Source organism: Manacus vitellinus, unplaced genomic scaffold (genome assembly GCF_001715985.3).
Source record: "Manacus vitellinus isolate BGI_N305 unplaced genomic scaffold, ASM171598v3 scaffold_7_pilon, whole genome shotgun sequence".
In the NCBI taxonomy this organism is placed as follows: Eukaryota; Metazoa; Chordata; class Aves; order Passeriformes; family Pipridae; genus Manacus; species Manacus vitellinus.
In genome coordinates, this window is record NW_021940813.1 from 22380345 (window position 1) to 22524523 (window position 144179).

Consider the following 144179-nt stretch of genomic DNA (forward strand, 5'->3'; position numbering starts at 1 on the left):
TGATTGCTAAAGGTCTTGCAGCCTATGGCAGCAGTCTGTTTTGGATTTGCAAGACAGCTGGCCCTCATCACTAAAAATTCCTGTCCATGTATGACTTTGGGCTGTACAGTAAATGCTACTGGGTCAAAGGTCTGTATTACTGAACAGTTTTACCAGTATTATGTAGTATATTTAGGTATCTTACTACTTTACTGCTTCTCCTCCTTCAGATTCTGCTGTTACTTCAGGATATTAAGTATTTGTTGCCTGTGTAAATATGTCCAAATGCGCATAGTAGGAGGTAAGATTTATTTTTAGAAGGAACAGGGATTTACTACAGCTCTGGACCCTGGGAAGCTGCTGGCCTATTAATTGTGCAGGTATTTCTGAAAAAATCTTTTTTTTGGAAGATTGGAATAAATGAGCTTACAAACTGATGCTCTATTTGTCACTATTGTAGAAGTGGGTCAGCTTTAATCAGTCTGAGAAGATTGACTAGTCTAACCAGGAAGTTACGTTAGGGGTTTCTAGCCCCTAAAACTAAGTTTTGTGGAAACCTGTGGCTTTTGGTCATGGTTTAGATGATTTTTCCTAAGTGTTTTGCTTGTATTTGTAGTCTTAGTAGACATAAATCAATACTGAGCTTCAGTTTATTTATATATCTAGCTTTGATACAGCAAAGGTTGATAACTACTTTGACTTGAAAGCTGGCAAAATTATAAGTGCTGGTGCTCAGTATTTGTCTTAAAGGGCAATCGATTTATCAAGTATTTCAGATGAGTTCAGTTAATACATTTGAGGATACCCCTGTGGTCAGTTCTTGGTTTTGCTTGTATTTATTCAGCTCTCTCTGCACCCTGGCAGATGAGTGTTACCTAGACAGCAGTAGTTTGTTTCTTATTCAGGGTGCCTGCTAACATAAGCACAGTTTTCTTCCTAGCTATCACTTAAAATAAGTCAAAAGGTTTGTGTTGGGTTTGGTGTTTAATTCCAGGGATATGACTTGACAAAATCTTAAGCTGTTTTAAATGTCATAAGTGTGTTTGTACACAGACTCTTCATCTGCTAACTGTCCTGATGGTATGAAAGATGTTCCCTGTAGGAGCCATGTGTGTATTCATGGGTCAGGAATTAGTAACTTGTAGCTCTTAAGTGTCTATCCCAGCTATGCAATGCATTTTTGTTATCTCTTGAACAAGTCTGTGTGTCACAATGTTTTCTTGAAACCTGAGATGCTTCCCATCTCACAGCTTTGCTTCACTGCAGGGACCAGTTCTTCCTGCTGTGGAAGGCATGATGAGTGGGTTAAACATCATGAGTAAGTTCTGAATTCCTGTTTCCCCAAGCACCATTGCTTTGTTATTCTCCTAGTTGCCTTTTTCTTTTATTTTTTTGGAGAGTGGGTATCTGTATGGAGTGCTGCCTGCATACTTTTCAGGAATTTATTTAAAAAAAGCAAAGTTTGAAAGTTATAATTACTTATAAGTTAATTCAGTTGAACGTTCACTGTGACTGACAGGATTTGGCACTTCTGCAAATCTAACTAGCATTTCATACTGGTAGTGACTCCTGTGTTTATTCTGGTTTGTAGTGTACTCTTTGAGATATTTCAGTATTATCTGAGGCTCAAAAAACCCCACAGACAATCTCCCTTCTCACATCAATTATTTACTGCTGAAGGGCAATAAACATGAAGAATTGCATGGGCTTTGTTTTTTCCCTTTCTCCTACCCCATCAATTACCTAATTTATACAAAAAAACATAATTTCCTTTTTCTTTTGAGAATAAACAAATGAAAGTAGAACATTGCATATGTAAAACATTTCACTTACAGGAAGTCAGTGCACAAACTGGTTGCTATTGACTACAAAATATTGCTCATCTGCACTCATCAGATGCTCTCTGATAGTAGAAAACATTGCTTTTGGAGCATCTAAACTGTAGAAATAAAATCAAGAAAATAAATCAAGAACTTTTAATCTTGCTTTTGTTTAGCATCAAAATACTTGTCTCTTCAGAGGTGAGAACTGCACAGTTGCTTTTGTCAATTGATAACATGTTGTTTGATTAAAAAGAGTTTAATGTTGTTCTGCTTTGCCTTTTCTCAAGCACCACAGAGTATCAATTCTGCAAGCAGGAAGCCTTTTCAAAATTATTTTTGGGAATGAAAGAGGACAAAGTACGACATAGCACATTTATAGCTTAACATCTCTGATAACCATTTCTTGTTGATTCTTTTCTCCTGTCATACAGTAGTAGTTGAAACAAGAAAAGTGTCAAGACGGAATGGGATTTTCTAGTGAGTCTGCTTTCTAAACTCCTAACACTTAGAAAATAGTAACTGGGCTGACAAGTAAAGCATTCTGCAAATACCATAGCTGGCTGCTCTTTGTGGTGTTGAGATGAGGGTAATAGAAACTGTCCCATCGAACTAGGTTTAAGTGTAACTAGAAAACCATTGTGATTGCTGAGGAGCTCCAGCGTGATTGACAGTGAGCTGCTTGGTGCATGTCATGTGCAGGTGTGTCAGGGAGCAGAAACCAAGAGAAAACTGTGTCACAGAAGACTGAGCAGATGTTTTAGCACCTGTTATGCAACTGGATTCAACTTTACTGTGTGGGGTTTTTTTTTGTTTTTTAAGCAAAATAGCCTTCTCCTCATGTAAGTCCTTTAGGCTGATTGTATTTTTTCCAGAACAATGCTGCTTATTCTAGTGGCTTACCATTACACAGGATAATGTAATATTTCTATTTGTATAATTGTTGAGGGATATTTCAGTTAAAGTTCATCCTGAGCTATGAAGCAGAATGACACTGGAATGCTATTATCTTCTCTGCTGTAATTGCCATGGCAACAGTTGCAGGTAGACAAGGCAAGTTGAGGATTCTTTTTCTATATCATATGTACACCAGCTGTTTTTCTTCCCTCTCAGTAATGACACTGAGAAGCCTGTGGCACAAACACACTGAGTCATCATGAAAAGTGTTTTGTTTTGGGTTGTTTTTTTTTTTTTTCAATTTAACTCTGATTTTAATTTTCTAAGTATTGAGTATTTGTGGTACTGTATTAAAAATGCACTCTTTTTAGGAAGCAACTGGAAGCCTAGCCTGGATCGTTCTAGGAGACTGAGATGAGCCAGTGGCTGGGGAGTTTGTTTGGAACATCACAGAAGACCACGGGCTGATAAATCACCTAAATATCTTTGTAGATCTGGATGTTAATTTCTTTGTGCATCTATCTTTTCTTAGGCCAGGGATGAGAGTATTGCCCATCTTTTCCAGAGAGAGAAGTTGTAAGGGTACTTAAATGCTTCCAGGTAACAAAATTAGCATGGTCCAGGAAGACAACTGAGTGTGAACATAAACCTGTAATGACTTTGTCTTAGGGTTGGGTTTTTTTGTTACTTAAGAGTTCCACACTGTTTCTCCTGCAAACTCTGATTTCCCTCTTGATTCCTCCATCTGCGTGCATTCACGTTCAGATGTATGAACACTGCTTCCTTAAATTGGGAGCTGTTCATTTGGTAATGTCAAGAATTATGCCAAGATTTACCAGAGATCCAGATGTGTATTGATATTAAAAAAAAAAAAAATGGTCCTTCATATGAGCTCTTGTGTCTGATTACTGAAGTAAACCCTGAAAGTGTGTTCTGGGATGCTTCTTACTTAGATCATTGTGGTCGTTACTACAAGCATGAAAGCTTAAGAATTTGGAGATTTCATAGAGACATTTTTCCATTTATTCTGCTCTTCCCTATAGTCTAATTTCCCTTTTGGAAATAGAAAAATGTATTTCCTTCATTAATCATTAAACTCATCTAGATACAGGGCAGGGTGAGGGGGAAATAGTGTTTCTTTTTCCTGGTGACACTGACTAATCTCTTTGCTTCAGTCAAAAGAGGATTTCATCTAACCTATTTTGAATAGAGGATTAAGGACAATTAGGCTCTTCCTCTACTTGACCATTAAGATAGGATGTTGTGAAATCCTCTGAAAAGAACATCTGCTGATGTGCCATTAAAGTTTTGCAAAACTAATGTTAATAATCAAAATAGTTATATGCAGAAAAAGAAGCTTTGTGTATGAAGTACTTACCTGGAGATAATTGTATGAATGAATTGGGGAGAGGGAAGGAATACTGATCTGTTTGCTTAGTAGTTTTTGTCTCTAATGCTTCTAAATTACGTTGTGGATTGGATATGTAGATGAACTGAAATGGATTTCGTGTGACCCAAATTGCATTAGTAACTTGCGGTTCATGCTTAGCAATATATGTAGTCTTTCACTTCTTTTCAAAGTACCATTAATGAGTTATTAGCACAAATTATAATAATGAAGTACAAACACTGTCCATAATCTGTGCTTGTATAACTATTTTATGTCACTTGTATTCATTATAAGTGGCATCTCTTGAGATGAATCTGAATCAGCAGTGACATTAGATAGCTAACATGAAACTGCTCTACTTGTCAGGAGGTCATTACAAAATAAAACTGAAAAATACCGCTATTATTGGAAGATACATGGTATGCATAAGACAGTATAATGATTAATGGGAAGGAAAAATGTCTGTATTTTGGAGAAGGTTTGACTATTGAATCCACCCCATAAATGATAGAACTGACTGCCTTCCGTGAAGAATGGGTAGTAGTACACTGTGAAGCTACAGAGAAGATAGTTGAATGACACTTGCCTCTGAGAAATTGCTCTTGTGGTCTTAATTTCAATACTAGCAGTTGTAAGTAGGCTACTGAAACTCATGGCTTCTTTAGCTTTGTTTCCTGCAGAACACTAGTCTAGAGAGTTCAATCTAATCTTATTTTTTGGATGATAATATGCCTGAAGAAGGATTGTCCAGAAAAAGATGAAGTCTATTTATTTCATCTTATTCTTGAGGCAGCTTGGAGTCACATAAACTGTATTTTCTCAGACTGGCATTAACCACAGTTCCAGAAGGAGTGGAATATGTGGCTCTGGGATCCCAAAGCTGACTTCAAGGAGAGTTGTGGTCTTCTGTTAAAATGTATTTGGTGTCTGCCTTCTGCTTGGGTTTGAGGCTATGGTGAGTAACAAACAGCATACCAATCACTGCATGAGTTTTGGGTAGAGTATAACAACTGTGGAGGAAATATTGTTGGGGAATTTGGACATCCTGCTTATTCAGTGATTTTATTTTATTTTTTTTTTTTTAGAGGGAGAAGACATTATTTAAAATTTACCTGCGTGAAAGTTCTTAAAAACCAGGCCACTCTTTAATTGTGCTATAAAATGTGCCTGTGTAGAAATAGAGTCTTTCATTATGCGAAATACGATATATATGACAGAGGGTACTATTAATGTAGGCTTAAAACTGTTTATTATTTTAGCTATGTCTTGGTCAATAAACTTATGCTGATATTAGCAGAAGTATAATGTAACTAAGTTCAGGCTAGACATTTGGCTTTGGTCAAAAAGGCTCCTTACACTATAAGCAGATTTTGATAGATTAATGTTAGTCCTTTAGTTTAATACTCAGCACTTTCTCTGTAAACACAGAATGTACTGAAATGCTGTTATTCATTGGTGTATTGTGTGTTACAGAATGGCTGTAACTCCTTTGTAGTAAATTATGTGTAGTTCCTTTTTCTTTGATTTTTCAGTGGAATTACATTAACAATAAGTGTGATGTTAAGAGCTACTCTCATCTTTCACATTCTAGTCTCCTGACTAACAGTATGATTTTTGGAAAATTTAACTCTAATAAGAACCTTCTGTTCATTTAGGCTAAAAAAAAAAATAAAGATTTCTCAGGTAACATCAAGTATTATAAACATTGTCAAGTTAATTTAATGTTTAAAATCCAATATATAGATTTTATAATGTCTTCTGCTGTCTCATTTTTAAAAATGTTTAGTATTTTTATCCTTTTGTACTAGGTTTTCAATTCCTGCCTACCTTAAACTAAAGCAGTACTAAGGGTTCTAATCCCGTTTCTTGACTTGAAGCTCTTTGTATATCCTCTCTACAACAAATATGTAGCCAGTTAAATATATGTGGCTGGTTGTTAATATCATAGGAGAGAGGATGGAGGCAGGTGGGTTAAAGCAAAGCTAAGAATTTTGTTTAATGACAACTGTTGAGCACAACTACAAAATTCTTTTACCTTCTAAGATGGAAACTTACCCTTCTAAGATGGAAACCCAAAAAACTAACCCACAAGATTATTGTAACTTCACCTGAAAATATTGTAGTTTTGTTAATCTCTTAAACAGTGTTAACTGACTGCTTGCTCTTTACAGTTATCAAGTGACCAGATGGCCTAATCTGGTAGGAGGTGCCTGTGTATTGGCACTAGGAGGGAAGAAATTAAGGGAAAATGGAAAAAAGCTCTTTCCTCAGCCCAGAACTGCATGATTGCTTTGAGATGATTCATGAATATGCTGACTTCTTGATTCTGTAAGCTTTTGTCTGACATCAGGAGGTTGTTTCCATACTCGGTGGCTGTAATGACACAGAAGCAATAGGAAAGCTTCACGTACTTTCGTGAAGCAGCTCATAGTGCACATGGGCAGGTATAAAAACAGGTTTATAAAGGACAACTGAATGTGATTTTGCATCTCTTGTCTCCTTCAGCCCAGGAAGTCTCAAATTTGAAAGGCTTGTCTTTTTTCTTAAAAGAAAGTTCTTAAGCTTTCTGACTTCCTTCCTAAGAAGTGAAGAGGTTGAGCGTTTTTACCCTGTTAATGGTATTTGCTGTAACTTGTTCAAAGAGCTTTCATGTCAGCATATATATAAAGTAAGCTTTTTGAAAAATACACTAAAAAATAGCTTGAGCCTAGATTTCTGCTGGGCATGTAGAATTAAAATATCAGTATTCCTTTACTATTTTCTTGCAAATTATAAGGTATTTTAAACTGAAAATAATAATGCTTTTACATGTCCATTTGCTTTCTGGCATGTTAAAAATGGTGACAAAAGCCAAATAAAGTTTGCTTGAGTTGTGGTTATAGTTGAGTCATCAAGTGAGACTGCTGCAAATACTTGCAGACAGTAAGCTAGTAAGACAGTAGCATTGGCTTTTCTTGCTTTCTCCTGCTGCCTGCAGTCAGACCAATTAATTCTTCTTGTAATGACTACTTCTTGCTGCAGAATAGCAGCTGCTTGTTTATGTGGCTTTTAGCTGATCTTTGAGAGTATTTTGATAAAGGGGAAAAGTGTTATGGCGCTGTCAAATTCTTATCTAAGTCTTAGAGATGTGGAGGGGAAAAGGAGAAATGTGGTCTTTACAGCCCTGTGGACTCGAGCATAGGGAGCTTCCCGCCTGGCACTGGGCAGTTAGATCAGCATAGGAGTGGAAAATCATGTTTGTAGTGCTGCTGCTGACTGGAGGCAGCTACATCTTGTGCTTCCTTAAACTGATGAAAGGTGTGATCTGGACTTCTCTTTGTTTTCTTGTAGTATGTAGAGAAGACCAAAGCAGAAGTGTTAAGCGGGCTGATGCAGTGACATGTAGCTCTTGTAGTCTTATAAGAACTGTCAGAAGGGACTCTGGCTGTACAGAGGTTTGTGCTTTCTTTTGTCTTCTGTTTGGGATGTGCTGTTGGACTATTGACAGAGACATGTTTCGCTGTGCTGTCTGAGTGACAAAACAATTGGATAGTGGCTATATGTGGGTGCCTTCCTAGAGAGGCAACTGTTGCTCTGGGTTTGAAGCTGAAATGGATAATGTAGTGGCAAGTTTCATTGTGAGGGGGAAGAGTGCTGCCAAGTGCCAGAGTTCTAGACTGTGCTTCTGACTGGGATGAAGTGACATCCAGAGTGATGACTGATAGGTCAGGGACTGACTTGACAAGTTGGTGACATCCATGGAACACTGACTTGTTTTGTGAGTAGTATCTGGCATCAGAAAACTAGTTGGGAGAGGGATGGGAGTTAACACTTAGTGTAAATGTCAAGAAGCTTTAAGATTTATGAAATGAAGGGTAGTATTTGGGGGACAACATACTGGAAGGAATGTTACTTAAAAATAAACCAACCAGGAAATAACTCCAGCTTTTCCTCCCTGAACTAACTCTGATGTGAATGCTCGTGTAGTACTTGTCAGATGGCTTGACCTTCCTTTTAGTTGCAGTCAAAGCATAATGATGGCGGGGAGGGGGATGGAACAGCCATTATATGCTTAAGATTTCCTCCTGTGTTTTTTAGAACATGTTTTATTGAAATAAGGATGCTAACCAGCACAGGAATACTTTAAGATTGTGAAAGTCTATAGCACCTTTAACCCTTTCACAGGCAACTGTGAGAGATGGGTATTTTTGGTTTAGCATGAAGGCCAGTATCAAATGCTTAAAAATCAAGGTTTTCATTGCATGAAGACGAGGTGTACATGATCTGATTCACTAGTGATATTTGGAATGAGTTAATTCTGAAAATAATTATTTAAACTCAGTATTTCTAAAGCAAAAAAAATATTTGTTAATATCAGATTGGTCTAAAAAAGCTTCATGCTTTTTAACTCTCTTTCCATAAAAAGTAACTAGATGATCTGGAGAGATGCCTTTTAACCTTCATTGTTCTGATTCTAAAGTAAGAATCACCGACTTCTGCTTAATGTTAACTTAAAGGAGAAAATACTCTTGCCTCTTTTGCAGCCATCTTGGTTTTCATCTCTGAGGAGATGGTAGTAATAAGACATCCTAGTTTAAAACAGGCTCTGTGGATAAAGCTCTGTGGATATCACATCTTTAAGTGATAACCCATGGACTCCACAGATTGTTATTGTGAGCAGTCATTATACCACTTGGTGTGTTAGTTCATTCATGCTTTAGGATTGCCATAACAGAGGTTCACAACAACTTCCCTGTGTTCATCACTCAGTAAAAACTACTGTAGGTGTAACTGAGGCTTTAACCTGGTCAGGTCCACATCAATTAAAGTATGTCTCCTGGTTCATATTCCAGTTAAATTATTGCAGTCAACCTATACATGGTTATTGTCATCATTCCCTACTCGCTTTACCGGCTCATGTGGCTATTCCAAACATTTTTCCATCAAAAATGGATTTTTCTCAAACTACTGAATAATTTGTTAAGCTGTCTGATTGATGTTCCTTCATTCAGATGTTCGTAGTATCTAAGGAAGTCCTAACCTGAAAGTGGATGGTAGTGAGTAGCTAGGTGGGGAAGGAGCTGTGGATGGGAATCTCTTTGGGATCCTGAAGAAGCTACATGCCTAGAACTTAATTTGGAAGCTGCTGTTGTGTTGGTGTGATCTGAGAGGCTGGAAGAGAAAAGCTACTAGACTTTAATTAGTAACAAATAGTGTGAAAATGCTTGTGCCCTTGAGACTTAAGCTGGCCCATCTCAGCTTTCATGACAAGATTGTTGTGTCACCATGGAGTGCTGACTGTGGGTGCAAGTGCTCTGAGGAGTTGTTCTGGAGTTGCATTTAGGTGCTGAAACTACATGTGTGTTTAGTTTGGGGAGTATGGGAATAGTAGAAAATAGATAGCAAATAGCAATAACTCTAGACATCAGTATAAACAGAATTACTGTTAAATGCCATTACCATAAAAATAATACTGGATCACAGTAACAGGCTTTAAGCTGTTCTTGAAAGACTTCTTACTGGGTTAAGAGCTGATGAGAGTTTTGAAAAGGGTTTGCAGGCCCTAAGTTGAATAAAAGGTGATGACGATTTGACTGTGAGGAAGGAAAATACAAAAGTAAAACCTCTTTGATCTCAGTGTACTTGACTTGAGTTTTCTTAAAATAGTTTGGGGCATATTAATGCAATGGGTTTCTATGTCTGTTTTAAAATGTCAGAGAGAGAAGGATGGTGAAAGAATATTCAGTGGAAGAGAAGGAGTCCTTGACTGAAAGAGAAGCTTGAGTGCTTGATATCATGTGCTTGAAGTCATATGTTATAATGGGTCCTTCTGTGGTTTCTGAGCTGGTGGCTGAGGGAGAGGAAGCTATAAACACTTCTCTGTTCTCTACTTATGTGGTCAGTTGAAGCTTGGTGGAACTTTATTATTTAGAACTTGACCACTAAATGGGCAAATTAAGCTGGCTTTCCTCCTTCTGATTTCAGTTTGCTCTTAAAAAAAAAAAAAAAGCAAAGTGAATCTACCTGCTTAAGTGGTTTAAATTGGGATGCACTCTTAAAAGAGATGTGTTCTAAAAGAGGATCTGGAAGCTTTGACAGAATTCTCCAGGAAGAAGATTTTTCTTCATCTCTTTGAAGTAGACGTCTGAAGAATTAAAGATACTCCTATACTAGGCTCAACCTTTCCATCCATTTACATAAAACAATCTTTGCTAAAAATTTTTATTTTCATTAGAAAATGTGTTAAAACATCTGGTCTTTGCACTGTTCATGGATGTGTACTCTGTTTCCAGCAGCCTTCAAAACACCAGAGACATTCTTGAAAAGGCTTAATTTGTGAGTTTGAGATCTAGCTATAATAGATACCAGAAATTATACAACCCCTTGCTCTGGGTGGCATCTGACAGTCTCACATGACTTGCTAAAGCGCTGTTTGTCCGGCTTTGCTTCCTCTGCGGGTGGTTCAGGATGCTCCATTTTTCCATGCCTTATCTCAGAATTCTATACTGGTCTTTAAGCCCAGTACCTCAATTTCTCTTTAGTGCTGCCTCAGCTAATCTTACTATGGATCCTGTTTCTTCTGAAAAGTCTTTCTTTAAGGTCTTTTTCTGCTCACGTCTCCTGGTTCATTGTTCCACAGTTACCTTCCTTTAGCCTGTACTCTTACGTCAGTAGAGTGCCTCTGCAGTTCTTTGCCCTAACTTGCCTAGCTTTTTGTATGCACCCCTTTTGAGAAGTTACAGGGAACAGTGTAGTGAACTCCAGATGAGTTCTCCAAACTGAGACATTGCCTCCCTTCTTCCCACAGTCCGATCTGTGTCATCTGGTCCTCAGCTGACCAGATCAGCTGTTGCTATGTGCTGACCTTATACAGGAAGGATAAATTGACCCTTGCTTCCTTTGAAGATCCCACAGCCTTGGGTATTTGGAAAACTACAACCAACAAAACATGCTTTTGTTATCTCCCTCAAACTGAGATGAAGTGTGTGACAGAAAGGATTATGCTACACTAGGTTACTAAATATATTTTTGCATGACAGTCTTATACTAAAAAGAAAAACACAGTGATAGTCATTTCCCGTAATGATGAGAGTACCTTCTCTTGGTGGACATCAGTGCCAGAACTTTATTTTAGTACCTTCTAAGTCGTTTGTATAGAAAACAGAGCAGCTGTCTTGGCAGGCTGTGCTAGAAAGAAGTGCAGTTCCTAGTTTAGTGTGTATCTGATTGATGCATTTGAAAGTGGCAGTTCAGACTGGCAGCAAAAGAGGATTGAAAGCTGCTGCTGAGCACAGTAGTGTTTAACTTATGATAGTTCATTCTGTACAAGGGGGAAATGTTAGTGTGTTCACCTTCTGCCCTCAGAAAAATGGATTGCAGAATGGTCGGTGTTGTAGCCTGGTTGCTTGTTACTAGAAGGGACTTGGAAAATAAAAGTTTCTTTTGAAATAGGTGCCTTGCTGCCTTGAGGCTGAAGGCCCTGAAACTGGCCTACTAGCTATAAACCAAGTTTTGTACCTGGGAGAGCCACCAGCATTCCCAACCAGCATTATTTTGGTCTGTCCAGGTCTGTTTCAGATTTTTCTTTATTTAAAAAATAATCTGATGCTCAGGCTGTGAACTTTTTGTGAGACCATTGGTTGCTACTGGGTCACTTCAAATAAAACTTAAAATTTGGAAGCTTGGTCTCACAGGCACATAGTTTGCAGGAGATTGTAGTACTTAATACTGTCTTGTAGCAGTTTTATAGAGAGAGCAAGAGGCTGAGGGAAGCATGTTCCTTTGGCCTTGTACTAGAGAGTCATTGGAAAAAATGCAGTGTGTGCTGAGACCTGCCAAAAACCAGCAATTGTGGTGGTTATTGCTGCCATGCAAGTGTATCTCAGTGATTGGGATAAGCAGTTGTACTTTTAAATCTGAAAGTTGCAGTGGGATTGCTGAGTCTCATCACTGTTCTGTGTGCCTGTTGCCTTGAGATATGGTTATATGAGTACTGCCAGGGCAATTATCTAAAAAGCTTGGTGAAAAAATTGATGTAAGACCGAAACTTTCCTTTGGTGACAGGGGATGGGCTATTGAAGACTGTTATGTTAAGGCTCCTGCATTTTTCACTTTATGGCTGGTTTTGTAGGTGTTACACTCCTAGTTAGATTCCTTAAGTTTACTGTTTTGAAGGTAGAAGTGTTGCTGGCAGAGAGGGATAGATATAATTACATTGCATACATGAAATTGGTAAATACTTATGACCTTTCTAGGTTTGCAACATACACTGATGGAAAGCTTGGAAACAAATTGGTTGTCTTTTTGCTTCATTAAAATGTTTTCCTAAAATTTTTTTCAGGTAGTGACAAATGTCCTTTTTATGGAAAACTCTTTGACACATGTTGACCTTAAAGAAAAAGGTTAAGCTGTCTCATGTGGCTGATTTTTGTCCTGGAAAGAATTAGCAGTGAAAGTTAGGCTGTCAGCTTTGTTTGCATTTCACAGCTATTGTGCACTTGCCAGCATCTTTTAAATGTTTTAAATGTAGCTTTTGTATTTTTCTAATGCATAACATTTGTATGCAGTGTTTCTTGTGAGGATGCCAGAACAGCCATATAGTAAATATTTAATAAGAGTAGTAAAGATTTCTTGTTCTGAACTGACTCAGTCCTGATCTAAAGGAAGTGAAATAGCCATTTTAAATTATTTATGAAATGGTGCACATAAGGAGACTGGGTTTGTTTGCTTTATGATATACAGATGGCAAGAGTAAAGGTCTCGGTTTAGTTAAGACATAAATAATGTAGGTGGGTTTTAAGCATGATAAAAATCTAAGTAATCCCACTTTTATGGCTGAAGAATCCAAGATGGTGGCTGTAGTACAGGTTGGATGATGGAAATTCTCCTGTTGCTCCATACTTCAGCTGACTCAATTTTAGGAGAGCTCACTTTGTTATCCTTTATCTGAAAAGCATGAACTGTTTGCTTGAAAGTCTTAACAAGAGGACTTATCTTAAAAAATTATTTTTTAAGATGGTAGACATGGCTATCAACTTTCATGGGAACATGAATTTCTCTTGTGATATACCGGTATTTAAGAGACAGTGATTATTGGTATATTTATAACTTCAGTGTAAGGGGGAAGAAAGTGAAGCAGGTGTGTGGTTGATGCTTTGAGCATCTAACTCAACATGCAAAAAGTACTCTTCCCTCTTTGTTCAAATCCAAAAGAGACTAGGGAAGGGGTGTACAGAAGTAGTGAGGTGTGGAAGGCAAAGGAGACAAAAGAAAAAAACCAACAGTGTGGGTATCCCCCTGTCCTGAAATGTAAAACTTAAAGCACAAGCTCTTGAATGTTTAGTCAGTTGAGATGCCCTGGGCCTGCCCCCTCTGCCTTTTCTCACAATTAATGTTTAATTTCTGTTGTGTGGAATGAAGAGTGTTAAAATAGAAGGGAAATGTGAAAACTTCTGAAAAGGTAAGTGCTTATCTACTTTTCACAGCAAGGACCAAGTATTCGAGGAGTTAGCTCTCTGCTGAGAATGGGCTTCCTTTCAGCATTACCATTTTCATAAGTGTTCGGGATTTTTGTGTGTGTTGGGTTGTTGGGCTCTCTTTTTTTTTTGTTTTGTTTTTTTTTCTATTTCCCCTAGGGATCACAGCTCTCTTCAGGGATAATAAATATTTATTTCAAAACTGAATCTGTGCTAGTGATGGGAGACATGTACTGAGATTGCCTTTACCCAGCTCACTGTAGACCTTTACATGTAATTCTGGTCTGGTAAGAAACCACTATAGTTTCTAGAGCATGAAAAAAGAGAATGAGCAAGATTGCCTGGCAAACAAATAAGGGCTGTGCATGAGAGGAATAATCCTTTTTTTTTTTTAAGTAAAAAGCTCAAACATGCTTTCTTTCATGCCTCAACTCTGTTGTTTACTTTGATGTTTGGATTTATTTTACTTACTAGTATTAATTTCTTTCTTATTATCCTCCAAACAAGAAAATAAGTTGCCTTTCATAAGTTAGAGTGTATCTGGAGTGAAAACACATTGCTATATTTAAAAATACATGAATGTGTCCAGCAACTTTTAACTTCAGTTATCCAAATTCACTTCTTTGCAAATGAGAAAAGACAGATTCAAAGTAGCACCCATGGAAGTTAAGCTCCATAAAAAAATCGACTTCTTGCTTTTACACTGTATCTCGGTGGGATTGTAGTTCTCTCTTCATTTATTTTCCTTTAAAATAAACCCATTCTGAAAACATTAACTATGCTTATGTCTGTCTGTTTTGCATTTCTGTAGAAGGTGAGCTTTCAAAGCAGTAGTTCAATGCCACCTCTGAAAATGCTGATAGTTACTCTGTTTTATGAGCCTGTTATAATTTAGTTTGGGCAAGACAGGAAGATGAAATCCTTGTTATTGAGAGACTTTTTTTTTTTTTTTACATTGTAGAGTATAAGCTGGTCTTAATAAATACATATGAATATTATCCAATACTTTACTGCAATATTAAAAAGACTTTAATGATTTGTGGTTTTTTAATAGAACATTAGGTTTGACCTAAATCTACTCTGGTTTGTTTCAGAATGTGGTGGTGTGTATTGAAGTTATGGACATATTAAATGCAAGAAATATGATGAAATTGAACTCACCTTTTTCGCAGTGATAATCCTTCAGTATGAGAGGCATGAAAGGAGCTTTTGCCAGTGGTATAAGATCTTTCTGCCAACTCTTGATTTCTCTTGAGGGACTGAAGTAGAGCCTGCATGTTAACTTTCTAACAGTTGTGGATGCTGTATTGTTATTGAAAGACATGATAGCAGAAGCATGCATGTTAATATCGCTGGATCTGGAAAGAGTTACAGGACTTCTTTTTGTGTTCTGAAACATTCCATGGAATAGACTTGACTGTTTTAAGCCATTTCTTTTTGGGGCAATGAAGATATAACTGCATACTGTGAGCTTACATATATGTATACAAATATATGTATATAAAACTCTTTTTATGGAAACAAATCACGTGTTGTAGATACCAGGGATATAGATGCTAATAGGAGAAATGTGACTGGGTGAGCCAGATAACTAAATGTGTTTAGTTTTGTTTTGATTATTTTTTTTTAATTCCGTCTCCCATATTTCCTGCAGAAAAGCAAGAGGCTTAACAAAACAAACAGCCAATTTCTGACTCACGTCTGGCTGAATCGTCATTTGGGTTTTTCTGCCTCTGTGTGTGAGCTTCTGAGAAACCCGTTTCTTGCCTGTGTCATGCTCAAGAGCCTTTTATAAGCAAGTGTTTGCAATTCTCTGCTGTCCTTTCCTGTCTGCATTTTAGGACCTCTTCATAGAGGGTTAACTCCATGAAATAAGTGGAGGGGAAAAATAGTAGCTTAGATAGCTTTCTGATTAAAAAAGTGACCTAGAGAAAGGGTGATAAAGTAGATTCTTCCAAAATAGTTAATGATCAGCAAGCTATGCTTTCAATAGAAATATAAGCTATAAACACATTGTCCGTTTAGAAAATGCTTTTCTTGGGGAAGGTCTTAATACTCTTGAATATTTTTGGTTGACTAGTTGCAGGTGCATGCAGACTTTTGTGTTGTCCTTGAGCTCTCTCCATGCTTTCCATGTTCTAATGTGGCTGTGGGTCATGCACTTTACCAATTCTGATACAATAAAAACAATTCTCATGGAAAAGTGGTAAGCAAGTGAAGAGCTGCAATTTGGTGTGGAGGAGAAGCAGGGAGGGAGTGAAGCTTTAAAAGCGATACAGAGCATATCGTGTTGTGGACTGGGACTTTAATTTCGTACTTCAACTATTTTAAATATTTAAAGAATGAAACACTTGTCAGTGTAAATCAGCTTAAGTGTAAACACAAGAGAATGCTTAGACCCAGTTCCACAGGTTGTTTGTTAGGACACTTACTGAGAGGTGCTGTTCCCTGCATGAAGAGAGCTCTTTCTGAAGCATAGGAATCTGCAGGGTGTCAGGGAGTCAAAGTGTGAGAAACTAAGAGAAGTATTGTTTTTCTGGTTGTTTCTGCAGAAGTCCCTGAAGGCTTCTGTTGCAGCACATTTACTTTGAAGGATGCCTCCCTGATGAATACACTGTAAAGTATGTTTTGTTCTCTTGATTAGCAATATTGCTGGGAACTGCAGTGCTAACATTAGACTCATCTACTACTACAGCGATATATGATAAAAGCCTAATCAGTAGAAGCAACTGCTCAGACAGTAATGACTCTTTCCTTCAGTGCCATATTTATAACATTGATGACCCAGAGTAATGTGACTCTTGAACTGATATTGCTGCAGTAGAGATGGAAGTAAATGGGGAAGGAAGATGGTGTTGCCTGCATAAAGAATTGGAAAATATTTTCTAAAATCAATACAAGGTTTCTATCTCTTTGTAGTTTTTTAATCTAGTGGCATTGCATACTACTATGTCATTTAGTAAAAGGTAAAGTCACTGAATTATGGTTAAGTAAATTATTTGAACTCAGAATAAAGCTTTGTTAATTTTCTTGGCAGTTACTGCCCTTTATTGCATTCTCAAAAAACCCTGTGTTTTAATCTTAGAGGATAAATCCCTCACAGTGTATTGTGATGGTACATATAGATGTTACCCTACTTCTATGTATTAAAGAAAAAAAATCCCTTTTTACTGTAGAGATATTTTAGGATGTGCCTCTAATGTGATGTCTGTTCCTTGTGTCTGCATGTTTAAAGCTTTTACATTGTAATGCATCCTGTATACTGCTGTTATGCACTGTGGATAAGTAACTTCATTCTCTCCATTACTGGCACAACTTTCTAATATCTTATAGAATGGCTTTCCCTTTCTATGTTCTCCAGCACTGATACTGTCTGTGAAGCATCCTTCCTTTTAACTAGCATTATATGATATGAGTCTACTTCAAGGGAAAAGTGTTGCTCTCATTTTTCCTGTCATCAGGCCTGTTACTGAGAAAGTGGAGCTTGACAAATGTCTCCCAGTGGCAAGTAAACATTTGAAATTTTTTGGTTTGTATCAGAATCGTTCTTGAATCTTATTTTATTTTTTGCTAAGACAAGTGTAAGACACCAAAAATGAGCGAAGGACACTCAGTGGGGTCTGACATGCAGTTTAGACTTCTCAAGAATGAAATTATACCGGTTGAAGCCTTAAAAGTAAATGGCAAAAGCAAAGCTTGAGCTATCACATCAGGTCATCTGAGAGTCTTAAAGCTGAAAATGGCATGTGACTGATAGTTCTACATTGTCAAGAAAACCTAGTGAACAAAATGGCTAAAGGAATAAATCGTTAGACATTTAGATAGCAATTCCAAAGCAAGTAATTTTATTATAAACCAAGATTATTAATCTTCAGTTTACTCTTCTGTGTCAGTGTGTAGACTGAGTTGTAAGATGGCAGCTATTTAGCTATTCATGTGCCCAGTTCTTAGGAGGATAAGCCATCTGATACAGTTGGTATCAGATGAATTAAAGCTTTTTAGAAACAGATGTGTGTTGCCCACCCCCCTGGTCCAAAATGTAAATCATTTAATACCTTAAAGAATTCTTGTAATTTTGACCTTGGGAGATTAGTTAGGCCAGTACTGGGCACACTTGAAGACTTAGCAAGGAAGTAAGTGCTAGTGAATTGCTGTCTCTGTGTTCAGATCTGGGTGAGCTGGATAAGTTTATTTTATATGCAGTGCAAACACTAGGTCCTAAATATGATAAGGAACTTAGTCAGGGTCCCTCAAACCTAGTGGCAGTAGTGAAAACTAGAATTTCCCTAGCAAATGCTCTTTATAGGCTGGGCTTTTTGATAAAACTGATAAACTAAAATGAAGGTTTTAATCTTTCAGCACCATCTGTTGTGCAGGGCAGCAGCAGGTGGTCTGTCCATGGACAGGACTGGCAGAAGTGACTGGGTGTGCTGCAGAGTGGGTGGAGCAGTGATGGTAGTGGAGCTGTTTGCCTGCTATCACTTCCATCCTACCTGATTTCCGGTTAACCATTATCCAGGCGTTAGTACTGAGAAGTCTGTACTTCAAAGACAAGTTAAGAAAAAACACATATCTGCCTGATTGTTTTAAAGTGACTTAAAGTGTGTTCAGGCTGAGATTTCAGATTAGCTACAAGTATCTTAATTTCTCACATTCACCATTATCACTTACTTTAAAAGAGTCAGACAAGTAACACAGCTCAAGCTTAGGATGACTAGATTTGAATTGCAAGGTTTGCAAAGATTTCCAATTGCTTATTGCGCTTGCACTGATGTATCAAAACTACTACACCATTCTAATCTCACACATGATTTGTCTGTCTACTTAAACTGTACCTGGATACGTGCATGTGATACCTATTGTGCTTGGTGGTGTGGTAGTGCACAGAGCAAAGTCTCATCAGCTCAACTGTAGCTTTATGCAGAAAAAGAAACTGGAAAAAGCAGAGAATGCTTGTATGGAAAATAACTTAAGTTTTCCCTTCTCTAAAATCAAGTAGCTTCTTTTTACTAAACAAATTAAAGCACATTCAAACTGGGGTTTTTTTTAGCTGTTTTTATATGGGGGAGTGGGCATATCTTTCAGTTTATGGGTTTCCTAAGAGACCTCCAAGCAGTGTGAGTGCCTGAGAGTCATCTAATTTGTTATTCTTATTGTACTGCCTACCATAAAGGAGCCTGTGGTGGATGGGAGAATAGTCTTTTCCTTCCTCTGTGCAGTCGCTGTGCAGAGTTGGTGAGCAGTCTCCAGCTTTACTCACCTGCTAGGTAGTGCTTTTCAGACTTCACCTTTTTTCTTGTGACTGTTCATGATTTCACTGGCTCAGGTGCAGGTGTTATATGTTGGGGCATGCTGAAGTGTCTGTATCACTATCTATGCTTGCAAGGGTGTTTTCTTCTGTAGAGATGGGGGAAAGACAGTGCTTTCAGCAAAGAAGAAACTAGCAGAATTGAACTGTGTCACAAAAACATTTAAACTCTTCTGATTTTGAAGTTGAGGGTTCTGTTTGATTGCTTTATAAACCTTTTAATACTAAAGTATCACTTCTAGTCACAATAGAAAGTTGAAATAGAACAAAAATGAAAAATTGTGATTAAAAAATTGAGTTCTGTTGAACAGCATATTTGTGAGAGGTAGTTTACTACTCATGATAGTGTTTAGAAAAACAAAACCAACAAGCCACCAAACTCTTAGAAAAAACGATCATGCTTGAAAACCTAGACAAAGACTCTATTTCCTCTATTTCTCTGTCCTTCTAGAAGCAATGACTATATAATCTGACAAAAAGTGAGCATACTGTAATCTAATATGTCAGTTTTGGTGTAATAAGAAAGCTATTCCATGCTCTACTTGCTTTCATGCTATTAATAAAAGGCTGCCACATTATATTACTTTGTTCCTGAGCTGTGACTTAAATTTTTCACGCTTCAAGCAGGCCAAATTCAGTGATCTGATGCCCACTACATTTATTTCATGTACAAAGTCAGATGAAGTGACAGAGTAGCTGCAGGTTATGCAACTTTGACATTTCAATAGGATGCAACAGAAGGCATCAAGAGACTTTGACAGCTAGTGAACTACATCAGAAATGCTGCACTGTAGTTCAACTTGATGTGTTAATAAATGGAATGCCAGTAATTTTGCTGTTTGCTGACTTTTTTTTATGGAAACATGCATCTAAATATGTAGAAAGCATATCCCACCCAGAGAGCATCTGAGCTGAAATTAGTTTGAGACCATAAGTGAGGATTGTCATCTTCCACATTCTTGGTGAACCCTGGGGATTTGTTAACACCTGCTGTAAGTGTAAGCAGCTTTGTCTGCTGTTTTGTTTTAACCAAGTTTCATTTTCACTGGACTGTTATGCTTAGACATAACAGTTGGAAAAGATCATTGACCTAACACTGCCAAGTCCACTGCTAAGCTGTAGTAGGGCTTTTGGGGCATTCTCAAGAACAGTATTGGAGAAGAATGTAGAGTGCTTCAGTATACTGAACTGGTGGAGACACTGAAATAGTTCATGGAAAAATGTGTCTGAAGCTGTCATAAGGCAGTATTTGAGAAGCAGAATTGCTGAATGAAGGTGGTCACACATTCCAGAAACTGGCAAAGGAGCTAAACAGTTTTTCAATGAAGAGCTGTTGGAAAGTGTAGGAATGAGCAGTGAATGGGCAGGTGAATAAAAATGTGAGGATTCCTTTTTAGTCCTGGGGATTGGAAGTACACTCTGTCTGGTGTCAAAATCTGCTGTAATTAAATTTAAAAAGAATATTAGCTTTATTGTAATAATTTTTTCAATATTCCTTAAACTGAAAGATGTAGAAGAGAAGGTTTTCTTGCACAGTATTTCACTGAGTGATGGAAGGCCAAGGAAAGCACTTCTATCCCTTTTTTCCTTGTTACCTCTTTCCTGAATTTTAATTTATCACCACATTAAGTCCTCTTAAGTGGTGCATATAAAAATAGACAAGCTGATTAAGTGTGGAGTCTTGTATGCCTTTGTCAAAATGCTGTGTGCCTTTTGAAATAACTTAAAAGGAGCATACTGATACTACAAGCATTTTGAGAAACTTGATGGAAGACAGATAATCAGTGAGACTGCGGTATCTGGGTGCAAATATGTAGGAATTGCATTACAGATGAGTTCCTTTAGTAGGAAGGTTGCTATATGATTAAGGAATGTGGGATAAAGGAAAATGTGTTAATTTATGTGGATTGAAATATGCCTTAAAAGGAGATGAAGGGTTTTAATATTGTAGCTGTTCTGTTGGCTGTTTCATAGTGTAGCTGATGATCACATAATCAGAATAGTGATAATTCTGTAAAATGCCTGAAGACATGAAAATGGAAAGTTTTGGTAAAAGCACTTCAGATCATTTACTCTCAAGAGGGAGGCGGAGGGCCAAATCTGACTACTGAATGTGATGAAGAGACAACATTTATTTCAACTGTCAAGGATATTCTTTAATCATCTGCCTCTGTGCAAATAGGAAATTTTAATCTTAAGCAACTCAGGAGGTCTGGTTCAACACGTTGCTTGGCAATCAGCTTGTAAGCATTACCTATGTTTGTATTGTTATATGGCATTCCTGTATGAAGAAAAAAATCCCCAGAATTAATAATAAGACTTATTCTTCTCCTTTCCAAAAACCGAAATTGAGCCTCATAGACTCAGTGAAGCCAACTAAGAAGCAATGAAGAGGTGAAGCTGTGACGGTGAGTCCTGCATGTGTCAAGACAGCAGATTGGACACTTGGAAGTAACACGTGTCAAAAAAACTTTAAAAAACCACAGAACTGTTTGAAGAGTGACAGATTTAAAATTAAAACCCTAAGATAATTGATGTATCACTGATAGTGGGAAGCATGTGAGGAATGCTGTAGTTCATTAAGTGACCAGAACATTAGGGAATTCTTCTGGAAGATGCTGTTACAGCAGACAAGCCGCAGGAGTTTTTTGCAGAAGTGTTCACTGTGGAGGACTGCAGATGAATTCTCAGAATTTCTTACACGTGTGGACAAGAGGATCTGTCTTTTAATTAAATGTGTTGAGAGTAAATCAGTATAAAAGGAGGACATCATGCAAACCAGCTAAAATGTGCTCAAGTTGTAAAATACCTCAAATATGGAAATGTCAGATTTTTTTTGTCAGACATGTAATCCATCCCTTACATTAGGCTGTGTGTACTGGAGGAGTGGAAGATGCAAGTGCGATACCATAGTGACCTAGGAGAGAAGTAGAACTGGGCATTTCAAGAAAGTGAAGTACCATAGAAATTCTTTAAATGCCCAAATAAAGTAAAAAAAAAAAGTCATTTATAGCTAGAAGTCATGCTTTGCAAACCAGTTAGAATCCTTGGAGAGGGCAGGGGGTAGAGGAATAAGTATATGGCTGGTGTAATGCACTTCGATTTATAAAAAGCATTTGACAAGACCTCCTGCCAAAGGCTTTTAAAGGAAATCAGTTGCTGTGGATTAAGAGGAACCGCCTCCTGTTGTATTAATAACTGGCCAGAAGATGAGAAAATGGTAAGACTAAATGATGAATTTCCACAGAGGTCTTTCCAATGGGATCTTCAAGGATATGTGGCCTCAGCAAATTCATGCATATTCTAGACAAAGGAACAAAGTGTGCTGCCATTCAGCTAGGGATACAAAATCACATAAGTCAAAATTAATTGTGAGAAATTCAAGAAGAATTTCAAATAGACTGAAACTGGACCATAAGCTGGGATTCAGCATTTGCTAATTGTAATGCTTACTGTGGGAGGAGGATGAAAACAATTCTGATTTTGTCTGCTTTGACAGAGTCCTAGTTAATTGTGATCATTTGACAGAAATTTTGTTGTTATTGTGGGTAATTCTTTGAAGGTATAATCTTTGTGCTGAGTAGTTATAAAAAAAAAGAAAACAAAGGCAAAAGTGTTTTGCAAAGGAATTGAAGGTGGAAGAGAAAACATCCTTTTTATTCCTTGGTGTACTGTATGCTGTATCCATCTTGGTCGCTGCCTCAGACTGTGAGTAAAACTAGTAATGGTGACTGGGATAATCATTATGGCACAGCTCCCAGTTGAGAGAAGGCTAAACAGGATTGAGTGGTGAGAGGAAAGTTTGTGGATTACTCTTAAGCAGGAGGCTCTTCTGGAAAAGGGACTCAAAGGGTATGTCTCTGTTTTTCTCCCCCCCCCCCCCCCCTCCAGCAAGTCCCACCACTTTATTGCAAGGTACTTTCCATTACATAGATTACTGTATGAGTACTGAAAGATACTTTGAAGAGGGGATTTCTTGGAGAGGGTCACAGATATTAGAGTCCTGATCGGTTTAAGAATTAATGCTAAATAAAGCACTGCAAATATAGATAAATTTTCAAGGCTTTGATGTAGGGTATCGGTAATTCTTCTGTCTGTTTTGTCCTGTGTAAAACTTTGAAAAGTTTGGTTTCCATTATCTACATATAGGAATACAAATGTGGACTAACTTGGGCTTGTGAACTTTGAAACTTGAAAAACAGCATTCTTAATAGAGGTATTAATCACTTTACAACCCTAATTACGTACATCAGGAGAAGCTGTAGTGAAAACTCTTCAAACCTAGAACTGCTTTAATATAGTCACCTTCCTTTAGGCCTGAAGTGACAACTTTGGCCACAACTCTCACCTTCACAAAGGGGAGGATTGTGTTTCCTCTTCAGAGACCTTGGTGAGTGTTCTGAGTCAGGTTAATGGCTAAAGCACTGCTGCTTTTGTGAAGAGGAATACAGGTGTTACAACTTCAGTTATGAAAATATCTCTGTGTCATCTTGAATGACTCACTGAATGGATGAGCAGAATAGTCTCCTCCCTGTAAACTGTGGTAGTTGATGACCACCTACTGTAGACTGCTGTCAAATATTATGGTTAGTAGAAGAAAAAGCTGATCATCCAATGTAAGCTGCCAGGAACTAACTTCTGTCTTAAGTTTGATGTAAAGAAGTGAGATTATTAACCCTTCTTTTCCTTTCCACAAATTGCTAACAGATTTCTGAACAGTTTTTAGTGAAATGAAGGGAGATAAAATGGGGATCACTTTCAAATGTGTGTGTGTGTGTGTGGGAAACAGCTCTAAACTAAGTTTGATATAATCAGGGGTAGTCTGCTTTAAAACATTATGCAGCTTTTGCATATAGGGTGGTTTGTTGTTTTTTTTTTTTTCCAATGAAACTTTATGCTGAGACATACTACAAACTCAGAAAGGGAAATTGATACAAATTGAGGATTTTTTTATTTACTGCATTATAAATAGTATCACAAGAGAACTGCTTTTGAAATATTGTGGTTTCTTCTCAAATTAAAATCTATGGGAAAAAAATTATAGTTGAGAGACTTCTGGTATGCTTGAATCTATTAGAACTGAGGATCATCTGCAATTCTGTGAAATACTAGCTTTTTCCCATATGGAGTAAATTACTTAGCAATAAAATGTAATTATTCAAACTGGATTTTTGATTTTGCATTTTTTAAAATCTTAGTGTAATTTCCTGATCTAATTTTGTTGAATTGGGTGTCTGTTTAACATTATAAACTTATTTTTTCACTTAAATTTTTGTTAACTGAGACAATAGTCAGTTTTTGCATATGGAGATGAGAATTGACCACCCTCCCCTTTTAACAACAGATGCACTGGACTCTATATCTTAATAGTGAAAGTCACCTAAATATTAAGCAAGCTAAATACAACATTCTCCAGCTAAAATTTTTGTGAACTCTAGTGAATATTATTTTATTTTTATCTATATAAAGAAAATTCACCTTTTACAAAAACCTATCAAATGTTTCCTTTATTAGTAGTCTTTGCTGGACTTGCAATTTCAAGAACAGGACTGCCTCAGTGCTGCTCTTAACCCTTTGTATGTATAGAATTTCTTCAAGGCTTTCTGTAGAGAGGAATTAAACTCCAGCTTAAAACACAGTATAATCTGCGCCAGATCCGGATTTTTTTGAATAAAAATGAAGTTTTGCAATCTTTGTCTTGTGTTTACTGCAGAAGTGATTTACAAACTTTTCTGAGTGTAAGTTCAAATATTCATTGCTATTCTGCAGTTACAACTTCAAAAATTGTTCTTACATGAAGATTTTGTTGGTTTGTGTAAGAATTTGTGTGGAAATAAGCTATGATAGGACTAAAATTGCAGAGGGCAGGAGCAGGTTTGCCTTTAGGGACTATGACTGTTGGAGATGATTTATTTAAAGGTAAAAATTTTTGGCTTCGTTTGCACTTTGTGTGTACCAGTCTGGTCTTTAGGCCAAGTGCTTCATGAAATCAACCCCTGATAATCTGATAATTCTTCATTTGTTTGAAATGTCAAAATGTCTGTTCAAATACTTAGAATTCCTGTTGTTTTGTTTGCAAAGTCTGACAATATACTGAAACATGACCTCTAAATTGCTTCTATTTATTTTGTCTCGGGGGGTTTTTTTGTGGTTTGCCATATACGTAGTAAACTACTTAAGCCCTTTTCTTACTTAAGTGTTGTTAGATCGGCTAATGCTGTGTAATGTGGGTCACTGGCTACAATGATGTATCCAACTTAATTATCTGAACAGAAGGAATGATATGAAGAGGGGAAGATTGATATACTTTCTGAAAAGTAGGTTTTCCACAGTTTTTTCTTTCTTAATGCTTGGGATTTTTTTCCTTACCTGAAGACATTGCATACATTAAGTAGTTGAGTTTTAAACTCAAAATACCTTACTGTAGAGAGAAGGGTCAGACTGGTTTGGTTTGGTTTGGTTTTTTTGCTTGTGGCTTGTTTTTCTTTGGTGATTCTGTCAGTTTAGGTAGCTGTATTATTATTGGAGGAAGTAGGTTTGCATGGTTTTCTGGTCATGCCAGTGCAGAAATCTGGAAAATTGTGGAGAATCAGGCGGTTCACAGAAGGATTAGTGTTTCACAGATAATATCCTCTCAAAGCTGAAGTCACTATTCTCTAATGTGTGAAAAGAATGTGGTTTCATATTATTTTGAGATAACTTCTAGGGCCCATTTTTAAATCAAGATACAGAAACATCAGTGCAAATGGATTGCAGTATTTGTATCAGTGCTTATAAAAGAAAAAACTCTTCAGTTGTGGCAGAAATGTTATATGTTTACTGCTACAAAGCAAAAAATGCCCTTGGAAAATGACAGATAAAGTTAGAGATGCTTATGGAGTATGAAGTAAACACCTTGTCTGTGTATTGTTTGAGTGTCAGTGCCACTCAGCAGTTTGCTAGTAGAGCACATGTTTTTTTTAAATGGATTTCCATCTGGAATAAAATAGATTCTCTATTAGTGTTATGTGTAGCTCCCTTTTCAATGTGGCATCATATTTACCTCATTTCAGTACCATCCACATATGCCAGATTAATATCAGAAGAAACATCACTTTTTTCAAAGGACTTCTGTCTATTTGCCGAGTTCGTTTTCATGGCTCCTCTTTTCCATTGGTAATTTTTTTCCTCTTCATTCCAACCTCTTGCTTCTGGTGTTCAGTAATATGTTGCTGTCTCACAGGTACTACTGTTGCCTGGAAGGCTCAGGAGTTGCATGGAAAATGAGAATATAGGGCTCACTGATCTTCATATGTTCAGGGCACACATCACCTCTTGAGATTTCCTTTCTTGACATTAATTCCTTTGTCTCATTCTACGCATGATGTATGTTTGTTCCTGTGCCCATACTAACATATTTTCTTTGGTCAGAATGTATTTTGTTGAAGTCAGATTTGAATGTCACATCTATTTCTTCTTCACTTTGCAGAGAGACTGTGCAGTCAGCCTCATGTTAGGTAATCCTTTAGTGTAAAATCACATGCCTTAGTCTTCTGGCCATTTTGTCCACTCTTTTTTTTATGACCAAGAGTTGTCTGCCTTTCAGAATTGAACACAATTCAGTTTTGGTGGTATGTGGCTCATTATACCCAGAAAGCCATCAAGGATGCCTGGCTGGGATACTGTTAGTATTGGTAATTGTCAAAGTTTAGGAGTCACTAAAACTTCAGCTAATGTTGCCTGCAACCATTAGATAACTGGCATTTGGTGACCTGTGAGTGAAATACTGTTAGAAGCCAACAAATGACTGGACATGGCACTTTGTGCTATGGTCTAGTTGACAAGGTGGTGATCAGTCAAAGGTTGGACTTGATGATCTTGGAGGTCCTTTCCAACCTTAATGATTCTGTTATTCAAAGCCAGCTATAAATATTTCAAGCACACTGGCTATATCTCTCATGGGTAGGCCATTATTATAGTGGAGACTTTTGTGGGAGGTTGAGTGTGTTAATAAGACAACCCTCAAAACCTTATTTATGGGTCTTTTAAAGGCTGAAGTAGGTGTCTTTCCATTAGCCATACCTTAGCAAGTTTAGACAGGTTTTTTTGCTGTGGTTTCCTTCACTAGAATAACCTGTTATACCTAGAAAATTCAGTGACTATAGCACACACGGTGTCTCCTCCAAAAGGCACCATAGACAGAAGATACTTCTGTGGAATTGCCCTTGACCTTATCTGTATTTTGGGGCAGTAGCTATGTAGTCAGGAGCAAGAACACTTTGTACTGACATCATGACAGTGTTGATTTGATGATACAGAAGTGAGAACAGAAGTTGCTTCATTTATGTGTTGCAGGCTATGAATGCTCTTAACAGGGAACTGGGAGGGAAGAACAGGTTGCCTTACAGATAGTGATGACTGTTCAGAGGTTGCCTCTAATTCACCACCCTCTTGGCCCTGAAAATATTTTGCAGAAATCCTATTGCAAAACTAAGGTAATTACAATGTAAGTGTAATTAAAGGAAGATGTTTGAGACTTCTGACATCATAATTACAGGAAGATGTTTGAGACTTCTGACATCATACATCATCCCCATATGATACTGTGGGGATACTCCCAGTCTCAGGCACTGTTTTCTTGGGCAGGAGTCCACAGGTACCTCTTGGACAGGTTTCTGTTTAAACAAAGGCCATGCCACTTGGACTTGGTTTTTAACTCTAGACTTTGTTGTTCAGTTGAATACTGCCACTGACCCAGGAACTTAAAAATAATTACTGTAAAAAGGTTAAATTTAGCTATGGTGGCCCTTATCCCAATGGAGTATCCTCAAAGATAGCTATTGATATTTTAATAACTACAGATATTGTTCTGCAGCTTGAAGACTTGAAAATTTTAGGATTGTAATATTAATGTATTTTGCTGTTTTCATTGGTTCCAAACCTGTTCCATAGCAATTAGAAAAGGCTGTGCTACTTCAGTTGTGTTGAGATGTTTTTGATGATGTAAGTGTACTAACCTTCATCTTTGAGGCCACAGGCTGCTAGGCTTAGATAATTGAAATAAGCAAAGTCTGAGCTTGTTCCATTTGTTTGACAAGTGCATTAGTTTTAAATTCTTTTTTATTGCCAGCTCTGACTGCACAATACATATGTCCAATAAATACAGATGTATAGGTGTAGTCATCTGTCTAGTCATGTTTGTCAGCAAAAAGTCTTCTGGGATGGAAGAACATTTTAAGTATAGACTAGATAAGCAATTAGAGGTGTTATGGTTGGTAGAAACTTTCTCGTGAAGTACATGTCAGGTGACTTTTTTTTTTTTCCCCTAAGCCTTTTTCTGAAATTTCACAGAATCTCATTTCATAAAATAGTGCCATATTATTTCAAGTGAATATGTTTCTGTAATGAAAAATATCTTAGGAGCTTAACATTTTTCCAGTGGAAGAAATATGCAGGTTGGTGATGACTTAAAATTCTCAGTGAGAGGTCATGTGTCTGTGAGTGAATGATTAGCAGTACCTTTTGGCTTTTATTCTTTCATATAGAGTTGCATATTTCAGGCAGCCACCATTTGTGTCATCAATTTACCAAGTTCAGGGCTGCTAGAACTTTTTTCCCCTGTTGGAAACAGTTTTTTATTATGTCTCTTCCAAAACTGTACAAACAACCAAAACTTTGCTTCTTAGTTTGGAAACCTTATTTTAATTTTCAGTCAAACTTTACAGACAATTAATGCATGTCTGTTTATAAACGAAGTTGTTACTTAGTATTGAGTCCTTTTTATTCTTTTATAGAGGACAACCACACTTTTTTCCACACTTAAATTTCATAGATTACTAAATTTTCCTAGATAGGTTAGTTTCTTTTCATCAAAAAGGCTCTCTGATTATTGATACAGCCCTGCTGTATGCTTGCTTTAATTTGAGATGGTCTTTTTTTGAGTAAGGAAGGCCAGAATCATACATTTTTTTTTTAGATGCCACCCATGCCTTGTATAATACCATCAGTACTGTCCTTTCTCTATAGGCAGCATCCCACCATCTGGCCCTCTCCCAGCTAATGGACTGCCAGTTTATAGCCACAGCTTTTGCTATTAGTCCTTAGAAGTCCTTCAGCTTATACTCTGTACAATTAAATTTTGCTACTTTCTTTTACTAAAGTTTTCAAGGTGTTCTAATACAATATCCCAGTCCTCTTTTGGTGCCTAACTTTGTGTTGTCATCAAAATTTTCTACTGTTCTGTAAAACATTTCCATAGTTATTTGTGTATGATGATCCTCACTTCACCCAGGTCCCAGTCCTGTTTAGTCCACTGCTATAGATGTACTTTGTTGTGCTGGCCAGCCTGCATGGCTGTCGTGCTGAGTGTCAACCCGGCTTTCATTATCTGCCAGTTTTTCCCAAAAGACTGGATTTGTTGTTCTACTCTGAATTTCATTTGGTTCCCTGTACTAAAACACAGGAAAATAGAATCAGAAAACCATTTAAGTTGAAAAAGACCTCTAAGATCAACTGTTAACCCAGCACTGCATAACAGACTATATTTCTTCTGTTCTGGTTCAGAAGAAAAGATAAGACTTGAGATTCTCTATTTGTGGAATATGAAACACCCCCCCATGCACACAAACAAAACAATAGTTACTGTAACACTATCGGTTTTGGGAGACTGATACAGAAATAACACATCCTGCTGCAGTGCAGTGTGTGGTCCTGCTGCTGGGTTGATCTTGGTTCATGGTTCTGTTACTCTTTACTAAAGAGCAGCCTAAAAGCTCCTTTTTGTGTTGACTTGCTTTGATCTCTAGCGGGAAGGTTCTCAAGGTAAGGTGTGCTTATGATCAGATATTTTTTTGTCTTTTGTTAGAATTACCTGTCAGCAAAGAATAGGATGAGCCAGCTTTGTTGCAAGAACAGCACGAAACTTTTCGATGAAAGCCTTTTGTCAGTGCGAATGCAGAAAAATGCTTTCACAAGAGGAAGACAATAGAAAGAAACTTTTACCAGCTGAAATGGGTAATATAAACAGTGGAACAGTAGAGAAGGATTTTATTAAAATGTTGATACTTTTTAGGGAAAAAGTGTTCTCATGCATGGCAGCCTTGAGAAGAAAAACGTAGAGATAGAACTACAGTTTGTGTTTAGGGATCTTTTTATGTCTTACAAAAGAAGACATGAACCTTTCTGTTCATGTTGTGGTATTTGCTTTATTTCCCTTTCCCTGTATCTAGGTTGTGGCAACTTAAACTATAATAGATTGAGCAAGGGATGCATTGCATAAGAGAATACTTCTTGTTGTATTATGTCTGAGTGACTTGACAGCTAATGCTTTGACTTCCTTTTCCTTTGTGGAAGAGGAACCATTTTTATTAATAAGAGCTTTTTCATCTACAATAATCCTGAATCATTCCCACAATAGCTGTTTAGATCATGTTATTTTGAATAAAATTAGTTATGAAGCTGTATAGGAAACTTGAAACCCTTGTTTTTAATTCGACATTGTGTACCACTATATTTAATGTGATCTAATTCAAGACTTCTCCTTTCTGATGCCTAGAATAAAATCTGCAGTGTTTGCAATTTGTTTTTGCAGATAAATAGATTGTTTTTTCTCCTTTTGCAAATGTTTTCTAAGGATTTATGCTTTAATATGAGTAGAAATCTTGTTTGTTCCAACAACTAAGTCTTATTTTCTGTAACAGTTGGTGCATTGTTAACTTTTAATCTCTTATTATACTAGTATTAAAAGAGCACAGAAGCTGAAACTTGAAATTCTAAGTACTTTGCTTTCCCAAGAAGAAAAAAGCCAGCATAGTCCTGTAACAAAGCATTTTTATTTTGTTTATGTTAACATAGAGGGAAGGGGTAGAAAATTTCTATTAGATTTCTAAATAAAGCATTATTTAGGAAATTAGTCTATACATAACAAAATAACACCGATGTATCTTGAAACAGAGAGGACACGATTGTGCCTTTTTAACTATAAGGGAAGCAACTACAGTGTCATGTGGACAAGTCTGATGAGTTTTCTGTGCAGATTTGATTTGTGGAAATGATGCTGCACAGGTAAGTTGTTCTGATGACCTCTGGTCCAGGAATGAGCATCAATATTGTGTCATTGACTGACTTTACAGTAACTTCAGGTGAAGAATGGCATCAGATTTAATTTTGTCTAGTGGTATACAGATCCCTAGTAGAAGTGATGCTGATAAGTGGAAGGACCTTCAGAAGACTGAAGTGTTTCATTGGTGCTTGAGGCTATTTGCATTTTAGACTTTGCTGTTGTTTTTTTCTGGGCTTATGGAAACATAACAAATCCAAGGACTTCATGGAAACATGAACTAACATGTCCTTCCATCTGCGTATGGTAGGTCTTTATTCTTGATGTATAATGTAGAAGAAGTTACTCACATTTTGTCAACTTCAAATATGTTTGCTATGCCTAATATAGCAAACCAAGAAAAAAAAGGTCAGAACCTTCAAAACTTTACATCAAAATAGATGCACTGAGCAGACAGGATTTACCTGACAGCATAGTACACATAGGTTGGCAAAGTCCGTCAACCTTCTGGATTTATAAGGTTAGCAGCGTTTTTCTAAAAATCTGTGGCCAAACAACCTTTCCCCCTTTGACATTTTCTGATGAACTTCTGTTTATGCTTGAAAGTTGGATATTGAAGGTTCTCTGACCTTGGGAATTGATCCACTTGAATTCCCTAGAGCCTGAGCTAGGGAGCCTTTGGATCCTGCTCTGAGGTTTACTTGCTTAGCTTGTGTAGTTCTTTTCCTATTCTTCTGATTTTTCATTTATCTTAATTGGCTGTTTGGTTTTATATTGTATGTAGCTAAGAAAACACATGTAATAGGCTGAGCTGAACATTTGTTTTGTTTTAAATGCCAGAAACTGGACATGCAGTGTTGGTTCTTGGCTATGTCTGGTAGTGGGAGAAACACAGGAAAGTATATTTAGCTAGATGTAAATGATGATGAAATTGTTGAGTTTTTTCCTAGGGTAAAAAAAGGTATCATGTGTTTCCTTTCTCACAGTAATTATTAGAGCTCAGAAATAATATTGGTGTTTAAATGATCTGTAGAAAACACCTGTAAAGAATTACCTTGTGTATTGGTGTAATTCTAAGCAAACTAAAGTACCTTTTAGTACCTTTTTCTTTTTCCTGTTCCATTCTTTTGAAGGGAAGAAGCACCAACAGGTGTGGAAGCACCTTCATGTTATCTTATTTGGGCCTACATGACACTGCTGACCTTTAATCCTGGTGTTGTATTGGTATTGAATGTCCATGTAGGTATGTTTGAAAAGAAAGCTTGAACAGTTTTAGAGGGCTCGAACAGGGAAAGGAAAGTGTCTGGAGGGTGTGTGAGTTTTAAAATGCTGTAAAATGGACATCTGCTAATCAATTTTTCAATTCCAGGTCTTGGAAAACTACTAATAATCTTTTTAAACCATCCTTGCATAACTTTGGTCTGATCTTATTTGCATCACTAAAAGTGATTGTTGCAATTAGAACTAACTTGCAAAAGTTGTTATCTGTTCTCTTATTTCAGTACAGGGGAATGGGGAAAAAATAAAGTAATAGTTTTGATGTGTATTGATTTGTTACTTGCTGTAACTTGAAGGAAAGTGTTTTATATGGGCCTTCTCATTTATTTATTAATTCCAAGGAGTTACCAAGGTGATTTCTTTTCTTAGCTTAGCCTTGTTCTATAACCTAGAGAATTTTTGAACTAAGGCGGTGGGACAATCCAATAAATTTCATCATTTGACTGAATTTAATGTGAGCTCCCTGGAGTGGAACTTCTCAAATCAATAGGCTTTAGAGCCACTCATTTTTGAAGGAAATGACACCAACCAATAATGACAAGCTAGCAATAAAAGAGGAATAGCCTTTTTGGAGAGATTTCAAAAGAATAACAATGTTTTTAGATCTTTTGGCATGTGATCATTTCAGAGACACAGGAACTACGTAACTAATGAAGAGACCAAACCAGAAAGCTGGCTAATGTTGGCTCTGCATGAAATAGCAGAGATGTTGAGAATTTTGAAACATGGTTAAAGATGCTGTCCACAGTTAGATGCATAATGTTTTAAAGTAAAATACAGTTTCAGAGCAGTACTCAGTGGCCACTGCTGTACAGTGTCAATACACTTTGTCTGAGTTCCAGAAGCATTTGGACAAGGCTTTCAGGCACATGGTGTGATTCTTGGGGTAACCTGTGCATGGCTGGGAGCTGAACTATGATCCTGTGATGGGTCCCTTCCAACTCAACATATTCTATAATTCTGTATGGAGACCCTTAAACTAGTCAGCACCATATAATTTAAAACTCCTTGCTTAAGCATTGATCAGATGGCATGAGTTAGACAATACGAGTTTTCCAGCATGAACTGCTTCATGATACCTTGTCCCTTCCACCTCCATTGTGTAGACCACTTGCCTTTTCATGCACACATGAAGAGAACACTCTTTCAAAAAAGTTCATCTTATTTCAGGGTTTTCTTATTGGGGGTTTTCTGCGGTGAAACAAAACATTCAGTAGATCTGAAACAAGAAGCTTCATCAAATAACACAAATAACACAAATTTGGGCACAAATAACAACACTGTTGTAGAGACATGATATTTCTATTGTTTGTTGGTCTTGAGTGAAAAACTAATTATTTCTCAAGTACTCAAAATTGAGATGTTTTCCAAATCAGTTAATTTTGATACTGATTTATAGACTTGTAGCAAAGTGACTTCTAAAAATAATTACTACTGTGGAAATCTAAGCAGCTTTCAAAGAAAAATACTGCAGTTCTTACAGGGTCAACAGGTAACTTTTAGATTTGGGACTTAGCAAGTCTTCCTTTTCACAATATCTCCAAGTCTTTCAACAGTGACACTATGGAATAAGTGAAAACGTGCAGTTTATTTTTTGTCTGTCCTCCCTATTAACAGTTCAGTGGAAGCATTGCTCCTTAGAAAGACATACCTTTGCTTTTATCTAGAGCTAAGGCATCATTTTATAGCCTTTTTATAGAGTATATGGGAGGGATGACATAGGTCCTAATATAAATGATTTGACATGTGTAATTTACTGAGGTTTTGTAGTATTTGCTTTGTTTTCACTCAAGGTTTTGCCTAATTATATACAAATGAAATTGTGTGGGCTCTTCAGCAGTTAGTGTGTAGCTCTATTTCAAAGGTACAGTGAGTCAAGAGAGGATGCTCTGTATGTGTATGGTGTGTATGTATGTGCAAATGAAATCTGTATTGGACTTGTCTGCAGGAAGTATTGTTATAGCATTTTAAGATTATTTGGAGGTATAGTCCTCTGATAGGACTTTTTGTAGGACTTGAACACTTTTTATTTGAAAGGATTTATGTTAAGTGCAAATACATTTTAGCATAGCTTCTATACTTTCCAATTACTCTTTGTGTAAATGTAAAAAATTACCCTGCAAATGAACCCATTAGTTGTTTAATAGCCTTCTGTCAGTGTCCTTGCAAAAACATCTGGAGGTCTTGTTTCTGGAAGTTTGCAGCTGAATTCAATTTTCTTCCTTCTGTGATGTTACATCTTCACTGAAAAAATAAAAAACCACCAAAATAGAAACCAAACAACAAAACCCCCACTCAAAGCCCAGTTTTCTTGACTATTTGAATGTTGTCCGTAATATACATCCTTAAGAGTTATAAACTTTCTTTTATTCAAAACAATAGAAAATTTAACTCACTTCTGATAGAACATGGCACAAAATCTCCTTACTTCTTATACGTGCCAGAACTTTGTCAAACTGGTGTGAACATTACTTTCCTTCTAATGGTAGGTCCAGTGCCATTTCCACCTCTCAGTACCTTATGAATAGAGGCAGTGGCTCAGCTGAAGTAAAACGTTCCAGCTGCCACCGGATAGCCTCTTGCATAAGCACATAATCAACTTACATTAAGAAACAAAGTAAGTAATTATCTCTTACTATCAGAATACTTACTGCATTTGAATTCAACTTACAATGTATAATTGATCCTTTAGGAGCCACGTGTATAGAAAAAAATATTAACAAGATAACTGGTAGATTCCCAGTCCTACTCTGCATTAAACCAACAGTAGCTATTTGCTTCCAGAGACATGGTTGTTGAGAATGGTAGCTGATATGGCTTCAGATGCAGTCATATTCTAAAAAGTAATATAAGTGTGAAAATATTTTCTGCTTTCCTTGGCTTTAGACATAGTTGCTTATTTATAAGATGAAATGGTGAGTTTCCTTTTTTGTTTGTACTGTGTCTCCTTAGACAGTTCAGGTCAGGATCTGTGCCTGATATTCCCTCTGTCTTTATTAAATGTAGTTGTATTTTATTTCTAAGGAATTGTCCAATAAAATGCCTCCTAAAACCAAGAAAGAGCATTTGTTTCTACAAGGCAAAAGCAAGTTACTTTCCCCTCCTGAAATTCTCTCTTACTTATGGATTAAATCTTCTTAGATTTAGAGGAGAGGAAAAAAAAGTATTAGGAGGTAGACAGAAATAACTCCTGTAAGACATTGTGCTACCAACCAGAGCACTGCCGAGGATTACTTATCTCATTTGTAGTAATACTCCTTGAGCTATCACCTGAAGTTTTATTTTTGGTGCTATCATTTTGTTATCTTTCCCCACTTTCTTTGCCTACAGGACAGATGATCCTGCCAGCAGGATACATGTCCTCAAGTGTGCAGCATGTTGTCAAAACCATTTGAAAACATGCAGATTTTACAAACGCAATAATATGCTCTTCTGTGAGAATCAAACATGCCTCATTCATTGGGAGCGTGTATTTGTGTGTATGGGCGAAGTAGAATCTTATGTTACTGCATTTTTGGGGGAACAAAGAAGTGAGTCTAGAACAACGATTTCTGACTTGACTTAGTCATTGCCTTTGGCTTTCAATGTTATTAAAGATTTAAGGTAAAGGAATACCTGATAAAATAAATGTCTTGCATGCACAGACTTTTGTTTACAAACAGAGTTGTACTGAAATTGGCCTGGTGGTCAATAAACTCATGTTAGCTGGTTTTAGAGAGAGCATAAAATTGCCTCTCCTAAAATCATTTACATGTGGAAGTTGTTTGGTCCAAGCCTCTGCTCAGAATATGGACAGTTTTTCACAGTTCATTGAACTTTGAAGTCAATCATATTGCTCAATAAATCTGATTCACACTTCCTTATTCACAGATATTATTAAATGATTACAAAGTACAGAATTGTTGTGTATTTTTGAAATAAGCATTATTTGGAATATAAGTTAGAGTATAACAAGAGTATTGGATATTGACTTTTAGACTTAATTTTCATTTATTCCCTGCAAAAAGAAATGTAAACCAATACAGCATGACAAACTAGTTAAAAATTCCTCATTACTTCTCCTCACCCAATTTTCCAGCAACTGAGGACTTGAAGGTTTGGATTTTTTTGCTTGTACTGATTCCAGGAATTCCTAGTTCAACAGGAAAAGACAGATTGGAGGGCACACTGTTTTCTGGGAATGTTTTTAAATTGATCATAAAAACTAATAGTTTTAAAAGAAAACCTGTCTGTTGGACTGCTTTCAAAAATATTTTTTTCACTGTTGTAATAATTCAATTTCTTGCATAAGTGTATTTGTTTTAAACAGCAAAATGTTACCAAATGTGCTTTTTATGACTACCTAGCTGTTTGTTTCTAGGTACTTTAGCCTGTCATGCACAGTGCATTAAGATAGATAATCCTGATGATTCTGGTTCAAAGGTTTTTTGATACTTGTTCAGTTCAAGTAATATCTCTCAGGTACCATTCTTGTATTTAAAGATGAATTGGTTTTTTTCTTTTCTAAGATAATCTGTCATAGATGCTATCCAAAAGCCTGGTATGCTCAACTTGATTCCTAAGGATCTGTTGGGCCTGTGATGTCCTTAGGTACATACATGTTTTTTCAAATTTGCTAAATAGAGGCGTTTCTTGCCAGCATGTCTGGGAGTTTACTTACAGTAGGATTTCTCAAAATGTAGGGTGTGGGAGACTGTCAGCCTTCTGTAAGCTGCTCTTAGCTTATGTTGGTTTCCTTTCTGGTCTTCTATTGAGGAGAAAATGTGGTTTGGGGTCTTTTTCCCCTTGTTTTTTTTTTCTTTGCTTGTCATTGACAAAGGACAGGGCTGGCAGATCAACCATTGAAGTTTGAGAAGCATTTCTTTAGGGAGACTTTTAAAGATGTGAGCTTTTAGAGATGTGAGTTAACGTTGTGGAGTGTATTTGCCTAGGGAAAAAATGGTGGTGGTTTGTTGTTGTTGTTTTGGTTTTGTAGATTCTAGAGTCCTGAGAGAGCTTTATGGCAAAGAGAGACTATCCCATCACAAGTTGTTTTTAGAGGTTGATGTATTGTAACTACTTGCCTCCATCCCTCCCCACATCAAAGAAATCACAGCAGTATATCAAAGCCTAGAAGTAGATGGCTTCTCTTGTGTTCTTATGTATGCTTTTGCTGCTGAATACAAACCTGCAGCATCAAAAGGTTGTCAGACCTCTTCTCTGTATCACTGAATGGCAGACATGTGGAGGTTGAGATTACACTTATCGTCTCATCCCAGACAAACCTGCATAACCTCCTTTGCCTTTATTATCAAAATCATTGCAGCTCAGAATATATTAATCTCAATGTACAGTACAGTTCTAGACTTGATAGAAAAGTCTTTCTTGAAAAATATCTTTGCTATTCTATGTGAAGGACACAGAACAGTTTTGATATATTGAGGTGCAATGTGGACATTTCTTCTTCCACATATAAATAAAAGAAGGTACATGAATCATTGAAAGCTTTAAAAAACATGTCCCCAATATTGTATAATTACACTGATACAAGTCTTATAGCATTATTTTGGACCTTGCTTGTTCAGCTATAGATAAATGCTGGAGTGTGTGATTTACATTTTAAAGTGGGAAATAGCTACAGTTTTTGCTAAAATAAAATAATTTGAACCTTCTCTGCTTTGATCAAGAGATGGTCTTTCACACTGTACTTAGTGTACTGGAGCTTGACTTCAGATGTGTTGGGTATACTGTGTTGATCTTACTATGAATTCCATGGCTATCATTAATGCTTTTGTTAGTATTTTATTAGTATTTTAAAAGTAGGAAATGTTTACTCAGGGTAGTCAGTCATTGTGGATCAACTTCTAGTACCTTACAGGCCACTGACTGTATGTTAAAAAAAGTGTTTTATTTGAGTGTTCCTCACCTTTGCTATATCAGAAGTTCTCTCTGTATTATTAATGATATTTTGGTTTAAAGTTCACCCAGTCTTCACTGAACAATTTAGGATGGTGAAAACTAAAAGTCTGTCCTTGATTTCCAGTGTCCTGCTTGTTCAGGGATTAGTTAAGTATTGGAGTTTCTCTGACCTTAGTTACTGAATAGTTTAGTTACCAAACTTCATTTTCACAGTTTTAAATACTAAGCATTGGCTATTTTGATTTCTCAAGTTTGTGATTTAATTCTTGTAAAGTAGATGTTCTGGACTTTCTAGATTTTTTTTTTTTTAATAGCAACTGGTGCAAGCTTGTAACTGAGCAGTCACTTTTTATATTTTATATCATGACTAATTTTTTTGAAATGCTACTTATATTTTTCTGTATGTGACTATATATGACAAAGGAAATAACTCTAATATAAAATAATGGGTTTGTATGAATATCTAAAAATACAACTAATAGCAAATGCTGATAGTTTACTTTTTATAAATATTTGATTGGTTACTCTAGAAGTTCTTGAAATAATTCTTTTGATGCTTGTGAAAGTACTAAGTTGTGAAATATTTATTGTACTTCATATTGTTCAGTTGTAAATCCTTAAATGTGTTTTTGAGAGTAAAAGTAAATATTAAAAAGCTCACTACATCAAAGGAATTGCCAAGTAATATTTAATCTTCATGGAATTCACATTCTTCAAGCGCAGTGAAAACAAAAAGGATTCTAAAATCTTGTGGTTATTGGTGTCATAAAGCTTTTTATGCATCGTGAGTAGGTTTATTTATACTCCTGACATGAACACTCAAAGGTAGTGAATGTCCTTCATGCCATTTCATAAGTTTAAAACTCTTGTCTTTCATCAGTGTAGATTTTATCTGAAGTCAGATTTATGATCCTGATGCCTGCTTGTTTTGGAAAATTCTTCACTATTATGCATGAGGAGTGAATGTGGCATTTCTTTAGTAACACTGTGTGACAGTAAGTAAAACTGTAAAACTTTTGTTTGTGGACTCTTACCTGAATCAGCACATGACTTTTTCCCCTTCAAATACTTGAATATTATAGTATTGCTTTGCAGTACTGGAAGAAATAATAGCTTAAAATGTTTTATTCCTTTAATGTTCCAGAACTGTACTGGAATCTATTGTATAATTATTGAAGAATTTGAAGTATGTTGAAAGTTTTTCCAATATCTCCAAATATTTCATCAACTTTCTGACCATCTGTAATTATGGTCCTTCCTTGTACCAAAGTGTGTCTATCTGTGTGTTCACCAAGCTGAATTTGCATAATGTGACATCTGGTCCTGACGTGCAGTAAAAAGCATGGAGATGAAGGAAAATTCTGGGGAGCTTCTAGTGCTATAGAACTTATTATTCCAAGCAGCCAAGTTATTTTTGAACTATAAATTCAAGATTTCTTCAAGATAAAGTATAGGGATGCTGGGGTTATGTTTTTTTAAATAGCACTCAAAACCAGTTGCCTATAGAAGAGAGAGAGAATTTGCAGGTTACACTGCAGGGAGTATGGCAAAATATAATTACTCATATTAGAAATTTGGCTACTAATATTGTCATTTTGACTAATGCCAGGGCTTCCAGGCTGTTGATAAATTTACCAGTAATGCAGGGAAAGCTTGTCACTTTTACTATACCTTTTTTACTTCTTTGGGTAGTTCTGTAGATCAATAGAGTCTGGCCTTAGTCACAGGGAGTAAGTGCAGGGCTGGACTACATGAGCAAAATTATTTGAAAAATTGTCAAAACATGACACCTGCTAATTTTGCTGAGGATCCAGGTTTCTCCCCCACCACAAGGTGTGGAAAACTAACAGATATTAGTGGTGTGAGTTGTTCAGCTCTCGGGAACACTCGTGGTAGTTTTTCTCATTTTTTTTTCTTGGGTTAATTGCTTCTGATAAGATTGCAGCCTGATCTCCAGTATGTATGGTGGCATAGGTACAGACATACACTGGGAGGCTAATTTTTTTAAGTAGTCTTTGTGTAGCAAAAAAAACCAAAACAGTGTTACATAGTAAGTCACTGCTCATTAAGAAACTGTAGTTCAGTATCAGGTAAGTATAAATAGTTAAATATGTATAGACATAGAGATATAAATGAGTTTATAATAAATATTTTGGTGACTCTCCACTACAAATAGTAACATAAGATCTGGATTAATATGGATGGAACAGTTTATGTAACAATGTTCGGGCGCTCTTTGGTCATTGACTCAGTGATCTGCAAGACCAGCATTTTACAAATTGTTGGATTTGTTGTCTTATATGATGATACCACCAAGTTGTACCACCTTCTGTCTGCTGGAATCATAGCTTCACTAGCTCTGTATTCACTTAGGAATGAAAATCCTTTTGAAGTCTAACAAGAACTGACGGTCAGGACAGTGAGTAGTTGTTACTACTTGCAGTGAACTTGTGTTACAGATTTCAGCATGATGACGAGGGTTAACAATGAAGGGAAGTATTTTCTTGTCAGCAACACTGCATTATATTTCTCTAGTGAAAGTAGGAACAGAGGTCTGCTCAGCCGTGTGTTGGTAGACTGTGTGTTGGAGAGTGCAATAGTTAACTACTCATTTTTTTCAGCCATAATTTACTTGAACAATTTAGAAACTGGCAAACATGTAGACGAGGCATTTTGACAGCCCTTGTACTAAGTATAAAGAAGCATATGGAAGCCCATATCTTTTAATTGCCTTTGTGGAATCCAGGCTGGAAATTTGATTCTTCACTTTTTGTTGCTAAAGTCCTTGTAGGTGTTGTCAGTGTGACCAGTTCTGATCGTGTTTACTTGAAGCCTGATGGTAGAGCAGTTTACTGTTCTAAATTTAAGGCATATTTTTAGAATATGTTCACTTTTGAATAACCTGAAGCTCCTATAAGAACACCACTTGGGAATGACTTTAGTTGCATCTGATCTTATCAGTCATGCCAGTGCCAGTTGTCTCCATATGCATTAATTTGTTCTTTTGAAAAGATTCACAGTAGGTATTTTTTCTTTTTTTTTTCTTAATCATTTAGTATCTTCATTGGAAAGAAAACAAATAATATGGTGTATCTGTTTTTATTACTTTTTCTGAATGAATGAAAACAAACTGCAGCTTGCCTCCCTCCATCCTCATGTTTCTTTAGAATCTGTAAAAACAATATTTTTTTAAAATTTCAATTAATTTTAACCTGAAAATTTTCATCTCTTTAGATTGTTTGTTTATTAATGAATTACTGCAAATAGAAGTATTTCCTGGCAACTAAGAGAGTAAAACAATCCCTGCAGATTCTGAAGTATCTGTACAACTTTCTCTTTAGAAGTATCTTTACAGATACTCTGAGTTTGACTGGCACTGCATGCAAATCTTAATGGCATTTAGTTGACTTGCTAGAAATAAAATTGCTCTTGTTGTTTATCGGCTTTTGTTAGCGCCTAAGGAAGCTGTAAATTTTCTGCACAAACCTTAAAAAATTTCAGCTGTTGGTCTGGAACTGCTTAGATATAAAGTTGGTTTTTAATTAATTAAAGTGCTAAGGCTGTCAAATATCATGTGTCTTATGTGACACTTTCCCTTACAGTTTCTCTTATCACTTCCATTTGCAGTATAGTTTGTTTCTCATTTGCCTTTCTAATTGCAAGTGAGACACTCTTGAAGGGATTTCCGTGTAGTGGAGGTTCTTCACTGGGACTGGGAAGATATACAAGGAGGAAAACTGTGTCCCTGTCTCACTGGCAGCAAGGAGAAAAATGTGTCAGAACCAGTACGGTGAGAGGAAGGAAAAGGAATGAAGCAAAAGCATTTTTCCAGCTATCCAGAAATTCACATATTTCACAGATGAACGTTTTTGCTGTCATTCCAGTGATTCCTTGAAATTGGCTGAAGATTGTGTATGTGAATGGAATAGGAGACTTTAATTTGTATCACTTTTATTACTACTTTTCATTGAAAGAAACAGGGAAACTGAACAAGACTCTTTCACCTGAAGAGAAAGCACAAGCATCACAGATAACTATTTGGACCAGTATGTCAGCACTATCTGGAATTTAAATTGACCACTTAGAAAAGACCATAATCCCACTCAAATAACTGGGGTTAGTTTTTAGGTATGTGAAACAAAGAATTACTGTAACTCTTTAAGAGGAACACAGATGACTGGCCTTGTCATTCAGGAAGTCAAATGATTCAACCATTCAAAGTATAGAGTATGTGAAATTCAGTTAAAGATGACATTCTAAACTGGAAATCAGGAAGGAGAATTTAACTGTCTACAAAGTACTATACTGCAATGTCCTGTGCCAGCTCATGTGACATGATTGGAACATTGCTGTGTTAGGATGGCTTCAGAAACCTTTTATTCTAAGTACGGTGCTCAAGGAGGCATAAAGTGGAAGGCAGAGATAAAGTTTATATTAAGTACATATACAGAAGTTTTAGGTGTTTTACAGAAACTGGAATATTTGCTGTTGTGACAGAATGCTTGTTCTGAGAGTTGTGAATTACAGTACTTTACATCTTTTCATTGTCATATTTCTGTGTTTCCTCTTCACAAACTCAAGCAATTTCACATGATGTTATTGCAACCTATTGCTAGGAATCCATTTCCCCTTCTGCCTGCATGCACAGACCCTTACAGGAGGTGGAAAGAAAGATTAGAAAACCAGGATCCACCAAATAGGATAGATATGGCTTGGTTGGAAAATCTATTTGTGGGCCTAGCACCATTTTCTGTAGTTAAAATATGCCCACTTCTGCTTCTAATCACATGCTTTTCCTGAGAGTCATAAATTAAATACCCTATTTGTAGTCAAAGACTGTTTATCTACTCTTTCTTAACCCTCTGCATATACTTAGGTACAACATTGTGTCATATGTAGGCAATTGATTTGGGAGAGTTTTGATTTCAAATGTTATTTGTAATGAAAGTCATCATCCAAGGCTTTAATTCATTTACTGAAAAGAAATGCAGTAGTAAATATTCTGTGGCAACAGATCCTACTATGGGTGACATATTTCATAGGAAATGTGTTAATTAGTTGTAGGAGTTTCTGGGAGAGAGTTGTTCTGGCTTTTTTTGTGGTTGCCTCTGAAGTGTTGCATTTTGGTATTCCATTAAATTATAGATGTAATGGCATATGTCCATATGACTTATAGGTGCCTGAAATAATTTGCTTACAGAGCATCATATTGAGGTTGCCCTTTTTCTAATTATAAAACCTGATAGGGAATTTGTCTGATGATTACATGAATTATTTTTTGTGCCATTCTATATTCATATGAAATATAAGAACAATTTTAACAGCTTTTAAAGTTTTACTTACACTTCGTTCTGAGCTTGACCAATTCATATGGAGGGCTGATGTAATGCTTTGAACAAAATGTAACTCTTAAGTGCTCCCTGTCTAGGTCTGAGTTTTCCTAGCATTTTAAATCTTACTGAGACCCTTTAAGTGGATGAGAATTTTACACTTTACCTTCACAAAGAAATACATGTAAATTAATCAGATTTTTTTTTTCAAAGTGGATTATTTAAATTCTTAATCTATTTTACTAGCAATTATAGAAAACAGATTTTTTAAAAGTTGTCATTTCTTTAGAGGGATTCTACTTTTTGTGATTTATAGATCAGATTTATCTTTGAAAGAACTGCGAATTTGATGGAAATTTTAAAGGTTAGGTAAAAATTTGCACACACTACCATTATTTGCATAGGGAGAGGGCTGCACATTGACCTGCAGAATGGCATCAAGTGTAAAAGAAGAGGTACTCAGTATGTTTGAGAAATGAAGTTGGGGATGAGACTATATGATCTCATGGTAAATAGTGTCTGATAAGGATGATGGTTTCCTTACAATATTATAAAGTAAAAACAGTTGATTGTTTTTTTAATTACAGCTTTCTGAGATATTGAAGATTTTACTCTTCACTGAATAAAATATTAAAAACTAAGGACATTTAGTGCAGAGCTGTTGCAACATATCCCAACAGATACCAGCAAAACATTTTACGTGTGAAGGTTTTTTCGCACTGCACCGTTAGTTCTTCCTGCAGTTTCTAAGTGATAATGGCTTATCTCTGTCATCCTAAAACTTTGAAGTGATTGTTTTAACAATGGTGCTAATTGCTTAACTGACATCAAATAGCGTTTCAAGCCTCCCTCTATGGGTGTAAAGAATTTGTGTGAAAGAACTGGAGTTACAGCCTGGGTGAACACAGTAATAGCTGATGAGGAGAATTTGTTGCTGTCGAATGTGTGTTTAGAATGTACTGTTTTAATGAGAAAGCATTTAGCAAAAAAGTGGAAGAGAATATTGTTCAATGAAGTGTATTTACAGCCTGGCCAGAGCAGATTGTAGCTTGGTTTTCAGCTGTATTTAATGCATACTAACTTAACTGAGTAATGTTTGTGTTTACATTATTTGGAGAGAAAATATAATTTTGAACTAAAGATTGTTGCTGCTAATTATGCCCAAATTATTAGTTCAAGTGGAGAGTCAGGAAAATAAATTCAGTGCTTCCCTTGATTTCAAACTGTAAGTCAAATCTGATTACTATAAAATACCTGGAAAGGCTTTGAATCTTTCAAAGTCAGTTACTTTTCCAGCAGCTACCATTAGTACCTTCCTATCATCCTTTTGCTGTCACCCATTGAATGCCAACCCCCTTGTCTCTTCAGGTAATATATTTTTGTTTAAATTTAAATTTAGATAAAAATTAGCAGAGTAGCATGAGGGTGAATCTCAAGCTAGTTTCAGTTTGATTTTTTTTTTTTTTAATCAGAAAAAAAGATGCATTAATATTTTAACTCTTAAGGTACAATCCTATTAACTGTCTCTTATTTAGTGTTACATAAAGATGCCTTAGTCTTTTGCTGATCTTTACTTTCAGTACTGCTGACCCTGCTTGAAAGAGTAAAAGCTAAGTAACATTTCTTCATTGATGTGCCAATGAAATTAGGTCTCGGTACATTGAACTTCACAGTATAAATAGAAGCAGATAATGCTAAAGTTTATTTATGGTTTCTTGGACATATCCTTAATGGGCTAAAGGAATAGAACTTAAAAAAAGAAGTGAATATAGTTCATTGTTCTGACAGCAGTATCAGATTGCTTTTTTCAGTTGCTCTGTCATTCTGTGAGTCATCTCTCATGTACAGTACCTGAACATTAAAAGAATCATTGGATCAGCATGGTTGTCTTTGTAGCTTGGCATTACCAAACATTCAGTTGGTGTGCTTTGATTTCTTTAAGTGGCCTGTGTCTTGACTTAGTGCTGCTTTTCTAAAAGCATCTTTTTCTTCACACAAGTGAGTTTCCTGATGGTCATAGTGCATAATGCATGCTACTTTATGCACTGAGCTTGTACCTCACTGGAAAACAGAGCCTTACTCTTTCCTGCTAAATTTTTACACTTGAATTGTGAGTGATTTGGAGGCTTGAAGTTGTTGACTTAGGTTAGTAAAGTGCATTTATTTTGTACCTTCCATTAACATATTGAAAAGTAAAAAAATTTTATGCTAGTGGATAGTTAAAATTAAGTTAGATCTGGTTTTGTACATTTGTGGTGAATTTATCAATTTGTGATAAAACCAGATCCAATTAAGCTAATAGAAGAGATTGTCTCGGTTTTATATCCATGCTTAAAGTAAATTTTGTAGAGCCTTTTTCTAGGGATATAAATTCCAGCGTGCAACATTAAATTGATTTACTTAGTGTTGACACAGTACTCCAGGGCCATCAGACCTGTAAAAGCTCGTGGTGATGCTAGGAAAATGCTGTTTAGAGCTTTGTCTTTTGTACTTTGCAGCTTCATGGGTAATTTCAGAGGCCCATTTTAACTGAGTTGTGATAAAGATTCAATTTATACAGTGAAATTTTAAAAAAATGTTTTTCTGAACTAACAGCCTTGTCAAGCTGTCTTGGACTGGTTTGTAATAAATACAAGAGATAAATTGTCAGGCTGTGTAGAGGGAAGGAGAAGCTGAGGGCTTTCTTCTTGATGTTCAAAGTTTCATGTGTGGAATTCCCATTAGCCCTTTACATAGTCATCTCTGAACTCTGGCACTTATCAGGAGTAATCTTTGTGTTGCTTTTATGTCTGTAATGTCTATCCTTATGAAAAATTTAAAAATGTTGTACAGTTTAACATCTTATACAGGAATATCTCACATTCCCTTGCATTTCTAGGAGTATTACTTGGCAAGAGTGTTAATAGAGAATTTGTGTGCATTTTACATTCAGTGCACTGACAAGATGAAAAAATATTGTGTATAAAATGGTAAAAGATAGCATTTTTTTTTCATTTTGTAGAAGTAAGGTGTAATATAGAAACATTTTCATTGTTTTACTTCCTTCCAAGTTATTTTGGTTTGCTCAAAGAATCCTACCTGGTCTTCAGAAGTGGCACTTTACTTTGGATTGTGAGAAGACTAATCAGTGATATGGGAAGAGCTGTCTAGCTGGAAAACACAGTGTGATTTTTAAACTAACCCACATCCTGATTTCAAGTCATGCTACACCTGGCACGTGAGGAATGTTGTACGTGCACTCCCACTGAATCAGGGACAGTTAGAATTTAGCATAAGCTCTAACTAAGCCATTGGCATGTCTTATGAATGGCTGTCACCCTTACTTCGTTTATGAGTAGCTTGTCTTCCTTTAATATGTTGGACTCTTTCAAATTCTTGAAGATTGAATAATACATTAAAATGGCCAAGGAAAACTTTGGATTTACTTTTTGGTTTTAGTTTTATGCCTAGTCTTGTAATTTTGCCCTTTGGTATCTTCTGAACATAATGCCTTCATTTTTGTCATGTGCAAGAAATAGTAATAATTTAGGGTCCTTTGTATCTACCTCTTGTATAAATGTCTGGGATAGCAGAAGTTGCTTTTCTTTAAGCCTCCTACTTCACTTTACATTTTACTTGATGACTACTCAGCTATTCTTTGCTTAATAGTCTGAGTCCAGTAGGTTTTCTCTTTATGTTCCTTCCTTTCCCCCCTCCCCCAAGAAAGTCATGTGCATCACATAGATAATTGTTTTTTAGCTTAACTGCTCCAGATTTGCAGAGTATTGCAGGATTTCATGTGTGTATTTTAACAATAAATTATGTTGAAAGTTTGGTCTTTGCCTGTGTTGCACTTAAGGCAGTGGCAAAATCATATAGGAACGAATTAATGAAGGAAATGTTCAGATGTTTAATGTTAAATGTTTAAGTTTGAGAACTAAATTTTATTTTAGACTTATTAGTTAAGTGTGTACTAGTAAAGTAAATGGACCTGTTACTGTTGACAGCAAGTCTAGCTAGAAAAGAGGGTACCACGTCTATCTGATTAAACTCTTATTGTCAAGAACTGCTGACCTACATCCATCTGCTCTGGGGAATGATGCTTTGGCTGCATTAACTACCAAACTCATGCTCTGTGTCTGGGGTTAGTTTCCTTGGTAGCAGTCTGACAGTTCACCCATAGAGACAGACAACCAAGCACCAGTGCCCAGGAGCACTTTCAGGACATATTTAACATACTAAATAGATGTAGCTGTTGAAGATGCAGAAAAGAATCTTGCCTCCAACATGCTTAACAAAAGTATATGTAAATGCATTGTTACAACACAAATCAGAGGGTTTGAGTTTAATATTATGACTATTTAAATATTTAAATTGACCATATGATGATGTTGAAATTGCTGGTGCCTGGGCTTCTCTAAGTGTTAGGAATATGTTCTGTACTATACCACAGCACTGGTGGCTGTGTATGTGTTAATGATCAGGTACATGATTGGTTAATTCATCTTACTGCAGAAATACTGAATGAACTGACACAATAACTTTTTCCCCCAATAGTGTGCTGGAGAAGAGAATTGGGTGGACAGTCGGACTATTTATGTTGGGCATCGTGAACCACCTCCAGGCACTGAAGCCTACATTCCACAGAGATTTCCAGATAACCGAATAGTCTCATCAAAGGTAGTAATATTTTCTTTCACTCACGTACATAAATGAGCTGAAGTTATTTTGTATGTGTTCATTTATCTCTTTCAAGATTTTGTCCTATACTTCCTGCATGTTTTTTCTTTCCACTGACCAGCAAAGGTAGAATGAAGGTATCTTATTCCTTCTACAGAGACTAATAGCCAAACTGCCTCCAATATGAATAGAAATAAAATGACTACATTGTTTACTGTAGTATATAATATAGTACAGTTTTGAGTAATGTGCTTTTCCACAAAGGAAAAGTAAGAAAGAATGTAAGAAAGCACTTTTCATTTGGGGCAATCCTGGAGTAAAGACTCCAAGTAAAGACTGCATCCTTTGTAATCCTAAGCAATACCTCAAATTACTAGAAATAGCTTCATTTGTGGAGCACTTAAATTCATCATGCTATCTCCAGCATAAATGTCATTCCCTTCAAAAGCTCATATTGACAAAACCCCATAGAAATAATAATTTTTGTTATACACATGCAAGTGTGAATTATTCTTAAAGGCTTGGTATTGTGATACATTTGTGCCCTTAAGAAACCTTTGAGTTGTTCCCCACTTCAACTAGTAAGCTTTAACTTCCATAAGTTTCAGCAGCTTTCTGTGAACAGTTGGGATATTGTTACTCTCCTGCTGGTTTGGTTTAGCCAAAAGTTTGGGTTTCAGTGGCATGAAAAAATGGACATTTGCAGCTGACAACTCAAGAAGTCCAAGTTATTAGTGTGTTTGGATTTTAATCTTTGTGAGCACACGCCTCCAACCAATTATGAAATAATGAATTCAAAAGAATAGCTGCTTTACTGAGAGAATTTCTTTTTGAACAGTGTGTCAAATCCACAGACACTTGAAGAACCTTAGTAGCATTGTGATCTCAAGGAACTGAGTGTTTACTCTCGTGGATCCAAACACTTGCCATCCATTAACATAATGGCAAAGCTGTAATGAACCCCACACTTTTCACAAGCGGTGTCATGTGAGATTTTGCATTTTAGTACCTTCTCTCTGTACTTCATTCAGAAACAGTATAATGACAAGCAGCATAGTATCTAAGCGTCTTTAATTAGATTGTTCAAAAGGTAATGCAGTGAATAATCCAGATGAAGTACAGTCAAACTGATACAGTAGTAAATCCTGTGCTCTACATGTTGATTTGTATTGGCTTTTGAATTATGGAAGAGTAAACACATTTTATGCAAATTTTGGTACTCCTGTGACAGTCTTCTTGTTTTTCATCTCATATGTTTCATCTGGGATTTATATAAATAAAGTCATTGAAGTTATGGCTGATACTTTTTGAAATAAAACCATCCTGCTCAACTCTACAAGGTGTTTTGACACTTTTTTGTGAATATTAAATTAGTGGAAGTTTCAAGTTACTGTTACAGAGTGAGATTTTTAAGTATGACTTAGACCTGGATTGAGTTGAGGAATCCCTGGCAGCAATTAGTAAATATGTATGACTTCAACTAGTTCAGAAAGGAGACTTCACTGTATTTTTATTTGGATATAAAGTATATTTAGTTGAATGTTTTTAATGTGAAACTCTAGTTGTGAGCTGTGTCTGTAAATATTTTTTCATAAACCACAGGTATTAGTGAAAATATATACATTTTATATATATATATATATACAATGTTTCTCAGTTTTTCTGTTTATTGATTAAATTTCTCTCACTTAAAAATAAAATATAGGTTGTCTTTGTGAAAGTAAATACAGTGATATTTCAGGAGGGAACAGAGTTCACAGAAATGTTTTATAATATTGAACAGTTCTTTAGACTGCTGAAAGCTGTTTTATTGACAGTTGCCTGTATATGAGAAGTTTCTGTGCTGTCCCTTTCAAGAAAACTCTTATTTACATGCACCATCCCAAACAGCCTGAATAAAGAGCACCACTGTGATTTGACTTGCATTCGTTCTGCTTCTGTAAGCTAACTAATTTTAACTTTTCCCCCTGTCCTTGTCCCTTAATTGCTTTGGGGGCATCTATTAGAATGCAGGAAACACAGACATAAGTGTCCTGAAAAATTATCAAATATACCACATAAAGGTGGCAAATCCATAATTGTCAGAATAGAATAAAGATACATGCAAGCAAACTGTGTACTGTTACTTGAGCCGTGAAGGATACTCACTTCATCTTTCATCGGGGAGACAGACTTTCAGCTGTGCTTTTATAGGTCTTAAGTGCTTATGTAAGAAGGTATATGATTGCTCTTCAAGGATGAGGAACTCCGGACTTTCAAGTACATGTTTTACCAATTTAAGACACATTGAATTTCTAAAAAGGGTAGTTTTAAAATCATGAGGAAACCTCATCAATTAGTCTGTCTGTGTGCTGCTGTACTAACAAATGTCATGTCATAATGCCCTGAAAAAGACAGCAGCTGGCAATAATATGAATCTTAAACTTTCCTAGTCTTGCCAAAGGTATACTTACTTCACTGTGCTTCAGCAGAGGCTTCCTGGTGTCAGCAAGATAGTTATTTTATTTGAGTACAGAGTGATATTTCTTGTATATTGCAAAGTCACAGTGGAACGTGATTAATACTCTGTCTACTTAATGACACATTCCTGGTCATGAAAATTTATAGAGACAGACCTGGGCAAGACATAAGTGTTCTATTGGTTTGATGTGTTAGTTCAATTATGATTTTAAGAGTGTATTGCAGAAGGGCTGTGTTGAAACAATAGAGGCAAAAAACTTATGTCTTTTGGATTGTGCAAGCAGTTCGTTTATGTTCTAGAGATAGTGACCTTTGTAATGTGGATCCTTATGTTGATCTGACTTTTAGCTACTTCAGCTGCCTAGGGTGTTAGCCTTTAAAGTGGTTGTTATGTGCCCTTGATTGAATTTATCACATGACAGTGATGCAGCATGGCAAAATGTCAGCTGGTAGAAAAACCTAATGTTTCAAATGAGAAGAAAGAAAGCAACTGAATTGGCAGGGAGGTGGCTTGCTTTTATTCTTTAACAAATTATACACATTTTGAAATTACGTTTTAAGAGAACTGCTAGGTCAAAAGGAAACCAAGTTAAACCATGTACCAGTTAGCAAAACTGGGTAGGAAACAACCTTGTTCCTTCTTCTGACACAGGATAACAGAAGGGTCTTATTTTTTTTAAAGACTGATAAATCATGAAATAACTTTTTAATACAAAACTTCCTTAAGGTCCAAGCTTTTTGTGCTGGGAGTACCCCAGTCAGTATGCTAAACAGAGTATCTGTACATGTGTAGTAGTACAGAGATGTGCCTGATCAGCTAAGAATTGCTAAAGATCCTTCTGTCACAGTACATTGTCACCAGCAGTAGATCCTTAGGGGAGTATGCAAGAAGAAGTACATATAGAGTGATACTTCCTCAGAATACTCTCTGTGACTTAGCCATTTGTGAGCCAAAAGGTATGATTTTGTTTTTAATAGTCTTTAATTCAATACCTTTTAAACCCATGTAAATTCTCAGAATACATGGTTCAGGTACAGTTAAACTGTAGAAATGTTTGCCAAAAGAAACTATGAACCTTCATTTTGTAACTTTGTGTTAATTTGAGTTCGTATTCGAAGTCTTTGAATCTGAAAATAACTTTTATCCCCTGTTTGATTCCGTTGATTTTCCACTATATTCCTTTCCAGGCAGAATAACCTTAACCTGTTCAATAATTGTTTGTGTGGAAGCTAGTTCATACCTTTGCTCAGAGTTGGTCTTACTTTTTCCCTCATCAGCTGTAGAGTTTTTGAGGCATGTGCAGATCATTCAATACACAACAAACTAGGGATTAATATAGTGGCATGATGATGTTTTTAGTTTGTTTTTAATTTGTTAATATTTTTCACCATCTGAATTATCTTATCCTGAAATTGATCTGATATCTTTATAGAACTGCTATGCCTCCAAGATCTCATTTTGTAGACAAAGTAGGGATTTGCATCTCCCATTCCACCTGAATCAATGAACTGAAGACTAACTGAATATGTAGATTTGTCTCTTGAACAGAGAGAAAAATTGTACCAAAAATAAAATCTTCTTTTGAGACAACAGTATGGAGTTCAGTAGAAACATGTTTAATTACAGCTGCTTATGGCTTTTGACAGACAACCTAAAGAATGAAGCACAAGAAAGAACCAAAAATTTCAGAAATGCCTGGATAGGAATAGCCTGTTGAATAAGAGGTCAGAGACTTCCCTGTGTGTCTGAGACAGCTGACAAACTTAGAAAACCCAGGAACTTCAGGCAGGAGATCTAATTGTTTTTTCCATACTACCCATAGAGAAAGCTGGGCTAGAGAGACATAGAAAGTCTTTTTTCTTTCAGTCTGGGAGTAATCAGTGCGTAGTATTTTCTGGTGGTGCTCCTGAAGAGAAATTTTTACAGCTACAGAACCCACTTGTGCCTAGGTCACCAACATAACTGGAGACAGCAGGTCCTCAACTCCCAAATGATGATATTGAGGAGTATTGGGATATGACTCTTCAATGAAATGCAAGGTTGAATCTACAGTGGATGCAGACCTGTTACTTGAAGAATTTGCCTAAAGAGATGTCACTGAAGTTAAATTATTATTTGAAATCACAAAATGCTCTCTTGTGCTGTAGCTTTATTTCCTGTTCTTCGTATAAAGAAGCAATAAGGTGAACTCAGATGGGGAAACAGTAGTATTATTAACTCCTGCTTTGAAACTCTGTATACTATATTCGTGGACCTGAAGTGATCCTGGTTTTGTTTCACAAATACTGCAGTGTTCTGTTGTCTGCCTGTTTCCTTGGGACTTCTCATCAAATACTGATCCATTGATTTCTATGATAGTGGCCTAAAACTAATTCTGCATTTTGAGTACTATACATTGCAAGAGAAACTTTAGCTACCTTCAGTGCTAATCTGATTAATTGTGAGTCATCTTAATTGCAGTGACTAATAGTTAAATAAAGTTAAATAATTCTGACATATTTCAGCAGATGCTGAAATATTCCTTTCTTTCAGCAGAAATTCATGCCCTTGTGCTGTACCTCTTCTGTGCAACACTCATTTATAGTGCCACTATAAACCCACAAAGACCGAGTGTGCTCTGATTTCTCATTTTGTTGCCACATTTAGAAGAAATGTTAATACTGAAGCTTAAGGAAATATTAAAATGCCTCCACCAGGATGAGCCACTTGGAACCCAGAAGAGACCTAGGCTGTCCTACACTTCTCCAAGGTGATGCTTCGTAACTGGGAAGATTTGTCTGACCTCTCTAGGGCCATGAGATAGCAGTTTCAAGATAAGGAGTTCAAACACAGCCCTGAGCAGTAACATCTAAAAGTCAAAAAAGCATCCTAAGCCCACAGTGAGAATAGGCCTTGTCATGTGAAGCTGATAAATAATTGTGTAGAATACTCTCTGTGGGCAGAGAGGGTGATTATACACCAATGTGTATAGGACAGGGACTGATGCAGGGAGTGTTGTGTGAACCTTCCAGTGTGAACATACTGCTCTGCTTTAAAAGCAGCTATAACACAGAATTCTCACCTTGAGCTCAGGTAATCCACTGACTCACAGCCACACTGGCTGAAGCAGGAGGTCAGATCCCATGCTGCAAGGGTTGAAGAGTCAGATGTGCCCAACTGTGCCAGAGAGTGCGTGGGGCAGAAGCCATTGTTGGCAGTCAAGCTTAAATACTTTTTAATCGATTGGACTCCCTAAGATGCCAGCTCAGGGATAACGATACCTGAGATGGGATGTGAGTCCATGGTTGTGCACTGCTCCTTCCAGGCACAATAATGCAATTTCTTTTTGTGGATAACTGCCAGTGCCTAGAGAGAGCAAGGAAGACCTCCTGTTTGCTTTTGATGATGGATCCCTGGATGGGATTTCCAGGGCAAAAGCTCTCTGCAACCTCCTTTGTGTTCCCAGGAGAAGCCATCTACCCTTCCCATGACTTGGTCCACAGTTATTAGCAATATTTTATACTCTGCTGGTACTATCCCTAACAGAGTCTTTAATTTAAGTTTTTTGTATCAGTATGGAGTCTGCATGTAGCAAGAGAGAAGCAGAAGGAAGCAAAACAAGCAGATCCAAACCTAACACCAGGGAGGACAGGTGTAATTTTTCCTCACTTCACATATAAGAAAGTGAAGTTTACTTACTCTCACACACTTTCTCTTCTGTTTTTCTAACATTCTCTGTGACTTCTGTCTTCAGTCAGTCATCTGTGCTGTAAGATTTGCTTTTGTTTTTTTAAAATTATAATTAGATAATTACAGATACTGAGGAGTGTCCTTGTCAGAGGAGTTCCTGGAATTAATAGCTTGTATTATAAGATTGAGAGTTGCTAAACAAGGATGACTAAAGATAGGCTTCTTTGTTTTAATAGAATTCCTTTTTTATTAGCAACAGTTTTTAAGAAACCCTATACCAAAATATGTATGCTTGTTCCTCAAATGTGTAGGCACCATTTGATCTAACTGCCCTGAACCAGTTTTATTTTTGCACTTTCTCTGAATGTACTGGTGGCTCTAATTCACTTGTAAAAGCCCTACATGTAGCAGAGCTTCCCCAGGGATCCCTGTGATGTGAACAACCTTGTGATTTGGAGAAAGAGGGGTCCCTCCCTCAGTGGGGTGATAAACATTGTGCAGATGACACGTATGTTAATACTGTCGTTAACAATATTGTTAATTGTCCTTCTACAGTCATTTCAAATTGCCATAAATATTGCAAAGTATTTTTCAAAATATTCCAATTTTATTGAGTAGCATATAAACACAGAAGTCTGAAGTTTTTTGCCTCAAGTGAAAGACTTGATACTGAGTTAATACATTAAAGAATTTAGATCAGTTCTTCTACAGACTTCCTATATGTTTATAAGCAAGTCACTTGAGTTAGACAAGCCATGCTCTCAGCTCGGATCTTATGATTTCAGATGATTATTGACTTCCTACACTTTCATACCCTTTGCTACAGTTTGATTTGCCAGTTCTGTGATAGAGTTAGACAAAGTGTGTTTCAAAAAAGTAATCATTTTATAAATAAAACTAATTTAAAGGAAATTGTCAAACTTTCGATCAGACCTTTTTCAACTATTCTGTTGAAGGGGGATGATTATATCTATGTAATATATTAAATGCTTATGTTGTTTTAATAGCATAATACTATGTAAGGTGGTATTATGTAGAGAGTGTTGTGTCCAGTACTTAAAAGAGGCCTGCAAGAAAGATGAAGAGGGACTTTCTACTAGGGCATTTAATGATAAAACAAGGGGGAATGGGCTTTAAACTGAAAGACAGTTGGTTTAGGTTGAATATTAGGAAGAAATTCTTTACTGTGAGTGTGGTGAGGCACTGGAAGAGGTGGCCCAGAGAGGCTGTGGATAATACATCTGTGGAAGCATTCAAGGCCAGATTGGCCGCGGCTTGGAGCAACCTGGTCTAGTGGAACGTGTGCCTGCCCATGGCAGGCAGGTTGGAACTAGATGGTCTTTTGAAGATCCCTTTCCACCCAAACCATTCTATGATAGACACACATGCCTGCAATCTAGTTTTTAAACTGCAGCTTTAAGAATGCAGTGTTTCTTGGTAACTGATGGATACTATAAAAATCCATATATTAAAAATACTGAAGTCACTATGGACACAAGTGAATGCAAAATTATTGTTCAACTTTTCTCTATACTTCCCTGAATTTACTGTCTTCAGGATGGATTCTGTTTTGCAGAAGGGATGAAAATCAGCTTAGGAAAATGTATGTAAACCAGGGTGAAGCAACATAGTAGATGTTTTTGTCATAATAGTTTTAAGGGTTTATATGAAATAGTCAAAAAGATTGAGGGGAAGTGAGTGAAATCAGAATGGGTTGGAAGAGAGGTGTTGACTATTTAAAACAAATAATGTGTAAGAAACTGAGGTGTTGACAGAACTCAGTAGTGCAGTATGGAGTGCTTTATCTTACTGCTCCAGCTTTTGATGTCAAGTGATTACTTAAGAAACTCTCCATTTACTTAAGGAAATACCTGCCTCTTAGGACAGAAAGAGAAGCTTGAAATATGAGCCAGAATTCTGGCATGTAGATATCAAATGAAAAGGTCAAAGTACAGTGTTTTAAAAAAATCAAGCCATTGTCAAGAACACTATTTTGTATCTTTGAATTCATGTGACTGGCTCTAATAAGGAGGTGTTGGAGCTGAAAGCAACATGGCATCAGTAGTTTGTGCATTGGTGAGATGAAACCAGGGACATAAGCTGGAATACTGTTAAGGTGTACATGAGTAGTTCAAGCATATGATTACAGAAGTACACCAGCACTGCAGGTGCTATGGCAATTATAGATGGGAAGAAACTCTACTTGAATGATGCTGATTTGACACCAGACAGACTGATTTTACAATTTCTTGCACGGTGCTTCAGATGCATCTGTTCGCACAATGTGTTCATCTCTTGGATGAATGTGGAACTGCTACTTCTTGCTGTTTGATGTATTAACTCCCGCATGCAAAAAAGCATATGTGTGCTGTGGCCTCTATTGTAGCAATTAAAGAAGATCAATGAAGCCTTCCCCAACTTAAAAGCTTATTCAAATAGTGTGTAACTGTTTGGATAACCTTATATCCTTCAAGTGAATTACAGTGAAAAAAGGCAGTTAAATATACATAGACTGCTTTTCAGATTTTACAAAGAATGAGACTAGTATCTGAAGATGAGAGATGGTGTTTACTCTGGGCACAGTAATCTGATGCATTTAATATCATCATTTTTAATGTCTTTCCTTTACAGATTTTTATTTTGTTCCTGCCTAACTAGGGTAGAGAAACTGCCTTGAATGCAATCATGACATAAATATTGTTCTGAGTAGCAGCCACTCTGTTGCTTCTCTGGGGAATGATTATGGTTGTTAAACATTAATTACCCATTTGTAGATACTGCTCTGAGCTACTGATGGCTGGGGCAGGGGTGAGTCTGCTAGACATCTTATTAGTGGTCTTTCTTTCTTGACTAAACTTCAAATATTCCTTTGAAGAAAAATGGGTGGAGTAAAGACATACTTTGTGTGTCTGAAACCCAATGTAATAAAGTGCTAAAAGTCTGGCAGGTTGTTTAAAAATAAAGTTTTAACAAGTCTTCCATGTTAAAGGAGCATTCATTCTAGGAATTGCTTCTCAGACCACAAAAATAATCTGTTCCCAGGTTATTCACTTTTATTCAGCTAAGAGAGTTGCTGACCAAAGGTGGAGCTGTGGGAAAGACCACAGCTTGACAGAGAAAGCAGTGAACTGAGGTTAGAATATGAGGAGGATCAGATACTAAGTTAGGTAAAGGTGAACTTTCAACCTTGTTATAGATTGTCGTTTTAGTTGGTTTACTTGACTTCTTCCATCACATTTTTTAAATATCTAGTCTGACAATAATATGCTGTTACCACACATTTAGTAAAATAACCCTTTAGGAGATTTAAAGAGGAAGCCACTGCATAAGAGATTATGGTTTTTTTTAATGAAGGTGATTTGGGGAGCTTGTATAAATCATCAAACTTTTAACAGTCAAAAAACCTCTTTACCATATAAAAAACACTACTTCTATCAAAAGAGCTAAACAGAAGAATGTTAACAAAAATTTTTTCACTGAAACCTCTATTTGTTTTTCTTTCTCAGCAGATGGAGATTCTTGAAAAATAAAGGGATAGAATTAGAAAACAAAGATAATTTACCTGATAAAGTTAATGATGAAAATATACAATTATTGTTGTAGAATAGAATCTGTATTTTCATCTATCACAACAGCAGTTTTGAATGACCAGGATTGTTATGCAAGGAATTATAATCAAGTCTAACTGGTTCTTCTTGAAAATTCCAAGATAAATAACCAGGTAGTGGGCAGTGCAAGCTGCATTCCTGTTGATGAAAAGTGTTCTGATTGCAAAACTAGAGCATTTGATTTTTCTAGGTGTTGCATGTCTGCCTGCCTGAGTTTTGGCTTACTCACATGTGACTTTACCACTTATCCAGGATAAGTGGTAACTTAAGGCATATTTAGAATAGATACTGATTTTTGGCACGTGATATAAAAAGAACATTTCATTCCTATGTCTTACACTTGTCCAGGCTTTAACTCCCAAGAAGTAAAAAGATTATTCTATATAGTAGGGCTTCATGTACTATTAAGGGATACTTCTCAAGGATCCTTTTTGTCTGCAGATGTAATAGAAGTACTTCCCTTCTGGAGTTCTGTCTGTCTTTGCCTTCAGGGCCAAATTCAAAAGATGTCTAGCTCATGGAATAATTTGGTTATCAGCAAGTATAAGTGCAATCTGCCATGAGGAGACAAGGCACATTTGTAGCAGAGCAAATAAATTAGGATAAGCTTCTTAACCCATCTCCTTTGAAATGAAAGTTTTATTGGAGTTGTCATTTTATTACGTGTCAAAGGATAATTTAGATAATAAGACTATGCAGTGTTAGTTTTCTCAAGCCATTTTTTAGACCTTTTCACACAGTTTTAGCAGACATTTTTACATGTGTTCCAATAAGCTATCAAGCTATCCTTGCAACAATTTTCTGGATCTACAGAGTGAGCTGTGTGAAAAGTGTAGGTGAACGTCTGCAGGGTAGGAGAAGGGGACTAGATTGTGTAAGATCCTTTCTTTCTCACTTTTATATGATTTTTTTTCCTTTGAAATTTTAGCATTTTTCTGTTTGCAGTTTTATATACTGTTTCTTATGTCATTTTACAAAACTTTTGATAATTGGTAAGATCAGTAGAGAAATATGCATTTACTCTTATTCACCACTATAGTTTTATCTTAAGGAGTATGTTTGTGCCCTAGCCAAGGAACAGAAGAGGGGCTGACAACTTTTATTTGGTTGTCTTGCTGTGACTGTGTAGTTAACTCTCAGACTGCTACCTATCTCCTCAAGTCATGCAGACAACATATGAGTGAATTAAAAGTGCTCTTTGAAGTGACTAAGATGCTTTTAAAATCAATTGATGGCTTTAAATAATCTGTTCCATAACTAAATCCCCAAATGGGCATTGTTGCTAGTTAGAAATTATTACAGTCCCTAGTAGAAAGATTATCACAGTTCAGAAAATCGATATGATTCTGAGAATACATGATTGTCAATTTAAGATTCAATTTCAGTAAATTATTAAACTAACAAAAATACTTCTTTTTTTTAAATTTAATCCTGAAATGTGAATTATGAAGTTTTTGATTTTTTTTCCGTAGAATGTAAATAAAATTTTCTTACAAAGACTCATAATCTGTGCATTTGTTTTCAGTACACATTTTGGAACTTCGTACCAAAAAATTTGTTTGAGCAATTCAGAAGAATAGCTAACTTCTACTTTCTCATCATTTTCCTTGTTCAGGTAAGCTATCTCCATTTTTCAGTAAGTTCCTGGACTCTTTCTAAAAAAGAGAGGAGTTTAAAAAGGTTTAAAAATTATATGGTTTTGATGACTAAGAAGGTAAATGGTTGAGCCTGGACAGCCCTTTACACTGATGATGTGACAAAAAGAGTCTTATTTAATTTCCAGGTTGTAAATGTTAATCTAATATAATGAGAGTTTGATACCATCACTGGTTTGATGGGAAGACATGTCTTGATAAAATTTAAAAGAATGAGTGTCATTTTTATTTTGTACTAAACATCCAGATCAGTAAAACTAGTATTATAAATTATGTTGGTGATAAAGTTTTGTTAGTTTTGCAAAACATGATATTTTATAAAAATAATTCCTTGGCATCAGTTTTCCAATTGTAGTGTCATCAGGGTCTGTAGAGAAATCGAAATATAGATACTGGTATGATGTTTACTTAGGTGGGGTACATAAATACTTGTTTTTTAATTAGTACTATGAATAACTAGTGTGTTGCTTTCTAGGTGTCTTCATTCTGAACCTTTTGCAACCACTTAAATGTGCGAAACAGTAAAAATCTTACTAAATGAAACCTGTATTACTTTGCATACCAGATTCTGTAGAAAGAAAAGTAATGTGGATTCCCATGACAATTTAGATTTTGTCATTTGCACTCCCTCTCTGAATTGTACCTCTTTGTTTATGTTTGCAGAAGCCGCAGCTCAGTTTTCCAGGATTTACTTTTTGCATGCATAAGAACAGCTGTATTGTATAACATGTAAAGCCAGTGCTGTGCTAATTTCTAACGATGCTCCATAATTTTACCTCCAAAGCTACAGCTTTCCAGTCTAATACTTCCTTAAACTCTTGCAAACCAATATTTTTGTGAGACATTAACGTCTGAATGTTAACATGATCTAACTACAGTGTTGTATCTTTTTATACCATCTAACTTTTAATTTTTGTCGCTATAGTATATATTCTTAAAGTTGTATCGAAGTGCTGTTCTTCTTAATTCAAGTTCCTTGCTGCCTTGTAACAGAGTGGCAAAATGATTGCTTGAAAGATCTTACTTGAAAGATTGACTGCTTACATTCACAAAAATATAACCAGAAAATATTTGTTCCTTTTGTTGCAGTTAATTATTGATACACCTACTAGTCCAGTTACAAGTGGACTTCCACTTTTATTTGTCATCACTGTAACAGCTATTAAACAGGTGAGTAATTTAGTTAGCAAAAGTAAAATTAGAGGGAACAGTCAGGTCAGTTTGGATCTGTCTAGGCATTGCCCCCTCCCAGCCTCTTGCCCACCCCCAACCTGCTGGTCTGGTGCGGGGGAAAGTTTAAGAGAAAGCCTTCATCCTGTGCAGGCACTGTTCAGCAGTAGGCAAAACACTGGGGTGTAACCAACACTGGTTTACCCCCAAGTACAAAAAATAGCAGCATATGGGCTGCTGTGAAGATCCACTCTAGACAGACCCAAAACAGAGGATAATTTTGACTGTTCCTTAATAGATAACCAATTATCTTTGCAATCTTAATGCCAAATGCAGACTTCATGAGTTTTCAAAGAAGCTGTGGCAAGTTGTGATTCTGTTTCTTTACAGTGCTAACTATACATAATTGAGTATATTCTGTGGTTGAATTCAGCTCTTCTTGTTGAGCACAAGTTGTGATACATGCAAGAACTACTATTTTAGTGTGGCTTTTCAACTATTAAGATTTGAAATGGTTAATTTTAAAGTGTTACTGTTAGTAATGACCTACCAAAGCCCAGGTTATGACATGCTGTGCCACTACTACAGTTCTGTCTATCTCCTTGGGTCTTTCTCCCAGTGACTGGTGTAGATTTTGGGACCTGTTTGAGGAGCTGTTCCAACCCCTGGGAGTATAATACACTAAAGTTTAAAGTCTCTTATGAGTTCCCAGATTATCTCTGGGAGTATTTAAGGAAGTGATACTTTTGTTCTATGTTGAATTTTCAAATGTGCTCAAGTGAATTAGATGTAAAAATGTTACGGACTACAAGTGGTATTTTCCATCTCTTAACCACTGGTGACTTTGTCAGTCCCAATCTTTATCATATGGCATCACCTTTTCAATGGAAAGTTCCAGATTCCCTGTCCTTTATTTAGTTTGTCTGTTTGTATGAAACACAAATTCATAGGATAATTGAAAATAAAAATAGGTTTTACTGCACAGTCTTTTGAAAAATTCTTCCCAACTATATATACTGTATATAACGTTAAAAGTTTTGGCTTAATTGTATGACAGTTGGGAAGTATGACCACCTCTAGTCAGGTCATCTCTTTATCATCTTGCAGGATAAAGTCCCAGTCTTTCCAGATCTATTTTGTACACTTCTATCTACTTGGCAACTGCTTTTATAAGTACTTTGCACTTACTCAAGGGACAATAGAGCATGAGCAAGAGATGATCACTTAAATATCATAAAACTGTTCTGCACATTGGAAACATCCCTATTCATCAAAATGTCCTCATTAAAGTACATAATGTTGTTGACCAGTGGTAATTGTGAATGCTCTTTTTCATAGATGTCCAGCATGACTGTAGTACTGATATGTATCACAATTCCATTTGTTCTACTGAGAATATTTTTTCCTTATCTTGATCAAGGATAATTTTTAAGATTTTTCTTGCAAGCTAGAGCTATTCTGTGTCTTTGTAGCCAAATGTACACCACTGCATCATTCCATTTCACTCTTTTCTAGGGTTACGAAGATTGGCTGCGACATAAAGCTGACAATGCAATAAATCAATACCCTGTTCATTTCATTCAACATGGTAAACTGGTTAGAAAGCAAAGCCGAAAATTAAGAGTAAGTAACTATGATCTAACAGGTTTTGGGAGTCAGGCTTTACACACTTTACATGTAAAGTAAATTGTACAGAAATGTAGTGTGATGATATAGCATTTATTGTGTTTTATGGAGATTAGACCTACAATATACTAATTTTTAATTTAATGCCTTTGAATAAAGTATTTTTATAAATTAGTTAAGTTTCTGCTTTCTTTGCCTAGTTAAACTCCTTTGATAAATGTTCCTATCGTTTTCTAGTTTTTAACTTGAAATTAATCTCATTATTTATCTTTACTCCATTTCTGTCATCTGCAATTATTATTGAATTATAGAATGGCTTGGGTTGGAAGGGACTTTAAAGATCATCCAGTTCCAATCCCTCTACCATGAGCAGGGACACCTTCCACTAAACCAGGTTGTTCGGAGCCTCATCCAAACTGATCTTGAACACTCCCAGGGATGAGGCATAATTACTATCATGCACATTAATAATTTATTAATTATGATTGTGACAGTCAATGCTATATATACAGATATATGCATACGTATATGCACAACACATTCTGAATGCTTTCTTCATTACCCAGCAAACCACAGTCTCTTCATTGACCTTCTGAATGTTGCTACATTCCCTTCTTGAGATTTTGAGGGTTATTTTCAGAAATTAATTTTTGCTGTCTTTTTTTTCCCCCTTTTCATGAGCAGATTAACTTTTTATCATCATTTTCTTTAGAACTCAGAAAATTTGATAGATATGTGCTTGAAATTTTCTTATTTTTAATATGTTTATTTGCGGTATCTTTTTCTGCTCTGCTGTGTTTGGGCATAAAGGCATCAACAGTGTTCACAGCCTCTCTGCTGTGACCTTCTCTTTGAGTGTAATAGCTTCTGTCTAGGGCTTCTCAGATTAAGATGTCACATGCTGGGATTTAGTGTGTGTAACTAACCCATTAAATATTCCAAACAAAAAAAATACTGCATAACTGAGGTTTGAATTCAATTAGTTAATCTGTTGCCTATGTTTTCTTAATTTCTCCCCTATTCCTTGCTTTTCAGAGACTGTGTATTGAGCAAGTAAATGATAGGAGAGACAGATATAGGAAATATTTGCTTGGAAAGGGATATCTGTATATATGGGTAAATATGGGTAAAATTCTCTGATCTGTATAACATGAGAAAACAAACTAGATTGTATAAAGGTAGACCTTTCTGCACCTAAAGCCTTTTGATATTCTATTAAAGAGAGGAAAAAGATTTGCTAAAAGAGGAGGTTTCTTTTTCACAGCAACAGAGAACGGTTGAGGTTGGCAGGTGTCTCTGGAGGTTGTCTGATCAAACACCCCAGCTCAAGCAGGGCCACCAAGAGCTGTTTGCTCAGGACCATGTACTAGACAGGTTTTAAATATCTCCAAGGAACGAGACTCCAACACCTCCTTGGGCAGGCTATTCCAGTGCACAGTGAAAAAGAGATGGATTCCTCCCATGTTTCAGTTTGTGCCCATTGCCTCTGGTCCTGTGACTGGCACCACTGAAAAGAACCTGTCTCTGCTCTCTTTGCATCTTTAGCTGACATAGTGACAAATGTTGCTGGAACACCTTTTGTATTTTATTAAGAAGTTGCTATGTGCTAGTACTTTTATTTGTTTTGGGTTAAGGAAAAAGAGAATTTCATACCTGATAGTTGCAAGTATGCTTAATAGCTTGTGTTCTCCCCTGCCAGGTGTACAATCTGAGACTTTTCATCACTATTGGTTAAGAAAAGAAAAGAAAAGCCTTTTGCATATCTACAAATAGATAAATCTAATTTATTATCATAATTCTAAAATTTTATTTTAAGATGTTAATGTTGCTGATTTTTGTCAGGCTATTTTGCTTAACTAGAATTAACTGACTCCTGCCAGCTGCTGAGGGTATTGGAATTTAGCTTCATAAGCACATGACAAGAACAATGATTAAGCTGAGTCTTATTATGATGAATTATGACATAAAAGTATATTGAACAGATGTTGACCTACATGAAACATTGCAAGAATTACATATTTTTGATGGTATTTTTATTGAAACTCTGATGTTCTTAAGATATGGAGTATGTCTTTGCAACTTGTTAATTTGTTTATAATTATTTGTAAAAGGTAACCTCCAAAAATGTAGCAAATGCCTTTTTTCTCAAATGACTGATTTGCAGGAATATTTTGAATTTGTAGTTGGTTGGCTGTTCTGTGATACTTTAACATGCTGCAAAATACTGCCTATGTCTGCATGAATAAAAATTCATTTGCTCATCTGTAAACGCAAATAAAAACAGGATGGACAAATTCTAGTCACAAATTCTAAAAATGTACCCTGTGTTCATTGGCAGACTTGGAATTCTTAGCTTTTTCTATCTCACTGTAATATTTGGAACTAGATGCTTATCCTCAAGAACCAATGAGAGTAACTCATGTCTCCAGCTGGTTTTGAAACAGTGTTTTGTTGTATTCAGTCTTGAAGCAGGGATAATGTCTTCCATCTCTCAAACAATGTTGCAAAACTTAATAAGACAGTACTTGCAAAATGGTCAATCCTGAGAGGAGAGGTAGACTTCAGTCATTCCACAAGGTATAATTCTGTTTTTCAGAGATTTTTCTATAGTTCTTTGCTCTCTGGCAAAATCCTAGTGTAAATGAAAGTTAGTGAATTTTCAAAATATTTGTGTGAATCTAGGTTTTAGTTTTGAAATCTGAAATTTGGGCTGCTATATAAATGCATTTTATTTTCTTATGTTTTTTTCCTTAGGTTGGAGATATTGTAATGGTAAAAGAAGATGAAACATTCCCATGTGATTTAATATTTCTATCAAGCAGTAGAGGAGATGGAACATGTTTTGTTACAACAACTAGTTTGGATGGTGAATCCAGTCATAAAGTAATTAAATGTTCTACATTTTCTTGTTAAGGCAAAGTTTGCTTTTAGTTTTTTACACAGATCACAATATGATTTTGTGCTTATGTATGTGAGCAGATACACTAGTTTGCATAATCTGTATTTCTACCAGTTGATCTCATTTCTCTAAAAGTAACATTATTGTATGAAAAGTTTTAAAACATATTTATTTGTGATTTTGTCTGTGTCCAATCTGGGAATGCAGGGTTCAGAGATAGTGCACTAACTTTTTTGTACTTAAATGCTTTCACCATGACTTGATTTGTGAGTACACTGCAAGGTACTGGCACATAATCATAGAATCATTAAGGTTGGAAAAGACCATGTAAGATGATGCCCAAGTAGGAGCATTTAACGCTGCATCTTATTTGAACTATGAGCTCTTATGTAAAAGTGAGTAAATGTATTTCATGCCAATCTGAAGTACATGTGCAAATTACTGTCTTGTATATCTGTCCTTTTTTATTTATTTTACACCATTTTATTCGCTCCAGACTTACTATGCTGTTCAAGATACAAAGGCATTTCACAATGAACAAGAAATCGATGCACTACATGCTACCATTGAATGTGAACAACCTCAGCCTGACCTTTATAAGTAAGAAAATAATTTTTACCTGTTTCATTTAAGGTACCCTAGAAATAAATTATAAAAAATATCATAATGAAAAGATGCTGTCTGCATCTGTCAGGTTGGAGGGAACCCCAGAGTGAACTGGAAGTCAGGTTAGTCTTTCATCCATACTCCTTTTCTGGAGGTCATTCACCCTCAGGTGTGCCGACGGGTAGTGGTCTCCAGAGATCGCACAAAGCAATCCACTGGGGAGGGTGATGAAAATTTTAGAACATCAATTCCTTTTTAATCTGAAAATAGAAAAGAAATTAAGCTTTACTAATAGTTAATGTAGTTCTTGATGTTGGCACCCTTACTCAATCTGTATGTGAGAGAGCCCTATGCCACAGGCAGTTCTCAAGGAGCCTCCAGGGAAAGAGGGGGTGTTGTACAATGCGGAGAGGCTGCTTATGGCACCATCACTCATTCCTTTGCTTTCAGCATATTGCAAAGTATTGTAGTTTATGTGTGCCCAGTTAGGTGGATTTACAGATTATATTATCTAGTTTTAACTAAAGTAACACTCACAAAATGCTTAAGTGACTTAAAAAGATTCTTGTTAAGAAACTACAGAATGAAAATAATAACATTTGAGCACAAATGAATAACAAGAAAATGGCAAACACTTCTACTCCTGATATGAGAACTTTACCTTGTAATGTGGCTGATTAAGCTACTGTTAATTTAATCAAATTTGTCAAGAAGTTGGCCAGAAAAAATTTAAATAGTCAAGACTATTTGGAATACGGATTTACATCTACTGTTGTTAACCTCAGATCATGTGCTTTGAGATATTAGCTAATTATATTAACTAATTATAGCATGAAGCCATCATGATTAGCAGGACACTTAAAAACTAAACATGCAGAACATGAAGAAAAACTTCTGCAGTTGTTTAAAGTCATGCAATACTAAATATTTTACAAAAGTAGTGTACAAAATTTCGCTTGGTTTTTCTGCCACATTAAAAATAGCTGAAATAATACACAGAAAGCAATATGGTCACAAACAAAAATGTACTCTTTTGACAAATGTTGTTGGAAGATGCAGAGAAAACATTTCTTGTTTCTGAGGTGTGAAGGTACCTCTTTTCCCTGATCTCAGTGACCAAGAAACTGGTCTAAAAATCTGCATGGTAATAGATTCTTTAGAAAATCAAGTCCATCAAAGGCTTAGTCCTTATTTAAATACAAAGCAAATCATTGAAAGTTGAAGCTTGTGCTATCTTAGATGGTGGAATTTGTTCCAACAGCTGTTGACAAATGAATAATGAAAATGCTTGTTGGTAGAAAGCTTGAATCTCTGCTGATTTTTACTTGACACTTTCTCTCTCAACAAATCACAGCAGTGAATCTTTCTTTCCAAAGGCACATAGTATGATGTGTCATAACAGCCGTACATTGTCTTTAGATGTGGCCCTAATGTGTTGTATGATCTCTGAGCAGACAGGTTACCAATCCAGCGAACCTCAGAGGTTCCCTTTCAGGGTAACAGGTCCACCAGCTCACCACAGTTTTCCTCCACCAATCAAAACACTAATGTTGGTCTTAATCCCCTTTGATTTGAGAGACAGTGTAAATACAGTGTACTGAATCTGGCTAGAATGGCGTCAGTTTTCTTTGAATCAGTTTTTCTAAATAAAACAGTGTTAATAGCACACCAGAGTATTAGCTATTGCTGACAAATTCCTGCAGAGTGTCAAACTTTTTGTTCCTGGCTTTGCCTTTCCAGCAAATAGGCTGGGTGTGGGCAAGAGGCTGGGGATGGATGGCTGACCTCAGTTTACCAAAGGGATATTCTGTGGCAAGAAAACTGGGGTGGGATAGTCTCCAAAGTAGCTGTTGTTGGTGACTGGCTGAAAATGGGCATGCTGATGGGAGGTGGTGAGTGGTTGCCCTTGTATCACTTGGTTTCTTCCCTTCACTTAATAAACTGTTATGGTCTTCCTTTTGCTCTTCCAATTCTCTTCCCTATCCTGCTGGAGTGGGAATGAGTGAGAGGCTAATGGGTGCTTAGCAGCTATCCAGTGTCAACCCACTGCATGTACATCTCTAAGATGTACTTAGAGATATTCAGAGGGAAAATTACTTACTGGCTCTATGCTTTGGTTTGCTTTGGTGTTAATTCAGTTGTAGGCTTTAGATGTTGTAAAGGATAGTAATTATGCTGACTTATCTCAGGCAGTTTAGGGAATAAGCCTTCTTGCTATTTCTTGCTCATGGGTCTCCTTAGAAGATTTATCCCTAATTTTATAATCTGGTATGTTTTTTTATATGCAAAATTTACACTGACTTCGTTAAATACTTTCTAGAAAATATTTCTCAATCTATTAGCAGTGCTGTTAAAATACTTGTATGTTTCCCTTTCAGATTTGTTGGTCGAATAAATGTTTACCATGATAGGAATGAGCCTACTGCAAGGTAGGGAAATCGAGTTTCTACATATTTAAACATTTTCACAGTTGAATAAATATCAATAATGAGACTTATCTTTGGTTCACCAGCATGGTGCTGCCTTGTCTTAATGATAGAATATTTTTCCTTAAAAGATTCCAGACTGTTATTTTATAAATCATAAATATTTCCTTTTCCAATCATATTTTTCTGCTTTTATATTTTTGTTTTTATTCACTTCAATTTTATTTGAAATGTATTTAGTTTGTAAATAGTTGTAAATAAATAGTAAATAGTTTTTAAATAAATGTTGATAGGATCTTGACAACACTTGTACAATACTGCCTCATTAGCATGAGATCTTGGTAGTGCACTAAACAATACGAATAGTATCACTGGTTTATTTCTCTCATTTTTCTTCTTAGATATTGAAGAGTTTGAACACATCAAATAATCATGTTTAATTTTACTAAGGGTCTAAATGCCCATGGTGTTGTGTGTGCAAGGAAGGCAACATCCAACTTGCTGTACCTGATTTTGTTCGGGTCCTTGCCACATAGAGGCAAAGCAATAGGATGGAAAGCTGTTTGATCTAGGGTGATACCCTAGATCCCAGCATATGGGGAGTTACTCAGTTCTGTCTCAGTGCCTTCCTCAGTCACAATCTGCTATAAAAACTGTTGATTGATCTGTGTCATTAATGTAACATCTCTCCACTAGTTTCCTGGAACTAGTTTCAGGTTTTACATCAGAGTTATGGCTCTGGAGTTCTTGTTTGTTTAGAATTTGTGATTTTGGGTTAGTTTTATACCACAAGAAAACACTGGACTTACTTCTTATGTTTTTTTTTCGTTGCTGTATTCTTCATGCAGTCTTTCTATAAAGTAGTCCTTGGTTTTGAAACCTATGGTGATTTATTTATTACATATCATGCTCCAAAATATTATTTAAACTGCATAGGTATCCTTACATTATGCCTCAATAAGTTATTTTACCTATATTCATTGACATGCTTTGAAATGTTTCCAAGAAGTATCTAAAGATACCTTATATGCCATTTATACTTAAAGTGGAAGAGTGTATTTTCCTTAATAAATAATTCTAACATACAGAACACTATAGTTTATATAAGCCTAAAACAGACTTGAATCAGTATTTTTAAAAATAAGAACTGTGCAATTAGGATGATGAGTCTTTATTTATGTCCCTACACATAGGGGTTTCAGGTGCATTGGTTCAAGATTTGCCTTGTGAAATTATGAGCTTAATTTTAAGCATCTGATTGTTTATTTTTAATTTTCAGATATTACCTATTCCTATTAAGTTTGTTAAACAAAATAAAAGTATTTGAATAAAACTAATTTCCTGGTTTACATGACTTTCACCAAGGTCTGATGTTTTTCTCTAAATGTTTATTTTCTAATACTTATGTTTTGCAGGCCATTAGGATCTGAAAATCTGCTCCTTAGAGGAGCCACTTTAAAGAACACAGAAAGAATCTTTGGTAAATATTTGTATTGACTGTTTGAATGGACACCAAATTAATAAGCAAACATGAAAAAAGGTTACAACCGTACAGTTACTACTGGGCATATGATTTCTTTTAAGTCACTTAATTTACAACTTCTTAATAAGGGGTACTGATGCTGCATAGGAACACTTTAGCAGTTGAAAACTGTGACTGGAATGGGATTTAAATGCTGCTTAAAACTTCCCTCTAAGAACCAAGATATTAAAGCCATTTCTAATTTTGGGGTATCATCCAAATGTTTGTTCTTTTTCTTCAGACTAAAGAAAATTAAAGAAATGACAGAGTATTATAATCTAGTGAATTGTGCTCTTATAAAGTTGTTGTACTGTACAGTCTTTAGTAAACAAGTTGTCTAATTTCAGGTGTTGCTATCTACACTGGCATGGAAACTAAGATGGCATTAAATTACCAGGCAAAATCACAGAAGCGATCTGCTGTAGAAAAGTAAAATTTCTATTATTTATTTTGGGGGTTGAAAACTGTATGCTTGAGTGGTGAAAATGGGATTTTTTTTTTCCTAAAAGTGTATGTTTCATTGATTTAAATAAAAAAAAAGAGGTAGGAGTTATGATTTTGCTTCTTTCTGAATATTTTTTAGTTATAATACCAGTCATATAAGACCACATAAGTAAAGTGTCTCATGACTGAATTATTATTAATGTTAGATGTTTAACAAATAAAGCCATTTTAATTTAATGCCTAGCTTTTTAAGATATGACGTTTTGCTGTACCAGAAGACTTTTCTTTCACTGGTTAGAGTACACCTACTGACAGTTTTCCAAGGCTGTGTGTTTTATTCCCAAATCTTCGTTTGCGAAGACTAGTCATGAAGTGTTTTATTATGCTAACATTCAATGCTTTTCATTGCAATTAAGTCTTGAATTCAGTAATAATAACTTTTTTGATGCACTTCACTTTTGGTGAGCTGCAGTAACACAGTGCTTGTCTGTAGCGTGTTTTCCATGGTTTAGCTAAAATTAACAAGTTCCATATAGGCATGTGTAATGGGAAAGTAAGACACTACTATCCTTAAGGAATGAGCTGACAGTGGGCACTTACTGTTTTTACATTAGTTTATTTTCTAGTCCTACTCTATCTGAACTCATCAACTCTGAGTAAGGGGTCCAACCTTGTAAAAACTGAGATGTCATTTATTGAGGCAAGATGTACTGACCAGCTGACAGCCCTTCTCTTATGCAGTGACTAAGCAATGACGATGTGTCTCTTTCTATTGTTATTAATGTGAACATGGCTTTTAGGTTGGGCCCATCATTAATAAAAGTATAATTTTAAATGCAAAATGTTCTTGTTCTTTTTTTAGATCTGTCTATTAAAACATTACAGCTACAAAGCAAAATGTTCCTGATGGTTTTATATTTCTATAAAAGTACTTATGTGAGTGAGTTTATATTGATTCAGAGAAATGGCATAAAAAGGTCTGCAGAGGCAAGCCCAGTTATTCTGTTATGACTCTATCTATGCAATTGTTTTCACTAGTATGCTAGTTTTGGTAATGTGTCACACATTTTGGAAACAATTATAATAGTTTACATTTTAAATAGAAAATAGTCCTCAATGTTTTTCTTCATTAGAAAAAGACCGTAGAAAAGTTATATACTATCTTAGTATTGTTAAACTTGCAACAAAGGTTAGGCTGAAGCACAAGTACATTTTTTAATAAACTCTATAGCTTATATGCTAATGGAATTCTTATTTCGCCCTTTTTTTTTTTAGATCAATGAATGTATTTCTTATTGTATACCTCTGTATTCTCATCAGTAAAGCACTAATAAATACTGTTCTGAAGTATGTCTGGCAGAGTGAACCATTTCGTGATGAGCCATGGTATAATCAGAAAACAGAACCAGAAAGGAAAAGAAATTTGGTATGGAAGTAAATTAAAATACAAAAAAAGTTTCTCTAAACTCCTAATTTATAAGTATTTACTGAAAAGTATATACAGCTTGCTTACTTACCAGTCATAAATTTTTGCTTTTTTTGCTAACAATGGTGATAGTGTATTTGTAGAAAGCTTGTATATTAAATTTTTGCCCTTTAGTTGTATGTGTGAATTTAACTGATGAGAAAATGTCTGGCTTAGTATAGAAGGCTTCGTGAAAGTGTTTTGGAGTTGCCTGTCATTTATGGAAATTACTAAAGGACTAACCTCTTGCAGAGAAATACAAGACTGGAAGGAGTCCCACAGCTATTGGCAGTCCTGTAACAGACATGTTTAAAAGAATCTACTGTGGGAATCTCTATAAAAATATCCCTCAAAAACTTGGTTTCATATAGCTTTCTCATGAGAACTAGAGGCCAGCATCAAGAGTTACCAGTGTCTGATGTTCTTACAGGAACAAGATCGTTGTCCAGAATGGATACTCATGATCCAAAGTAATGAACTGAACCCTGCACTACAGAAAGCACAGTATTATTTCACTAAATCCTCCCAATCAAACTAGGGGACAATTTGCTTCCCTACCCTAAATGCATGATGAGCACATGCTAGCCAGGCATTTTCTAGATTTCTCATTACCACCAGTAGCACTACTTCAACATGCTCAGCAGGTTGACTATAGCTCCACCATTGAAAAACTGAGCTAGGGTGTCTGCACATGTTCTACTTGTTCTGAGAGAGGGAAAGGAATCCCTTTATTTGTTAATGAAATGCTGCCTGAGAGTTATTTAGTTTGGTAATCCTTGGAAGAGTTGCTATAGTTCTACTGGTAATCTGTGAACATACATGTGTTTTTTTCCCTTGTTCTCAAATACATCTTCACCACTCTCATTAGTTGCTCTAGAACTTTGCCACAATACTATGTAACTGTATTCTACACCTGTATGTCTAAAGAAAAATGCAAATTTAAAATCAAAATTTTTATTTCATACCAAATTAGTTGTGATGTTATAAACCATGAAGATCTACATCCCATGCTGAACTGTGAGCTGTGAAGGGCACTGCTTACTGTTTTAAAGTTATTTGAAAAAAATAATATGTAAATATATGTAGTAATTTTTCAGTTTTTGATGGTACATGAAAAATCAATATTTTCATCTTGTTTCTTTGGCAGTTTCTTCGAGCTTTTACAGACTTCCTTGCATTCATGGTTCTTTTCAACTACATTATTCCTGTATCCATGTATGTCACTGTGGAAATGCAGAAATTTCTTGGTTCTTATTTCCTTACATGGGATGAGGAAATGTTTGATGAGGACACAGGTCTAGGACCACTGGTGAATACTTCTGACCTCAATGAAGAATTGGGACAGGTAAATTTCATTGAATGGTAATTTTTTTTTCCAACTGTCTCTAGTGCAGTTTATTTTAAAGTTGTTACTTAAAGGTGGGGGTTTTTTAGGGGTTTCAATATTGAGGCAAAATGAGTGTTTCCAAAGTGATAACGTTGCCCATATGTATAACTGTATGTGTTCAGAATCCTCATTTAAGCTAACATAATTGTAGCATGGAATTCTGATACTACCCTAAAGACTGTTCTGACAGTAACTGATGCAAATCGAGGCATGTGCATTAAATACTAATCCCTGGGAAATTAAATTTGTGTGCATTTTGTTTCCATTTCTGTGAAGATAACTGCCAAAAGAAATGGTCGTCTTCCTTTTCTGAAAAAGCCTGCATAAGGAACTTGAAAGAAAGATGTAACCCAGTAATAAACTCAGTTTTGTTAAGAGATGATGGAAAATCTCTGGTTATATTCCTGCTGTTTTTAATTTGTGCTCATTTGCAGATTGAGTATGTCTTCACAGATAAAACAGGAACGCTAACTGAGAACAACATGGAATTCATAGAATGTTGTATTGAAGGGCACGTTTATGTACCACATGTTATCTGCAATGGCCAAATTCTCCATGATTGTACAGGCATTGATATGATCGATTCATCTCCGGGAGGAAGTGGAAAGGTATGATAGCTCTTTCTATGCTCTTGTTTTTTCACAATGAAACATGAAAATTGAACTGTACTGATGAAGGGAATATTAGAAATACAACTTTCTTTAATTTCACTAAGCAAAGTAGGTAATTTCATACATTTTTCCTTTTCTAGTTTTAGAGTAAGATGTAAAGGCTTAATAGGAAGTTTCTCATCTTACCGCAAATGTAAGACTGAATTAAAACCCCAAAATACAGAACTTCCTCTGGTTAATAACTAAAGAAATGTAATAACTGGTTTCTGTTTAACATTAGCCACAGAGGGGAAAGCAAAGCAGGAAACTCCTCCAAGGGGAAGAGTGCTGAATGCAAGCACTTACTTAGTCATCACTGAATGAAGATGTGGCCAAAGAATGGTTTATGATCAAATTAAATTACTTTAAAATGTCATTTAATATAGCCACATCTGAAGTGTGCTGCACATAGCATGTATATACTGTGGCTCTTTTGCTGTATAAATAGAAGTAAGTTGAAAATTAAGGAGTCTTCACATGTCAACAAGTGAGCAGTGTGTAAGTGGGCAGGATAATCATAGCCAAAGGAAAATATATTTTTATATATATCAGTACAGTATCATACAATATTTTGGCCATACCCTTCACCCATAGCCCTCAGAATGTGGTCCAAAGTATGCTGTGTTTTTATCTTGGAATTACAGTGACAACACACAAGGATAGGTTTCAGATACAAAAATAAGGGTATAACGCAGCCAGGTATCCATGAAATAGAAATACCTTTCTGATGCAAGAAGCTGTCATTAACAAATAATCTGAAATTTTTTAGAAAGCATTTGGCTCCAGCTGCCAAAATGTGTGCACTCAGGTAATTTATGTAGCTCTGAGAGGTGTTCAAGCTGCTTAAGAGACTGAAATCTGTACTCCCTGTTAAGACTTGTGCTCCAGGTGCTGCATCCTTCTGTGTGGACTCAGGACTTCTACATTGTACCTTGACTAGTATTTAATTAATATAAGTTGTTAAAGTTTAAGCAAAAGAAAAACACTTTGAGCCACATGGTGGTGCTTGGAGGAGGCAGAAGTTGCACACTATCTTCTTTTGGGCAGCAGAAGCTTGACTCACAGGGCAACACTAGTGGTGAAGGCAGCTGTGAAGCAGCTGTGTGGTTGCCATTGGCAGAGACTCGGCTCCCCTTAAAGGGAAGGTGACCTGTGACACTGCCTTTGTCTGATAAGGAACAGCAGTAATGAGTTCACCTTCCAAAAGAAAAGTTTTCAAAGCAATACTTAAAAATGATAACACATAATGACAACCATTTTTTTTATTTTTTAGGAGAGAGAGGAGCTATTTTTCCGAGCTCTTTGTCTTTGCCACACTGTTCAAGTAAAAGATGATGACAGTGTCGATGGATTGAAGAAAAACCAACTCTCAAGAAGACCTTGTATATATATATCGTCATCACCTGATGAAGTTGCTTTAGTTGAAGGAATACAGAGGTATGTGTGTAATTAGGTATTATGCTTTTTTAATCTATGGATTTAATCACTGAAGTTCAAAATTGTTTTGAGCACAAAAATTGTAATAACAAGCACCAAGTAATCTACAGTTGATAATTTTCTTAACATGCAGTCATAATTATTCATATTCTAAAATCAACTAAAAGCAGTTTGGGATTTTGGTGTTGGTTTGTTATGGTTTTTTTTTCAGAATATAAGCTTGTTCTTAAAACCTTTTGACATGCTTAAACTGGATAATTATATATTTGTTGTACTCATTCTCTAGATGTGTGTTTCATTTTACAGACTTGGGTACACCTATCTAAGGCTGAAGGACAATTTTATGGAGATATTAAATCGGGAAAATAACATAGAAAAGTAAGTGGTTAAAAATATAACAAAATAGACTGATGAAGAGCTTTTGTTGATGTGTTTAATAAATCATTATTTCCTTATACATTAATATTTAATCAGGAAAGTCAGAAACCTTACCTTTTCATAGAAAAATAAAATATTGATAATTTTAATAAACCCCAGAGTTCTATATTTTACTTCGTCTAGTAGTTTGACATTGTATGCAATACAAAATATTGATATGACAACAAAGATGTGGTGTGAGGTTTATGAGCTAATCTCATAGTTCCTAACAGTTTTAGAAACTGTGGGTATTTTTCCTTTTTTATATAGTAAAAAATATTTTCTTAATAGAAAATGGTGTTTACCCAATTTGTTGTTTACAAATAATCTGTAGAATTTACAGGAGAGTAATATTTGTAAAATAAATTTTTATAGCTGGTTCAAAGAAATTTAAAACAGGTACTTTTTTGTTGTTGTTGTTGCTTTCCTTTGACATGTAGAATAAATTTTGTAGACCATAACATGAGTGAAATTTTCAATAACATTTAAGTAGTACAGCTGTTCCATGTGATGTACATACTTTTGAAAATGTTATTTTACACTTCTATAGATGTCAGCTGGTTAGGTCTGTTGTATATCTGGGTCTTCCTGCATGGATACTCTGCTAACTATGCAGGGACTCTTGGGGGCCTCCCCTATTTATTATTTGTAACCTGCTGTTTCATTCTGTACTAGTTTCATATTCCATAGTACTCAACATAATTTTCCATGTTAGAAGTCATGTTTTAATGCTTGAAGTCATAATAATCAGTTTAGGGATCAGGAAAAACAGAGTTGTTTAAAAAATAATTCCGTTTCTGTTTCAGGTTTGAATTATTGGAGGTTTTGAGTTTTGATTCTGTGAGACGGCGAATGAGTGTAATTGTTAAATCTTCAACAGGTAGGACTGTCACATTCTGTTTCTTCTTAAATTTTTAGTTTCAGTTGAATTTGTTTCAGGTTTATAAAAGAGTTAGACATTAATCACAGTGTGTGTGCCTTTCTTTATAAAATAGACCATGCACTAGCATGGGTTGAAGTGTTATTAAAAAGTTGAAAGAAAACATTTTGAAAATGTGTTAATTTGGATGTTTTTTGAAGAAAGTATATTTGGTCATTCTGAATTCCATATGCTGTCTTTTTTTAGGTGATATATTTCTGTTCTCTAAGGGAGCAGATTCCTCCATATTTCCTAGGGTTAAAGAAGGCAAAATTGAACAAGTACGATCCCGAGTAGAACGCAATGCAGTGGTAAGATTGCATTTTATTGATCTGTTCACGTGATATCCGTATCAAAAAGAAATTAAGTGTTCTTACTTCCTGCTTTATCTGCTAAGAGATTTGTCTCCCCGGGCACCAAGGTTATTCTATGCCAAAGTTCACTCATGCTGTGTGGGTAGCAGTCTGTGTTACTCCCTTATTTGCATCTGTCCTCCATCTTATCTTCCAGATGGTAGCTGTGGTACAATATGAATGCATTAGATATGCACAACTCAGGTCATCAATTAGCTTTTTAGTATGGCACTTTCGTAATTGTGGTAGTTTGAATGAACTTTTGAATAAAAGAAAAGTGAAAAACTGTAAATCTCATTGCTAGTTTCAGTCCCCAGCCTTAGCAACTGTGATTTGCTGCCTTTGATTGCTTTACAAGCTCTGGGGAAACAGTGCAGTGATCGTTCATATCTTACATTTTTGCATGCTAAAAATCTGCTGTGAACTGGCCGATCACCTTTAAAAGAAATTCAGAACTTGGTTTTATCTAAAAGGTAGTTGTGAAATACTGAATTTTTCTGTGTCCAAAAATATGTAGAACTCATTGCAATGCAATATGACTGCTGGTCTTAAAAACAACATAACATTTGCTAGCATCCAGTACTCAAACTGAAAAAAAAAGTATTGTTACAGGTATGTGAAAAAACCCCCTACAGTGTCACCTGCTTTTGTTTTGAAGGGAAACTTTAAGACTCTCAAAGTGCTTTGTTTTAGTATATGAAACAGCTGAATGATAATCACAAGTGAAGAAGGCCAATGAAATTAAAAGAAGTGTTTACATATCCTATCCATCCAATGTCTGTCAAGAAAGAAAGTCAGGCCAACAGCTATTGTTTCATCATGGATAATTGGAAATAGGGCTGGCTTCTACATACAGAAGCCTCTGAAAAAAAATACACCTGCCACCTGCCCTTATCAATAACAAGAAGCAGGGAGCTATTTTAATAATTCTCCATCTTGATTTGGTAATAAGTAACTACAGAAATACCTTCTCGATTAAAGTTTAAGAAGATGAAGTGCCAGTTAAATGCTAATGTGAGAGGCAATGTATACTTGAAGTGGCAAAACTTTTCTGTGTTATAGCAGCTTTTCCCCACCTCACACAGTCTATATACTCCCTTTCTAATTCATCACACAGTCCAGAAGTCTGATGCAGTCTGAAACACCTGCAGCTAATTTCTAGTTTTCACTTGACTGAAATGATACAGTTGGATTTTCACTTTCAGTGTTGTCTGTGGCGTTTTGTCCCTGTTCATGCCTCTGCTGCAACACAGCATCAAAATCAGACTCTGCAGAGCTACTATTTATATTATTGTTATTTATTCTGACTCATCCTGCCTAATTATACACATAGAGAAGGAAACCTTTATCTTGACTCTCCCTTCCCTGGTAATCTAATACATCCAGTTGTGTCACTTAGCTCTGTTTCTCTTCTGGAGGATTGAGGTTTGTCCCTCAGGTTGTAACTGCTTCCAGGGCAGCTGGGAATCAAGCTGAACCATGTTCTGTAGCAGTCTGTACTACATTCACTTCATTATAAATGTGACTAGTGGGACTCTGTGTTAGTAGTAAAATGATTTCTGTTTTTGAAATATTCAAGCGTAAACAACAAGTCTAAGAAGAGCTTTATAATATGCATTTTGTTTCTTTTGATTGCGTTCTTTAGGAGGGATTGCGAACATTGTGCGTTGCATATAAAAAGCTCACAGCTGAAGAATATAGCAACGTACAGAAGCTGCTTCAGAATGCAAAGTTGGCCCTCCAGGATCGGGACAAGAAATTGGCAGAAGTGTATGAGAAGATAGAAAGAGATTTAATTTTACTTGGTGCTACAGCTGTTGAAGATCGGTTAGCATGTTTCTTAGTTTCTTACGTTTAGTGATGTTATCAAAGTAATGGAAGAGTGTTTTTCTGCATTAGAGACTTATTTGAAAAACCCTTTATTTGAATCAATTCCACACCCTTAGCTTGCTGAAGTTACACATGGTAACTTTATAATTTAGTAAGCTAGTAACAGTAGTTAGGTGTACAAAAATCAGTGTATTCGAGCCATTTGCAAGCAGTTCATGTAATACTTCACTGATCAAATTATAAGGAAAAGATTTGGAAGAAAGAACTACAATATGGGCATTGAGGAAATAAAGGAAAAATAGAATCATTAGAACTTTAAAAGATTCGAAAACACGTACTAGTCCCCAGACATTTTTAGAGTCACACGTTGGGGAAAATTCTTCTATCTGATAACTTCTATTGAAATTTTTTATTTAGAATCTTTCAGTAAGCACCTCTGAATTTCTCATTTCCAAGCAATCTATCAATATGTGTTGTCAATTGACTTTACAGACTACAAGAAAAAGCTGCTGACACTATTGAAGCACTCCAGAAAGCGGGAATTAAAGTTTGGGTTTTAACAGGAGACAAAATGGAGACTGCTGCAGCTACTTGCTATGCTTGCAAACTCTTCCGAAGAAATACACAAATACTTGAGCTAACCACAAAGAAAATTGAGGAACAGAGTTTACACGATGTGCTTTTTGACCTAAGCAAAACTGTCCTAAGACACAGTGGCAGCTTAACCAGGGATACTTTCTCAGGGTAAGGAAAAAGTTGGATTTTCAAGCCAGGAATGTGGTGCTGTGCATTTCTTAAACAATGAAATGATGACCAATTGCATTAAGAACATAGTATGTTTCAGTTTCTGTTGCTAAAGTGTGAATTATTGTATGACAATTAAGTATGTTTGTTCTACATAAATTTAAATTTTCAGTCATGGTTTTTTATCTTACTTATGTTACTGCTTTAACTATTTAAAGAAAAATCACAACTGGTATTGGAATTACTTATTTTTCCACTGCAAAACTGCTTATTCTTGGGGAAAAAAAAGAAGAGGTTATAAAGCAAAATACTGTTTCTGACTTCTACAAAGGAAGTAGATATGATATATTCGTGTAATCAGAGTTAGTACATGATATAACTTTCTTGATAAGACCAAGGCCACAGAGAGCAGCAATATATGACTCTTTCTAGGGAAGATTATGCTACATTTACAGAACAGATGAGGACCAAATCTTCTGGTCTACATAAAAATACTTCAAGTTACCTAAATTGTAAAGAAATCATTGACTTCTGTGCATTTTGAATTTTCATAGAAGTATAGGTATCATGTATATAAAAGTGAAACATAACATGGAATAAGATAAAAATAGCATTAAAAAGAAAAAAAATATGTATACTGTAGTTAAATCTCATACAGGCAGTAAATTAGGCTGCTTATTTGAAGGTTTATAGCTGGTACACATTGCTTGCTTTCCCTGCCCCCCCCCAAAAAACAAGAATTGAATTCTAAAGCATTTTTATCATCTTAAGATGTTAGGAGGTTACTGGGTTTCCAGACATAATGGTGCATATTTTTATTTGCTTTTCTTTTTAATATGGAACCAGCTAGCAAGCACATTGTATATGCATTTGTAATCAGTTTGTAGTAAAGGAGCAAAAAGCTAGCAAGCATTTGTGATATTATTTTAGCAGAGAGTTTCTATAATTCTTAACCTTACAGCTTGAATCTCTGGGCCAGAGCATTTTTCTTAGCTCTCCTTACACTTCAAACCCCATTGGTCTAATGAAGAACATTTGTCTGTTCAGCTAAATAAACATTTCTCTGTCATCTGTACCACATTTAGCTGAAATTCCGTAGGCCTTACGAGGTATGATTAAACGTGCTTGTTTAACTTTTTGTACAATGCCAGTTTTCTAGATGTTAAAACTCTTTAGAATTTTTTTGCCTTTGGCCCCCCGAGTTGGGGGGCCAATGTACTAAGATAGTAATAGCAGGATTCTGCCTGTATATTCAAATTCAGGCTGAAAATATTTCACGATAACATGCCAAACATTCAGTATTCTGCCTGAACTTGGTAACTTTTTAGTTATCATTAACTTTTTGGTATCATTGTACACTAATGGCATTGATCTATTTGTACCAATGGTAGCAAAGTGCCAAACATATCTGTGAACTGTTATTAAATGTAGCTTATGGTACTTTATATTATTTGCCAAAAATAGCTTGTGTTCCAGTAGTGAAGATGGAGACACCTAAAATACATTGTTGTTAATAAATATGGTGTTTTCCTCACAAACACTGGTCCTGGTGAAACCATGTTTGTTGAAACCCCATGCACAGTCATATAACCTTGGAGCACTGAAAAGTGAGTAAAAATAAACCTCAGTGTATGTTTATACAATCTTCACTGTTGAGCTGAAGCCTGAGGCTGCTGTGTAGTGCAGGCAAAGGCAAGGGTGCTCTGAAATAACTTGTTCAGATGCCGCAGAAAACGGCTCTTGTAATGTGGACCATCTTCCTGCATTGTTCAGCATATGTTATTGGGATAAACTGCTTCATGCAACCATGCTTGCACTTCTAGCAGGTATACTGGTAATAGATTTTTATATATATAATACTATATTGTAATATTATAGGTAACATATATAACTATTATATTTTAAGATTAAAATTAAGTTATACCTGTATGACACTTAGCCACCACACTGAATGCTAAGTATCCATACTGTGAATGTAGCCTTATCTATCCAGGCCAACAGGTCTCTCTGGCATTTTCTTCAAAGCATGGTTTACTTCTTTAATGTAGACCCTTAGGAAAAGAAAAATATTGTTTTCCTCATCAGAGTAGATTTTGGAGTATAATGGCCTTTCCCTCTAACTTTTTTTCTCTGTGTTATGGAATGTCCACAAAATTAACTTTATTCCTGCAACTTGGTTTACCTCACTGCAGTTCTTGGAGCCCTTTCAAACCAAACTGAAAGGTCATTAATTATACACTCATACTCACTGGTGAAGTCAATGAGGTATTAGATTTCTGTATTTGAACTGGTAAAGCACTGAATATTTTCAACATAATCTAGAATTTTCAAATGTTGTAAATATCGGTCTTAGAAATTTCCTTTAGAGGTATATTCATTTTGCTGTATTGAATACTCATTATTTTTTCATTAATTCATTTTCACATAAGAACTGTTGCCAGATTTGAAACATGTCTGAGAATTCTACAGTGACTCTTAGTTTATATTTTATCCCTGAACAGACTTTCAACTGATATGCAAGATTATGGTTTAATTATTGATGGAGCAGCATTATCATTAATAATGAAACCAAGACAAGATGGGAGCTCTGGTAACTACAGAGAGCTCTTTCTTGAAATTTGCAGGAATTGCAGTGCAGTGTTATGCTGTCGAATGGCACCTCTGCAAAAAGCACAGGTTTGTGTTTATTTTCATAATTGCTTATTAGCTGTGCACATACATAATTATTGAAGGTTAATACTCTGTATACTTATCATAATAACTTAAGATGTTACCATTCACTTTTGTATCTTCTAAAATGGAGAAGGCAAAGAAAAGGAGGGGAGTGAATTTCTACTGGCAAGCAATTTAGATAATGATATGCTAAAATGGCACCCAGCTGTGCACCTGAATTTGATTTATGTATTGTGCAAATTTTATGGTTGGTACATGCTGATAAATGAACATATTTAATAAATTAACTAACTGCTCTCTTTTTAACCTAACAAGCTTTGAATATTCTACTATCTGTTGATACTACAAGAACCTGCATTATTTATTACTGTAGAGTGATTTTTTGCTTTATTTTTCACATAAGTGGAAAGCCAGTAAAGAAGAATCCAGACAAAAAAATGTGTGCATTATAATTTTTAAGTACTTCCTGACTGTTGCATTTGTTGTTTATATCAAGTAAAAACATACCCTTCCATTACTGAAACATCTCAAGATAGCTGAAGAACATTGAAAGGAAACAAACATTGGAATATGCACTTCTTTTTTTCTTTAAATGGTCGTGTGTTTACAGTGCTCAGGTACAGCATATGTAACCCTAAATCACATTAACAAGTGTATTTAGCCAGCTCTTGAACTGTCTGGAAGTTTGTAGAAATTTTTTAGTTACAGCTGACTCGGTACCAGATTTACTGAGGTGACCATTTGTAATAGAAAGATCTGAAGTAAAATTTTAGAACAGTTTTTATGTAAATAGTGTTTAGATATATAGAAAGTCCTATTATATTTTCTTAAATAGTAAGGAAAAAATCAGCACAGTTAAGAAAGCAGAATTTTTCAGTCTTTAATTTCAGGATTTCTTTGAAATTGAACACTCTGTCTCTGGAACACTTTTAATTTATTAATGCACTTACACAGCGTTAAGCAGTCTCAACATGTTTTATTCTGCTCTTCCTTCCTCCTGTCCTATCTCTCTCAAAGTAGTTTGGAAGTATTTGAAAAATGTTTGGAACAAATACTTTGTAATGTGAAGAAACTGTGGTCTTTATGCATAGTAGTTCATTGGGTAATGTTGCTTTTGTCTCCCTTCAGGTGATTTCTTATATAACCCTCTTGGTAATTTGTATTTAATTGTACGCTTATGCAAAATAAGCAAACCATTACAGATAAGGGTTTTAACACTATTTTTTTTCCAGATTGTGAAATTGATTAAGTTATCAAAGGAGCATCCTATCACATTAGCAATTGGTGATGGAGCAAACGATGTCAGTATGATTCTAGAAGCACATGTTGGTATAGGTAAGCACACTTTTTAGAATATTAATTCAGTGAAATGACAAAAAGCCATTTATTTCTTAAAAGCAGGCAGTTTTGAAGAATCAGGTTAGACATTTTATAGACAATTTCCAATGCGTTTATCCCACAAATTGTATGAAATACAGTGGTGATCTCCCATTAGATCAATGTTATAGCATTATTATATAATTTTTCAAATAATTGTATTTTTTAATAGTCCTTTAGTTATTAAATAGCTTCATCTTTTTTTTTAAGGAATCATTGGCAAAGAAGGTCGTCAAGCAGCAAGAAACAGTGACTATGCAATACCTAAATTTAAACATTTGAAAAAGATGTTGCTTGTTCATGGGCATTTTTATTATGTTAGGATATCTGAACTTGTGCAATACTTCTTTTATAAGGTAGGAGAATGCTTATTCTAATTACATAAATCTCAAAAACTTACACGGTAATACCTAACTATATACAGTTTTCCCAGCCAATAGTACAAAACAGCAATAATTCCATAAAGAGATTTTGTTGAGTGCCAGACAAAATGCTGAAATGGGATTATTGTTTCTGTCCTGAAGATGAAGTGAAATAGCTTTTACACAGATACATTCTGTAATCTATGTTATGTTTAAACCCAAAATTTGCCTTGTCCTATTTTTTCATCTCCTACAAATTTCGTCTCAGACTGTTCTACTTATTTCCAATACCTTGTGGGTTGTCTCTACAGTGACCTTTTAAGTCACATTGGAAATAGTATTTGAGAACTTAGAAACTAATGTAAATTATGTTAAATTCATTAGGATAGTGTAGGTGGAGGAAGGTTATAATGAGCATCCCCCTCTAAATGTTGGGATCCAATCGAAGTTGTTTCAGTAAGCAATGGATGATTATAGAAAGGAACTGCCAGAGGATAATCCAAGGTTTTAGTGTTTGACTATATGTCTAATTAGGAGAGGATGGCGTTTGCAGTCACAGCTAGAAACATCTTTCAGTTGCTTTGCTGGAAACCATGCCTGTGCTTGCTTATCATGGTTTGTGTCCTCCTGTGAATTGTCCCTTATTTGCCTTGGCTTAATGGACTGTGCTCCTGGATCACAAATTTCATTGCCCTTGAGTTTTGAAACTGTAGCCTTATAAGTTTGCTTTCAAAATATTTAAGTGTTTTTCTTAGTGTTAGTAATGCAAGATGTGACTGTTGATGTTTAATATTTGCAGCTTTTTCTAATGTTCTGCAATGTTCACTATTACTAGTGTTATAAAACTATGGTATATGTAGCTGTAGCATTGTACAGCATATAAATTAGTGCTTGCATTTCAGTTGACAATTGTCACTTTGTCTTTCAGAATGTCTGCTTCATTTTTCCTCAGTTTTTATATCAGTTCTTCTGTGGGTTTTCACAACAGGTTAGTTTTTCTTTTTCCATCAACGTCATGTTTTCTCTTGCTTTTTTTTTAAAAAACAGATCCTCCTGAGAAAACTTTTGTATTAGTTTACACATTTTAAAAAGACCATCACTTTTGGTTCAAATGGTTTTTAGTGGCAATTGCAGTTAAGTTACAGAAAGCAGTTTTATGAATTATCATAAAAGCAATGTTATTCTCAAAGTCAAGGAATACAGGAACACAAAATTTAGAAATGGCAATGCAAACTGAAATGTCTATGGAAATGTAGAGTCAGATGGGTTTAAGCTTATTGGACATGGGCAGAGGAAATCCTGAAAGATGAGTAATTGAACTAGTTGTTCATTTTTAGAATCCAGAATGAAAATGGAAGAAATAAACTCATTTTCTTTGGTGTATATGAGTATAAATTACAAATTTCAGACAAATAGCAGCATTCAATTAGTTGAAAAGAAAAAATAAAAACAGAAAAATAGAGGAAAAGTGAACTGCTCCTGACCAGAAAAGTGCCATCATTCAGGATCGGATCCAGTATGCTCCTTCCTAAATTTTTGTTCATTTTCTCTTCTCCTTGCTCTCATCTAATTTGTGCAGAAAAGATCTACCTCTTCTTTCTTCTGAGGGATCAAAAAGCAAAGGAATGATTGACCAAATTTAGAAAAAAAAAGGTTTATATTTTCAGGATTAAATTGGGCAAGAGTAGGATTTAATTGGGAGAAATAGTACTGTTGCTTTGAATTTGTCAAATATCTCAAACAAAAAAGCTCCAGGAGGAGTAAAAATGACAGAACTATTTTTTATCTGTTTTGGTTTTAATTTCAAATGACGACTGAAAACTTTGTAGGTTTTTTCCAAGCATCATTAGGATTTAGATATGAAAGCATATGCTGATGAAAATTTAGATTGATTTTATTCTTTTAAGTGCTAAATATAATTTTGAATCAAAAAGGGGGTTTTGACAGCAGTTTTTCCAGCATAAATGATCGCCAGATAGGTTTTGGGAAATAAACAACTCTTTTTATGAGGTGATGTAGTTGGTTTGAGGGCTAGTTACAGTGATATAGGTGAAAAAGTAGTTCAGTGAGAAGACTGAAAGGCACATTGTGATGTTTCTTTGTGTAGCTCATTGCAGTCACCCACAGTTAAAGAACCTTTGGAGTACTTCCCCTGTCTCTCTGCATGTCTCCATGTTATATAGAGGAGATAAAAGGGAAGGGGTGTGTGTGGATGCACCAGAGAGGAATTTCTTCCTCTACAAGAATCAGCTGGTTTTCAGTTTGGGTAGTTTGGAGTTGGTCTTACAGCTGAAACAAGAAGAGGGGGCCAGTATGTGAATCAGACTACTAAATGGATCTTTTAGCTGAGCCGTTGTCCTCCAGATGAACAGGATACAAGTGCAGAGTTGTCTTATATCAGTTAGCAGCTCTTCAGGGATATTTGCCTCCATTCTGAAGGAATATGATTTTGTTTTCCTGAAAAATTGACTCATTAATTTTAAATCAAGTGTCATGCAGAGGATTTAATTTTAAATGAGGATTTAATTTTAAATTAAGATACCTGATTTACTTATTTTTAATCTCCAGACTTTATACGATACTGCGTATCTAACACTGTACAATATCAGCTTCACTTCCCTTCCTATCCTCTTCTATGGTCTAATGGAACAACATGTCAGCGCAGACACACTCAAGAGAGAGCCTTCCCTGTACAGGTAAAATTAAAACTGTGCCCCAAAGTTTGACTGCTCAGTTGTGGGATCTATCTCTGTTACAACAGAAGTCCTCAGGATTTCTGTGCTACAAGGCTATGGTAGAACATCAGATACACCACGATAGAAGGGCTGAAGACCACATGCATAGTCTACCAAGTACAGTAGTGTAGTTTTACATGTATATTTAGAAATCACACCACTCATTTGCTCTATAAGTGAGTGAGAGCAAAATAGAAATTACTGTTCTACAAATAAGATTATGATTTTTTTTAGTACTCTTTATTTCCTCAAACCATGGGGAAAAGAAGTATTTTTAAAAAAGAAAGCATACTGGTTTTTTTCCTATATACATGTTTTATTCTGAAAGAAAAGAGGACTGAGAGGTAAAGTGTTGTATCAGAGGATGTATTTTGTGTGGTGTCCAACATTGTCATCTGCATATTGTTGATTCACTTCTGAGGATTGGAATCGTGACTTGTTTAGGTTCTTAGCCACTTAAAATACAGTTCTTGCCAATTAATTGCATTTGGCCATCTAATTAGGGACATTGCCCAGATTTGATCCTTGTAGCTGCAAACACAGTACATTTCAGGGAGAGTTATCAGTAGGTAATCAAAGAAAAAAACATTTTTTGAAAGAATAGTAGATGCCCAAAGGTTAATCAGTGCACTGATATGTTTTTACTGATGAAATTGAAGAGGAATACAAGAGATTACCGTTGAAACTTAATCCCTATATTTTTATTTTCTCTTTTATATTTTAAATATTTTTAGTTTAGAAATGGTAAATCAGAAGACTTTTTTTGGTTTTTGAAAGCTAGCAGAGGTTATTTGTCGGGAATTTTTGGATTTTGATACCTAACAGAGCCTATTGCTAAACTGTTTTGGGCAATTGTACAGTTGTTCTAGGCCAGATAGGCTATTGTTTGCCATGTATGGTTTTGCAATCTGTATTGTTAATCTGCAGGGAGAAGTTACTTCGTGTGGTCATCAGACAGTCTTTAAAGTTCGTATGGTAAAAGTATTGGTTGGTAGAAAATGTTTCTGTAATTCAGGGTCTTCATTTAACTGTGTTCTGATTTACTCTGATGTGTTTTATTCTGTATGCCAACTTGATACATACCCATTCTGTGAACAAGAGCTAAAGTTGTAACATGTAAATTTTTTTGTTGTAAGAAAATACGTGCTAGTGAAGAGTTATACTGTTGACCAATTCCTGTATTTTTATGGGAAAATGTTGAAGAAGTACTATTTGACCTGAAGCTTCAAGTCAACTGCAAACCGCTCTTTTTGCATGTTCCACATAAAATTAATATTTTGTTTTGTTGCAATAGTCTGTATATAAGTCCCCAATAGGAAATAATGCAAAGTCTCCAGAGACCTCTAGTGTTCTAATTTCATATCTACAGTGGATCATCATGTGCACAGCAAATAGAAAAGAGATACCTTCTGTAAAAAGATTGAAAAGTAAATAGGTGCAGCACAGGGAAGTGTACCATACAGTTGAAATAAGCAGAATTACAGGCAGCAATTGAAACAGTAAAAAAGAAATGAAAATAAATGAAGAGGACATTTTCAGGAAAAATTTACTGGTAAAGTGGTAGACAGTTGTCATGTGGGAAGGGGGTGCTTTTGCATGCAGTATCTCAATTGTTTTTTCTTCAAAAAACAATATGAATGACATCATTTGTCTGGGATTTTCAAACCTTCTGATAATGAATACATGTATCTTATTTTACACAGAGATGTTGCTAAGAATGCTTTGCTGCGCTGGCGTGCATTTATTTATTGGACATTCCTAGGAGTGTTTGATGCTGCGGTATTTTTCTTTGGTGCCTATTTATTGTTTGACAACACAGCTGTGACCAGCAATGGACAGGTTAGTGTTGGATTTGATCAGTCAGTCAATGATAATTTTTTTAATGTTGACTGTGAAATGAATAGTTTTAATTGTTTTCTTCAATATTTCATGCAAGATGATAACTTTCATGAGTTACAGTGAGATAGATGGGTTATCTGTTTAATGAAGTCTGAACTGTGCAGTGGGACACCCTGTGTATCAGTAAGCAGAGACATAGGACTAGATGCAATTTAGGAGAAATAAGTATCATAAATTCCAAGTATTCATTCTGAATTTACATAGTGACTTTTCCGTTTCATGCTTAACATAAATCTGATGAATATCTGTTTAACATGTCAAAAGACTCCTGGTAGAGTAGTTATGAATGGTCATAACAGATCTGAAATATAACAAGCTTTTTAATAGTTTTATTATTTTTGACATATGGCAGCTTAAAATAACGTATCTCTGCTTGCTTTGCAGTCACATGAATGCAAATCTTAAGAACTTTTGCATTTTATTTATTTTATCCATTGATATTTTGGTCTATTTTATTTGTGTGCTTTTTTTCTTTTTGCTACTTGCTTCTCTTCCTATCCTCAGCTAATGACAACCAGCACTCACATGGTAAGACTATTGTGGATTTGTCATGATATCCATTTCATCTTTCACTGTTCTTTAATTAAACTGGTAAAGAGCAATAAAATATCACTTAAACCTATAGTTAGAATTGTTCTTTATAGCTACTTTAGAAGTACTTATAATAAAAGGAACTTTGTATAAAACATATTGATGTATATGAGATATGATAAAGAGCCATGAACTTTAAAAAGGCTTTTTGCTTCCTTGCATTTTGTTATTTTGTTGTGTGCTTTTCTGTAACCTACATTTTGTTGCTGACTACCTCTGCTATGGAAATTTTTGTTACAGTTGATGCTATAATGTGCTCGAATGGCTTTAGAAAAGACCCTCAAAGTGAGAGAGAAAATAAACTGTACACAGTTTTGTTGCTTACATGCAACATAAATATTTGCTAGAAATGCAAATTCAGATATTATTAAAAACCATCTTTGTGACATCTGTTAGGGAAATGAACTTACACTGTGTGAGAGAATTCTTGTTTAATTGAGCTTTTCTAAGGACAGAATGTATTTCCATTAGACAGACCTGTACACTGCAGTATAGCTTTTCTTGGTACCACTGTGCTCTCTTTTAGATGTTCAAAATTCTGCATTAGCTTATATCTTTGGTCCTGAAAATTAGAGTTATCATACCTGTACAAATTTTGTAAACAGTTTATATTACAAATATTCTGAACTGTGTTCCTTTTTGAAATTTTAGTCATCTTCTGTTGCACACATTCAATCAAATTCTAAGGCTCTGAAGACAGACTAATGCCTAATTTTCAAATTTTGAATGTTTATATCTACAACTAGATACCCATGTTAATATTTGATGATAAAATATGTTGCTTGAGGAGGCATTCTGAGTCCTGAGTGTCCGGAGTGTGTTAGAAAATTCATCATTACTCAGCATGCATACTTGTGTTTATTTTAAGACTTAGAGATATTTTGCTGCAATTTTAAATTGAAAGGCTTGAAAATGTTAAGCGTTCAGGAATAGTGGTACTTATGTGAGTTCATACATACATGAACGCTAATAGGTGTTGATGGTTACTTCTCAGTATTTAAATTATGCTTACCTCTGGAAAAAGTCAATGAAGGATTTGAAGATTTGAAAGGTTTACTACTGCAACAGTAGGTTATTATGGAACAGGTAGAAAGCAGGAAAGGAGATAAAAAAGCTGATGGTAATACTAATGCAATAATGCTATAAAATGATTCAAGTTAGGTTCCATATTGTTAAAATGGGTGCTGGAGATTTATTTCCTATTAATTGTTACTAATTTTTGGTGTTTCTTTGTGTGTATGGTGTTCCACTCTGGATATGACATCCTGGTTTGTGTTGTATAAGAAAGTAAGAGGAAAGGAAGGCACCGTAGAAGTTATTGCAGAGTGTCAAGTGTCATCTTAGTTTAACCATATAATAAAATGTATTTCCTGTTTAATTTTTTTTTTTTTAAATTTTAACATTTGATATGGAGTACATTAAGTAGAATTGTTAAGCTAGGTTGAGAGAGACTTAAAAGGAGTAACAGAATGGCAAATACAATACAACAGGAAGGAAAGTAGATGAGTAGAATGCTGAATTAGAACATGGAAGAGCAGCAAATATAGTCGCAGAAGGAGGAGGGGAAGTCTTGGGTAGGCTGGGAGTAGGACATAGAAAAAACTTGTTAATAAACTAGATGGTGACAAACAGACTTAAAGGCATGAGTACTATCTTGAGATATTCAGTACTGAAAAGCCATTGTGAGCTTTTGAAACTCACACCTTCCCATACTGTTCCATTTACCTTTCTCTATGCCAAATCAGCAGCTTTATGGAGTCTTGTGTCTCTGTGCTATGACCTCACTTTCTGAGCCAGTAAGATGGGTAGGTAAAGGGTTTGGTTGCAGCCCAATGCTGTCTATCTAGCCTAATGAACACAGAGAAAGATTATTTCAACTCTTTTATTTCATCTAGCAGCTTATATTGAAAATGTGGACAAAACTGTTCAAAATGCAGGAACTTAGGCTGACAGTAGGCTCTCTGAGAGATGCCAGATATGACATGAGCATATTGTAAAATTTAACTGAAAGAAGAAAGTCAATAAATGGCATAATTGGAAGCTCCTGATCCAGATTCCTGGCCAGTTTTAACTGCACAGATTTTTTTAGGGCAGAGAAAGTATTACAGTGATGGCATGAGCCTATAGAATTATTATATTACATATCTAAGTAAAAGGTCAAAATGCTGAGAGTTTTCTGAATTTCATTTTGTGTCTATACACTTGGTCACACGTAGAATAATTTTAAAATAGTGAAATGGTTACTGAGAAAAATAATTTTTCAACCAGTCATTTCTTTACTTTTAAATTTATTTTCTGTTCCCAGTTGATCACATTCTCAGCCTAGTTTCCTACAGATTTCTCTTATTGCTGGCTGTGGTCTCCATTCAGAATTTGTCACACAGCAGCACATTTGGGTGATCACACGCCTGTATAGATCCCCTGTGATGTAATACTGGGCAAGCTCATACAGAAAACTTTAGATGGGATGTGATCCAGTTCAAATCCCTGCTTTGTGCAGGGCTGATTAAGATCAAGTTGCTGAATGCTTTGCCTAGTCTTTTTCAAGTTTTGGATATCCCCGAGGATAGAAAAACCTATTCCAGTGTTTTTCTGCCTTCATGGTGGAAGAAGTTTCTCACAGTATCCAAGCAGAATATTGCTTGTTGCTGAAGAGATGTCTGTTCCAGTTCTTCAGCTCTGTAGTTCTTCAGATATTTGTGGACAGCTGCTAGGTTGTTCCTTAACCTTCTTTCCACCAGACTAAATAAGTCCTTCAACCTCTCTTTGCAGAAGAACCATAGGCTGCTAACTACCTTGGTTGCTTGCCATTTGATCCTTTCCATTTTTTTTTTACATTGCTCCTGAACTGAGGGACCCAAAACTGAGTACGGTGTTCCAGGTTCAATCTCACTGTAGCTGAGTAGATGAGAATAATAACCTTTCTTCAGTGGCCATGTTCCTCCCAGTGCAGCTCCATTTGCAGTTTCCCTCATGTATAGAACAAGCACAATATAGGCTTGTATTCAGCCTGGAGTCCATGTAACCCCACTGCAACTTCCTTTTCTGCAGGGCCATTACTCAGCCAGTCAGTTCCAATAGATGGCACTACTCCTCCTTAGATGTAAATCTCTGTACTTTTCCTTATTTAATTTCATAAGATATCTGTTGGCATGATTCTCAAATCAGCAGAGGTCCCTCTGAATTGAAACTCTGTCATTCATTATGTCAGCTGCTCTATATTTTTGTATCAATTGGTAGTTTGCTCATGATGTTGTCTGTGTCACCATCCAGGCCACTGACAGGGATGTTCCACAATATCTGCCCCAGTAGCTGTTTCTAGTGTGGTTCACTGATTACCAGCAGCCAGTCAAACATCAAGGACTCTTGAGTCAGTGGTTCAGCCAATTTTCAACTCTAGTAGTAGTCCATTTACCCCACCCCTGCTTCCTTATTGTCCAAGTGTCAAATGCCTTGCTAAATTCAAGATACATTGCATTCAGTTTTCTCTCCTTAACAACTCCTTAACCTGTTGCTTCCACACTGTTGGCTGCTCCTTTCTTTCCCAAGCTTTGCTGTTAAATGCAAGAAGCAGGTTTTGGTTGTGAAAACTGCTATCCAGAGTATTGCATATTTCAGCATTTTCTGTTACACTTTCCACTAGGTTGTCTTACCACTCCACTTTCATTTTCCTTTTGAAACAAGGATATCTATAAATATCATTTTTGTCACTCTTAACACCCCTTACTAATCCTAGTCAGAGCTGATCTTTGTCTGTGATTTTTTTCCCCTCTATAGCCAAGTAATGCTTTTATGCTATCTGTTTACTTCCTGCCCATATTGTCATCTCTTGTATGCTCCCATTTTGCCTTTTTGTTCATTGAGAAACATCCTACTTGGCCAACTGAGTCTTCTGCTGAAATTCCATGTCTTCCTGCAGAAGGGAATTCATGAGATCTCAGCAGTTCTCTTTCAAAATAATTCAGGTCTCTTGGGCACTCTTCTCTTTCATGGGTGCAATACTCTGAATCAAACAAAGTCCCTTCTAAAAGAGAGTGCCCTAACCGTTGCTTACTTTCCCAACATTTCTCTGGATCCTGAACCTGGTAATCCAATAGCCACTGCAGTCCAAGCAATCCTCTGTGACCAGTTCTTCTCTCCATCAGCACGGATGATCATTTCTGCCCACCTGAAAAGCTGAAGTGTTTTTATTTTGTTATGCAGGTGGGGAAAAAAACAAACACAATTTAAAAGTGTTTTATCTTTAAATGTATGTAGACATTTATGTACTTAGATGGTTATGACATTTTTTTGTATACTGTTACTCATCTGCTTAATATGCTGTTCAACCTACGAGAATTATTGGATGCCAAGGACAGCAGAGAAGGGAGATCAGAGAAAAGATGACGTCCAAGAAGATTGATGAAATTACTGCAGTTCATTTGTCAATCTCAGTGATTTAACTTAATTTTTATTAAGAAACATACCTGTGAACTTCAGGTTGAGAGGATTGGTTGTGGTCTTTTTCTGTCTGTATGAAATCTGAGGTGTGTACACACAAGAGCAAGAAACCAAAACACTTTGCACTGGATAGGTCATGTAGGAATTCAGTGTTTTTGCTTAGGTGTCAGTTCATGATACAAAGCAATACATAGCTTTAAGATATTTATTCTGGACAATTCACAAAGTAGGGGACAATATTGCCTATAACTGCTTTGGACCATTTTTTATAGATGTTTGGAAATTGGACCTTTGGAACAGTGGTGTTTACTGTGCTTGTATTCACGGTTACATTGAAGGTAAGGGGTGCTGTGTTTTATCCACTGAAACTTTATTAGAGCTTGTTTTCTAATTGCTGCTTACTTATATCTGTTTCTCTCTATGACCATGCTTTGTTGTATTAGTTTAAATATAGATTTTTCTATCTGTGCCTTCTTAACTGTGCTCAAAACTGAAAAATGTTTTTGGCTACTTCTGTGTAGAATTCATCCCTATTTTCAAAGAGTACAGTTCTATTTTATCTCCTGCTGAGTATTCTGTTGCTCTTAGATAGTGATAACACCATATGATCTCTTTTTTTTCTTTTTTTTTTAAGCTTGCACTAGATACACACTATTGGACATGGATAAATCACTTCGTGATCTGGGGATCACTGGTATTCTACATTATCTTTTCTCTGCTCTGGGGAGGAATTATTTGGTATGAACCCTAATCAAAATTGCATTGCAAATGTTATTTCAGAAACATAAAGTTGTTATATTTCACCTTTTTGTCCGAAACAGAGTTAAATTTAGCCTTTATCCATTGCAGAACTCCATTTTAATCACATCATTAGTGCTAATTGGAGAGTTCTCAGCTCTTCATTCACTGAATATCTGCTAAAATCTTCTTAAAAAAGAATACAAGAAGAATATCGGACCTCAGACTACCACTGGGTCTATCTCAGTAGTGTCAGTCAAAAGCAATCCAAGAGTTGGTTCAAGGAACCAAGACTGCCTCTCTGAGACAAAATGTCACAGAACAGGTCATGTCTATGCAGCCAGTCTTGGAAGGAACTAGCTGGAGCAGTCAAAACTGGAGTCAGGAGTGAAACTCCCATGGAAGTGATGTGGGTGGCCCCGAGTCCTGTGTTTGAGCTCATTATTTGCCTCCAACTTGTCAAAGTAGATTTACTGTAGGTGTCTGAGCACCTGCTTATTCCTGTTGGTAAGAAGCTCTTTAGGAATTAGTATAACTCTTGTACATAGCTGTTGGGGTTTTTTTCCTGTTAAAAATTCTGTGTACTTGAAACTGAAAGTTTTTGGGAAGGAAATCAAGTTGAAACAAGTTCAGTTCCTTACTGTGCCTGATTGCTGTCAGGAACCTGAAATTGCATTTCGCAGCTGTAAAGGACCCATCTTTTATAATGTGTCTGCTGGAGCTGTTCCACTTTTTATACATAAGTATAACATTTTGAGGGACTAGAGAGAAGGCAGAGGCTACCTATTGCATGGTGATTAAGATGCCATTTAATTTGGAGAAAGGATTTGTATTTCAATGTGTCTTTTGCAAATGCGTGTCTTTTGCAAATGCATGTCTTTTGCAACTGCCTCTCAACTCATTGGATATTCAGCAGCCTCTTTTTTTTTTTCCTAGTAAGATCAGGTCTTAATTTCTTCAGCAGCAAGAGGAAAACAATTTGCAGAAGCAACCTTTTCCCTGCTACTTTTTTCAGCCAGCCTTAGCCTTGCTGCCTATTAGAGTGTACTATTTACATGCAACAATGTATTTTAGCGTGGTTACCTTTTTAGTAGGCAAATACTATCAAATTTTGGAAACTATCAGGAAACTGCCCCAGTGGTAGGAGGGCTTTACACTGTGTTACTGCAAACTGTCCCTTGATTTTTGCTCCCAGTAATCATGGCCCCTGGTTCCCAGTACTATGTAGTGGTGGCATATTAATAACCATCCAACTGCCATGGTATACAGGGAGGTATGCAAATGAAAGTATTGAAAGTGTGATTAGATAACAATGTGGTGACTAGGTTAGGGATCATAACATGAAACCATCAGAGATGCGTAGGGGAGCCTGGGAGGTATGAAAATAGGTATGATTAATGAGCCTTACTCTAAAGATACATACAGACAGGTGTGCCTTAGGAAAGAGGGAAGTGGTGGATGGGATACTGAGAAGAAAGGTGGAAAATACCTGGGGCAAGATAAGGGTATATGGAAAAGCATAAGCAGAATAAGAATGTAACTTAGTTTATCTTTGCAAGGGAGAGACAATATGGCGGGGGAGGAGGGCATGGTATTCCTGCAGCCTAGAAAAGAGGAAGGTAGTTGTTTCCAGTCAGTGCATGTTTAACTCTCCTTTTGAGAAAACTGGGATGGATAAAATCCCACAAACTGGGAAGCTGAACCTGAACAATTTCAGCATTGTCATAATTTTTACATTTAACATTGTCTGTCTTTCTTTTGTATATTGAAGTGTAATTTTTATTTATTTGTTTTTTCCTACCAGGCCTTTTCTCAATTATCAGAGGATGTATTATGTGTTCATGCAAATGCTGTCTAGTGGTCCTGCATGGCTGGGTATAATTCTGCTCATAACTGTCAGCCTTCTTCCAGATGTTTTGAAGAAGGTCTTATGCAGAGAGTTGTGGCCTACAGCAACAGAAAGAATCCAGGTAAGAAATATTTTTCATTGTGAAGTTAGTTTTTTGTATCACAAGTCTCTAGTTAGTCCTCTTTCAAAGTCAGAGACAAGATTAGAACAGGTGTTCCCCACCTGTGGTGTCTGAGCAGTATGATGAAAAACACTGCCAGTTGTTTACATGGTGGTATTAACCTGAATCCTGGGGCAACGTTGGTGCCTCCATATGAACAACCATAGGAAAATCAGCTGATGAGGATGGTGGGAGACAGGTACATGGCTCAACATGATTTCTGATTAGAGGAGATAAGGGCAAGGGGATTGGGATCTCTGTGAGGGTAGATAGAAGGCACTTATATCTAATAATATACTGATTGATGCCTTACACATGCATTAAAACTTATCCTATTAACAGTTTGTTCCTCTTTTATATTTCAACTTACATTTTGCCTGTTCTGATCCATTATTTCTACATAAATGTACCTTGCTCTGCCAGTGGGAAGAGGATTTTAAAGTTTATTGTCTCCTTTCATCTGATCAACCAAAAAAGAGGAACCACTGTGTAAATACAGGCCTGCTCTGTTGAGGCTGGAGAGGAAGGCAGGTTCTGTCAGAAGCATGGTGCTATGCTGGGGACATTAAACCAGCCTCAGTAGAAAATGTTACCTCTATTTTAACCCCAGTAAACTTTCATATATCTATACGTTAGAATGTAAAGGACACTAGAGGTGTTGAACCTTAATGTTACTGCCCTTGCACTTTTCAGTCCATCAGCTGCCATTGGTAGGTTAAAATAATGAGTTACTGGCAACTGTAGGGATTAGGTAGCATTTTGATGTTTGAGAAGGTGCTTTGCATTAAGAGGAAAGGAACAGAGGAGCTTTACTGCCAAGAAAAATAAAATTTCCCTTTGGTAAAGGTAAAACCCCTTGCCACTGTTTTGTATTCCTTGAATGTAAAGGTGTAATAATGCCTCACTTCAGGAGGGCAGGAATGAATAAAGAATAGCAGAAAAGCATTCTCAGGCAGATCAGTGTGTAGTGGTTTTTAATTTTGAGATCTTTGATACATCATCTTTGCCCTATGTGCTACTTCTGGAAGAAGTTAATCTCAGTATAGGCTCTGCATGCTTAATTTAAAAGAAGACTAAAGAGAGAGGATGAGCATGAGTTAAGGCAAAGAAACAGGCTAGTGAATAAAAGCCTCTAACAAAGGTATTGCAGTGTTTCTTAGAGACACTGTGTATTAGTGCTGGAAAATGAATCAATTATAAAGCAGACTTTGGGCTCAACACTTGCAATATTCACTTTTTAATATTTAGTAGAAAATCTGTGACTTTTAACCAGTTATATCCCTTGTGTTTCTTCTTCCCTCTCTTTCTTTCTTCCTGTCTTCCGATCCGCTTTGTCTAAATAACTCCTACCTTGCTTTAAACATAAATGATGTGCACGGTTGCTTCCTACATCTGGGGAAATCAGACTAAACATCAGTGCCTTTCTGTTGAGCAGTCCACCATCTTTATGCTTTCTCAGACTTCAAGCAGTCTAAGTTTCTAATGGAACAAAAGGTGACTTTTTTCTGCCTTTCTGCATGCTTGGCCATTTCATTCAAAGGACAGTAAAATGTTTATCATCAGAAGTTATCTACCTTACTCATTATCTCCATTTGTGACTCACCTCAGCTGTATTTTGAAGACTACTTTTTGGTACAGTTTTTTCCTTCTGTTTATCTCAAAGATTTTATGAATTGTTGTCACAGTCCATCTCTGTCATTATCATTTTTTGTCACTGTTGTTACTGCATTTTACAGAACCTTTCTGCCTCAAGAGTCCAGGATTTTTATATTCCCATTTTAATCATTGGTCTGTCTGTAGGTGAATGCATGTAATGTTTCCATTGTACCTGAATAAATGGAATAGTTGCCACACAAAGAAGCGATAATTCTGATTAGGCTGATATTACTACCATCATACAGAAAATGGGGTACTGGAAACCATTTAAGCAATCTTTGGGATATATTAATGTATCTTTCCTGATAAAGGAAAATGCAACTTTTTTAGTAATAAGTTTTTTCCTAGCATGCATTTTGAAACTGAATTTTTCTTATGTTCCCTTCTATAAAATTCTGTGCTCTTTCTATAAAGAAAACAGCTGAAGACCTGTATGTGACATTATTTAATATAACATAAAAGTAGAAGAAATGCAAGTAAATCTTGTTTACCCTACAGTCTCCAAGAAAACTTGGCTAAGATAAACATATTTCCTGTTTTTCCCCCTTTGAAAATATATAGTCAATAAAATGTACTGTAATTATGTGAGTCACAGAGAAAATACACACCATTTTTTCACTATTGAAAATTCTGGCTAAAATTGGCTTTTTTAAGTGCCTTAAGATTGGTTTGAACCGAGCTTATGAACAATTGTTTTTAAATTTATTGCACTCCTATAAGTTATACTGCTTTCTTTGTAAAAAAAAAAAAAAAAAAAGGTTGAAAACCTTTAATTAACATAGGACTAGCAACCACCTCCCAGGCTAGTAAATTAGTTCTCCTCAGGCAATAAGAATGCTTAAAGCCTTTGGAGCAATTCTTATGCTTCAAAATGTTTCATGTATTTGAGAGTCATTCTGGTGTGTGGTGAGTGATTGTTTACCATCATTGACATTCAGATGTTTTTAAACAGTACAGATATGGTTCTGGTTTTTTTTGTTGTTGTTGTTTTGTTGGTTTCTGTGGGTTTTTTTTTTTGAGAGAGCTTTTCAGTGATACATGGATATATACATATACACCTACAGACATATGTATATGTATAAACATACATACGTGTACATACAAGTGTATGTATATATATGTGCATGCATATTAATATTGAGCGATATATATATATATACACACACACACATATGAACTGTTGTCTTTCCTGGGCTAAAACATTAATTTTGCAAAAGCTTTGGAGGAATCTGTTGCCTTTTGGTAATTTCAGTCAAATTCTGCTTATTTCTCATATATGTAGTCTCTGCAACTCTCTGGCTCAATGAAGCAAGCTGAATTTTATGCTTTAACTGGTATTGTGCATCTGTGAGGCTTCTTTCAGCCTTTACTTTTGAAAAGTAGTAGGGTATTTTTTTAATATATCCAGTCTATATTGATTATATTTTTCTTTTCTTTTTTCTTCTATCATTAATACAGAAGCTCAACCTCTCTGTTAGGGAAAATATAAATTCACTTTAAATTATCCTATTTGCATTTTTATAATTGTCACTTCAATTAACAGTGTTTCAGCAATCACAAGTATTTTGTAGCTGAAATACCAGCTGTTTAGATCCTGAGCCATAAATGACTTCAGTGCTCCCATCCCTTTTTAAGAAATATTTTTTTTTCCTCTTTGTTTTTGACTGATGATTTTTTGATGACTTTTTACTTTGCTTTCACTGAATCACAAGCTTGGCCCATCAGCTACATTATGAGATCTCTACCTCTTGCTGCGCTTGGGAAAACCCGAAGTGGTACTTTTGCCTGGGGAAGCCTCTCTGGAGACTCATCGTTCTTCTGTTCCTCAATGGGCTTAGCTGCTGTTGAACAGCTGCACAGGGAGCTTATAAAACTGGTCACGAGAAAACTGCTGCCTTTGTCAGGCTCCTCCTCTAGGGAAAACAAAGCAATGGATCTCACTTGCAATATTTGAATCCTGTGCAAGAAGTTTCCTTGGCAACTCCCCAGGCCCTCTCTTCCCTCAGTGTAATGACTAAGCTGGAAGTCAGCCTTCATTAGCACCAGCCCCATCACCTTGGTGTGTGGCACTCCCTTCAGCAAGCCAGTTGTTCTGGGGAGTAGTGAAGCGGGATGTCCGCTCCTTAATTTGGAATTGATTTGGCCTCACTGTATCACGGGGACCTCTCCTGTTTTAGTACAAGTTATTGTCAAAAGGGCAGGACACACAGCCCATAGTAGTCAGTTTAGTGCTTTAGAGAGTAATTATTTTTAACAGAGTTTGAAATGGAATTGAAAACATCCTCAGGGTGGCTCAAAGGATTAACCTCAGGATCCAGAAGTACAAACCTTGTTTTACACTGGACAACCTTTTGATTTTAAATCTATCAGAAAATCCATCATTTTTCCAGTTTGCTATAACAGTTACGTACAAATGGTACAATTCATTCACATTTCCCTCTTGTATTCAGCAAGAGTTTCACTGTTTTTCCTCATCCTTGCAGAAGAGTGTGAGACAAAAAACAGCCCTAAATGCACTGACGAACAACGATGGGCCACTTCTTGAAGGAAATATTTCAGCTTCCGAGCCATAATTAGATCAAAGCTAGGTAACAGTACTGTACGTGTTGCCAATTTGGATTAATTTCTATTGGTTAACTGTGCTATTTACAAATCAGCTGTTTCCTCCAGAGTTTTTGATGTACTTGATCAATATTGATACAAAATCAATATGTTTTACTTGGAGAGCCTAGTTTTTGCAAGAGATGTTCCATGCCACAGGTAAGATCTTTTTGTCTTGGAAACTTAATTGTGTAAGGCAAAATAATAAATCAATTTACCCATACTCCTGTCCTGTAAATACATTGTGTTATGTATAGGTATTGTGGGACATTTCTTCTGTAAAAACTGCAGTCATTATTGCAGCGTGTACTCATATTACACATATGAACTGCTGTCTTTCTTGGGATAAAAGAATAGTGTTGAATACATAAAGTCAGAGGTAATTCTCACCCAGTTTATCCATCATCTCTCATGCTCTTGAATACATATATAGACCAAATGCAGACAGTAACACATGAAGATTATCTCAGTGAGTTACTTGTGAAAAGGACCTTGGGTCAGAAGGCTGGAGCTCTACATCTGACAGTGTCTACCATAGTACCGTGTTCCGTATGGACCAGGGCATTGCTGCATCACTGCCTCAAATCAAGAGAGTTTTGCCAAATATATGAGACAGCAGCATGAGTGGTGAGCTTCTAAATTCCCCAAACATTAGGCCATTCATTAGCAGAATGAAGTTCTCAGTTTTACATCATCTCCTTGCCATGCCACTTTTTACTCAAATACATTCCCATCTGGATGCCATGTCTGTTCCTTTCCCTTCATTCTCTCCTGACCCTGAAAGCAGCACATGAGAAATTTAGTGAGGATGCAAAGTATCAGTATGTGAAGAGGGCAAATGTCATGCACTCTGTGGGCTGTAGAACTTCAAGGTAGCTGATGGGTGCTTTTTGATTTGTTTTAATGACTGCTAGACAAGTAATAGTAGAAAACCCCAGCTTTCTTGAGGAGCTTCAGACATGGTAGTGGTGCTTGCCTTGGGGCCATGTGTAGAAAAAAAAAACATTTTCTTTTTAGAACCATGTAGGGTAACTAAAATGCTTCACTTCCTAGCTGAAAGAATAGGAAAGATAGTAACCAAGCAGTATATGACTACTCCCTCTGACATTTCCAAAACAAAATCTGCTAATCTGATTTTTCTGTATTAATGCTGATATTTGGTCTACATATGTATTTAAAACAACCCAGGCCTCACTGTTGGTGAGCAGTTCATTTTAGTTTTGTGACTTTTCCAAGAGTGTCTGTTGTAAGAAAGCTTTCTGATTGCTCTTGGTTATGCAACAGTGTTCCAAGCTTGTGATTGGCATTGAAGTGTAATGTGAAATCTCAGCCAAAGTTCTATAAACTACATAATTAATATTTATTTTGTGATTTTGTCCCTTTTGCTACTGTGCTCCGGTTAACAGGGAAGAAGGAAGGGGATAATTGACAATAGAGGATTAACTGGCTTATATAGCGCTCAGGGAGAGAGTGATTGATAACATTGATTTGAATTGTGCTTATAATGCATTTATATCTTAGATACCATCACATAACCTCTATACCTGGAAATTTTATGTGCATTTAGTGAGAAGAATTTCATCAACTCATTGGGCAAAGGGCTGTGCTAATTTTCTCTCTGCTCGTACACGTGTTCCAGGCTCTTGTCATGCAGCCATGGTGTTACTGTAGTCTTGAGCATTTCCTGAGGGGAAGTGGCAGTTCTGCCAGATGTGGAGTGATTATGTGATACAGATAAATTTTAATGGACAATTAGACTGTGTAGTATAAATTACCTGTATAGATGCTATGTGTAACCTAAGCAAGTCTAAAATTCAATACTGCTTAGAAGTACAAAGCAAGTGCATTAAACCTCTGGAACTTTTGTCTGTTAGCACAAACTCACTGTAAAGAATTCCCTCTCTTTGGAAGTATAGGCAAAGTACTCGAATCTGTTCTGTCTTAAAATTCCTCATAAAAAGTCCTGACTAAAGAAGTTCAGAGATAAAAAGATGTACCAGGAGAGATTGCAAAATGAAATATAAACTTCATTTAAAACACTTTGATATGAAAGCAGTCCTCTGTGTCTTCATCTCTTCTCCAAAGAGCCCATTATCAGGTTTAGAGGTTAAGTGTAAAATTATGCCTGGTTCTGTAGGTCCGAATATAAAACTGATGATGTTAAAAGTGGTTGATGGCAAAACAACACGACAGGTTATACTTTGACATGAAACAAATAGTCAGTGGTCTTCTAGTGAAAGCCATTATTGTACCAAGGGCACAATGGCCCTATGAAAGAACACAGTTATATACTTTTGGTTCCAAGATTGTCTATTTACTGTGCATTTGTTTCTTTTTGCCCCTTTAACAGAATGCATCGAGGCACTGTCGGGAGCACATCTCAGAATTCACACCTCTTGCCTGTCTGAAAAGCCCAAGATACAGGAGCAGTGACTGCAGCAATTCCCCAGCAAGAAGGTCTAATTCTCATTCTAAAAAAATGATGTTTACGCACTGGAGAGGCGTTGATTATTCAGTACTTCCATCTGTCTTTGGCTATTCCAATAAGCATTGCCATTCCCGTGCAGGCTACCACTACAGTGGGTCAGGTTTGGAAACGTCTATATGACAGAACACCAAGTCAAGCCTTTAAAAACTGTATTTTTGTTTATTTCTTTTTTCAGAAACAAACATGTCACAGAAATATATTAAATTATACGTGGCTTCTGCTGTCTGAGGTAGTGTTCAGACAAACAGGATCAAGAGCTAGAAGTATGAACCCTTCCAGGCCAATAGGCCTCTTTTTATGTTTTGAACTACTGGAGCAATGAACAATCTGCACAGTCTGGTACTGTGAGACTGGTAGCACTGAAAATTGTCTTCATCCTGTGTCAAGACTTCCGTGCATTTACTGCTTCTGTTACCTTTAGTAATTTTCTTTGTTACTTGAAGTGCATAGTTTCAGTCAGTGACCTACATTTTGAGATAAACAGTTTTAATTTTCAGCCAGAAGCAATGACCTCAGTTATCTCGAATGAAAGTCTCTTAAAGCGTATTTAACAAGTGCTGTTTCTGATTTTCCTCTGTCCTTTTTCTTTCTTTGCTCTTTCTGTAGAACAAACTGGTGTTTCCTCTGTGCAAATCTGCTTTCAAGAAACACTCTCTAATGTTCACTTTCTTGTAAGTGGCCAAATCAGGGCTATGTTTGGTTTTCAATTAGTTTTCCCCTGTAGAAATATAGGCAAGACAATCCTTGTGTAGAGTATGCACACACTATATGAAGTCAAGTTGGCTGTTCAATTGGTAAATATCATCACTGTTGGTATCTACCTAAAAACTGAATGTAAGCATTTTGCCTAAAAGGTCTTTGAATTTGTCAAAGATGCAGATTACCTGGTGTTCCCACTTCCTCTCCCTGTAATTGTAAAATATACATAGCAGAAAGTATTAAGCTTTTTTTTTTGACACAGTTTGTTGGGTTTTTTTCCTTAAAAGAAGAAAAGTTGTTTTTCCAAACGAGCATCTTTTACTATCTGGATTCATCCTCTTAATTTTGATTTTTTTGTATGTTTGTATGGTTAAATACTGGCTAAATGGCTTGGTAGATGTATTACAAAGCACACAGCTGTTAGCTTTTGCAAACAAACCACAAGGTGGCACACGGCTGTTGACTAACAGTTGAATTGTAGTTGGGATATAGAAACCAGTTTGACTGCAAGGATTCTGTTTTAATTACTTTAAGAATGACAGCCAACTTGCACTTCTGTTTTCTCTGCTACATTTATTTTACCTTGTACTAATTCAACTATTAGCAGTGTCCTTGTCTTGTTTCTTTAGTCCAGTGTTTTATTTTGGGGTGCAGAAATATCTGAAGGAGTAATGAGATTTCAGTCAGTTTCAGCCTGATGGTTAGAACTGGTTAATAACCATCCTCATTCAATACCTCTGTGAGGACATTAGCTAAAAATTTATTTCAGTGTGAAAACAAAATATTTGGAATCAGACCTGCAGCCTTTATTGGAAGACCTGGCCAGGACATTTTTAGTTGTCTTTAAAATGGACTAGAGTGGCAGAGAAAAATGTTTTCCCTTTTTGTGTTTGAACAAAAAAACCTAGACAAATAAGTTTACTTCCCAATTTAATTTTTAATAAAAGAAAAACCAACTTACTAGGAAATTTTCCTCACAGTATTCCAAGTGATTTTCGCATTAAATGAACAGGGAATTATTATTAAAATGCCCTGGGTCAAGCAGAGATTGTCAAGTGATTTGTGAAATCTTCAGTATACCAAAGATAACAGAATTTTACAAAGTCTAACGGTGAGCACCACAGACAAATGTTTTGTATCATATAGCACTTTTAAGTTTCAAAGAATGTCCTTATAGCAGTAGCATTCTGAAATACATACACATGTGTGGATGTGTGTACATATACTTGCCATTGCAGACTTGAATGTTGGTCAGTTAGAACCGTCCCCTACATAAAACACTGGTGTATATATTTTTAAAAAGTTAATATGGGTATAAATTTTATACCAGTAGCAGTGACAAATTTCTTGTGTGTAGTTAACAAATTATTTGTAATGTATTTTTTAGAAATCTTAAAATTGCCTTTGCACTGAAATACTTTTCATACTGTAGCTATTTATAAATCTGTTTTACGCATACATTTGTTAACACACCATTTCTATTTTTTTTAAGTATATGTTTTGAAGGCTTTTTTTATACCTATGAGTTTTGGCCACTTAAATTTAGCCTAGAGTGGAGTTGTGGCTGAATGTTAAAATTCTAATGAATGTCAAATTAGAAGTACAAGTCTGTTGCTCTCTCAGTTTCATCCAAATTATTGATGTTTTGTTGAGATTTGTGGTAGCTGTGATTAGAGCACTGTACTTGCAGTGCTATTCTATTATAGTGAGCTTTTTTACTCTATAAAGCCTCCTGCTTTTTTACTTTGTGAGTTCTATCTTTTAGCCTTAAGTAAGGATATTTTTGCTTGATGTTTTTGAAATGCTGCATTCCTGTTATGCCTAGTAACAAAGCAGTTCATTGCAAACTTCATGTAACCCTGAGCTTCAAAATTATTGACAACATTGTTCAGGCTTAAACACCAATATACGTGCTTAAGAAATTTTAGTTAAAGATGACATTTTTTGGAGGAGAAAGAACGCTTTGATTTAGCAATACTTTTCCCTTTAAAGGTTGGTGCTGTTTGTTAAAATAGACCATTTAATGGAAAAAACATAAAACATCAACTCAGCTTCACTTGATGTGTTTCTGCTTCAGTTCCTGTTACTATTGCCATTCAAACTTAGTCCACTACAGCAGGTGTAAACTTGGAGTTTCACTGTAAATGGATCAGATGATACAACGATGAAAAAGTAGAAGTTAGAACAAAATGCATTATAGTGTTTATTATGGATGGGACACTGAAAGGAGACAAATTTTTATGTATCACGAAAAAAAGAATTAAAGAGGAAAAGTCTAAAAATCTATATAACTTTCTAACTTGCCTTGTTTAAATTGTTGCAGCTTTAACAGCATAATGTCTCCATAACTGCTTCTATAAATGTCTTGAAAACTGGTAAGCGCTAACCAAATGTATGTGAAGACTTAGAAAGTATTCGAGCTTTTCGGCCACTGAAGTTCATGTATACCTGCAGTGGCATGTGGCAAAAGATCTTTTTCATTTTACCATGTACAATAATTGTTTGTTCAGCCACTTAATGTAAAAGCTTACAGTTTACTTTCTTGCTTGCATTAGCCTGTTTGTCTTTACCCAACTGGCTTGCAAAAATAAAAGGAAAAAATTGTTTAATTGAGGAACTGCACTACTTTTCTTTTGGAAGCCAGGGGGGTCATTGTGCTCATGCTACTGTCTCTGCTAAAAAAGCTTTAATGGAAATTTGTGAAAGTATTACAGAAGTGAAAACGTATGTGATTCTACTTTGCAGAATAATCAAAAATCAGTTTATATAGCTTTAATTTTTTACCTTATGAAGATTCACAGGATTTCAACTTGTGTTGTCTTGGACATATTCTTTGCATTTTAGATGTCCTTTCATGATTTAATGTAAAGTAGAATCTGCGGAAGTTGCTGTATGGGGGCTGGGGGTAGTTATCTGTGCATTAAACATTAAAGATGTCTGTAGCCATCAGCACCAAATACTGACACATATTTTTAATTGTACAATTGTAGGTGCGTTTATTTGAAAATAAATCAGCCTTCAAATCTAATGTTTAGATTATTCTATACTACTTGATTTATTTTATTCGAAGAGTCAGTGTGTGAATACATTACTGTAAAGTTTCTTTTCAGTGCTATTTTTAACTTTTATTTCTGTAGACAACCAAATATAACTTGTTTATATTCAGTCACAGTTTGGATCCTTATGTAGAATATATAAGCAGGAGACATGAATCTGCTTGCAATAAATATAAACATCCAAGACTGGTTTAAGTTTGCTCACAAATAATTACAATAATTCTAGTATGAATATGAGATGGTTTCATATTAGTCTGTAATAAAATGTAAGTAGATAACAGAAAACGAAATGAGTGTTTGATTCTGTTATTGAATATGCTTATAGTCACCCTCATTTCTCCTCATACTGGAGAGGGTCCAGCAGAGGCCACAAAGATGATAAAGGGTCTGGAGCATCTCTTTTATGAGGAGAGACTGTGGGAGCTTGGCCAGTTTAGTCTGGAGAAAAGAAGACTGAGAGGGGACCTTATTAATGCATATAAATATCTCAGAGTTGGGTGCCAGACTCTCTTCAGTGGTGCCCAGTGACAGGACAAGGGACAATGTCCACAAACTAAAACCCAAGAAGTTTCACCCCAATATGAGGAAGATCTTCTTACTCTGAGGGTGGCAGAAGACTGGAACTGGCTGCTCTGGGATATTGTGGAGTCTCTCTCTTTGAAAACATTCCAAACCCACCTTGATGAGTTTCTATGTCACCTGGTCTAGGTGACCCTGCCTTGGCAGGGGGGTTGGACCAGATGATCTGCAGAGGTCCCTTGCAACCCTAACAATTCTCTGATTCTGTGATTTTCAGAGAGTGTATGTAGTCAGCTAAAAAAGCAAGCTAACAAAATGAAATTCAGAGAAGGCTGGAACATGAGCTGTGTGGGGGATTTGTTGAAAAGCTAGTAGAAATTGGTACCAGTCCAGAAAAGCTTTGTTCCTCCTGCACAGATTGGGTAAGTGCTAAGATTCTTTCCAAAGTAAACTCATAAGCTACACGAGAAGATCTGTATTTCCTTACAGTTCTGCTGTGCAAGGTACCCAGAGCTATTTCTTTTCTTTTGCAATGTTGTCAATTTACAGAAACTTTACTAAATTAAAAAACAATGTGCTTTGCTATCTGAGTTGGTAGCAATGTTCATGGATTCTTACAGAAGAGGCTGAGTGCACAGAAAGACCATAATTTTCTTTCATTTGGTGATAGAGTATTTTGGGACTCGCTGTAGTTTCAAAACCATTACACACATTTTGTTTCTACTGAATGAGCTTCTGGAGAAGGTGCTAGGAGGAAATGTATTTTATGGAAGATGTTTTTCCCTGTATTCATGCAAAGAAGAAAAAATGCATGAACTGTAATTAGATAGGAACATCACATTGAAACTGGTTTTGAAAAAAATAATGTGATCATGTATTGATTTCGGGAGGAATGCGGTAGCAAGAAGGACAAATTACCTCATAAGTACATAAATTTTTATTTTGCATACAAAAATACATTTACTTATTTAAACAAAAAAAGGATAGAAAGTAATTTAAGTTCTGAACAGTATTCTAAATCCAATACTGTGTGTTTTCCTTTAGCTCTTAAGTTATGCTCTTTTTAGTAAAACTTACATTATAGAATTAATTGAAAACTGTTTCTTATATTTTACAGTGAGGCTACACTTTTTTCTGCTATAAATGCAACACTGATGTATAAAATCTTTTCTGAAGGTTATTTTGATATGAAGTGAGATAGGTTGGAGACAGACTGAAGTTCCTTGGTTTTGTTTTCTGAGTACTTCGATTTCCTCAGGTGATACTCTACAGGAATTTAAAAACAGTATTTGACCATTCTATTAAAGCTTTGTTGTTGTGTGTTTCCATTGCAAATACTTACAGGTCTATTAATTTTAATTTCATTCAAATGAAAACCCACACCTATTCAAAGGCTTCATTTACACTGTGAAGTGATAAGACAGGGATAATATCAAAGAAAGCCATGAACTCATTTCATTATACAGATCAGTTTATCAGATGCCTAATGTCCCCATCTAGGTTTAGATGTGTTTTTAACAGAAAATTACGCTGTGTGATCTATCCTTTTTTTAAATGGCAAGTTTGCAGTAAATGAATAATGGTGACAATCATTTAAGTGTTTATTTTGCATTTAAAGGAGACAAATAGGAGTAGTATTCAATTTTAAACCACTAAAAGGCTTGTTGTTGTTTTCCATTATTCATTTTGGTTAAGAAATCTCATGGTGCATTACACTTTTAAAAATACATATGATGCAGTGTCCTGCTAGGTTCAGAGGCTGTTTGCATTGTATCAGGGAGAAATGTTAACATCTAGTCTCCTTATTTAATTTGGGAGAAGCTGATGTGCTGCTTCTTCCTAATGATGACACCAATGTTAAAAAGCACATCAACAACTTACCTCAAGATTTCAAACACCTTTTGTAAAGACACTTCACGGTGAAATGTTAACCAAATTTGAAAGCTGGATCTTGCAATCTTATAAACACTGAGTTTTAGAAAAGAAGGAAAACAAATCCTGGTCTAAGGATCAAGATCGTCAGGTGGTATACACTGACTTTAATTTCAGAAAATAATTGCAACCAAGTAGCCAGCCTAGAAGAGCATTCTTCTAGAAGTCCTGAATAGCTTGCTTCTAGGATGAATATAACTGCATAGCTAGAGAAAGTTGTCAGTGTTAATTAGGTTGAGATTTAATTGCTTATTCCCAGCTATGAAGAGATACTGTGTATAATTTTATTCTGATAAAATTATAGCCAAGAAAAAATATCTCTCCTCCTGAGGCATTTCAGGCACAAGACCATTTAACATTGATGCAGTGATAGAGCTCGTAACATTTGAGATTTACTTGGCTTTTAAGTGACTCTTCTTAGTCCAAATTATGTATTAGTTTAGCACAAAAGCAATGTTTGTGCATCATTGTGCTGAAAGGTACTGGTCCAGATGGAAAAAAACTGAAGATTCTTCCACTGTAGATTGTATTGGAACATGAGTCAGGCTTCTCTCTGTCCTCTTGGATATGGCCCGCAGCAGGTGATTTGGAAACCAGCTCTCTTGAATTGTTCATCTAGAGTTTGACCATGGTTTCAAATTTTAATGCCTGCTTTTGTTCTCCCTATAGTTAGGAAATGGGATACATATGTTTACATTTCCCCTTTCTTGCCTCTTATGTAGTACCTGACATGCTGTAGTACCTCCCTTTACCCCAGAATTCTATTTTAGCACACCAAGCTTAATTCTGAAAGGAAAAAAACACATTTCTTTTACATTTGAGCCAACATAATCCCATACATGTTAACAAGAGCAATCTCTCTTTTTCATGCTCTCCCAGAGGAGCGTTCAGCAGACCCACCAGCTGATTGGAAGCAACGTGGTCACCACCACAACAGTTACTGCCTTGGTTGCTTCTATACAAAAAATACTTGAACACGTGCACGTAAACACAACAAACCATGCCCCCCACCCTATCTCACATGGGAGATAACCTTTCTATTGCCTTCCTCCTGTTGCTTTTCCCAGGCATCTTTCTAAGCAAATTAACACTCAAAGTAAGCTCATCTATCCTTTTTTTTTACTAAAATTGTGCACATTTTGGAAATTAACCTTCTCCCTAGTGAGTTCATTTCTGCTAGTTGTTATAAAAGGCTACACAGTCTCAGGGGACTTTTTGGTATTTTTTTTGTTTCCTTATAAAAATTTGTGATTTGAAGGTATTGGGGAAAAAAAAGGAATTTTTAACCCACCTAATTTATTGCAAACTACCTGTATCCTATAATTTTGTTGAGTGACACATTACCTGACCACTCGTGTTTGAGGGTCTCCAGGGAGAATTATTTAAGAGTGATAGTATTTGTTAGACAAGAGAAAAGGTCCATTTTCATCCATACCCAAACATTTGAATCTAGCATAGAAAGGGAAGGGCTATTTAAATTCTACTATCACTGCCATCAAGGAAATTCTTACCCGTATCTGAAAGATACATTTCCCTCATACTGATCTGGTTCTGCGTCAATCATGATTATATCCTTCAATTAACTTTGGGAAATATGATATTATCCTCAGCCCATGAATCTTTCTATCATATCCTATCTGAATAATATTCATGCACTCAGCTTTGGCGTTTTATATTTTCAGATGTAGTTCATGAGAACCATCTGTCAACACTTTATTTCCAAATGTGTATGAACATTGAAATACAGAAAGTTGAGATAAAATCTTAATTTTACTGGCAACTAGTCTTCTCATTTGAGAAGTCTCCACCCTTACTCATTGTTTGAGAGCTTTGGGTATTATAGAACAGCAAATAATTGGTTTCTAGAAGGTACTTGTGTTTTCCATAAGGTTAATATCCAACCACACTATTAACTTTTTAACTGTTTCAGTTTATGAAGATTTACATTCCCTTTACGTTTCACAGAGATGCACACTTACCAATCTTGGTATAATTAATTTTATATCCAGATATTGAGCCAAGACAGTATGTTTTGCAAAGAAGTCAGGCTTCTGCTGCCAGGCACTACAGATCCCACAATACTCCCATCACTGATTTGTCTTCTTATCTATCTATATGTGGACATTACAGATGTTATATTAAAATATGTCAGCTTAGGAGTTAGGAAAGTTAATTAGAGTGGCATAAAAATAAATTTTTATTATTCCTGTTCAGGCATCCTCTCACATGGATTGACCTGTGAGAGGTCATTCATTCTGATGAATGTCAATCATTCATTCTGATAAATGTCTATTTTGTACATTTGCCTGCACCTCACCTTTTATATTACTGTTCACAGACATTTCATCTTACTGCCATGTTACACCACTCTTCTAATAGGCTAGAAAGTCCATTTATTCTCTCCACCACACCAGATGTATTCAAAACTAACATGCTCCAGTAATATTTTTAAAGAAAGTCCATGGGTTTTGTTCAGTCTCAAACCATTTCCTTCCTTTACTATGAATCTTCATTGTTACATTTCAGCTGTTTCATGGTGCACAGCCCAAAACAGTGATCTAGTTTGTGCTTCCCACAGAACAAGACAGCAGCACCTATGACTGAACTCCCCTCCTCATGTACTGCAGATCAAAGCACACCATGTATCTAGTCCCACAAACTTTTCCACTCTCCTCTCCCTTTCTGCCTCTTCTCTGCATAAGCAGAATTAAGTGGGAGCTGTGTATTGGAACAACTCAATCTCAAAATATGATCCAAGATGCCAAGTGTGAGGTTCAGGTTCGGGCACTTACAGCTGTTTGTGTTCAATGCACAGCTGTTGGATGGTCACTGAGAATAAAAACAAATAGTACTTACAACATCTTTTTAATCATGACATTCAGCCCAAGTCTTTTAGTATGTATTTGTTTGTGTATGTGTGTATTTACTGCCTAATGGTACTGAACATAAGCACAATGAACTCCATTAATTAATTCATTTTTTCAAAAAAACTCTTGGGGAAGTTCTTGCCTAAAAAAAAAGGCAACTAGAAGGGACAGAAAACATACATGGCAAGTGATGTTTTGCATCCATGACAAAGAAAAAGCCCAAAATATTCTCAGTGACTTCTGTCACTATGGCAACAAAGACTCAAAATTTGAAACATGAATACTGGAGGTAGAATTTGGGGCTCTCGCACAAGCCATTAGCAGGATGGACTTAAAGCTTCGTCCTCCCACATGATTTTATTCCCTGTGGCCATGTCCCCAATACACAGATTAGGACTAATCTTATTTAGCTGACAAGGTCTGGACCTTGCAGCCTGAAGCTGTGGAATTTTGTAGGACGTAGGCATCTTCAGAATCCCAGGTCTCTAGCAGTGAATCTTCCTCCCTCCCTTTAGATATACTCTACACTTAGGGTTACAGGAAGACCTCCGAGTCCTCCCCAGACCTTTAACAGACTGCTAATGAGAGGCCTGCCCTCACTTATTACCCTGAAAGGAAGGAAGGGAGGAGAGGAAAGAGGATCATATGCTCCACATGTCAGATATGCTTTACGGGCACTGGAAGTGGTGGAAGAGTCTGATTCTGTGCCAATCACCCAGGTAAACAACAGGACAGATTTTTCCATGGACACCTCCAGCACAAATTTGCTAGAAATCTCACATATTTGCTAAATCAAAATATGGGGAGATGCTTTCCCTATAGATTTTCCCATACCTGCAGGAAAACACCTTCTGTCTTGTGACAGGCCCATTTGAGATTGTATCGCTGTTCCAGGCCCTTTCTGCAAGCTCTGCTATGCGGGATAGCTAAGGCACACATCAGCTGCATGAACTCTGCCTGCTTTGTGCTGCTAGTGCTTTCCTCAGTGTTGGTTCAATTAGAATGGAAGAGCATAGAAAAGCACTTTCTGGATTTCAGAAGAGTTTAGAGCTTTTTAACATGCTTTTTTAACGCTATGTAAATAAAGAGGCTTTTTCCATGCTAGCTACAGTTTCCCTTAGTCCCTGCTCCCATTGCTACAGGTTTCCTAGAACCTCCCAATAGGAAGGTCCCACTGAAGGATTCCCCTTTATAAGCTGATTCCCTAGAGATAACTTTCATCCTGGTTTATTCATTCCTCTTACAAGACTAAAGTGTATCTTCATGGTTGTCCCAGTCACTAGTTCAGGGAATCACAGCAATAAATGGTAGAAGGTTTACAATGAATGAGTTCATCTCCAGAGTCCTGTGTTTTTTCACAGAAGTGATGACAATGCTTTAAGAAGTCTCCCATTCAATCATCTGTTTTTCAAATCCCAAGTCTGTACACTCTTTTTTGATCAAAATGAGTTCGGAAAGGGCATCAAAGAGCAGTTGGTGTGCACATTTCTTTTTCCTTGTAGCTAATGAGCTTTCTTCCTATTCACTGCACATATTTGAGTGTCTTATCCATTTGATTCCTGCCCAAGCCAGTTTCTTTCCCATTTGTTATGGCAGCTGCCCTGTGTTTTATCAAGAATCCTGGTGGACACAAAAGGATGATCGAACCCTAACAAGCTGAATCTTCTGCAGCACCCTTTGGATAAAATCTAACTTACTACAGGCTAAAAGGACTACTATGGCCTCTGCTGGTATTTCTAGCACATTCAGCTTGATTTTTCAGCCTTAGAATAACCCTGAAATCAAGAGTCTTTCTATTATTTATGGAGAGAATGGTTATTTTTAGTGAGTTCTTAGGATTTGTACTAAGGTAAATATTTCATACTAGAGGAGGAGAAATTTCTGGAGATACTTTACACCATCAGAAAGCAGAGTATGATTGCATAGCATCCCCTGAGTCTATGAGTCATGTTAGTTAATGTTCACAGTGTAATAAGACAGGCTAGATTTTATGGTAAAATATTTTGCTTACTTCTTGTAAAAACATGGAATCGTGCAGCCTACCAGTGGGATTCACGAAAGTCTGGGCTCTTCCGTTTCCCATTTCCATTATATTTGCCACTGATAAATCTTTGAGTCTTAATTTTCTGTGTATTTTTTTCTCAGTACATTACTATGATTTTACAGACAAGATTTTGTACAAGATGTGGCTTAGACCAGTTAAAATAAAAAAAGGTCTCAGATTTTTGATAGACACAATTCATGTAATTTTCCCCTGAAAGCCAACCTGTTGTTATTTTGTAGCCCCTCCAGACTTCATAACTGGCAGAAACAGGTACAGCTCATACTAAGGTAATCTGTTCCCATAGTGCCGTAGTTAGTTCTGCTCTCGCCTGAATGCGCGCTCTCGTCTACACATGCACATGGAATTACACCAGAGCACACAATAATGGTTCCCTGTTTTTCCTACCTTTGTACACCTCTTCATGAAATTTAATATAAACATGCATTCTACAGTGTTTTTCTGGACAAATTTTGCAAAGGACACCGGGCATAGGATCAGAAGAAGTTAACTCCTGAACTAAAGGCCCTTCCTTCACTGGAAGGATGGTCGTCTGCCTTCCCAATCTGACTCCCCAAATACTGCTGTGCCAGCAAGCCTCAAACACCTTGCAGAGTTTATCCCTTCATAGTCTTCAACATCTGTGCAATAATTGAGCATGTCCAGCACCTCAGCATTATGTTAGATCTTTCTGGGCTTTCTCATCCCAGCTTTTGTTTGAGCTGAAAAGTAAAAAAAAAAAACCAAAACACAAATTCAATAAAAACTACCACCATATTTATTTATAGAATTTTCACACTGACAGGGCACCAAAAATACTAAGTACATGCCTGTGAAGGAGGTGCTCCATGGCACAATTTTTTCCAGAGCCATAATACCTTCATTGGTTTACAATTCCGAGGAATCCCACCCTACTACTCATATTTAGGACAGATATCTTAAAATAATTCAATCTCATTCTAATCCATGTTTAACTTCAGCTGCTGTAATGTGCTGAAGCACATTTGCTCTAGTGACTTACTTACTTACTTTCTTTAATAATTTCTTTAGAACTCTGTTCTTGACATTTGCTTAAAACTTAACTGCTTCCCTGCTGAAATCCAGTGTCTAAGGTTCTGGTTTGACACAGAACACAGCAGGGATCACAAAAGTCAAACCCCTCATCTTTCTACTAACCCATAAAGCAGGTCAGAAACTGTCCTTTGGCACAGGAACCAACTGGCACGACATGGCCTTGCATACACACAGCTAAACTCTCTTATCTCCCAAAATAGGTCAGCTGCATGCAGAGAGTCTGCTGGGAATGGCCCCTGGCCCACACTGACCCATGAGCTGTGCTGGGAGCTGCCTCAGGGACTGCTGGTTTGCTAGACAGAATCACACTGGTGACACCACTGCCCTGGAGACAGTACAGAAGCTGACCAGTGCTGTGGTTTAATCCCGAACCCCAACCCCTTTTGATTTACTTCTGTAGGTGTAGCTGTGGATAGAGATCAAAAAATGCCTGCAACACAAAACAGAACTGAAATCTAAATTGTATGTTTGATTGCTCCCTCCCTTGTGCTTCAGAGACTTCTTTCAAAGCTATTTTTGACAGTATCTCCAAATTAAGGCATCCTCTCTGCTCTTTCATGTCATCATTAATTGGCCATTTTCCCTGGACAGCCAACCAGATCTTTTCAACCAACACTGAAATGTTCTTGTGAGGTACTGAAAAAAAAAAAGAAATGAAAAAACAGTGATCTATCTGAATCTGCACTTTCTCTCTGCAGAGTTTTGCAGTGCCATGTTGCAGGCTCACTCTTTCCCATGACACAGTGGAGCATGTGAGAACAGAGCATGGGTGCTGCTAAGGTGACTTGATTACTTACCTACCTCAGGTTCAGTTTGACCCCATTTTGGGTTAAGCTGCCATAAGAACCTGCTAGATACTGAAACTTGTTTCTGTAAGCCATTTCCTAACACTACCCTGGGTCACTGGGCTTTAAGAAAGAGCATTTCAGGCTATTAAGAAGACAAGTGTACACAGCATATCTTTGTCATCTGATGAATTTCTAAAAATGAGAAGCCTCTTGCTAAAGAAAGATAGTGCACGAAATATGTGGTAACCCCTCTTCGTCCTCAGTCCTGGAACACACTTCCTAAAAAATTTCATTTCTGAAACCTGCAGTTCAGTTACCATGAATGTAAACCATCACTGTTGCAAGCACAGGTGTAGCGTAGCATGAAAGACTTCTGTCCCCCTGAGAGGAGAAGGGATTGGGAAAGCCCATGTGGTCAGTTAGGCACACACCTTGGATGCTTCCCGTGAAGCACGTCTTCTCTACAGCACCTGTTTTCCACGTGTTTATACATGCAGCACATGAAAGCACACGCTGCACACTGTTTTGCTTACAGGCAAAGTTTTTACTGTTTGGGGATACCTGAATGAAAAAGCAAACACCTGTTGTTGGCTGGTTTGCTGCCTTTTTTTCTTTTTTCTGTTGGGAAAACTAACCTACTTCCAGCTGTGTGATTGTCTGATCAAGATGTAAACACAAAAAACACTGTTACCTTCATACACACATTCCAATAAAAGCAAGACAGAACGCTGCGAGCCAAGCACTGAAACACCAGGAAATGGCAGAACTAAGGCTGCAGAACTCGCATGGCACAGGGTGTATCTTTCTGCTGTTACAGGATCATGGAATTGTTTAGGTTGGAAAAGACCTCCAAGATCACCGAGCCCAACCGTTAACCCAGCACTGCCACTAAACCCTGTCCCTAATTGCTACAGTGCCACAAAAGATGATGCGATACTCCTACAGGTAGCAACGGCTTTCCTGGAAATAACCACTTTTCCCTGAAAAGGCATGCGAAGCCCTTAACTCCAACAATCCCTACCTGGTGAGCACCTGCCCTTTGTGAGCGGCTGCGAGGAGGCAGCGGTGCCTCCCGGCCGCTCCAGGTGCTCGAGGGAAGCGCGGCCGGGGCGGGGAGGAGCGCTCAGCTCAGCTCTGCTCCGCTGCCTCGCCCCACCACACAAAGGGCCTCTGGCCGCCTGCCCCGGGAGCACGCACGGGGCGAGGGATGCCGGTGCTGGGGCGAAGACCGGAGCCCTGACAAAAGGCAGCCCCTCGCCACGCCCCCTGCCCGCGGGCGGGCCCCGCGACACTCCCCTCCGCTGCATCCCATCCCGTTCCCTCCCATCCCGCGGCCGGGGGGGAGGTGCTGCCCCACTCGCCGGGGCGAGCTGCTGAGCGCCGGCGGCAGCGGTCACCTGGTCCTCCGGCAGGGCGCCGAGGTTGAGTGGGTCCCCTCATGGCCCGCGGGCAGCCCCGCACCGCCCGCCCGGCTCCGCCGGCCCGCTCGGCCCCGGGAGCGCCCCGACCCCGGGCAGAGCGGGGGGCCCGGGCAGGACGGGCCGCGCCGGGTCACGGGCGGGCGTGTCGGGCGGCTGCACCGCCGCTCACCGGGGCTCCTCGGCGGGGGCTTGTCCGTGTTTCTCTTCCTTCCTCTTTATTTAGTCCCCCTCAGTTTCGGTGGCGGTAGATCCGGGCTGGGGGAGGAAGGCAAACAAAGGCAAGTACGGTAACCTGCCTGAGAACGAGCGGATAAATATGAAACGGGGCGGTCGCCACGGGATGCCCTCTGCTCCCGGGGGTGCGGGGGCGGCCGGGGCTGCCCCGCCGAGCCTGCCCTGCCCTGCGATGGTGCGAGCAGGGCTTGTGCAGCTGGGACTGTGGAAGCAAACTCGACAGCATCCCCGAATTAGTGAGACAAAGCGGTCCCCTGGTGTGAAGAAGTGGTGTTGGCTGGTGTTACCTGCAATGGTTAATCACACAGACTGTAAAATAGGATGTTTCTACCGCTGGTAGTGTTTATTTACCTTTTGCATTTCACTGGGGCTACTGGGACTGGACTATTAAATTTGCCAGCAGTGTTGTCTGTAGATTTGATCGTTTTATTTTGGGGTTTTTGTTTGTTTTGTTTTTTGTTTGGTGGTTTGTTTTTTTTTTTTTACTTCTGTTCCTTTTTTATCTACAAAAGGAAGGAGATTTAAGTGTTTGTAATGTAAAAACCAGAAAGAAAGGTTTGTTTAAAGATATTTTTAGCCGAAACCCTTGAAAAGAAATTTTAAACTTCAATAGCCTTGGCAATGCCTACTGCCTATTTGTTCTTGCAAACCTTTTATTTAATTTTTAAAGCCAGTCTGATTTAGTGATTGCAGAATGACTGAGAATGTGAATAATAAAAGGTGAGAAAGCAAATAAAAAGAAACCAGATTTATTTTCTAAAAGATCTCCTGTAGGTTGCCTTTTTATGACAGTTTTCAAGTGCTTTTTGGAGTTTGTTAGTACTCATACGGCTTTTCTGGTTTGGGGAGTGGAACAGTCAAATTAATGCTCAGTAACAGGGTCTATGTTTATTAATGTTCTTATGCCGTGCAAGTTGGGTTAGCATGTTGAAAAATAAAGAACAGTATTCTAACATGTTGTCTTTTTAGTAGGAGGGGGAAGGGAAAAAATTGATCTGGACACTAATTCAAGGAGGTGCTAAAGCACATGCCTAATAAAGGCACTGTGGTAGGTAGAGAATTGAGCATTGTTTTTGTACTTGATATTGCATGTTATTTCTCATTTAGGGCCTGGCTGCTACCACACAACCCTCTTATCCATTCTTGTCCCTTCTGTAGGGAGGTCGGGATTGCATCCATATGATTTTTTTTCTGTTGAACTTTGTGATTTTTGTGTTTCAGATGGCTTCCAGAACTGATATGCCTCACTGATTTGCGACTGGACTATACAAAAGTAATTACAGAAATTGCATGGAAAGGCCTTTTTTTTTTGAATAACAAATACAACTGTAAAATCAGTCTTGAAGGCAGCCATCTGTGTGCACTGTTGAGGCTTTGCTGGAGCTTCAAAATAGCTACCAGGTGTAATTGTCTTAAACTTGAAATTTTGAATGCAATTCTCCTTTCAAGATGAAAGTTGTTGTCAGTTGCTGTTTCTAACAAAATTACTCTGTTGGGTAAATCTATAACAACTTCGTTAGGAAGTAGTCATCATGGTTACTTAATAAGAAATTAAATCCCAGACAGATGGGAGGAGAACTTGTCTCTTCTTTCCTGAAGTATCTCCTTTACCTTGCACTTCTGTGCAACAAATTCTGCAGGCACAGGATACATTGGCAGCAGTGCTCTCCATCTCTGTAGACAGGCAGTTAGGAAAGGTTTCTTTAGCCTAAGGAAACCTCAGCCATGCCTTTTTTCCCCCATGTGCGTGATGGTAAAAGGCTGAATGCTGAAGCTACAGGTCTTGAGGGTTTTTTATGGGATATTACAAAATGCTTTTGATCTACCACAAGCTGGGGTTAGGAGGGAGGAGGAAGAGAAGGGACATGTGGAGTAGATGGTCTGTGAGCCCTTTGAAACTGGACACCTATTATATGTTTGTCAGCAAGTCAGTGGGATGAAGTGACCCAAGTGATCTCTTGGAGACCTGTGTCCTCTAAGCTGAGCAAAGCACGTACTCCTGTTTTACGGTTACTGAACAAAGGCACTGTCCTTGAAGCTTTCTGCAGAGAAAGGTCTTAGGCATTCCAAGTTCTACCTTCAGGAGAAACTGCTAATATTATGATGCTTGTTCCCATGATAAATAAATTAAAATAGAACATCCATGTACTCACCAACCTTTGGAAAGTAGCATATATTTTTCTTTTTTTCAGCTGAATTAATCTAGGAGTTGGGATTTGCATGCTTGGCCACGGGTACCTTTGAGTTAAGCAAATGGTATTTGTGTAGTGTCTTCGTGCTGGTGGGCAGCGTCTTGTGTTCATCACAGCTTTGTGCATCCGGTATAACACATCGGTGAGATGGGAGTTTGGGTTTATCATGAGAACAACTTGAATAAGGGGAGATTTATCGGCCCCTTGAAATAAGGGGTCAGGTACAAACCCACCTCATTCTCCACAGAGTGCTGCATAGCACTGTCAGCTTCTATCGTATTTCAGGCTCACTCTAAAAATGAAACCTAGCTTGTCATCCTCTGGGGTCTAGGGGAAAACCCCTGAAGTGTGTGAAATCTGAGTGGAAACAGATACAGACTGAACAGTTCTAGAGAGGTGTAAGCTGCTCTCCATGCCACTTTAGAGGATACCATGTTCAGGCCAGTGGGATTGTTTGGTTTCTCATGGATGGATGGAGAAATGAGTGGGAAAGAAGACTTTGTGGGGGGCAGTATGAGGGGGCGGGAGGAGAAGTTTAGATACCTAATTTAAAAAGGAATGTAGGTGGTTTGGTGGGAGTTCTGAAGACTAAGAAAATTACGCTTTTGCTAATAATGATCTCTAGGCAACTAGAATTCTATAATATGGTGTTTTTCCCCACATTTACATCAACTCTCCTCAGACTCTGACTTTCTTTGGCTATATTCACTGAAAATAGGGAAGATCTTGCACTCGGCATTAGACATGAAGTTTGTACAGAATGGACAGCAAGCCACTTTTCAAATCCAATGCCGTGTTAAAGTTGAAGGCCTCTGGTTTTTCCTGTGGTGGATCCAAAGGGAAAATAACTTATAAGGTCCAGGTTTTTGATGCAGGATTTTGATGAAGGATTTTGGATGCAGCTCTGGTGAAGATGCTTGCATCCCCCCCTGATGGGGCAGGAAGAGTAACTTCTGGCTTTGCCCATACCTCATTTCATTCCTGCAAGAAGCTGTTCCCTTGCCCTCAGGCTCTGCTCCAACAGTCTGTGGGCAGCTTGGTGGGCACTGGGCCTGTAGCTCTGAAAAGGGAGGGAGAATCTGGCTGACTGCTTTGAAATTATTCCTTCACCCATGTGCAGAGTGGTTGTAGGCAGGCAGGCAGGAAGGTTGCTCAAGTCTTGGGAACTCAGCTAAGCTCTGTGATGTATGTTTACCTTCTTATTCGTTTTGTTAAAGGTCTTAAAATATAAGGCCCAGTTCTGAGTTAAGTGACAAAAGATAAACTTCTCCTGTCTGCCTGCCCCAAAAGGAGGAAGGAAGATAGCTGAGGACTTCATTTAAACTTGAAAGTGTTCCTCAAAAAAGAAGTGGCTACCTCTAAGACAAAAAGTTGAATAGGTAAGAAAGCACTTCTCTTATGAAACACATTTGATTTTTTTTCCCTTTGAAAAGGCCTCAGTTTATCTCTTGCTAAATAATCATACAATTTCTTTGAAATTAGTATTTTCCACATAAATCTGTTGATGATTTCTAATATTTTGTGAAAGGCTTTTAAATAAAAAATGAGACCATTTATCTTGAAGGACTGCTTAGTACTCAAGTTTAAATGTTGATCACAGTAAAGCTCCAAATGAGAAAATATTTAGTCTTTAAATTGATTTTGACTTAAAACATAAAAGGGTATTCTGCGTTCCCATAGAGAGAGATGAGAATGGGGCTTTGTTGCTGATGATTTTTTTGTCTTAATCTTTCTGAACAAAATGTGAAAGGACTGGGGGAGGGGCAAGAGTAGAAATAAAATATCTCCATAGGCAGAACTTGAGTAGTTTAATGGGCTCTACTAAAATCCTGAAATGCTTTATTGTTTTTATTACATGACTCATATTTTGTGGCACTCTGTCAGTAATGTATACAAAAGTGGGACTTTTCATGATACAAACTCTGGTTCATCCACGATTGCCTTGGACTCTCTCTGGAGTCAATGAGAGGGACTGATGAGCCCTCAGGAAGCACATCTCTTTTACACCAGTGAATGCTGAAGTCATGTGGGTCAAGTAGGTTCTTAACTTAGACCTCTCAGTTTCATGTCTGACTTTGGATGGGAGAAATATAGGCTGTAATGTGTGTCTTACGTATTTTGCACTTTCCCCTTGTACTGGGCAATGGGAAGAATGACTGGCCAGTATTGCAAAGCATAACATTTGGAAAGAATGCTGCAGACCAGACACATGCACTAAAGGATTCTGATCAGAGCAATACTGCCAGGTTTAAATACCGTTCAGTGTATTTTAATGCATTCTAAAATAAAGAAACGTCCATTAGTCCTGTACAGATATTCAGTCCAATTCTCCTGCAGTGACCTGTAGGATACATGGATGAGCTCTTACTTCAGCAGGTGGAACTCCACTGTCTCTGTTGATGTGGGTGTACTGAGCTTGGTGAATTACTGAGTTTAAGCCTGCCTGTTCAGGCCAGATATTAAGCAGTTTTTCTTTAAGAGCATCGGAATAAAGTGTCATTGTGTATATGGAAAATAAGGGTGTGAAATCTTAGTAAGTGCTAAATGTGGACCAGTTTTCCCCACACAAATATATTTTATTTCCCAGTGACTTAAATGGAGCAATGATGAAAGCATGATAAAATGCTGCAGTGATTTAAATGCTGAGTGAGGTAATTCACAGGGCAATCTGAAAATATCAGACAAATGTTCTTCAAAGTGAGATATATTTAAATGCTTGTGTTACACCTGAGAAATAATGCCCTGCCTAAATAACCAGGGGAATAGTGAATGGATTCAGGGTGATGGGGACCCAAGTAGTTGAGTTTAACTGCCATGGCTGCAGAGTATAGATTTAAGTTTCTGAGACAGCTGTGTGCTTTACATAATCTGGTTATATTTGAAGATAATTATTAACTACTGCCTTTGCAATGTTATTCTTGAATTAAAGGGGGAAGCAAATTCAGCGAAGTGTGTGTGCAAAGTGATTGAAACAGAAGTTTCAAAACCTGCTCTTTTGTCTGAATTTCATAAGCAATGGTTCAGAAAGCATTTGTACCTTAATTAAGGAGTAATGTGGAGTTAAGAAGTAAGTCATGGATATTAAGAATATTATTATATAGTCTTTATATTGCATATTAATGCATTATGGGTCCTGTATGTAATTACAGTTTCAAAGCTAAGGTGTCATCCACCTAACGTGCTGCCAGAACTTGCAGACAAAGCACACAGCATACCTAATTGATATCAGAAGAGCAGGCAACTATTTGCAGTAAATGAGGGGTATGGTGACCCCTACCCAATGTACCCTGTGGAAATAACTGGCACCACAGGAGGAGAACACAGCTTTTACATGAAGACTTGAATTCACAGTGACGTGTTGTACCTGCTGTGTTCTTAGAGACTTCCCCTCCTTCCTAACTTAGAGCACAGCCAAAGCTGTAATGTAACTGTGCCTGGTCTGTACAGTGGTTCCTGCCAAGTCCTACATGTTCCTGTGTGCTTTGCACCGACCTGGATGCTGGTAACAGGCTCTACCACCTATCCCTGACCTGGCCAGCAACAAACCTGGTCCCTCCAGGGAGTCAGTCAGGAGTGAATGGATCCAGAGCCAGGACTCAAGGCAGGGATGTGATGTAGGCCTGCCCATGTAACAGGGTTGTAGACAGGCATGCCAATGGTGTAGCTGAAGAACAGACTAAAGGCCTTGAGCTAAGCTTAGGTGTAACTCTTGGGCCCATGGATAGAGGTCCTGGCAGCAGTGAAGTCTACCTGTGCCTTTGTGTCCTGACAAATGGATCCAGATTCTGCCCTTGCTTTTCCTTGGGTATTTCACTGACTTTGATGTCTGCAATCTTGTTTAAAACAAACAGAACCCCCAAAATTCTCAAGCAGTATTGATTTTAGCATGCAAAACTGAGGTTCAGGAGCATTTGTTTAGACCTGTAAATTTCAAAGGGAGATTTCATTCTTGAACTTTTTTCTTGATACATCAGTCTAGTGTTTTCATGCTGATTGAGGGCATTAGTTTATCTTTGGATGTTTTGGAATAATAAGAAAAACTACTTGTGTCTGCAGTATCCTTGCAGTGATCTAAGTGGAGATATATCCATCAGGGATGCTTTGACCATTTGGAACATTTTACATTAGCTCTTAAAAGAGTAAGTTTGGGTTGTTTGGGTCCCCCCCCTTTTTTTATGTTTTCCTTTTTATAGGCAATCTTGGTCAAGTAATTTTGTGAATGTCTGTGCAAGCTGCCTCTCTTCTTGAAATTGTGAAAAACAGTGGTTATGTTTCAGCCCTCTCGTACTTTTTTCCCCAGTTTGTTTGCCCCCCTGAGTCCCTACTGTGTTGGCTTAAAAACTAAGTTCACATTACTGCTCTTAAAGTCAAGATGATGAGTGGATCAGAAAACTAGATAAGGATTAAGGTCATAAATTAAATCTGTGTCTTTAACTGCATGTTTGGATATAATTATTTCTGCTAATCTTCAGGAGTTTCCATTCCTTAAGGAAAAGCAATAAATTAAAAATTTATTCCTAGAGTAATTTGCTGACTCCTGAAGCATAGATCCAGCTGCTTTTCAGTTCACCTTGCACAGGATCAAGGAGAAAAACTGCTGGTAGCATCTGGGATTCTTGTCTCTTTTAGAGGAGACTTCCCCATCTCTGCCCCAATTCTTGCAGTAAAAAGAAGTTTTGGGCTAGAGAACCTTAAACTTTACCAAGTGGCTTCAAGAAGTAAAATCTATTTAATGTCTCAGGTGTAAGGGTAATTGAAAGAATTCCCCTTGCTTCCACAGAACTAAATATCAAAAAAGTTGAATTGCTATGGCATGCTTTCTTGGTTAGAACCTCAGTGCTGCTTAGGTACCTGTGTGTGCACGCCTGTGTGTGTTGTTGCATGTGGCATGCCAGACAGTTGCAGAGGCAGATGCAGCTTAAACCTGTGAACTATTTGCTACATACATTATTTACAAGCAGTATATGCATTAGTAAAGCTGTAAGTGTTTGCTGCTGTCTGTGTGCCAAGGAGGATGTGTGCACTGAACCTGTCAGGTCCAGCAGCTAGAAAAAGAGTTGAGAGATTTGCTTTTAAGTGCATTACCATCCTCTGACAAACGCTGCAAAACCTAGAACTCTGGAAATAGGTAAAGGGAGAACTGAGGAAATTGGCAGTAGATTGGCTAAAGAAGATGCACCTTGCTGTAATACTTGAAGAGTGTTTTATCTGGAAATCTCTTCTGTTGAAGTAGTGCAGTAAGTGCCAGAGAGAGTACTTTACTCTTTATGGGGGACTCTTGGGAGATCTGGGGCTAAATAATGTGGGTGTCTTTTTTTGCCTGTCTCTTTTGAAACAGATAACCCTTTTATATTAAGAAGGCTTTTTAAATGGACTTTATTTTGTTCAAGTCTATAAAACTGACACCTTTAAATGTAATATAGAGAATCCTGACTTTTATCATTGCTAATATCCATACTCGGGAGTGAGGCTTCTACTCAAGTTAATCAGCAGCTAGAAACAGAGATACACTAGAAACACTTGGATTTAGATGTTTACAGGACAGAGATTGTGCATCTCTTTCTTATCCAAAATGCATGAATTTTGCCCAGGGAGATGCACATCTCCCCTTGCTTGGGCCTGGTGTTTTCCAGATGGCCTTGGAAAAGCATGTGAGGTCCCTTGTGCTTGGAGGTTTGGGACATTATTTTTATTCCCCACATACCTTCTGGAGGAGAGTGGGAACAAACCCAGCTCTGGATGTGGTGTAAATTCCTAAAGAAATGACACCTTGCTAGTACAGTGGAAGCAAGGACGGGTATCCTGGGAAGAGAACAGGAATGCAGTCTGGTTGTGTAGTGAGGGGCTGAGGAAGACCAAGGCAAAGCTGAAGGCAAGGGATGCAATGAATAACAAGAAAAGGGCTTCTACAGATATGTCAGCCACAAAAGGAAAGTCCAAGAAAGTGTACCCCTGCTGACAAGTAAGGGTGGCAAACTGGTAACAATGGATGAGGGGAAGGCTGAGGTACTCAGTACTCACTGGCAACCTCTCTTCCCACACCTCTCGAGTAGATGGACTGACTGCAAGGTGGGGACCAGGGGAGCAAAGTCCTTCCCACTGTAGGAGAAGATCAGGTTTGTGACCACCTGAGGAATCTGAATGTATGGGACCTGATGAGATGCATCCCAGTGTCCTGAGGGAATTGGCTGATGTTGTTCCCAAGCCACTTTCCATGATATTTGAAGTCATGGCAGTCAGGTGAAGTCCCAGGTGACAGGAAAAGATGAAACATTGTACCTATCTTCAAAAAGGATAAAAAGGAGGACACTGAGAGCTACCAACCTGTCAACCTCACCCCTGTGCCTGGAAAGACTGTGGAACAGATCCTCCTAGAAGCAATGCTAAGGCACATGGAGGACAGGGACGTGATTTGGGACAGCCAGCATGACTTTACCAAGGGCAAGTCCTGCCTGACCAACCTAGGGGCCTTCTACAATGGAGTAAATACATCAGTGGACAAGGGAATGGTACAGATGTCATTAATCTGGACTTCTGTAAAGTCTTTGACACAGTCCCCCACAACTTCCTTCTCTCTAAATTGGAGAGAGATGGATTTGGTGGGTGGACTGTTTGGTAGATGAGGAATTGGGAGGATAGTGATCAATCAGGTCAGAGTCCTGATCGACATCAATGACAAGTGGTGTGCCTGAGGGGTCTGTACTGGGACAAGTGTTATTTAATATCTTCATTAATGACACAAACAAAGGGATCGAGTGCACCCTCAGCAGATTTGCAGATGACACCAAGCTGAGTGGTGCAGTTGTCACACCTGAAAGACAGGATGCCATCTAGATGGATCTGGACAAGCTCGAGAAGTGGCCCTATGGGAATCTCATGCAGTTTTAAGAAGGTCAAGTGCAAGGTGCTGCACCTGGGCTGGGACAGCCCCCAGTATGTGTACAGGTTGGGGATGAACTGATCAAGAGCAGACTTGGGGGTGCTGGTGGATGAAAAACTGTCATGACCTGGCAGTGTGTGCTCACAGCTCAGAAAGCCAAACATATCCTGGATTGCATCAAAAGCAGTGTGACCAGCAGGTCGAGGGAGGTGGTTCTGCCCCTCTACTCCACTCTGGTGAGACTCCACCTGGAGTGCTGCATCCAGCTCTGTGGAGCCCAACATAAGGAGGATGTAGACATTTTGGAGTGAGTCCATAGGAGGGCCATGAAGATGATCAGAGGGCTGGAGCACTTTTCTTGTGAAAACAGGCTGAGAGAGTTGAGATTTTTCAACCTGTAGGAGAAAAGGCTCCAGGGAGACCTTACAGCACCTTCCAGTACCTGAAGGGAGCCTACAGGAAATTTGGACCAGGACTTTTTACAAGGGCATGGAGGGATTGGAAGAGGTAATATTTTTAAGCTGAAGGAGAGCTGATTTTAGATTAGATATAAGAAAGGTTTTTTTAAAATGGGGTGGTGAGACACAAACAGGTTGCCCATAGAGGTGGATGCCCCATCCCTGGAAACATTCACGGTAGGGTTGGATGGGCTCTAAGCAACCTGATTGACTTGAAGATGTCCCTACTCATTGCAGGAGCATTGGACTAGGTGACTTCTAAATGGTCTCTTCCAACCCAAACTATTCAATGATTCTACTTTGCAAAGTACCCAAATACCTCTTAGCAACTCCTAAGTATTAGGAAAGATCAAGCTGTTTCTTCATGTAGAAGAAATCATTTACAGTTAGCAATGATTGAGTTATAATTTCGAGAAGGTGATTTTTGTTTATGTTAAAAAAACCAAACAAAACCCCCTGTAGTTCTCTGACATAAACTGAGAAGCCTGCAGGTGTTTAAGAACATGCTTGCTCTCTTACTTTTAGGCACATATAATAATCCTGCTAATCAGCTCTTTCTAAGGGAACTGTTGCCTCTTCCTTCTGCTCAGGAAGAGGGTAGCCCCAAAGGATCTGGGTGCTGTGTGAGAAACCAAATCTTCTCTTCCTCCCACATTTCAAGTGTCAAGGCATCATGCATTTGATCTGTTTATGAAAATTTTGAACTGTAATTTCAACTCCTCATATAAGGGAATAATAGTATCTTGTTCTTTTTTAATTATTATTATTTTATTCTTATATTATTTCACTTTTTGACAGTCAGTGTTCTGGGGTTTTCTTTCACCTAGTTAAAACTGAGGTTTGGAAGGTGCTTTTAAGACAAATAATGACTTGCTCTGCTGAAAATATGGAGTGATAATGATATTTTTTGCCTTTATGCAGTTGTTATTAAAATCATATGTGACTTGATATTTGTATATTGTTTTTTGGGGTTTTTTTCCATTAGCTTCCTGACGTATGATATCAGCACTTTAAGAAATTACAGGGGACTGTTGGAGTTTTTACTTTGCATACTATACCATGGATGGCTGTTGTGTAGACAACATATTTTTTCTTCAAATAAAATGAAGATATATATTACTGTCAGTCTTAACATTATTTGAGCATTTTCTTTCAAGTAGCTAGGTTTTTTCCTTACATTTTGTAGAAAATGATTTTCTGTTTGTTTTTAAATTTAGAAATCAGCTTACAGAATTTTCATGTCTGACTACTGGTATCGGACCCTGATCCTGTGCAAAGAAACTGGAAGCTGCAATTGTTTTGCAACAGCCAGCCAGCCTAATGAAGAGAAAGAAGAAGATACAAACCATCAGGTTGTGGTGTCAGATATCATGCAGCTTGTGCAAGATAAGCAGGAGGTGCCAGAAAGCACAGCAGGTGAGAAAAATATAGTATATTTTGAAATTGTCTGGCTGGCTGCCAAACTGTATTTAGAAGAGGATTGGTGGCTTCAAGACTTTTAGCAATAGTGTCTCTGGCAAGGAGAGTAGGGCAGGATCCCAAGTAAAAGAATAGCTGAGTATTCACTTAGAGGAGGCTGATGTCACCACAAAAACATTTAATAGCAGCCAGTGAAGAATGAAGACCTGTACTCAGGAGGGCTGATGCTTATTATAAGAAATTAAAATAATTCTATGAATTAATTGTTTAGCAAAAAATAGGTATCCCAGAGAAACCTGACCTACCTTCCTACAGTTTTGAAGTCATAGTGTTGAAACTGCTGAGAAGAAAGTACAAAATACTTCTGCACTGTGTCACATTGCTTTTGTTGCTGTGGTCCATAAGCAGAAAACTGTAGTGAACTCTAGTTTATAGTTACTGGGACTAAGAATACGTGTTTCCTTTTTTTTTTACGATACCATCTGATCTTACATTTACCCATGCAGGAGGTTGTTGTATTCATATATAAACTATGTGACCTTTGCCTTGGTACAAGTGCAGATGGACTGTAATTTTAAGATTTGATTAGCAATTGCATTTGATGGCATTTGGTCTTTATTAACACATAATTTCATTTTTGCAAATTTGTTTTTATAAAGCCTCATAGGTAATTAAAGAACACCTTCACATATTAATGCAAACCTCTCTAAGCTGGAAGGATTATCCAAAACCAGAAAGGTGAAATTCACTAAAATGCGATTTTGCATTTAATATATAATTATAAAGCAGAATATGACTCCTTTGTCCTAAGAGAAAAAAAGCTCGTTCTTTCAGCTGTAATGAGCTAATGATGTTGGTGCTACTACAGAATGACTCATATTTTGCTCTGACTTAACAGGAAGTAGTGATTAGGGTAATCATTTTACTTGTGTACTAGTGATGCCTCACCAGAACATGAGATTTCTTTTGAGGGCAACAAGGAAAGATGCAAAAAAACCCTGTAGTAATTCCACAGAATGATGTCAGTGTTCGTCAGGTATGATTTCTGTGGAAATAAGGAGGGTGTATTAGACTGCAAGAGAAAACTGAAAGGAGATCACTCATATTTGGACTTTATAGTGGAGCTCTTTGTAAGTTATGGAAGAAGGTGGTCATGTGCTTGTATTAATTTTCTTGTTGTCCATATCTAATAGAGTAACAGAAAATGTGAACTTGATTTCTGCAGAGAATATTCATACATAATTAGAATTGTTAAACAGGCTACTTAAAGAACTTGCACAGTCTCTAGCCTGTTCTTAATGAAATCTCTAGTGAAACAACCCACTGCTGGAGGTGAGCTAGGTGTACTTGATTTCATCTCAGTGCTTTAAGGTAGGCTAAGAGGATTGTGCTTCTGTGGTGGAAGAAGAAACAAAAAAGTCCTGGGAAGGCAGGCCTGGAGTATGAACTCAGAGGAGAGACATTTCTGTCTCATGTTATCTAAAGGATTTAAAATGGGAAATTACTACTCTTCCTCTCCAGGAATTCAGGGCAGAGCTGTGTTGGGTTCAGATGAAGGTGCATGTGTGCTCTCTGTTAAGTATTGGTGAGTTAATGGTTGACTGGTTGATCTACAAAGGAAGCTTAGTAAGCTGCACAGATCAGAATGAAAGCACTGAAGGCGGACCAGGAACTGAGTCTATACATACACTTCATAGGCATGAGACTGCCTATAACAGCCTGCACATACTTGGCTATGCTAATTTCACTTTTAGCTGTGGCTGCTGTCCTTCTATCACTGTAGTGTATGTGCAAGGGATATGAGGTTTAGTGAAAGAAGTTCTGGACCGAGTTTCCTTGCCTGAGATGCAGCAGATTTTTCACTGTGGATTACATCCATACCTGGCTCGACAGCTGAATTGCAAGTCATTAATTGAAACTGAAAAGGACCTGATGATAAGATACTCTTTATGCCTGGAAAAACAAGGATGTAATTTTCAAAAAAAGAAGTGTTTTCTTTTGACTTGAAAAAGACAATAGTGTATAGACTGGGAAAGGAGCTTTTCCAGAACTAGGCAGAGACTCTACATGAGAAACTTACTGATGGATAATTTTCTGCTAAAGTTATAAACTTTAAAACTAAATGAAGTATGAAGGCTCTTCTTGTGTCATAATTAATACTGGCTTTTCTAGTATTGAGGACTGAATGAATCATTGTGTTTGTGGCCATTTTACTGAGTTTTGATTTTTAACAAATTATTACTCTTAATTGATGCAGTCTGCATGTTAATATTTTCTGACTTTCTCAAGGGACTGCTAAAATGAATCTGCTCTGAAAAGAACTACAGTGGCATAACATAGTGAACATTTAAAATGGGTAATTTGTTTGTTGGGTATATGGTGGAATGAGCAGTTGTTTTGCTCTAGCTTTAATACTTATCCAAATATTTATTTCAGGAAAAGAAGCAAGTATTTCTTGTGGCTGGTAAACAGAGCCATAGTCCCTTGTTCTGTGAAGCTAAGCTTTATAGGTGACAAAAGGCAGAAAGGGAAATGTTGCTGCAGAAGATAAACTCCAACAATATTGGAGTCTTCTCCCTTGTCTATTTTTGGCTTCTGAAAGCAAATGGGAGAGTTCTTAGTCTCTCATGAAGACTAATAATACTGTATGATGGAGAGCATCTCGCTGCTCTTCATTAAACCATATGTTGCTGTTACTGAAGTTTTAATTCCCTCCTCCTCCCCAGGAACTCATCTGCTGTGCTATTGATAATATATTAACAGCAATAGTTTCACTACAGTGACTTTCTAGAAGTTATAATTAAGATCAGGTCTTCATTGTGTCTGCAAGTTTGCACACAGAGAGAACATATTGCATCTTGAAAGCTTTAAAAGTCTAGCTTGAAAGCAATAGATGAAGCAGCATGCAAAATTTGGCTTGTGGCAGAGCATAACCAAGATGGAAGCATGATAATTAATGTCAGATCAACTTGTGTGTTCTCTTGCCTCATTTCAGATTGTGTGTATAATACATCCTTTCCCCTCATCTTCAGCAGAGGCTGAAAAATGGAAAGATCCTGGAGAAAGGATGGAGGCATGAAAGACAGTCACGAGTCTTTAAAAATAATTAAAAAAAAAATCCAGTATTACTGTAATTTCTTAGTGCCTGTTATGTTCTACCTGTCTGGCATTGGACTTCAGGAGTGCTACACTGTTGTTATTTACATAACAACAATTTTTTTTTGTTTTTTTTGAATGGGGCTTTTCTGCTCTAGAGATTTCCCTTTCAAATGGAAATTCAAATTGCTATTTTTTGTTTGTTTGTTTGTTTTCTCTGTTGAGCTCAGGTCTGTTTGGAATTTAATCTTTTCACATGGTTTTTCAGCCTTCTGCCATGATGCAGTAAGGAAGCAGAGGAAACCTTTTGTGGTATCAAGATTTGCTAATGTTACATCTTAGTGATTGCTGATGTAGTAGCCATGAGGGTGCTATAGTCAAAGCTTTTACAAAAGTAAGGGACTATCAAGGCTCTGCCTAGGTTTTGAGGAATCCAAGAATAAATGTGACAACTGACTGAAGTCTGAAGTTTCATTGGTCCAAACTTAACCTAAGATGACATACTTCATGAGTAGGAAAACAGTTTTTTAAACTATTTTAAATTATAAAACGGGTGCCTTTTTAGCATTTTACCTGATTTTTAGCACTTTTGTATGAGAAATTACAAGGCAGCTGAGAAGACAGCTAAGGACTGTGATATGCCAATTCTAACACTTGTAACAGTGCTGCAAAACACACTCTCAGCTGTTGTACTCACAGGCATTTGAAATGCTCATCTGTTACAGTGATGTGCTCTTGGAAAAAATATGTGTGGTATCATCTCAAAATGTTAAATTGAATTGTTTTCCATACATAAACACCTTCTGAGGTACTGCTCAGTGGCATTACTGAGGGTGACAGCTTTGACTGAATAATATATGTGCTGCAAGATCACTGGAACAGTATGGTCAGGTTACATATCAAGACCACTGATGACTCATCACCTGCACGAGAGCGGGGAAAAAACAACATGTTGTTTCTTAAACAGTTGTATATCCTGGTAACTCTGATTATGCTCTGAACCCACAGTATAACTTCAGTTATACTTACTAGTCCCTTGCCTCCACTAGTCAGAACTGCATAAATACAAGATTTCAACAGTAATGTACAACAGAAGCATTGCAGGTATTCGTCGTTATAATAATTATACTGTTTCAAATTAAGTGACTTTTCAGAAAAACAGCAGCTAATGCTGTTTGGATGCAGTCCTTTCTATTCCTCAAGTTCTACAAAGACAACCTTTAAAAAATCTTAAAAAACAAGAAAACTGAAATTTATCTTAGAAACTGCTTTTATTGGTAGCTAAAAGAGTGCTATTGCATAAATGAAGGACTTCTCCACAAAAATGCAATTTGTTTGAAAAGTTCCTTGATTTTTGGAGGTGTTTGATATTTAATATGATAAAGCTTCTTGGAGAATATCTCACTAGAATTTTAATTTTAATTGCCAAAGCTGTGTACATTACAGCATACTTTAAGTAACAACTTGATGAAAAGCTTTTTTTCAGGGGATATCGTATAAACTAGATATAGATAGCTTATATACTAGATATATAAGTATGTACTAGATATATAGGTAACTTATATACTAGATGTAAAAATGAGCTATGGAGAGATATTTTGGTAATGTCAACAGTAAAATTCAGAGTATGTGTGTATATATGTATGCATATATATATATATGTAATTTGGTGCCACACTTGATGAATTATCACTTAAGCTAGCAGGTATATGTGAAAAATGAGGCTATGAATATCAGACCAAGTATTTTTGACGTTGTTTGCTTACTCAACTCCCCCCCCCCCAATTAAAATGTCATGTTAAACCCAAAATTCGTGAGGCAGTTGGAGATTTCCTCTTTGTTAGAATATCCATATGCAGCTACAACACAACTGCTTTTTTTCATGGGAGTGACACTGTCATCTGATTAACACTGGTACGTCTTCTGTGGAATGAAGATGGCATTATGTACTTCTCAGCCTGTCGTGCAGGTGCTAAATAGCCCCTGACGTTTCTTACCTTTAAATACAAGCCAACCAGGGCAGGAGTCCCTAAGCTATAATACACAAACCACTTAGTGATACACAGTCCAGCACGTAGCTGGGAGCTATTGTTGTCCCAGATGGCATCTGTCACAATGCTCAAGAAGGGAGAATTCAGGATTTATCTTCTGTTTTATGAACATTGTTCTGGGATCACCATGACAGTTGGCAGAGAAGAGTATTTGTTTTGCTGTATGCTTTTCTTCGTCTGCTTGGTGACAGTGGATTGTCCCTAAAAAACTAGATGTGTTTTACTCTGGAGCTTTTAAGTATATTCACGTGGAGCTTTGTTTGGTACTGGTTTGATTGATGTGAGTGCATGTCCAAGTAAGATACAGCAGATATGTGTGCACAGTTAGCATTTTCCGATGTTCAAGGCTATTTGCTTACAGTGGAACTCAATTGTATAAATAAATGTCTTGTCAAACCTGTTCCTTTATTGGCTGCTATAGGACTGGTACCAGTCTCAGAACGTGTTTGCAAACCAATGTTTTTATGTCTTAGTTAAATGGTCTGCCTTTTATTAAAACTGAGTTTCTACTGAAGGAATTTGGCAAATTCTTATGAGCTTAACTTTTCAAAATGAGACAGGTTTAAAGCTAATTGGAATAATCTATCTAACATGGAAAAGAGAACCTTTGCATGGTAAACCTTCTGTATTGTGTTGCTGCTTTGAGTAATAGAGCAGTAAAATCCAGTCTGATTAAGATCAGTAGGAGTCTTGTCAGGATTTTCTTCTTAAGACTCTAAGCTATGCAGGTTAACCAGCCTCTTAAATGAAATTAATATTAGACATCTTACTCTAATTCCTTATTTCCTGGGAATTGCAGCAAATATGGAATATATAAAAATAACTTAATGTTCAGCTAGTATCATTCAGTTCAAGAAGTTAGAGCAGAAAAGTTCCATTAGTGTTAAAAGGCACTGCCAGCTAAAAATGAGCTATGGAGAGGTATTTTGGTATATGTCAGCAGTAAAATTCAGAGTGTGTGTGTACATATGTGTGAACATATATATATGTCTGTAATTCGGTGCCACAGCTGATGAACTTTCAGTTCAGCTGCTGCTTGCTGAAAATTTTTTTTTCAGGAAACCGTCCTGCCTGAAATTCCTCTTAGCCCTTATTAAAGGTGGGAAAGCATTTTTAATTTTTTCTCCAAAGTTCTCTGAACTCGATTGAGGAAGATTTTAGAGAGATGTTCCAAGTAACATGTCCTGCAATGGCTTATACATCACAACTTTCAGTGGGTACTTGGTGTATTGGAAATACTTTTGCTGCATTGTTACACTTCGTTCTACTTTTTCTCTCTTGTAATGAGCAGTCCAGTCACACAGCATTTATTTTTCCCTTTCTATTCTCCCATTTCCTAGAGAGTGATTTGCTTCTCAGAAAGAGTTTGACTGGGGTTCCTTTTTAGCTGGAGATCACATGAACTTGGGAGGTATAGCTGGAGTTCTGCCTTCATTTCACTGCCTGTTCTGTGCTTGGAGAGCTCCTTGCCAAGGGAGATGCAAACTGCAATTATCTGTACAAAGAAGCAAGGACTTTTTAAGATTAAGTTACGGGGCAACTATACCTGCTTTGTTCTGCATGGTGTTCAGAATACTTTCATGGTAAGAAGTGATGAATGTAAACTGAAATTTGGCCTTACCTCAAATAGTGGCATTTTTATGTGACATAGGGAGATATGAAGTCATTCTCCAGCAAAATACAGCAAGTGAAAGTTAATACAACTTTCTTGGAATTATATATTTTAATATTATGTAGTTATAGATGTACTTCTGTTTATCATCTGTTTGAAATACATAGCCATTTAATCAGAAGAGAAAGCAGTAACAGTTTATTATGAAAATTCCTAGCTTTTGTGATGCATCTGACTGTAACAAATCTTTCTCGTTTGATGTAAATTATGCTTTGTTTTTCAGGAATTCTTAGTGCGGGATGAAGCCTCAGGTACTTGCTGAAACTAAAACAGGAAAGCTATGTCAATTCTGTTTAGTCTCTGACATTAGTACCTTTGTGCTTTTGGTGCCTCAGGTGGCTCCAAAGAAATTGGAAAAGTGCCTAAGCAGCAATATAATTGAAATTCAAGAGGGGCTACATGTCTAACCTGTTTGGGCATTTTGTAAATCCCATTTTCCTGCATCTGTAGTCAGTGGATATCTTTGCAAATCTGCTTGATTATAATATCCAAACAGAAAAACCCAAACTCTGTATTAAAAATTGGCTTATTCTTCTGCAAGGGCAGGATGCTTTCTGGATTTGGCACTTGCTCCTTAGGCCATGAAGATGGAGAAGTTGTGAATGTAAATGTTAGGTCTTGGATAGGTGCAATAGAAACCATCTCAGTGACAAGGTTTCACATGCTGTCTTGATGTCATTTCAGGGTTATCTACATATCTGTACGGGTAAAATGTGGTGGGGTTAGACAGACTCACTGGCTTCCAGCTGGACTGTTTGTCATAGAAATGAATTGCTTTGCCTCAGTTCTAGCCAGTACCCAGATTAGAAGATGTTGGGTTCAGTTGTTGCCTCTGGCACTGAGGAATTACTCAGGGCTGTTTCATGCAAATGTACAGATTTGCTGGGATTAATCAGATGCACTCTCTTTCAGTGTTTAGAAAGTCAAAGTCATTGCATAGGAGGAGGGTATTTTGGTAATGTAAACAGTAGAAAATAATGAAATAAAATATTGATTTTTTTTTCAACTATAGTTTTACTTTTTCCTATAGTTGCAAGTATTTATGTCCATAAATAAGGTGCTTAGAAATCTTTCTACCACTGAAAAGACAGCTATCTAGGAATTCCTTTGTTTGTTGTTGTCAGGTACAAGCTGAAGACTGGATGCATACTGATATGGCTCAGTTTCTTGGATGCTGAAAATTGTGCTGATTTAGAGTTGACCAGAACTGGTTAAATGGCCAGCTGTCAAAGGAAAACCTTTTCCTTCAGCTATAGATACTGTGTTTAATTTGGGCAATTTAAGTTACTTAGTGATAAGTTTTATTTTCACAGCTCAGTTTACCAGATCTGCTTAAGCCTATTTGTTGATCATAGGGTACATTAGAAAAATTGTGATTCTTTAAAATTATTTATTGCACATAATTAGATTATTACTTATAATCTTAAAATGTCATCTAAACTAATTATTGAACAGACTAATGTAATTTCCATTGACTGTTGCTAAACAACTCTGTTTAGAGAAGAGGGAAGTAAATTTGATATTGCATCTGGAGTCTGTCACTTAAAACTCTCCACTGTTAAATTTGTGCGACCTGTTTTGCAAAGACTTACCTTAACTTCTGCTGATTACTAAGTGTGTGGAAGAAGGAGGGGAAGGCTTTGAGGTATCCCTGTGACACGTGTCACTTCCATCCAAAAATCATGTTGGGGAAAAACAGCTACACTGAAAATGATGGCTTGAATGGAAAATAAGCCACCTGGGATTAACTGCTGCCAAGAAAACGTCCAAAAGGTGAAGGTTTTAGGGAAACCACATCAGTGTTGCTCTGCTGAGGTTGCTTTGAGCTAGAGAGCTGGTCTTTTAAAACCAGTCAGTCTTACTAGCAGCTTCTTTTTCCAGTAAGGTGTGCAGATACATGCATGAGGCCTCTTATGTGCAGAGAAGGTATTGGGGCCCTTTGTAATGCTGTCTGGAATTGCCAAAAAATCCACTTGAGACAAGGCTGTTGGGCCTAAAAGCAGAGTCAGGTCTCTTAATGCTGCCTGAAGTCCTCTTCAGTAGAACTCTGTGATGAGGAGAAGTTTTTTCCAGGAGAAATACTGGAAGTTTCTTTTTTCCACATAGGCAGGGCTTCTAGTCAGAGAATCGGGGGAAAATACAGAAAAAATGCCATGTTACACACGTTAAACCATTGTACTCTTTTTCTCCCTCTGTACTACTGCTTATTTTGAGAAACACCTCATTTTAGAACATGCAGTGTATGTTATAGAACCATACTATGTATTGAAATTTGCTGTTCTGTGTCCTGTAATGTGCCTCTGTGTAGTTTCAGTGCAGAGCAATGATATGTGGTGTATTGTGTACCCTGGCATACTTCATTCCACAGAAATGGCCCTTGCCTGCCCTTTTCACTTTTGCAAAACACATTTACATAGGAAGGCTATTGATGAGATTATAGAAGGTACCAAAATAGTATTTTGATACCTTCTATAATAGTATATCAAAATAGTGTTTGTATCCTGGACTGATCCCAAAGGGAGCAGTTGAGTTGTCTTCCTGTTTTACCAACTGGGGGGGCTCCAGCAGTGCTGCTGGACTTGCTGTAGTTCACTGCACTGCAAAGGAAGAAGAGGCTTACCAGTGGCATGAAGAAGAGAACAGTGCCAGTGTTTGTGGTGCTTTGGTAGAATTTAGCTGTTTTAAGTCCAAGAGGGTGTAATTCCTTCAGTAATTTTTTTGAGGAGGATTCATCTTTAGTTTGGGATGTGTGATGTTCTTGAGCTGCTACATGTGCCCAGCATACACCTTGCTTGGCCTCTCATTTGGTAGGATAGTCAGCTTTATGCAGCTTTATGCAGGCTGGTTAAAAAGGCATTGGGGTTCCTAACATGTCATAGCAAAGGGATTGGAGCATTTGCCCACAAAAAGAGTGCTCCTCAGTTTCCTTCTCAGCCTGAAGTCTGGGTGGATGCTCAGCTGACTGGCTGCTGGACTCCTCTTTGATGACGACTCCGTGTTGAAGGAGTGAAGATTCATTAGACCAGAGGGGGTGGTAGCAAGGGGAAACTTGTTTTGCTGATGACTGAGGCCCCAACTTGTAAAATGAAAGTCTTGAATTTTGCTCTCTGTCTCCAGTAGCATTTGTACATCTAATAAAGAATTACTTGGTTTGTGATGCACAGTGAGTGCTTGGAATAGGGCTCCTGTTCTCATCTGGATGCTTTTTAGAAGAAGGAATTGTGTAGATGTCAAAAGCCAGGCAAGGGGTATGATTGTGAACCCTGATCGTGGTGTGTGCCTTTCAGCACGCAGATAAAATACCAGTTTCTGCAGAAGGGCACAGGAAGGGATGAGGCTGAGCTGCCCTGTCATTTTCTTTGGCTTGCTTAGATGAGCCTGTCAGAAATGTGGCCCTCGATTATTGTGTTCCACTTACAGAATTTAGACCCTGGTAGATTCTATTATGGAAGGCAAATGCTGGGTGTTATAAGGCCAAAGTCCTTTGGAATCCTTGTTTTGAGCATTTGGTAGGTTCACATGTGTTAATCTTGTTCTTTGTGAAGTTCTGAAGAACTTCTGCTTGGTCTGATCTGGTTGGTTATTAGTCACTGCTGTTTGGTTGGTACTGGTTTGGTGGAGGTTTTTCTATTTATTTATTCTGAAAACCTGTGTAATTGCTTAACAATGAAGAAAAATAGATTGTAAGAGCAAAAAGGTTTATAATAAAACTCTTCATTGCATGAACTTTAAGAATATTTGAATACTTCTACTGGCAGAATTCTTGCCAACTGGTTCTGTTAGCCCAGTGTATGTAATATTCCTAAATGTAATATGTATATGTGTTATGTTATCTCCAGAGGGCAACAAGAAGTCGCTACTATTCTTTTGTCCATCTCTTTGTTGGGTTTGTTTTCCTTTTGGAGAGGTGAATAGAGAGCAAAAGCATATTTAAAAGCTCAGTTCCTTTCTGGTTTCACAGTGACCACTGCCAAAGTATCCAGAGACAGATGCTGTGAGTATTGCATGCCACTGTGCCTGGCCCTTTAATCTCTTCTAAGAAATTGAATCTTGCCCTTCCATGCCCAGTAGATGCTGCTGTTGAATCAATAACACTGAAAGAGGACAAGTGGAAAAAAGCTTTCGGAGCTCAGAAGATATGGTAAATATTCTGGTATCTTATTATGAGAAAAGGGGCTAATGTAAAAAAAAAAGCAGTGCCCATATTTAAATTTATATATCTGGCCTTGAGAATCTGTAGCATAAATGAGAAGTAAACATTGCGTGTGTAACTGAGCTATAGGTTTAATGTCCTGTGGAAGAACTGCATTGAAAGTGGATTTCCTACTTGCATCTCCATGAGAGTTTTATTAAATATTTGTATTTATACTTTCATCCTAAGAAGCATGAATCATATCAGTCATGGTGATATCTCTGTAGCATGATACAATTTTGCAAACTATGCTATATGGTCAGAATAGGCATTCCTGCAGTCTCTCCCAAGTCTGCATTGTTTCTATGTAGCTGGAGCCTTGCCAAGTTGTTGAAGCACTTTTTAGGATGAAAACCCATGACACGGGGTGGGCTTTGTGCACTTTTTGAAGGAGACTGTTCAGGGGAGGCAGGTCAATTCTGGAGGGGGGACTGGAGGAGAATAAAGAGGAAGACATTTAAAGGTGCTATTCACTGTTCAATAAGGTCATGTGCAGGGGAAGCTTTTTTGAAATTATTTTTTACTGAGGACTGGTCTTCTAACAGAGTTTGAGAAGTAGTTTGTTATTGATACAAAAAACCCCATGTGAATAAAATACTGAGGAGACAAGTAATCTCACTGCTCAATTTTCATTCCCTGGTATATGGGAAAACACCTGCAGCTGCTGGTTTCCTTGGTAACAAGTTCACTGCAAAAGCCAAATGCACTACACTGAGCCTCTCAGTTTTACTGCATTCGAGAAGAGTTTAACATGCACACTTGGGCCTTTTGACTGCATTTGTTTCTCAAATGCTGTGTCATTTGTGCTGTTCTCCTATAAAATGCCTGATTAAAGAAGATGTGCGACATGCTTTGGATTTTGGACAGAACAACAAAAAAGGTTGGTATTTACAAGCCTAAATGTGGACTCATTATCTGTGTGTAAATATTTACTTACAGCTTCTATTGTTCTGAACACTTACTTTTAAAGTCTTGCCTTCTAAAGCTCAATGCTATTGTTTGTATATTGTTGCAGTCTTAGCTGTTTTTTGGAGCTGGAGATCAGAGTGCTGCTGAAAGGAGTTGCTAGTACATTTGCCATATAACAGAATTTTGGCAGGACATTGGTTTTATTTGTAGTTCGTGTAAGTAACTTAATATGGGATACATGTATGTGCTCTCACAGACGAGTATTTTTGCTCTGACTGTGAGAGGAGTATGATTTCATATATTGTGTTAGAAGATTTTAGTGATGCTTATGATTAGCTTCAACTGTTCGAGCCAAAAATAAATCTATGTGTGGTTGTGTAATTATATCAGAAAGAATTAATTTAAAACTTACTTGTATTATTGAACTTTAAGAAAGAAAAACTCTGTTAAGCAAGTATTGCGTAAAAATTAGATTGTTTTTCAGCAGGTGTGTTTAGCACAGCTAAACGTATGTGTGTACCTGGGCCCACAAGTACATGAGGCAGAAGTCACATTTGTGACTCTCTGTTCACAAAAGAGTTTCCCATATATATTGGAAAAATAACATATAGTTCTGAGAAGACTAGACTTTACAGAAAAATACAACACATGTTGACAAAACATTGTCAGTAAAGGCAGTAATTCCATAGAGGGATTGCTTCCTAAAATAGGTTTTAAAATGTTTCATAAATTCCTTTTCCTTTCTAAAAGGAGGCAGCTGTTCACATGAAATTATATGAGTTTAGTCACTAGGCCTTTGTATTTAGTGTTTTAAACAACCTTTGAATCTGAGACCTTACTGTGTTCCCCCCACAGATAATGTCAGCTGTCATTGCTGAGGTATTTCTTTTTAAAGAGTTCTCTCTCTAGGAAAGAAGTTCTCATGGACTTTATTACTATTTGCTTTGGGTGCTCTAAGTTACTAATATTGCATGAGAATGGTCCATGTGCTCAGTGTGTACAAACTGAATCTATTTGGGGATTGAGAAGGTGGGAAGAGCAGCCAGATAAGGCAGATGTAGAGTGAAAGAATTATTTGTATGTTGTGGCTATTCGTTTCTGTTTTCCAAATCCTATCCTACCTCTCCTTGTTGCCTTTACACATTTAAAAATCTAGACAACAAAAACATTTTTTCTATTGTAAAGCAAACAATTTATTTTCTTGAAAACTGTGCTACCTCATTCCATGAAAGCAATAAAATTAAACCATTTAATAGCAACTTCTGCTTTTTGAGAACTCTTTGCTTGCAGCCCTCTGCCCCACTGCCAATTACTCTACAAGACATCCCATTTGTCCATACATGTGACAGTGAAGATAAATCTGATATTTAGAAAGATGAAGTAGGATAACACTTTTTACATGTAACTTTGTGTTGTGGAAAGCTTTTTGATACTTAAAGAATCTCTGACTTCTGTTTTTGATAACATAATTTGAAACATTATTTTCTAGATTGTTTATTGTTATGCATTTATTTGGATTTACTCAGTAGAGCCTTCCAGCCAAAGTTACTTAATGATTTATGCTTTTGTAGCAGGGGATCCTAGCAATGGCAGATCCAGCCATACTAATAACCACAGATGCCAACGTGACTGTTTCCTTAATGCCTGTCTTGTTTTTCTCTAAAGGGTTGGTTGAGATCTCGAAGGAATCAAATGGCTCTTAGGGGGGTGCTAATGTAAATCAGTCTGCATGGGCCAAAGAGACTTTGCCTTTCATGTGTGTTGGTGTGGTATAGCTAAAGCTTCAAGTCAGGCCTTTCAGTGCATTGTATCTGTCATCCTCAGGCCTCTGTATGCTGCCCTTTGGAATCGCGATTTTAAATTACAGTTCAAAATGCTAAACCTCCCCATTCTGCCCATTGCTTGTTTGTGCTCTGCTGATGCAGTGACAGTATTAAGCCCTGAAAATGCTCTTTCTCTTGGGTACACAAGTGGGAACGGTGAAGAGGATCTAAGTGTTCCTCTTCAGAGATCCAGACATTGCCATGATGTATTCAGGAACATGATTGGAGACTGGTCCATTTTTCATCTGCTGTCTTGGAAAAGGCCATGTGGTACCATAACTTCTTCTTTCCTTGAAGTCCTTCCCAGGCTCTACATCCTGACAATAATCATGCAGAAGCATTGTATGCAATGACAAATATATGAGCATGTACAATGAAGTACTGTGAGATGCTATGGTTTTTGTCTGACGTTAATGTATTTTTCCTTTACTATCTTGGAAATTTTTGTGCACTTCTGAATTTTTTATTAAATCATATTTTTTTTTCAGTGTTATCATAAACAGTATCTGATGAGCTGAACCAAAATTTGCACTTAGATGTGCTCTTGGAATCAGCACATCCAAGTTATACCAAATCGTGTTTCAGTAGGCATTCAGCTACTGAGCTTTTGACAAAGCTCTGTGCTGCAGTTCAACCTTGATGTCGTAGTTGCAGCTGATGAGTAAACACAGATGTGTGGAAGAGGACAGCACTGATGTTTTGAGGCTCTGGGAGGGAGCTGGCAGTTGAAGGAGTGAGTAGTTTTCAGCCTGTTGAAACTGATCTTGTAAAGAGAAAAACTCAGAGCAAAACTTTGCAGAAACAAACTTGAAGTGCTTGAGAAATAGCAAGAGTGCAAAACCTGACATTTTGTGGAAATCTCACTTCAAACTTTTTTAGATCTTATAAAACATGACATGACTTAACAGACAACAGATACAGTACAAGAAGAGCATGATTAAAAATTAGCTGTTGAAAATACCAGTGTTGAAGATCTTTCAATGCACCACTTGGTGCATCTTGGAGATTAGTTACCAATAACTGTGCAGCAGAGCTGACAGCATTGAATAGGGTTAGAAACAATATGCCTCATGAATAGGAAATGGTGTACTGGACTCTGGGGATGAGTCTCTCTGTGTGCCTGTTCCTCTGTGTTAATCTTTGTGGATTTATGGAGCCAATTCTTGATCATGGTTGTGACGTTTTTTAAAGTATCTGGACATTATAAAGCTTAAAAAATTATTTGAAATTGAAGCCCATGCAACCTCTTATGTGTAATAGATGGTTTGTCAAAAAGCATTTCATTTTACTGCACTTAAAGTAAGTGAAAAAAAACCAGTATTGCATTAAGTTTGTCAGTGACAAGAGAATCCTTGTTATGGATTGGAAATAACTGTAAGAGTGAAAGAGGGAAAGTAAGAAAAAAAAATGGCAGTATGTAATCAAAATAACAAGGACCTGCGTACATGCTTGCTTACATTTTTCTTTCCAAAGCAGTAACTTACAGCATTACTTCCATAAACCTATTAAAGCAAAAATTCAATCTTTCTGTTTCAAGAATGTGTGAAATGATTGTTTGGAGGTGGCCTACAATGTAAAGAAATCTAAGTGACATTTCCCTTTCTAACAGCTTTACCATAATGAAGCAGAGAACTATAAACTGAAGAGCAGTCATTTTCCCTCACCTACTGAGGTTTTATGCAGACTATCTCTCAGGAAAGATCAATTTAATTTGTCTTGTTTGAGAAGTACCACATTCTGTGAAGAATATTAAATGGAACAAAAAACAGATCTCAAAATGTTCAGTATTTCATATCCTAATTTAAAAAAAACAAACAAAAAACCCCCAAAAATAAATTGTGGATGGGACATAGTGATTTTCACTTCTCAAGAAATGAAAAAGTTGTAACTGCTAAACATTTTTCTCACAGGCATTTTTTTCTCACTACCTGGAATCTCCTGCCACTTT

General features: G+C 36.9%; 2 protein-coding genes across 2 annotated transcripts in view; both read left to right on the forward strand.

The window, feature by feature from the left end:
* The first annotated feature begins 30877 nt into the window (after nucleotides 1-30877).
* Nucleotides 30878-105769, forward strand: ATP11A (ATPase phospholipid transporting 11A). The gene is made up of 30 exons (XM_029964765.1): nucleotides 30878-30891; nucleotides 32020-32125; nucleotides 47929-48051; nucleotides 59315-59404; nucleotides 60534-60614; nucleotides 62130-62237; nucleotides 64995-65123; nucleotides 65636-65739; nucleotides 68124-68174; nucleotides 69587-69651; nucleotides 70041-70122; nucleotides 71413-71563; nucleotides 72750-72947; nucleotides 73424-73597; nucleotides 74913-75076; nucleotides 75383-75454; nucleotides 76300-76373; nucleotides 76620-76723; nucleotides 78411-78592; nucleotides 79088-79339; nucleotides 81841-82015; nucleotides 83245-83347; nucleotides 83600-83745; nucleotides 84680-84739; nucleotides 86320-86447; nucleotides 88190-88325; nucleotides 93689-93754; nucleotides 94051-94154; nucleotides 95959-96124; nucleotides 102771-105769. Exons 1-30 carry the CDS (start codon nucleotides 30878-30880, stop codon nucleotides 103026-103028), a joined length of 3666 nt encoding a protein of 1221 aa, XP_029820625.1. The 3' UTR covers nucleotides 103029-105769.
* Nucleotides 105770-140241: 34472 nt separating this feature from the next.
* Nucleotides 140242-144179, forward strand: part of MCF2L (MCF.2 cell line derived transforming sequence like) — a 150301-nt gene continuing 146363 nt past the window's right edge. Inside the window, exon 1 of the mRNA XM_018084156.2 lies at nucleotides 140242-140379. Coding sequence (XP_017939645.1) covers nucleotides 140289-140379 — 91 coding nt within the window. The 5' untranslated portion in view covers nucleotides 140242-140288. The remainder of the gene's footprint in view (nucleotides 140380-144179) is intronic.

What these genes read in the sequence shown, in the direction of transcription:
- ATP11A (XM_029964765.1), top strand. An exon ending in CAGAAAGGAAAAGAAATTTG is followed by an intron (nt 71,564 to 72,749) that starts GTATGGAAGTAA and finishes TTTCTTTGGCAG; the next exon opens with TTTCTTCGAGCTTTTACAGA. An exon ending in TATTCACGGTTACATTGAAG is followed by an intron (nt 93,755 to 94,050) that starts GTAAGGGGTGCT and finishes TTTTTTTTTAAG; the next exon opens with CTTGCACTAGATACACACTA.